General features: G+C 51.5%; 7 protein-coding genes across 17 annotated transcripts; 5 read left to right on the top strand and 2 right to left on the bottom strand.

Moving 5' to 3' along the window:
- The first annotated feature begins 5,548 nt into the window (after nt 1-5,548).
- On the top strand, nt 5,549-13,140 carry Dhh (desert hedgehog signaling molecule). The gene is made up of 3 exons (XM_021183703.3): nt 5,549-6,103; nt 9,103-9,364; nt 9,619-13,140. The coding sequence occupies exons 1-3, from the start codon at nt 5,801-5,803 to the stop codon at nt 10,242-10,244; spliced, it is 1,191 nt and encodes a 396-aa protein (XP_021039362.1). The 5' UTR covers nt 5,549-5,800; the 3' UTR covers nt 10,245-13,140.
- Nucleotides 13,141-17,564: 4,424 nt separating this feature from the next.
- LOC110311053 (small integral membrane protein 29) lies at nt 17,565-18,105 on the bottom strand. The gene has a single exon (XM_029470100.2). It carries the CDS (start codon nt 17,989-17,991, stop codon nt 17,683-17,685), a length of 309 nt encoding a protein of 102 aa, XP_029325960.1. The 5' UTR covers nt 17,992-18,105; the 3' UTR covers nt 17,565-17,682.
- A 5,802-nt stretch (nt 18,106-23,907) lies between these two features.
- On the top strand, nt 23,908-27,740 carry Rhebl1 (RHEB like 1). 5 transcript variants are annotated; one of them, XR_003834974.2, is made up of 8 exons: nt 23,908-24,154; nt 24,721-24,792; nt 25,500-25,579; nt 25,847-25,929; nt 26,023-26,079; nt 26,283-26,330; nt 26,725-26,895; nt 27,052-27,332. XR_003834974.2 is itself a non-coding variant. In XM_029469994.2 (8 exons), the coding sequence occupies exons 1-8, from the start codon at nt 24,103-24,105 to the stop codon at nt 27,142-27,144; spliced, it is 567 nt and encodes a 188-aa protein (XP_029325854.1). In that variant the 5' UTR covers nt 23,908-24,102; the 3' UTR covers nt 27,145-27,740. The 5 variants fall into 5 exon arrangements, 3 of the variants coding, with proteins under 3 accessions (XP_029325854.1, XP_029325856.1, XP_021039945.1); XR_003834975.2 differs by having other exon boundaries at nt 26,728-26,895; XM_029469994.2 differs by having other exon boundaries at nt 26,814-26,895; nt 27,052-27,740.
- Nucleotides 27,741-34,138: 6,398 nt separating this feature from the next.
- On the top strand, nt 34,139-72,831 carry Kmt2d (lysine methyltransferase 2D). Of its 7 annotated transcripts, none has more exons than XM_085831510.1 (55): nt 34,139-34,319; nt 38,566-38,651; nt 38,805-38,931; nt 39,088-39,311; nt 39,409-39,518; nt 39,644-39,806; nt 40,043-40,208; nt 40,288-40,402; nt 40,530-40,687; nt 40,868-41,013; nt 41,148-42,581; nt 42,674-43,782; nt 44,228-44,344; nt 44,644-44,754; nt 45,849-45,953; nt 47,144-47,325; nt 48,064-48,228; nt 48,316-48,425; nt 48,517-48,564; nt 49,123-49,344; nt 49,561-49,680; nt 49,768-49,872; nt 50,093-50,227; nt 50,310-50,456; nt 50,620-50,685; nt 50,863-50,973; nt 51,134-51,271; nt 51,374-51,458; nt 51,666-51,907; nt 51,985-52,058; nt 52,252-52,302; nt 52,387-54,201; nt 54,302-54,484; nt 54,560-54,696; nt 55,026-56,968; nt 58,743-58,866; nt 59,002-59,086; nt 59,183-59,249; nt 59,349-59,581; nt 59,678-62,650; nt 62,753-62,893; nt 63,019-63,186; nt 63,343-63,502; nt 64,138-64,210; nt 64,325-64,500; nt 64,590-64,720; nt 65,248-65,380; nt 65,454-65,581; nt 65,725-66,865; nt 68,701-68,837; nt 68,926-69,056; nt 70,683-70,968; nt 71,169-71,242; nt 71,326-71,434; nt 71,559-72,831. In XM_085831510.1, the coding sequence occupies exons 2-55, from the start codon at nt 38,603-38,605 to the stop codon at nt 71,649-71,651; spliced, it is 16,776 nt and encodes a 5,591-aa protein (XP_085687636.1). In that variant the 5' UTR covers nt 34,139-34,319; nt 38,566-38,602; the 3' UTR covers nt 71,652-72,831. The 7 variants fall into 7 exon arrangements, with proteins under 7 accessions (XP_085687636.1, XP_085687641.1, XP_085687640.1 ...); XM_085831515.1 differs by having other exon boundaries at nt 63,412-63,502; XM_085831514.1 differs by having other exon boundaries at nt 51,687-51,907.
- Nucleotides 72,832-74,626: 1,795 nt separating this feature from the next.
- Nucleotides 74,627-92,013, top strand: Prkag1 (protein kinase AMP-activated non-catalytic subunit gamma 1). The gene is made up of 12 exons (XM_021183007.3): nt 74,627-74,702; nt 80,298-80,343; nt 89,080-89,189; nt 89,325-89,406; nt 89,509-89,567; nt 89,705-89,750; nt 89,827-89,881; nt 90,209-90,335; nt 90,492-90,657; nt 90,799-90,836; nt 91,078-91,224; nt 91,327-92,013. The coding sequence occupies exons 1-12, from the start codon at nt 74,694-74,696 to the stop codon at nt 91,432-91,434; spliced, it is 993 nt and encodes a 330-aa protein (XP_021038666.1). The 5' UTR covers nt 74,627-74,693; the 3' UTR covers nt 91,435-92,013.
- A 6,313-nt stretch (nt 92,014-98,326) lies between these two features.
- On the top strand, nt 98,327-102,359 carry Ddn (dendrin). The gene is made up of 2 exons (XM_021184207.3): nt 98,327-98,535; nt 98,939-102,359. The coding sequence occupies exons 1-2, from the start codon at nt 98,327-98,329 to the stop codon at nt 100,860-100,862; spliced, it is 2,133 nt and encodes a 710-aa protein (XP_021039866.1). The 3' UTR covers nt 100,863-102,359.
- Nucleotides 102,360-113,913: 11,554 nt separating this feature from the next.
- On the bottom strand, nt 113,914-116,647 carry Wnt1 (Wnt family member 1). The gene is made up of 4 exons (XM_021184156.2): nt 116,544-116,647; nt 115,710-115,963; nt 114,860-115,125; nt 113,914-114,402 (listed from the first exon to the last, which is right to left on the bottom strand). Exons 1-4 carry the CDS (start codon nt 116,645-116,647, stop codon nt 113,914-113,916), a joined length of 1,113 nt encoding a protein of 370 aa, XP_021039815.1.
- Between the last annotated feature and the right edge of the window lie 10,545 nt (nt 116,648-127,192).

Consider the following 127,192-nt stretch of genomic DNA (forward strand, 5'->3'; position numbering starts at 1 on the left):
GCTACTTAGGACTTTGTTTCTATACCTTGGGAGTTGGGGTAGAAGGGCATGCACGCACACCTAAGATGCCATCCCCCTGCCCACCTGCAGCCCACATGTCACACACCTAAGATGCCCACCTACAGCCCTGACCTCCCAGCAGGCAGCAGCAGTTGGCTGTAAAGGTTCCTGGCTGGCAGTGTTCCAGTCCTACTACCTCAGAAGAAAGAACCTGAGTCCAGCTGTGTAGACTGTCAATTCTTTACAAGAAGGAGCCTGAGTCCAGCTGTGTAGACTGTCAATTCCTTGATGTCCTCCTGTGTTGAGGAAGGAACAAACCTGTAGACCTCTACAGACTACACTGCACAACTTCAGAGGCCATTTCCCTCAGTTCATAAGTACTGTTGTTTTCTTTGACCCAGGGTGTAGCCCCTTGCTGTCCTGAAACTCGTGCTGTGGAAATGGCTGGCCTTGAACTCCGAAAGATCCACATGCCTCTGCCTGTTTAATACTAGGATTAAAGGCCATATCTGGGCCTAGAATTCTTTAAAATTTAACTATTGAAGTCAGGGAAATATCATGGTATCTATGTATGGAGTTCATGGATAACTTTTCTTCCATTGTGGATCCTGGGGAATCAAACTCAAAGCCTCTATCTGCTGAGCTAACCCCCTCTGGCCTTTGCAATCCTGGGTCTGGTGGTGGCAAACCTGGACCTATGCTTGTTAGGCAGCCTCAGTACCACAGAGCTGCCTTCCTGTCTCCAAGACCATTTCCTTATAAGTGAAAGACAGGCATCAGCAGGAGTCGTCTCCCCCCCCCCCTTTTTGTTCAAGTTTGTACAGTCACTGAGTGCTAGCCTTGGAACTGGGTGAGGGAGGGCAAACATGAAATACAAAAAGTGTAGATTCCACAAATACTTGCCAAGCGCAGTACTTTAAGCTAGACTAGATGGCCTTGGAAATGCATGATAAACCAGCTAGTGCTGAAAGCTGCTTTGTCTGAAAGGTGCCAGATCTTCTAATACCATAGTGCCTGGGCTAATATCATTGCTGCCCTACCGTAGGACACCGGGAGCGGTTTTTGTTTTGTGTGCACGTGCAAGTTGTGTGTGTGTGTGTGTACACCCACGCTTGCTCACACAAGTGTAGAGATCAGAGAACAACTTGCTTTCATTCTCCCTTTTACCACATGGATTCAGACTGGAATCAGGTAGTCAGGCTTGGTAGTGCTTTTACATACTGAGCCATGTCCCCAGCCTTGTTTTGCTTTGAGACAGTCCCATTATATGTAGTCTCCACTGGCCTAGAACTCAATATATAAAGCAGACTAGGCTGGTTTCCAAATCACAGACGTCTACCTGCTTCTTTCTCTACCTCCTAAGCGTTGGGAAAAAAGTTTTGCCACACCATGCAAACCACCTTTGGCCAGTTGTGTGGTACACACCTTTAATATCAGCACTCAGGAGGCAGAGGCAGGTAGATCTGTGTGAATTTGAAGCTAGCTTAAGTCTACGTAGCCAGACCCAGGATAGTCAGGGCTGCATAGACACTGTCAAAACATTTAAAAAACAAACAAAAAGATTTGTGCATGGTGTGCACACCATTAATCCCAGCACTTGGGAGGCAGAGGCAGGCGGATTTCTGAGTTCAAGGCTGGCCTGGTCTACAAAGTGAGTTCCAGGACAGCCAGGGCTATACAGAGAAACCCTGTCTTAAAAAAACAAAAAAAAAAAAAGTTTTTTTTTTTTTTTTTTAGGGACTGGAGAGATGGCTCAGTGGTTAAGAGCACTGACTGCTCTTCCAGAGGTCCTCAGTTCAATTCCCAGCAACCACTGATGGCTCACAACCATCTGTAGTATGATATGATGCCCTCTTCTGGCAAGCAGGTGTACATGCAGATAGAACACTCATATGTGTAAAATATATATATAAAGATTTATTTTTAGCTTACACATATGAGTGCCTTTGCATGAATGTTATATGTACCATGTGCATGCCCGGTTCCTCCTAGGGTCCAGAAGAGGGCATCCTATTCTTTGGAATTGGAATTGCAAAAAGTGTTGTGAACCACCATGTGGATGCCAAGAGCCAAACACAGGTCTTACTGTGTTTCTTTTTTTTTTTTTTTTTTTAAGGGTTGGTTTCTAAAGCTATTTTTTTTATATTATTTATTATGTGTAAGTACACTGTAGCTGTCTTCAGACACTCCAGAAGAGGGAGTCAGATCTCCTTATGGATGGTTGTAAGCCACCATGTGGTTGCTGGGATTTGAACTCCGGACCTTCGGAAGAGCAGTCGGGGTGCTCTTACCTGCTGAGCCATCTCACCAGCCCCCACTGTGTTTCTTTACACTTAACAGCAAATGCTTCTAATTGAGTGGCCTTTCTAGCCCTAAAGATCTACTATTTATTCATGTATGTGTGTGTACACATGCCTGTGGATGCTGGGAAATGGTGTTGGCTCCCCTAGAGTTGAGTCACAGTCCCCTGTGAGCTAGGAGACCCGCATGGGTTTTCTGTAAGAGCAGCGTGTGCTCTGACATGCTGGGATGTCTCTTTAATCACTTGCATTTAAATTTTGAATTGGCTTTAAAACTTTTAGATTTTGTTTTTATACATGTGTATGAGTATTTTGCCTGAATGAATGTCTGTGTGCCACGGGAGTTCAGTGCCTGTGGAGGCCAGAAGAAAGGTGTTGGATCCCCTGGTATTGGAAACAGGAACTAAAGATCAGCTGCCAAGTGGGTGCTGGGAATCAAACCTCTGTCCTTTGGAAAAGCAGCTGACCCATCTCTCCACCTTTACCATAGCAAACAGGGTTTGTTATTGTCATGGTTGCTTTTTGGCAGCTTGAAACAAATCTAGACGTGGGAAACAGAGAATCTTAATTGAGGAAATACCTCCATAAGGTTGATCTGTAGGTAGATCTTCAGAGCATTTTCTTTAATAAACTGATGTGGGAGGGCAGGGCCCAGCCCACTGTGGGCAGGGCTACTCCCAGCCCCACCCCAGGCAGGTGGTCCTGGGTTGCATAAGAAAACAGGCTGAGCAAACCATGAGGAGCAAGACTGCACTCCTCTGTAGCTTCTGTTTCAGGCCCTTCCTCCAGGGTCCTGGCTTAAGGTTTTCACTTTGGATTTTTATGGGTTTATGTATGTGAGAGCTTTATGGGTATGTATGTATATTTACCATATTTGTGCCCGGTCCCCCAGAAAGTCAGAAGAAGGTTGTCAGAGCCCCTGGAACTGGAGTTGTGGATGGTTGTGAACCACCATATGCAAGAGCTGGGAATAGAACCTGGGTCCTCCAGGAAGAACAGCCAGTGCTTGTGATGGCTGAGCCATCTCTCTATTCCCCTTCCTGATGACCTTGTCCTGACTCCCCTTCATGAATGGACTTTGATTGGAACATGTGAGCTGAAATCCTTTTCTCCCCAAGTGGCCTCTGGTTCTCATGTTCTCCACTACATTCCCCTGTAACTGACTTAAATGAGTTAAGTGTCTCTGTGATGAGGCCTGAGGGATTTAAAATAGATTCCTTGGTCCAGAGGGGTAGGAGGTAGGCAACGGAAGGAGAAGAGAGCCATCCTCCACAGACCAGGACTTTAGGTGTCCAGGGCCCTTTGGCAGCTTCCAAATGACAATGTACTCAGAAAATGATGTGCTGGGTGAAGAACTTGCCTGAAAGCCCAGGACTCAGCACAGCAAGACTGAGCCCAGCTTGGTTGCATTGCGACCATCTCAATCAAAGGGAAATGGGGATGTTGCTCAGTGCATAAAGGTCAGTTGTGGGCTTGCCGGGCATGTCTGAATCCTGGGTTTTTTTATTTTATTTTATTATTTATTTATTTGTTTTTTTTTTTTTTTTTTTTTTTTTTTTTTTTTTTGGTTTTTTTGAGACAGGGTTTCTCTGTATAGCCCTGGCTGTCCTGGAACTCACTTTGTAGACCAGGCTGGCCTCGAACTCAGAAATCCGCCTGCCTCTGCCTCCTGAGTGCTGGGATTAAAGGTGTGCGCCACCACGCCCGGCTGTTTGTTTTTTTCAACAGGGTTTCTCTGTATAGCCCTGGCTGTCCTGAAACTCACTCTGTAGACCAGGCTGGCCTCGAACTCAGAAATCCGCCTGCCTCTGCTTCCTGAGTGCTGGGATTAAAGGCATGCGCCACCACACCCGGCTTTTATTTTATTTTTAATTAACTTATATACTTACTTATCTTGTTTTTTTGTTTTTACTTTTGTTCTGTTTTGTTGATGTCTCTCTGTGTTGCCTTTGGCAGTCCTGGAACTCACTTTGTAGACCAGGCTAGCTTTAAACTCACAGAGATCTGCCTGTCCCTGCTCCCCAAGGGCTGAAATTAACACCCCACCCCACCCCTAACGTTTTATTTTATAAGTATGGGTATTTTGCTTGTACCAAATGCATGCCTGTTGCCTGAGGAGACCAGAAGACAGCATTGGACCCCCTCGCCCCCCCCCCACCCATGTGGAGTTACAGAAAGAAGGGAGTTAGCCAGTTAGCCACTGTGTGGGTGCTATGAATCTACCTCAGGTCCCCTGGAAAAGCAGTCAGTGCTCTTAACTGCTGAGCCCTGAAGGCCCTGGTTCTGATCTGAGCACCACACAAGCCTGGTGTGGTAGTGCATGGCTAATTTCAGTGCTGGGAAGCTAGAGGCCAAAGGAGAAAACATTCACCCCGTCAGCCTTCTCTGTTGAAGTGAGTTTGAGACCAAGCCTGAACTACAGTACAGTCTGTCAAAAGAAGGAGAGGAGGGATAAAAAGTGACCTTTGGGTATCTGGCAACCATTTGAGAGGACATAAAACTTGGAAAGTCCTGGCCTGGCAAGGTAGATCAGCAGGTAAAAGCACTTGCCACACAAGCCTGATCAACCGGAGTTCAATCCCTAGAACCCGCTGTGGAAGGAGAAGGCGGACTCCCAAAAGTCCTCTGACCTCCACAGGTGTGCTATGGCATGTGCTGGCATATACAGACACAGTAGGGTTTTTTTTGTTTTTTGTTTTTTTAAATGTCTCAAACTGGATTGTGAGTGTCAGACTCTGTTCCCAAGAAGATATAAAACCACCAGGGAAAATGATCCTCTGGGATCTCTGCTTGGTTATGGATGAGTGTTGAGAGAAATCGGGGAGACTTGAGGAGGAGCACGGAGAAGGGAGGCTTTGATGGCTTGCCCAAAGGGCTTGGATGGCCTTGGAACTCAGACTTCCTGGAGGACAGCAGAGGGCATGGCGTGCCAGGGTAGACTTTAGGAAAGCAAAGACTAGTGCCCAGGAAGATAGTTTGGTGCCTAATTTAGACTCGGAGGTAGAAGGATGCTTATCCAGGCAGCCAGGACTCTAAAGCTTCAGGGATTTCCTAAGCAGGTGCCTGCATGGTTTCCAGGATGGGACACACTTCAGTGGAGTAATGGAACAGTGGTGTCCAGTGGTGACTGCTAGATCCCCCGCCCGGGTGGGAGGGGGCGGGACAGCCCTGAGAGAAGGGCGGGGGGCGGGGCCCGGGACCACTTAAGGCGGAGTCAGGGCGTTTCTGGGAGCACGGGAGCCGGGCAGCAGAGACTGGCTGGGCTGGCACTCACCCTCTACCCACCTGCTCTGTAATGGTAGTCTATCAGTAGTAGGTTCCAGGTTCCCCAGGGCATGTAGGCAGAGTTAGCGGCTGCCAAGTGTTCAGAGCCACAGCACTCCAGGTACCCTGGGACCTTCTCTATCTGCGGTGCTCTTTAGCTCCTGCGGAGATGCCCAACTGACAGGAGAGCCAGTGAGGACAAGAACGCTCCCTTCCGACCCAAGTTCACGGCACCCATGGCTCTGCCGGCCAGTCTGTTGCCCCTGTGCTGCTTGGCACTCCTGGCACTATCTGCCCAGAGTTGCGGGCCGGGCCGAGGACCGGTTGGCCGGCGGCGTTATGTGCGCAAGCAACTTGTGCCTCTGCTATACAAGCAGTTTGTGCCCAGTATGCCCGAGCGGACCCTGGGCGCGAGTGGGCCAGCGGAGGGGAGGGTAACTAGGGGGTCGGAGCGCTTCCGGGACCTCGTACCCAACTACAACCCCGACATAATCTTCAAGGATGAGGAGAACAGCGGCGCAGACCGCCTGATGACTGAGGTAAGGAGAGTTCCTTCCCACCTGCTCTACCACGCCACCAGCTCCTCAATTTTCCTACCACAACCCTGGAGGATGAACTGTTCCTTCATCCCCAGAGACCCTAAACTAAAATAAAATAAAGTGAGATCTCCTTCATCACACCCTTCAGGAAAGCAAATAACCTGGTGGCTGGATAGTGGTTCGGAGGTATCCAAATGGGGAGAGAGTCTGGAATGGGGAGGGGGAGGAGGAACTGCCCAGTGAGAGTGAATCTGGGAGAGGCTGGAGCGAGGGCGGGGAAAGGAGGATGGTGGCAGGCAAGACGGGAAATGGCTGAGGCGTGGACCGGGGGTCAGTCACCGAGCCAGGCAGGAAGGGCTGGGGTGAGCCGGGGGCCAGGAGCTGGCTAGGATAGGTAGACTGCATAAGGCTTTACACTTAGCCTGGCCTGCTGTCCAAAAGCTCCGTGAGCCAAAAGAAGGGGGCTGGAAAAGAGATGGGCAAGAGTCAGGTTACCAGACCAGACCATCTACCTGGGGATGGGGTGGCCATTGTCCTTGGCATGGGAAAGGTAGCCTATACTAGGGTCTAAACAACAGACTTTGGGGTGGGGTTGGGGGTGACCAAAAAAACAGTCCTCAGAACAGACAGACACACCTGAGAATCAAGGGTTTCTGGGCCATCTAAACTCACCTTAGCTTGAGGACTCTGCTTTGAATAAATAATTCAAGTCAGCTAGCATTCTGGGGCACATGCTACAGAGGGGCACTGAACCAACCCGACTCAGTGGGCTATGGCTTGGGAGGGAAGGGCCCAGAGCCCCTGTGGCCAGTGCTGTAGAGTGTCTGACAGGAAACTCAGAAGACGCGTGTTTCTCCAACCCAACCCACCCCTCATTTTATATCTGAGAGCTGGGCTGCAGGAGAGGAAAAGGCAATTTAATCAAAGCCTCACAGTCAAATAGTAGCTGAGACCAGGTTCAGGACTCCTGGTTCTGAGTCCTATCTACTTTCCATTACACCACCTAATTGTGTGTGCAGGGGGCAGGCAGGGTAGTGTGTGTGTGTGTGTGTGTGTGTGTGTGTGTGTGGTGTACGGATTTCCTCTGACTAACTGCATAGTTTTCCAGGTTATGTGGTTAGGAAAACCTGTACAGGGGAGAAAGAATTTCTTTCCTCTTCCTTCCTTTTCTTTCTTTTCTTTCTTTTCTTTCTTTCTTTCTTTCTTTCTTTCTTTCTTTCTTTCTCTCTCTCTCTCTCTCTCTTTCTTTTTCTTTCTCTCTTTCTTTCTCTCTCTCTTTCTCTCTTTCTCTCTTTCTTTCTTCTTTCCTTACTTATCTATTGAGACACTACATAGCCCTGACAGGCCTAAAACTTGCTAGGTAGCACTCATAGAAATTCTCCTGCCTCTACCTCCTGGGAGGCAGGGATGGGATGGAAGGTGAGAACCAATTACTCCGAGCCAAGAATTCCCTCTTGTCCCAGTGATGAAGCCATCCTCTTTCCAGTAAACTGGGAAGGACCTTCCCTTCCTCACCTTGGTCCTGGGACATTACAGTCCTTGCCTCTGGCTGAAACCTGCAGTAGAGGGATAGAACAAGCGACAGGCTTAGGAGGCCTCCAGGGGCCTGGGAAACCCCCCTAACGCACACACCCAGTCCTGCTTATCTCCCACACCCGGACTGCAAAAGGACTCCATTGAGTTGGCTCTGTACTGGGCTACTGCCCCCGCAGGTCAGGGCCTTCTTAGGGGACAAAACGACACAAAGTTAGAAAGAGCTACCACTTGTACAGTGCCTCTGCAGAGACGAAGTTGACTAGAAAGAAGGGTAGGGGGCAAATGTCCCTCTAGCAAACACTTCCAGTCCAAGTTCGAGGTGAGAGACAAAGAAAAAAGTTGTTCTCGGCCGGTCCTCCTGCGCTCCTGCTCCCGCCGTGTCCCGGGCTCTGGCGCGCCAAGGTCTCCAACTCCCAGACCGGAGCAGCCAAGATAACTGTGACCTCCCTCCCCCGGGGGTGCAGGCCCGCGGCTGTGGCTCCTTTTGCTCCACTCCCATCCTGAGCAGGGAAGTGGGGGCAGCCCCACGCCAGGGCAGCTCCATTCTCAGGTGCTTCTGCTCCCACGCCTTTCAGGGATGATTCTGGAACAGAGACGGGAGAGATGGGGGCTCTCAGGACTGACACAGTGGCAGGCTGGCCACGCTGGGGGAGGGGACCTGGCGGGCGGGAGCGGGGATGTAGGGCGCGGCGCTCTGCCCTTTCCTCTCCCTGAGCCGGGGCGGCTGAAAAGCGTCTTTGTAGCTGTAGCTGCTGAGTCCGCTTCTCCCGACGCGTTCCCGGCCTCGGCCCGAGATTCTCGCTTAGTTAAGTCATCCCGGAGAATAGCCATTGTGCTTCGTGCAGCCCCCGCCACCCAACCCTTTTTCCAGCAGCCTTGATCCCACGCGGCTCCTCTTGGGCACCTCTGTAGGGGCGCACCCAGACCACCAATGTGTTAACGCTAGAGGCTGAAAGGAGGAGGAGGAAGGAAGGAAGGAAGGAAGGAAGCAATGCCCAGTGCCAGGGAAGGCAACCAAACAAAAGATGAATCAGACGGAGGGAGGGCAGCTGGGGCCCGGGGAGGAGGTCAAGCTCAAATAGGGCTCGATTCGGGGAGCCACGCCCTCCCTAGCCAAACTTCCATTCTCCCTCTCTACTACGGTTCTCTCTGATTGTGATGAGGTCATGGAACAAATAGGGGTGAGGGCGAGCCCTGATAATGGGGGGAATAACTAGGCATGTACACTCCCTCTCAACATCGGACGGGTTCGGTTCTCCAAGCATGCCCAGGCAAGGGAGTACAGACTGGTGACTGCACCTATTCAGATCCTCTCTTGCCCACGACTCCCAAACGCTGGGAGGGAGTGAAACGGATCCAGAGAATAAAGATGCTTTAATGGTTCCTTCTACCGCGCCCTTCTTCACCTTGCCTGGTGATGGTGGGAAGTGGGAAACCCACTTCTTTATCCCCCCCCCCATTAGCGTTGCAAAGAGCGGGTGAACGCTCTAGCCATCGCGGTGATGAACATGTGGCCCGGAGTACGCCTACGTGTGACTGAAGGCTGGGACGAGGACGGCCACCACGCACAGGATTCACTCCACTACGAAGGCCGTGCCTTGGACATCACCACGTCTGACCGTGACCGTAATAAGTATGGTTTGTTGGCGCGCCTAGCTGTGGAAGCCGGATTCGACTGGGTCTACTACGAGTCCCGCAACCACATCCACGTGTCTGTCAAAGCTGGTACAGTAGAGGCCAGATGATGGTCCATCCAAAGGGGCTCTACCTTAGCTTTCTTGCTACTCTAAGGGAGACCAACCAGGCTAATGCTTGTAAAAACACTCTTCCATTTCCACTCCTGGTGGGGCTAGATCCCTGGGAAATTAAGCTGTCCCGGGGCTGGTGAGGTCTACCTTGGGCTTGACCCACATCTTCTTCGAGACTGTACTTGCACTGGCTGATCCGGACTTAATCCTTTTTATAATTGTGTCTTGCAGATAACTCACTGGCGGTCCGAGCCGGAGGCTGCTTTCCGGGAAATGCCACGGTGCGCTTGCGGAGCGGCGAACGGAAGGGGCTGAGGGAACTCCATCGTGGTGACTGGGTACTGGCCGCTGATGCAGCGGGCCGAGTGGTACCCACGCCAGTGCTGCTCTTCCTGGACCGGGATCTGCAGCGCCGCGCCTCGTTCGTGGCTGTGGAGACCGAGCGGCCTCCGCGCAAACTGTTGCTCACACCCTGGCATCTGGTGTTCGCTGCTCGCGGGCCAGCGCCTGCTCCAGGTGACTTTGCACCGGTGTTCGCGCGCCGCTTACGTGCTGGCGACTCGGTGCTGGCTCCCGGCGGGGACGCGCTCCAGCCGGCGCGCGTAGCCCGCGTGGCGCGCGAGGAAGCCGTGGGCGTGTTCGCACCGCTCACTGCGCATGGGACGCTGCTGGTCAACGACGTCCTCGCCTCCTGCTACGCGGTTCTAGAGAGTCACCAGTGGGCCCACCGCGCCTTCGCCCCTTTGCGGCTGCTGCACGCGCTCGGGGCTCTGCTCCCTGGGGGTGCAGTACAGCCGACTGGCATGCATTGGTACTCTCGCCTCCTTTACCGCTTGGCCGAGGAGTTAATGGGCTGAGCTTCCAAGGACAGAAGTCCTCCAGGCTCCATACGAAACCGAAACCGAAGCCCCAAGACCTGCTGGCTGAGATCTGGGGATGTGAGCCGCAGGTGATGCTGATAGGGGAGGGGGTGAGAAAAGAGAGAGAGAAAGGTGGGCTGTACTAGGAACTTCTTGGTTTAGGCAACTTTTACCCGAGAAGAGTGGTGTCTGGTCCTCGGTAACTGGGTTTGCTAGTAGGCACTCTTTAACGAGGACTCTTTTGCGTCTTCCCCAGTCGCACCGGATAATTTTATTTTCTATTTATAATTTGTAATATGATGACCTGCTTGCCCAGCCCACCAAGGTGAGGGCCTGGAGCTTGGCGCCAACCTGACGGCTCCCACCCTCACTTCTCCCTGCAGGTGAGTTAATACAAGGAAGGCTTTATTGGAGACCACCTCCAAAGAGGAGGAGAACCCGGACTAATCCGAGTTCACACCTTACTCCCAATTTGCCCGTCTTCCTCAGCAGGATCTTCCAAACCCTCTCGCTGCAAAGGGTGTCCCAACCTGTCAGCAATAGACCAGCAATGTCCCGCCCCTTTTAAGGTACTGGTTCCACCCCTAGTCAGGACCAGAGCTTCACTTGTGAGGATGCATACCAACTGTGAGTGGGGCGGGGCTTACCAAGGCAGCTGGAGGAGCACTTGGAGTGTTTTTGTTTTTGTTTTTTGTTTTCTGAGACAGGGTTTCTCTGTGTAGCCCTGGCTGTCCTGGAACTCACTTTGTAGACCAGGCTGGCCTCGAACTCAGAAATCCACCTGCCTCTGCCTCCCGAGTGCTGGGATTAAAGGCGTGTGCCACCACCGCCCGCCGCACTTGGAGTGTTATTGTTAGCTATTCTGGCCTATCCCTGTAGGCTGTCCATTGATCATCAGCCCAGAGGGCCTCCTGCCTGCTGAAACGGTCTGATTATTTTCTGGGATTTTGGTAGGCCAGCTGGTGAACCATGGGTGTTCCTTACAATCAGCCACACATTTGTGGCCAAAATAAAGATTCTAGAGTGATCCGGAATGGTGGTCAAATTCCCGGAGTACTTGCTTGTAATCCTAACACTTTGGAAATGGCGAAGGATAGAACAGGAGGATAATGAATTCAAGGCTAACCTGGGCTGTATAGTAGAACACGCATGCACACACACACACACACACACACACACACACAGAGACAGAGACAGACACGGAGACACAGATGCTGGAGGGAATAATTTCTCATGACCTGCAGGGAACAGGTTTTGGCTTGGGTGTATCTGTGGTCAAGTTCTAGTGTGGCCTTGTGAGTTTCCTCCTTCAGTCCAGTGGTTGTTTCTGTTGGTTCCCCATCCACCCTTCTTTCCCTGTCTCTTGTTACAGACTGGGCTTCTCTAGTTTCTCTGGGTGTTTGGGGGGGAATTTTTGGACTCCAACATCGCAGACCACTGAAATGCAGGTAGATTGATGTCTCTGAGCTAGGGATGGGCATGTAGGACTGCCCTGGAAGTGGATATTACCATCTGAGGGATACTTAAGGTGGGTGGTACTTCCAGGGACTGGGCTCGATCCTGCTACAATTGTTGCGAGGAAGATTGGCTCTGCTCTGAGCTTCCAAGCCAACCAAGTCCATGCTGTAGATACGTTGCCCTCTGGTGGCATTGGAGAGAACTCTAAGCCTGGGGACATGTGCTTTCCTTTGGTTCCCTCTGTACCAAAGGGAAATGTACTGCGTGTTGCACCAGACTTACTCCTAGGAACTGACCTAGAGGGCAGAACTAATGTTTGTGGCTTGCGTTAACTTTTAGCATGGTGTGGGATTCTCTCTCAATCCCTGGAATTTTTTTTTTTTTTTTTTTTTACAGCCCTCGTGCCTAGTTCAGCTCTGAAGCTCTGGGAAGCTTGAAGTGTAGATAATGGTGCAGAGTGTCCCTCACTCTGGTGACCCTCAAGTCCTGTGGTCAGAAGATAATAGTAAATAGAGCTTCAAACAGTTCCTGATAAAGGTCCTCTATTCACCAATGCCCAAGTCTACAAACCAAATACCCGTTGCCACCTTGCCTCAGAGACACATCTCAAACAACAGCCTTTCCTACTTTCTTACCCTACTCTTAGCTGCACCTCTTAGATCCTGGTACCTTTCGTTTGATCACCCAGGTGTTGCTGGGCAATCTGTTTACTACCTTCCCTAAGCTAAGTACTACTGTGTCTAAACTGCCGAAATTAAAGTCTTTAACCAGAAAACCATCATGGCTGACTGGGAATATACTCAAATAGTACAGCATTAGCCTAGTGTGCCCAGAGCTCCGATTTCAATCCGCAGTACTACTCATGGCTATGCAAAATATTTGGGGAGAAAAATTCATTGGCGTTCATTAAATCACATCCTATAGGTTACTTTCAGGGTTTGAGGCTCACCTCTCTCTCCAACTTTGTCCCTTGAGGCCCCTCCCCTCATTCTGTCCCCTTGAGGCTCCTCCCCCTCATTCTGTTCCCCCTGAGGCCCCTCCCTTTATCTTTGTCCTCCTGAAGCCCCTCCCAGCTATGTAAAAAACACGCGCTTCACCTGCCAGCAGGTAAACGCACCACGTGGCTGCTGCAGGTGGTCCCACTAACTTGGCCGCCGAGCACCTTCCAATTGCAGCAACTCTTTTCTACCCAGGAACGGAGCAAACGTCGCCGCGTAGACTTTGCATTCCTGTCTCAGCACTGGTGTCGCTCTCTGCTGTCTACTTCATTTCTACTACTCCACTAAAAGGCTCGCCAGCGCGTGCATTTCAGGGCTGAGTTTTGTTTGGTTTTTCAAACTGGGGGCGCGGAGAGGAGGATTGTCTTGAGTTCAAGGGCAGCCTAGGATACTTAGTAAGGCCCTGCCACAAATAAATCTTATTGTTTAAAATCAGACGCACGCACGACACATTTGGATTTATTTATTTATTTGTTGATTTATTTTGAGATTCAGAGTTTGCCCTTGAGCTCAAAATATTCTTGCTTCAGTTTCCAGAACATTGGGATTCGGTTTATTTTAGGATAAAAGAATAAAGTCGAGGGGCAGTGGTGGCGCACACCTTTAATCCCTGCACTCGGGAGGCAGAGGCAGACAGATCCCTGAGTTCCAGGCCAGCCTGGTCTACAGAGTGGCTTCCAGGACAGCCAGGGCTACACAGAGAAACCCTGTCTCAAAAAGCCATATAAAAGGGCTGAAGAGATGACTCAGCAGTGAAGAGCACTGGCTGCTCTTCTAGAGGTCCTGAGTTCAATTCCCAGCAACCACATGGTGGCTCACAACCATCTATAATGGGATCTGATGCCATCTTCTGGTGTGTCTGAAGACAGCTACTGTGTACTCATATACATAAAATAAATAAATCTTTTTTTAAAAAGCCGTATAAAAAAAGGAAAAGAAAAAAAAGTACAAGTACAAAGAACTGTGATTGGATGCCATGACCTGGTGGTGCCCACTTTTAATCCCCACCCTTGGGAGGCAGAGGCAGCTGGGTCTCTGTGAATCTGAAGCTGATCTAATCTATAAAGAGTGCTCCAGGCCAGCTAGGGCTAAGAAGAGAGACTGAGTGTTAGAAACAATCTTCCAAAATAAAGATATAAAAGAAACAAACAAAGACACAAAGAAACGAATGACTTTTGGCTAGAGAGATGGCTCACAAGCTAAGAACAGAAAACTAACCCTCTTTTGAGAATTTCAGAACATTTGTGATAACCCTGACAAGACCTCTACATATAGGGTCATTAAATTAGAGCCACTACCTAAAGGTTCAGGTAACTTTAAATCCATCCCCTTTTTTTGTTTGTTTTTTTTTTTTTAAAGAAGCAAGAGCTGCTAAATATGTACGGTATAACACTGTACACAAAAGATCAAGAAACTGTATTCTTGAAAAAGTAGCCATTAGTGTATAAATGCATATGCTTACCAAAGCAATATTATTATCTAGGAGGAAGGAATCCAATCGGCAGAATGTGCCATGTCAGTACAGAGAGGATCTTATGAATAGGAAAGAGCTGAAATAGTGCTGTTGACTGGTGTATAGGTGGGCAGGGCTGGAAAGGGCATCTCGGGCAAGAGCAAGGCATCTGGGAAGATATGTAGTCATTGACAAGAGAGACACTGGATGGTGGAGGGGTGTGGCTGGAGAGATGGCTCAGTGGTTAAGAGCACTGACTGCTCTTCCAGAGGTTCTGAGTTCAATTCCCAGCACCTACATGATGGCTTAACCTGACTGTAACTCCAGTCCCAGGGATCTAACATACTCACACACAGACATGCAGACAAGAGACTAATAAACATAAAAGTAAATTATATATTTAAATAGTCAGAGCTCCTGGGAAGGGTAATGATATGCAGCTTATATTTGCTGAGGACTCAGTACACATTAGGCCCTGTTCTAGCATGTGAGTTCCCACTGAATTCTCACAGCACCACAATAAAGGCACCTTAACTGCTGTTCTCTTAACCGCTGAGCCACCTCTCCAGCCCCCTTACTTGTTATCTTTACATTGTCTCTTTTTCTTCTACATTAAATGGTTTGCTTCCTTAATTAAAATTACATAGCCATCCAGCTAAAGAAGTACATATTGTTCAGGTTTCTGGCCGGCTAGTAAACCGGGGAAGAGAGACAAGGACAGATTTCAGTGGTAGGTGGTAGAGCTCATGCCTAGCGTGGGCCAAGCTCTGGGTTTGAGTCCTAGCAGCACAGTTCTTTACAGACACAGCTCTGCACTGTGCTGAACATACAGGGCTTCAAAAGATGTAATTAAGGTGACCAGAGATGGGTTAGTGGCTCGCAGCTGCAATCAGCGTTCAGCAAGTTGAAGAAGGAGATTGCTTACTGGTCAAGAGCCGTCTGATTACATAGTGAGTTCCAGGCCACTCCTGGCCTTTAGGATGAGACCCTCTTTCAAATTCTAAAAAGTTGGCTAAGAGGTCACTATGAAAACAGACAGATCAGCCGGACAGTGGTGGTGCATGCCTTTAATCCCAGCGCTTGGGAGGCAGGCGGATTTCTGAGTTCGAGGCCAGCCTGGTCTACAGAATGAGTTCCAGGACAGCCAGGGCTACACAGAGAAACCCTGTCTCAAAAAAACCAAAAAAAAAAAAAAAAAAAAAGAAAAGAAAAAAAAAGAAAAAAGAAAACAGACAGATCAATGTGAGTTCAAGGCCAGCCTGGTCTACATAGTGAGGTCAAGGCCACCAGGGCGATATAGTAAGACCAAAGATCCTGTCTTTAAAAAAAAAAAGTCTAGGAGTGGAGGCTCATTCCTGCAATCCCAGCACTTGGGAGACAGAGGCAGGAATCTAGGGACCTCCTTGGAGGCCATCCTGACCTACATGACACCCTATCTGAAAAAAACAAACAAACATCAAACCAAAAGTTTAACTGAGGTTAGAAGTATGAATGGCGTCCTGATGCTGTAGGATTAGTCCACTTAAAAGAAGAAATATCAAAGCATCCTGCCTCTCCTACATCTTTTAAACATTTGTCATTTTTATTTATTTTTAGTGAATGTGCAGGAGTGTTTTTGACTGAGCGTGTGTTAGCATACCAAGTAAGTGTAGTTCTTCTATAGGCTAGAAGAGGGCATTATTCCCTTTAAACTAAAATTACTGACAGTTGAGAGCTGCTGATTTCTGGGCTGGGAACCAAACCCAGGTCCTCTGTAAAAGCAGCAAATGCCCTTAGGCACTGAGCCAGCCCTCTCTCCCTCCCCAGTCTTGAGGAAGAACCTCATGTGAGAACATATGGGAGCGCTCTGCCTAGGACCCTTCCCAGGAGCTGAATTGGGAAGAACATTGATGCTGCACTCCCAGCCTCTAGTGTTGTAACAAAGTAATGATACATTGTTTATTATTATTATTATTATTATTATTATAGCTATTACTATTAGGGAGGGTCTCGTTCTGTAGCCCAGGCTGGCCTGGTGCTCACTCTGTAAACCAGGCAGACCTCAGTCTCACACAATTGTGCCTCTTTAGTGTTAGGAATACAGACGTGAGCTACCACATGTCTGTGCTGTTTGACTACAGTCATCAAAGAAGAAATAGAGGCTTGCAATCTTTAGGAAGAGACCAGAGCTAAGGCAAAGACATTACTTAATAAAAATAATCCTCTCGGGGCTGGAGAGATGGCTCAGTGGGTAAGAGCACCCGACTGCTCTTCCAAAGGTCCGGAGTTTAAATCCCAGCAACCACATGGTGGCTCACAACCATCTGTATCGAGATCTGACTCCCTCTTCTGGAGTGTCTGAAGACAGCTACAGTGTACTTACATATAACAATAAATAAATAAAACTTTAAAAAAAATAAAAAATAATCCTCTCTTTTGCTGGGTAGTATCTTCATCTCTAGGTAGATTTTCTCATCTGAATGTCTGAGTTTCCTTGCTGGAGTTTCAGCTGCACGTAGGAAATGTTCCCACTCTCATGCAGTGTGCTATGAAAACAGGTGGTCAGACACTGCAGGGGAGTGATACCCGACTGGACTGGGAACAGAGCAGGATGCAGGCTGATACCTTGAGTTCTGGCTTTTGGCTTTCCTTCTTTGGAAACCCAAGTTCAAACTGCCTCCTAATTATCTCCACTAAGTACTCAGTTGTACAAATAGAACTCTTCAGAAGCGGGGATGCTTTCTCTGCTGTTCTCCGTTGCTTGCAAGTGGCTCTACGAGGAGAGTCTTGGTTTCGTTGGAACTGATGTCCACTGGCAAGACAAAGCTGCCCCCTAAACAGCCAGGCCTGAGCTGAAGACTGCAGCTGCCTCAGGGACAGCTGCTTAAGCCCCCAGCAGCTGCAGCAGCTGAGATTAATCTCATAGACACCACATGACACACATCCCTTCCTTGTTATACTCCTCGGCTAGTCTATCCGATCTCAGAGACTTTATTTACTTTATTTATTTACTTTATTTATATGACTACACTGTAGCTGTCTTCAGACACACCAGAAGAGGGAATCAGATCTCATTACAGGTGGTTGTGAGCTACCATGTGGTTGCTGGGATTTGAACTCAGAACCTTTGGAAGAGCAGTCAGTGCTCTTACCTGCTGATCCATCTCGTCAACACCAGGATTTATTAATTTAATTTTAACTGTGTGACTGTTCTGTCTGGATGTATGAGTGTACAGCATGTGGGTGGCTGGTGTGATCAGGGCCCAGAGGACAGCATCAGATCCCATGATACTGCAGTTACAGATGGTTGTCAGCTGCATGTGGGTGTCAGAAATTGAACCAGAGTCCTCTTGAAGACCAGAAAGTACATTTTTTTTTGAAGCCACAAAAGTTTTTATTTACAAAACATATACACTTATACATCTGGACCTGTCACCGTGGGAATAGGCTAGTGTGGAAGAGGCCTATCCGTCCCTGGAAGGCTTGGCTTGGGGCCAGCTGTAGGTGCTCAGACTAGACACGCTCTTGTACCTATCTGGGTGGGTGGTCATGTCTTGATGTCCAGCAGGGGCATCCGCTTGTGCTGGTAGCTGCTCTGCCAGCCATGAACCACCTTGGGGTCTCCCACATCAGATAGCAGCTCCTGCTCAGCTTCCTGTAGTTCTTCTGCAGGGTCATAGCTATACATGGGAAGCAGGTGATGGCGAAGCCGGTCCACCCGCTTTTTCTTCTGCACATACATTACCACGGCCACCACCACCCCGACTAGGGTGATGAGGAAGAAGGGCCCCAACACATAGCCCACCATAGAGTCGCTGTTGGCCTGGGGGGCATTGGGCACTGTCGTGTTACTCATGACATCAGTAGCCAGATGGCTGAATGGATGGACTGCATGGGCAGTGGTGGCCTCGGGAGGGCGCCTCCTCTGGGCTCCCTCCCGCCGTGCAGCCCTGACAGCAACACCTTGGGTTGGCCCGGCCAGAAAGTACATTTAACTGCTGGGCCATGTCGTGGATAGGGATATAGCTCAGCCTCAGTAGCACAGAGTTGCCTAGACTGTGTGACTGTGTGGGTCCCACATACAATTCCCAAGATTCTACCACAACCACTACTATACACACACACACACACAAACACATTATATCTATATCTATATATGTATGTATATATCACTATATATGCATGTATTATATGTGTGTGTATATATATACACACACACACACATATATATATATATATATATATATATATATATATATATATATATAATTGTATTTTAGTTAGTTTTTTTTTGTTTGAGAATTGTTTTTAAACTCTGGATCTTCTCTCTCCCAAGTGCTATGAATACAGGTGTGTACTTGGGTCTCTCTCTCTCTCTCATTCACGCACACACACACAATTTTATCTATCTGTTTTGTTTGTTTGTGATAGGATCTCTCTATGTAGTTCTGGCTATCCTGGAATTCAATATATAGGCCAGGCTGGCCTCAAACTCACAGGGATCCTTCTGCCTCTGTCTCCTGAATCACGGGAACTAAAGGCATGTGCCACTATGTCCAGCCAATATTTAATTTTTAGTTATATGTATGTATTTGTGTCCCTGTATGTATAGGCCATGGGTGTTTGGGTACCAAGAAGGCCAGAAGAGGGCATCTGGAATTGGAGTCACAGGAGGGTACAAGCTGCCTGACATGGGTGTTAGGAATATAACTCAGATCCTCTGGAAGAACAGAATTCAATTTTAGCTGCTCTGCCATCTCTACATACTCCCCCCCCCCAAAAAAAAAAGAAAGAAAGGAAAGAAAGGAAAAAAAAAAGAAAAGACATATATGAGTAATTTAATAAGAATCACTTGCAGGTTGAGCCGGGCGTGGTGGCGCACGCCTTTAATCCCAGCATTCGGGAGGCAGAGGCAGGCAGATTTCTTTTTTTTTTAATTTTTAATATTTTTATTACATATTTTCCTCAATTACATTTCCAATGCTATCCCAAAAGTCCCCCATAGCGCCCCCCACTTCCCTACCCACCCATTCCCATTCTGTTGGCCCTGGCATTCCCCTATATTGGGGCATATAAAGTTTGCAAGTCCAATGGGCCTCTCTTTCCAGTGATGGCCGACTAGGCCATCTTTCGATACATATGCAGCTAGAGACAAGAGCTCCGGGGTACTGGTTAGTTCATCATGTTGTTCCAACTATAGGGTTGCAGATCCCTTTAGCTCCTTGGGTACTTTCTCTAGCTTCTCCATTGGGAGCCCTGTGATACATCCAATAGCTGACTGTGAGCATCCACTCCTGTGTTTGCTAGGCCCCGGCATCGTCTCAAGAGACAGCTATATTTGGGTCCTTTCAGCAAAATCTTGCTAGTGTATGCAATGGCAGGCGGATTTCTGAGTTCGAGGCCAGCCTGGTCTACAAAGTGAGCTCCAGGACAGCCAGGGCTACACAGAGAAACCCTGTCTCGAAAAACCAAAAAAAAAAAAAAAAAAAAGAATCACTTGCAGGCCTTTAATCCCAGCTCAGGAGGCAGATCTCTGTGAGGTCAAGGTTAGTCTGTTCAGGGGGCCTGGAGAGAGGGCTCAGCAGTTAAGAGCACTGGCTGCTCTTTCAGAGGTCCTGAGTTCAATTCCCAGCAACCATATGGTGGCTCACAACCATCTGTAATGGGATCTGATGCCCTCTTCTGGTATATCTGAAGACACGACAGTATTAGTCTGGTCAACAAAGCTACTTTTAGGACATAGAGAACCCTTGTTGTCTTCTTCTTCTTTTTTCTTTCTTTCTTTTTTTTTTTTTTTTGGTTTTATGAGACAGAGTTTCTCTGTATAGCCCTGGCTGTCCTGGAACTCACTTTGTAGACCAGGCTGGCCTCGAACTCAGAAATCCCCCTGCCTTTGCCTCCTGACTGCTGGGATTAAAGGCATGCGTCATCACGCCCGGCTGAACCCCTGTCTTCAAACGCTAAAATTTTTTTTTTTAAAAATCACTTGATGCCAGGTGTGGTGGCTTAAAACTCTTAACAACTGGGAGCCTGAAACAAGGATTTTCAGTTTGTGATCAGCATTGGCTATATGGTAAAACTATTTAAAAACAAAAACAAAAAAACCATATGGACTGCCAATAAACCGTAATGTTGCCAAAATTAAATTTGAGGCCAACTTGGCTAGAAGAGAAATGCTGTCTCAAAGAAGAAAAAATACCCCTGATACTGAATGGAGACTTCCTTGGGAGGTAGCTAAGACAGGAGTGGAGAAAATGGAGAAAGGATGGAGCTGTTTTCTCATTAAGACACTGGCAGGAACGGAAATAGACAGAGTACCAGAAGAGCTTCTCTAGCTACAACAGCCATGAGTGTGGGTTGGCGCTATAGCTCAGTTGGTAGAGCCTCAAGCCCAGGAGTCAATCAATCATTAGCAGCACAGATTCTACCAGCTCTCTGGAGTCAGAGGCAGGGGGATTCCAAGTTTAACAGGGTTACTTCCCAGCATCCACATGACAGCTCACAACTGTGAATCTAGTTCCAAGGGATCACATGTAGGCAACACACCCATATAAATTAAAAAATAAATAAATAAATAAACGTTCAGGCTTGGGCTGGTGAGATGGCTCAGTGGGTAAGAGCACCCGACTACTCTTCTGAAGGTCTGGAGTTCAAATCCCAGCAACCACATGGTGGCTCACAACCATCCTTAAGGAGATCTGACTCCCTCTTCTGGAGTGTCTGAAGACAGTTACAGTGTACTTACATATAATAAATAAATAAATAAATCTTTTAAAAAAAACATTAAAAAAAAAAAGTTCGCAGCCGGGCATGGTGCGCACGCCTTTAATCCCAGCACTCGGGAGGCAGAGGCAGGCGGATTTCTGAGTTCGAGGCCAGCCTGGTCTACAAAGTGAGCTCCAGGACAGCCAGAGCTATAAAGAGAAACCCTGTCTCGAAAAACCAAAAAAAAAAAAAAAAAAAAGTTCAGGCTCGACCTGGAAAATTTGAGGCTGGCTATTCTTTATTTGGGGGAAGCAAGGTCTTGTTATGTAGCTCAGGCAAGTTGGGAACTTTTATAAGCTGTGACTGTGGTCCCTGGATTGAGAAACCAATGACTTGCCACTTCCAGGGCCCAAAGCCCAAGGGGCCCTTGCTTTCTTATTCGATTCTGCCTCCCTGTAGGAAAGTTCAGGCTCCATCACTCATTAATGAAAGACACAGGAAGGGAGTGGGGGGTGGGCAGAGACAGAGATAGAGACAGAGACAGAGAGTCTGACTCAGCCAATAGTCAGCACACAGGCCCAGATACTCAAGGTCCTTTTGGACTTTCTACCTCCGTTGAGACTTCAACCCCAGGAACAAATACAGGACAGGAAACAAGAGAGCTGCTAATTCAATCCCCAGATCCCCAGAAAGAATACACTGTTTTTCTGGGTCAGCAGTTGGAAGGAGAGGCAGGTGCATCTCTGGGTGTTCCAGGCTAGTTAGGGTCTATGGCAAAGAGTGCTCTTGGCCAGCCAGGGATACATAGTATCTCCAACAAAGAAACAAAGAAACAAAGGCAAGGAAGCCAATCTTGTGGCACTCACCTTTACCCTAGCACAGGGAGGCAGAGCAGGGAGATCTCTGTGAGTTCGAAGCCAACCTATTCCAGGAAAAGTCAGAGCTATGTAGAGAGATCCTGTCTCAAAAAACCTAAACCCAATTCAAAATACAATAAAATACAAAAACAATAAAAATCTCCCCAAACTCCATATTGTTTTAAGCCACTAAGTAATAGTGTTGTTGTTATTATTATTACTATTATTTTCTCAAGACAAGGTTTCTCAAGACAGGGTTTCTCTGTGTAGCCTTGGCTGTCCTGGAACTCTCTCTGTAGACCAGGCTGGCCTTGAATGCAGAGAACTGCCTGCCTCTGCCTTATGAGTCTTGAAATTAAAGGTGTGCGCCACCGTGACTGCCAGTGCTGTTTATGATGACAATGATGTTTATTATGTACCAAGAAGGAGGTGAATTCTTAGCCGTGGAAAACAAAGAAGTCCTGGGAAGCATAGCGTTAAGTCACAATTTTGTATTGTCGTGGCTAAATAACTGAAAAGGAGAGAGAGGTTCCTTTTTGGCTCAGAACTTCTTATGGTTAGTCTATGACCACTTGGCTCTAAGTTCATGCCCACTGTGACGCAGTCTCATGGATAGTGGGCACATGTGATGGAAGAGTTTGTTCACGGCAGACAGCAAACCAAAGCAGGCATGGAGGAAGAGTCCAGAGTGAAGCAGAGCCGGGCGTGGTGGCGCATGCTTTTAATCCCAGCACTCGGGAGGCAGAGGCAGGCGGATTCCTGAGTTTGAGGCCAGCTTGGTCTACAGAGTGAGTTCCAGGATAGCCAGAGCTACATAGAGAAACCCTGTCTTGAAAAAAAAAAAAAAAACAAAAAACCAGAGTGAAGCAGAGCCTCAGGAACCCCGGCCACCAGCAGCCGACTTCCTAGGTTCTACCTCAATGGGTTGAACCCGCTGGTTAATTTGAAGCTGTCCATGACATACATACTTGTCTCCCTAAGGTTTTGTGCATGTGTGTGTGTGCGCATGTGCATGTGTGTGTGTGTTCTGGGGACTGCAAACTAGGCTGGCCTCATGCAACTCCAAACTCTGAATAAATTTAAATGCCAGGAAAACAGATGCCATGTTTATCTCTTTTTTTTTCTTCTCTTTCATGTTTATCTCTTTTAGCAAGCCTGCAACAGTGTCTTGTCCAGAGCATGTGGAACGTGGGCAACAGCCTGTTTTCTTTTTCTAGGACAAGGTCTTTTGGGCTCAAACTCACTATGTAGCTGAGGCCGTAATGAGTTTGAACTCCTCCTGACCTTCTTGTCTTCGCCTCTTAAATCCTTCGATTATAGACCTAGGCTTTTCTTTTCCTTTTTCCCTTTTTCTGGACAAGGTCTTGGGTGGCTTGATCTTGTATAGCCCAGGCCGGTCTCAAACTCATAGCATCCTCCCGCCTCAGTCAGTATTTGTTGAATAAATGAGTGTCCCGGGTATGATAAGGAAACCTAAGACTGCATACACACTGAAATAATTTCCCCAAGAACAAGAACTTCAGTTCTGTGAAATCAGAGGCCTAGAACCCACCCCCACCCCCACACGCCTGACTCCTGAGAACTGGTTTCTCTGTGTAGCCTGGCTGTCCTGAAACTCACTCTGACGATAAGGCTGGCCTCAAACTCTGAGATATGCCCTTCTCTGCCTCTCGAGTGCTGGGATTAAATCCGTGCTTCAAAGGCCTAGAATCTTTTCAACAAAACCTCTAGCCCAAAGCCACGTGCATCCCTTTGATCCCGTACTGGGTAGGAGGCAAGTGGATCCCAGTGAGTTTGAAGCCAGCAAGGTCTATAGAGAGAGCTGTAGTCCAGTCAGGTTGCACCAGTAAGACCCTGTCTCAAAAACAAACACTCCAGCCGATCCACAACAGATATTTTCCTTTTCGTTTTGTATTTTCACAACAGGTGTTTTCCATCTGAGAGTCACAGCTTCTTTGGCGAGGCAGCAAGTACCTCTAGGACCCCGAGTTCCTTTCTCTTTCTTTATGAATGAACAGGCTCAGGTCTACGCATGTGCAGCTCCCAAAGATCCCGCTCCACGTGAGGCCCACCCTTCCCTCCTGTGGGTGACTCCGCCCTCCTCTATTCTAATAGACCAATGGGGAGCAGCATGTGGGGCGGAGCCGGGAGCCGCCCGGCTAGGTATCCCGCTCCTCTTGTCCCCTCCCCTGGCCCCCCGCGCCCGGCTCCCTTGCGTACAGCCGCTGTGTTGTGATCACGTGGGCTGCTCGGGGCTCGCGGCTTGTTTTGGTTTTCCTTGGCTTGCCGGGCGTAGCTTCAGTGAGCTACTGTTCTTCCCAGGGTCCACCTCGGCCTGCACCTCGGCTGATCTTCGGGTTCCCTCGGCCCGCACTCTTACGAGCCCCGCGGGGCGGCATCCTGTCATGCCGCTGGTGCGCTACAGGAAGGTGGCCATCCTGGGGTACCGCTCCGTAGGTAAGTCCCCGCCCTCCCGAGAGCACCGTTGCTTTGTGGCCAGAAGAGGCGCGCTGTCGCGGAAATGTGACACGAGGACCCAATGTGGCCTGGGAAGAAGTCGGGTTTGCTGCCAGGAGATGGAAGGGTGGAGGGATGCTGGAAGAGGAGCGCGCAAGGGTTAAAGTGTACCGGGCTGTGGTTGCACCAGTCGTCCCCGCGTTGTTCTGGGAGCGGGGGTGGGATCAGTATTTGAAGGCGTGGTGGAGATCTCTGCGGGCTAGACACTTGCAAGTGTCCTTGGCCTGGTGTACTAGATCCTGGGGAATCTTTTTCAAAGGGTGAGATGGGGTGGGGCAGGAAAGGGCTTCCTGAAGCGTCACTGAATGCATCGAATCACCAAAACGTCGCGGAAATCTACTTGTTAGGATGATGGTAATAAAAGACCAAGGGCAAGCATTGCTTGGGAGCTCCCACAATCTGGGATGCTGATGTGAGGTGCCCTTTGGTCCTGGCCACAGTCCGAAAGGACAAAAGGTGTAAATATGGATGGATGACTGTATTACAATAATCTTTGGTTCTTAAAGGGAAGACATCTTTGGCACATCAATTTGTGGAAGGCGAGTTCCTGGAAGGCTACGACCCTACAGTGGAGAATAGTAAGTAGCTGCATTCCCCCCCCACCCCGCCCCCCGCGCGCCCCTCGCTCTCCACTGCTTTGTTTTTTGTTTTGAGACAAGGTTTCTTTGTGTATCCTTGGCTGCTAGAACTAGCTCTGTAGACCAGGTTGGCTTCGAGTTCAGAGATCCTCCTGCCTCTGCCTCTGGAATACTGGGATGTGCCACTACCACCTGGCATGAGTAATTTTCTTTAGTGTGAAGGGGATTGGAACCTAGATAGACTGGGTGCCCTCTCAAACTGCACAATTTGAGATTTCTTTGTTGCAAAGAGGATGGTTTGTTTATAGGTTCCACTAATCAGCTCTAGGAGTCCCATTCTAGTGTCTAGAGCGTGGCATTTCTGGCGTTCTAGACCAGAATAGTAGAGATCAAGAGGTTCTCAGTCTCTGAGTTGAGGCCCCATTTGCAACCCTGTACCTCCAAAAATATGTACATTGAGATTCATGATGATAGGGAAATCATAGCTATGAAGTAGCAACAAAAATAATTTTATGGTTGAGGGTCAAGCACAGCACAGGGAAGTGTTTTAAAGGGTCTCAGCATTAGGAAGGTTGAGAACTACAGGTGTTGATGAAGACAGTAAGTCAGTGTGTCACTGCTGGGGTCAGGACTGTATCGGAACACACATCACTGGGACCACAAAGCACCTCACAGTCTAGAAGCTGCTTCTTTGTTTGTTTTTCCAGCTTACAGCAAGACAGTGACTCTTGGCAAAGACGAGTTTCACCTACATCTGGTGGACACAGCAGGGCAGGTACCAGTTGCGGTAGGGTGTCCAAATGTTATAGTTCAGCCCTTTATAAAGTCTGGTAGTGTGTGTGTGTGTGTGTGTGTTTCATGTGGGACATAGTATGAAAAGAAAGGCATTGAGCTATTAGTGTGCAGGGCTCAGTGGAGCTACTTCATAAAAACTTGTTTGATGGAAGAGACTGGAGCGAGGAATGTCCCGGGGAGGGTCACTCGTGCGCTATGCCACCGGCTTACACCGTTTGAAGGCATGGGTGTACATACTCTCGTTTTTGTTTGCTGCTAGGATGAGTACAGCATTCTGCCCTACTCGCTCATCATCGGGGTCCATGGTTACGTTCTTGTATACTCGGTTACCTCTCTGCGCAGGTACGTCATGGAGGTTTCTTTTGAGTGGGGGCTTGTCAAGACTGGGTAGTTATCCTAGAACTAAAACCCTAGCTCTGTTTCTTATGTCTGAAGCTTTCAGATTGTTAAGAACCTGTACCAAAAGCTACACGAAGGCCACGGTAAAACCCGGTAAGTGGTTTTAGGACATCGAGACCTGAGGGTGTGGAAGGAAGCGAAAGGGTGAATGAACTCTTCAAGGAGGCTAGACGTAGATCACGGTTGGCTTGTTTGGGAATCGTCTGGCCTTGATGGAGTTGGAGTAGCTGGGGTCCATGGAGGATGGGGAAGGGGATCTTACAAGCATAACTGTAGCAACTGCTTTGTCATCCCAGGCTGTCCGTGCTGCTTGTGGGGAACAAGGCAGATCTCTCTCCTGAGAGGTGGGTAAGACTGCTGCTCAGGCAATGGAAAATGACATGTATCAGGGATCAGTCGAGCTGTAGTCCTTCCCAGCTCTGATGCTTGACTGAAGCAATTTTACGTCTTGATTGGTTTTTCGAGACGGGATCTTCACCACATAGCCTAGGCTGTCCTTTAACTCCAGATCCTCTAGCTTTCCAAATAGTGCTCGCTGAGAATGGAGTGGTGGGTCACCATGCCTAGCTGGTTGCCACCCCCTCCCCGAGATTTTCATCCTAACTTTGAAGGTCACTTAAGGATAATCCTATCATAATTTATATTTCAGTTTTGCATTTACATATCATGCTTTTGTTGACGTATATTTTCTCTTTCTTCACCTCCTCAAACCTTGGGGGAGGGGCTGTGAATCGTCAGAAGGAATCGAAACCGTAGAGATTTTTCAGAGAACTTGCCGGACGTTGCTATCTGCTTTCCATCTTGGTGTGTTCCAAATCTGTTTCCAGAGAGGTGCAGGCAGTTGAAGGGAAGAAGCTAGCAGAGTCCTGGGGTGCCATGTTTATGGAGTCGTCTGCTCGGGATAATCAGGTGCTGAACTTAAAGATTGGACTCAGGGGGCAAGGCTAACCGTGTCGTCCTACATGCTGCTTGGTGGTGGGGATAGTTAGGAAGCGCTGTTTGCCTAGGGGCTGGATGGTATCAGCTCTGACCCAACTGATTGACCGATGATCTTATTCCTTATAGCTAACTCAAGACGTCTTCATCAAAGTCATCCAGGAGATTGCCCGGGTGGAGAATTCTTATGGACGACAAGACCGCCGATGCTATCTTATGTGAACTCTTGGCATGGAATAACTGCCCTGTTTCTGCTGCAGGCATTGTCCAGCCCGCAGTGGTGGGGCAGACCCTCAGGATATAACTGCTATGGTTGCCAACTATGTCCCCTGTCCTCTGGGCACACAGTATGGCACTCTTATTTTTGCACACTCATCCAAGGTTCTGGTAGCCTGGATGTTAATGTTTACAAAGGGGCAAGATGTCTCAGGGACCCTGGCTTCTAACTCCTTGGTTTTCTTTTTTTTTGTTTTTGTTTTGTTTTTGTTTTTGTTTTTCGAGACAGGGTTTCTCTGTGTAGTCGTGGCTGTCCTGGAACTCATTCTGTAGCCCAGGCTGGCCTCGAACTCAGAAATCCGCCTGCCTCTGCCTCCCGAGTGCTGGGATTAAAGGCGTGCACCACCACGCCAGGCTACTCCTTGGTTTTCTAAACGGATTTTTACAGTCTGTACAGTAGGGATATGAGTCTTGGGCATTGATTACCCAGGACTCACCCTCCTGGGTAGGTTTTAGGTGTTGGTTGGGTAAGGGTATTTGGTTCCTTGGCAGTTCTGAAGTAGAGCTGTCTGCTGGGGTAACAATGTATATTTCCAAATAAACTGAGAAATCTTTTGTTGACGTTTGTGTCTGGGAAGAGCTGAGGTCTGGTGGCTTCAGTATTTAGTATTCACTCTTGTCTTTCTCCTCACTAAGGACCCCACCCTAAGACTTAACCACTCGCCTTTTTTCATCTATTTTGATGTTTCTTTTTTGTTATGTTTTTTTTTTTTTTTTTTTTTAACTTCACCAAGTTCTGTTGGGCTGCCCCACCCATCTAAGTTTGTGGGTCCTGAAGATCTCCTTAACTACAGATATACCGCCCTCTAGTGGCTAATTGCCATGTGCCGTCCAACTAGCTGTTGTCCTGAGACCATGACATTTGCTGTGTCCCCTCATTTCTAATGATGTCAAGTAGAGTAGAGGCGGAGACTAAAAGTGTGTGATAACCCATGAGAATTGAGAAAAGAATGTGCTTGGCATACATGTGATCTGGCAACCCAGATGTGCCTAAGCCCCCTCCTTCCCCCACCCTCCACCACTCTGGGGTTTCTCTGTGTAGTCCTGCCTGTCCTGGAACTCTTATGTATGCACTGCTTACTAAGAGCCTTGTCCCTTTGATATAGCAGGCTTTTTTTTTTTTCCTGCTATATCATGTTATGGCAGATACACACACAACCACTTTTACAAAAGGACTGTTTGGAATTGTGGTATATATTTTAGGTGTTAAAGATTTGTTTTTGTCCTTTCAGAGTCTGTCACAGTAGAATGGCTGTTTGCTAATAAGGTGTAGGTCTTTTTTTTTTTTTTTTTTTCCCTGAGACAGGGTTTCTCTGTGTAGCCTCTGCCTCCCTCCTGAGTGCTGGGATTAAAGGCATGTGCCACCACTGTCCGGCTCTTCTTTACTTTTTAAATTATGTGTTTGCATGTGAATACAGGTACCTGAGGAGGCCAGAGGCATCAGGTTCCTTGGAGCTGTAGTTACTGGTGGTTATAAGCCACTGAACATGGGCACTGGACACTGTACATAGGTCCTAGGCACAAGCAGTGTGTACTCTTAATTGCTGAGCTGTCTGTCCAACCCTCACTGTCTGCCTTGACTATTCACAATTCATTCTCAAAGAGAGTTGTAAGGGTGACCTAAGAGCCACCATAGCATAGTAGAGGACAAAGACCTTCTCTGCTTACTGGGAGAAGCTGAAGTACCTGATCAGCCTAACTTCCCATTTGAAGTTTATTGAATAGGCTTCAGAAGCTGGGTGTTGTGGCATATACGCATGCGTGCACGCAAACACACATACACACACACCTGTAATCCTAGGGTTTGAAGGCTGAGGCAGGAGGCCATCCTGGACTGTATATATAGAGGTTACATACTAGCCAAATATTCTACCACTGAGCTATAGCTTCAGTCCTTTTGTAAAAGTGGTTGTGTGTGTATCTGCCATAACATGCAAATGGAAGTTAGAAGGCAACTTGCAAGAGTTGATTTTCTCCTACATTGTGGGCCCTGGGGCTCAGACTTAGATCTTCAGGTCTGGCAGCAAGTGACTTTTATTCATTGAGCCATCTTGTCAGCCCTTTAGAGAGTTCTTTTTGATTGTTTGTTTGTTTTGAGGCAAAGTTTCTCTGTGTAGCTCTGGCTGCCCTGGAACTGATTCTATAGACCAGGCTGGTCTCGAACTCAGAGATTTGCCTGTCTATGCCTCCCAAGTATTGCAACTAAAGGCATATGACACTACCACCAGGTGCCGGACACCACTTTTAAAAAAAAAATAAGATTTGTTTATTTTATGTATATGAATAAATTGTAGCTGTCTTCACACACTCCAGACGAGGACATTGGGTCCCATTACAGATGGTTGTGAGCCACCCTGAGATTGCTGGGAATTGAACTCAGAACCTTTGGAAGAGAAATCAGTGCTCTAGACTGTTGAGCCTTTTCTCTAGCCCCAGACTTACTAATTTTTTATCTTTGAGTGTTTTGCATACATGCTTGTCTGCACCAGGTGTGCTTGGTGCCTATAGAGTCCTTTATCCATTTGGTCATCTCTGTGCCTTGTATACCTTTGGAATTGTGTTAAAGAAAAAGTCAGGGGGCTAGAGAGATGGTTTAGCAGTGAAGAGCACCACCTGCTCTTCCAGAGGTCCTGAGTTCAATTCCTGGCAACCACATGGTGGTTCACAACCATCTGTAATGGGGATGCCATGTCCTCTTCTGGTGAGTCTGAAGACAGAGACAGTGTACTCACATACATGAAATAAATAAATCTTAAAAAAAAAGAAAGAAAAAGCCAAAAGAGGGCATCAGGTCCCTTGGAATTCGAGTTACAGACTATTGTGAACCACATGGGTGCTGGGATTGCACCCAGGTCCTCCAGAGGAGAAAGTACTCATTAATCCCTGAGCCATCTCTCCAGTCATAAATACTTGTTTTTGCTAGGTTATGGTGGCGCACACCTTTAATCCCGGCACTTGAGAGGCAGAGGCAGGGGGGTCTCTGAGTTTGAGGCCAGTCTGGTCTACAGAGTGAGTTCCAGGACAGCCAGGGCTACACAGAGACAAACCGGTCTTGAATACACAAAACAAAGACTTTTTTTTTTTTTCCTGTGAATGGTTTTTTTAGTGTTTTGCCCACTGTATATCCAAAGGCCACATGTGAGCAGTGTCCTCTTAGGCCAGAGGAGGGCATCAGGTCTCTTGGAAATGGAGTTAGGGATGGTTAGTGTGAGCCACTCAGTAGGTTCTGGGAACCAAACCGAGGTCTGCTGGGAGATCAACCAGGGAGTGCTCTTAGCCACTGAGCAGTCAATCACCTCAACCTCTGAATCACAGATTCCAGGTTGTGAATCACAGAATGTGAAAACAAGCATGGTCCTCTTCCTCCTCCTCCTTCTTCTTTCTTCTTCTTCTTTTCTTCTTCGTCTTCCTCTTCTTTTTTGGTTTTTTGAGACAGGGTTTCTCTGTATAGCCCTGGCTATCCTGGAACTCACTCTGTAGACCAGGCTGGCCTCGAACTCAGAAATCCACCTGCCCCTGCCTCGCAAGTGCTGGGATTAAAGGTGTGCGCCACCACTGCCCAGCTTAAGCATGATGCTTCTTTTAGAGATTTTTGTGGTTCTTTTGATGAGACTCTGTGTGTGTGTGTGTGTGTAACAGGTGTGCTGTGGTACAGGTGTGGAGGTCAGAGAACAACTTTCAGGAATTGGTTTTCTACATCCACTATGTGGGTCCTGGGAGTCAAACTCATGAGGTGTGATAGCAAACCAGCTACGGAGCCACCTTAGCTTAGAGGGTGACTTTGAAGTCCTCACCAGCCTTTGGCCTTCACATCCCAAGTGCTAGGTCACAGGATTGCAGTGCCTAACTTGGCGTAAGAGCTTGTACTAAAAAGGGTGTTGGAGCTCAGAGGTTAAGAGTGAGTGCTCCGTGCTTTTGAGGACCTAGGCTTGGTTCCCAGGATCCACACAGTGGCTCACAACCACTTGTAACTCCAGTTCGAAGGGCTCTGATGCCCTATTCTGAAACTCTCGAGGTTCCTGCAGCTATATGGTACATATAAGTTCACAGAGCTGCACAGAAATACACATTTATTATAAACATAACTGTGAAGTCTTTCTCAAGAGGATTAAAGTGGGCAATGAGGGGCCAGGTGTGGTTCAGGGCTTTAATTCCAGCTCTCAGGAGGGAGAGGCAACATGAATCTCATCTCGTGAGTTGAGAGGTAACCTTGTCCAGAGGTCAGTGTTACGTAAGACCATATCCCCCGTACCCCCCAAGCACTGAGGTAATTTACCCTCTGTTTAGGATGGTCCATCATAGATTAATTAGTATTATCTTCTAGTAGGAGTGTTTTCATTTTGAGTACAGGCAGTGGGGAGGTGCTTTCTGCTTTTCAATTCCTAATTAAACTTGTACTATAGCTGACATAGTTGTGGGGTCACCTGAAGTTTCTTTTTTGGAAATTTTGTTGAAATTGGCTTCAGTGATCAGACTAGAAACTTTGATGCTATGTATAGATAGCAGCAAGTGTCTACTATTGATCTCGCCTACAACCATGGCCAAAGCCACACTGTCTAATGTGGCCAATTACACATGGTTAGGTCTATCATGGCTATAACTAAGTTACTGAGTTGCACCACTTACCTTTCAAAGCATTCAATAGCTACATGTATCCAAGTGGCTATATTCCTGTGGATACAGCTCATTTCCACAGAATGAACCATGCTGTACCCAGGCAAGTAGCCTCAGACCTCATTTGCCAGCTTCTCTCCATTCTTTTCTCTTAATTTTTTTTAAAAAAATTACATTCATTTTATCATGTGTGTTTGTGTGTGGGAGCATCCTGGATCTTTGAAGGTCAGGGAACAACTTAGATTCAGTTCTCTCTCTCCACTATGTGGGCCAGAGGGATGGAAGCCAGGCCTTAAGGCTTTGCAGTGAGTGCCTTTTACTCTCAGAGGGCCATCTTATAGGCCCTTAAAGCTTTTCTTTTCTTTTTTAATCTATGGGAAAATGTCCCCTTTGGTTTGCACTATGCGTTAACTTCTCAGAGTGACTCCTTGGGCGATTTTTTCTTGTGTAGCCTCAGCCTTTTCACTTGTAATATGGAGATAATTCCACAATGTTGGTGAGGGAAGGGGAGGGGGATATAAAGTATCGAGTACACAGTTAATTTGTCTCACCCTGCTTACTCCATATATACAGTCTATGCAGAAAGGTAATTCTAGTCTTCCTTCCTTCCAGACTTGGGAGTGCGGGAGTTTGCCAAGGGTCTTATTCAGATTAACAATATTCCAACCAAGTAGCAGAGTATTTAGCTTAGTTTAAGGAAGAAGGAAGAAGAAGAAGAAGAAATAATATAAGACAGGTTTAGAAGATTTTCGGGAAAATTAAGTATGGGGTGGGGACACTCTATATTGATGTTTTGGTAGGGAAGTGGTTGTCTGGGTATCGTGAGGACACCGACAATACTTCTACACCAAAGGGTCTTGGAGTTAGAAGACCTGAGAGTCGTCCAGCTTTCTTCCGGCCCCCAAACGTGGCAAGAACCCACCCTTTGCAGCGCCAGGCACCGTGCCTCACTTTCTCCATTTGCGGACTCCAGTTCCCAGGATGCAGAGCTGCGGCCAATCTCCAGGCTCTCTTTTCACACCCCCCCCCCCTTTGGCAAAGATTGTCCCCCAGCCAAAGCAAGGAGTTCCAAGGGTCAGTGACTTTAGGGAACAGAATTAAAAAGTGGCCAGAATCCTAGCTTTACCACCCAGAAGGTAAAGGAGGCAGCTCCTGGGCCGCGGCGAAGAAGAGGGGGGCTTTATTCCCACGTGTCTGCCCGGCGGCCAGCCTGGCGCAGTCGGGGTTAATCTGCAGCGGAGGGATCCCGGAGCGTGTGCGTAGAACTGCAGAGTCACAGCCTTTCCTCCAAGAGGGCCGTACCCCTCCGCCGCCCCGCTCCAACACAAAATAGGGCCTCCTCTTCTCCTTTCTCCCCTTCTCGAGTGGGGTTCCCCAGGCAAAAGGGCCCCCTGGATCTCGCGCCGGACGCTCCACGAGTCTCTACGACCGCTGCCCAGCTCCAAGGCGAGGAAAGAGCCTCTTCGCAGGAACCACCCTACCGGCCGAGCAGGAGGCGGAGGGGGGAGGCGGAGCGGCGCCGCGCTGCACTACTTTCCTCTCCGGTTGCAAATGGCTGCCTCGTTCCCCACTTTCCGCTCAGTTTCCTGACCCCCCGGCGCCGGGAGCCGGGGTTGGACCATGCACCTCTAGACCCCCCGCGATCAGAGCCTGCCGGGGGTCTAGGGGGTGCCGCGGACCACAGGCGGCCAGGCCGGGGGCGGGGCAGCTCCGGAGGCCAGAGGGGAAGGGAGGCGAGCGCTGGGCCTGGAGCGGCCGGAGGGGAGCGGGCAGAGGGCTCGCACCGCCCGCCCCTTCCTCTTCCTCGCCCACCAACCCTCCTCCCTTCCCCGGGGGGAGCAGAAGGTGGGGGGCTCGAAGCCGCCGAGGGGGGACGCTCGGGGTCGCGGAGCCCGGCGCTGGGTGTGTGTCAGGATCGGCCCCGCCGGCTCCGCGTCGCCGTAGCTCGCGCGGCCCCGGGGCGCCGGCCCGGCGGGGAGAGGGGCTCGGCGCGGCTGCGAGGGGCTCACGTTCCATCCGGGCCCGGCGCGCGGCGCGGCGCGGCGCGGCATTCCTTCCGGGCTGCTGGGGAGGCGCCTCGACGTTCCATCTGGAGAGCCTCGACGTTCCGCCCGAGCCCGGCGCGGGCGGCCGGGGCGCTGGCCGGGCCCTAGGACTGAGAGGCCGCCCCGCGACGCGGATGCGGAGCCTGCTCGCCCAAGATCAAAGCCACCGGTGCTCTCTTTGTGTCCGCTCGGGATTCGCCGCCCTGGGGTTGTTCATGGAAACCTAAACTGCTGGAACCTGAGGCAGAGAACCCCTCTTGGATTTTTGCTTTTTTTTTTTTTTTTTTTTTTTTAACCCCCGGGGGAAGGGTGACCACTCCGACCTGGATTTACCGTTCTTGGTCTCCCTAAGCCCCCCCGAGTGGGGGGCGGCTGTGCTCGCTCTGGCGGTTGGAGGTCGGGGAGCGGCCCGGGCTCTGGCCATGTTCTCGGATGAGGATTTCTGGATCGCCCTGTGAAGAGGTGAGTGAAGTCCGCCCGGCCTGGGCCCAGAAAGGGTTGGACTGGGGGCACAGCCAGATGGACTATCTTGGCCGGTGGCTGGCCTTTAGGTTGGAGAAAGGGGTGCCAGAGCTGGGGAGGGTTCCTTTGGCAGGGTCTGTCAAGGGAATCTGAGCCAGTTGCCACGGCAGAACTGAGGCCTGGTTTCTTGGGGTGTGCCTCTTTAAAGATTGGGGGTTCAGGGAACTACAGGAGTTTGGGAACATGTCCAGATAGCCTCTCTGCCTGTTTATTTTTGTGTTGAGGGAGTTCGACCAAACGAGGACCCAGGCCCTGATGCCAACACCAATCCCAGGCTGCTGTCCCCCACCCCCACCCTCAGGGTTCCTTGGGACAGAGCAACTTGGTGGGGGGGGTGCCACTGCCAGGTCTCACATACTGCCAGATTGGACTTTAATGTTGTTCCTACCTACCTGGGCACCCAAAACAATCAGTGGGAAACTCAAGGAGCCCTGAGTCCTTCACCAGAGGGGAGGGTGGGTGGAAACTGGTTCGATGAAGAGGGGAGCTGGGGCATGAAGGAGGTGGGGCTGGGGCAGCTCTGCCCCTGCTGTTCAACTTAACTACTCTGCCTGGCAAAGTGACCCCAGCAAGGCCTAGTGGTGTCTTAGCCTGCTTCGTTTCCCCTCCTCTTGGGATGGACATAATCTCCCGGGGGATTATAGAGGAGGCCGTTGAGATCTGTTTTCTACGAATGTGGGCTGCAAAAAAATGGCTTTTGTCTCTTGCTTTCTCTGGGCCTAGTGTAGAGTTAGCTGCCCATGAGTTCCTGGCCAATCCTGAAAGCCCCTGCCAGATCTCTACAATGCTTTTCTGGCTACGGAATGGTAAATAGTTCTCAGGTGCTGCCCTGGCCCTGCAGAGTAGGGTAGCTTGTGCCTCTTTGATGGAGAAATGACTTTATTTGTGCTCTTTTCTGCTGGAAGCCAGTGTTTCCAGCCCTGGTAGGAGGTGCTGGGGAGAAGGGGTGTGTATCTACAGCAGGAAGGGTGCAGTATGAGCCTCCCGCCTCAGCCTCTGGGCCCCGGGCTGGGGACAGCCTCTCTCACACCTGTCATGTTGCCCAGCAGGGATTTGGCTAGTGCATTTTGCTCCCTCATTCCACCCCCTCCAAAATACATTTGCTAGGTCTCCTTGAGTATTGTCTCAGAAAGGGGAAAGCAGGGGGTTTGCCCTTGAAAGCTTTCTGAGAGTTGGCATAGGGGTGCGGGGTAAAGTGAGCTGTCATCTGTGGTCTCTGCCTCTCTTGTCTGCTCTTAGATAACATCCTTAGGTGAGACTGTACCTTGTTAGCTCTGGCTGACCCCCTAGGCTACCCCGGGACAATGTGTTACCATTTGGATCCTTCCTAGAGGGCTGACTGAAAGTGGGGGTGGAGAGAGGTGTGGTTTGATTCTCTAGCTGGGAACCAGGAAGTCCTGAGTCCCACTGAAGAGCTGTTCACTCAAGGGCCTGCTCCAGCCTTTCACCCCTCCAAGCCTCCATTTCCTCCCTTGCAGAGAAAATGGAGTGAAGTCTGCTGGTCTAGGGTGAACACAGGAAGGAGAGTGGTGGGGTAAATCTCTGCCACCTCTCTGGGCTGTTTTGGGTGTTTTTAGATGTAAGACTCCGCGGTGTCAGCTCCCTAGCTCAGAGCAAGCCTGGCGCAGGTATTAGCCTAGTTTCGATCCAGGGAAAACCCCCTTGGGATATATGTGTGTGTGTCTGTTTACTGGCTGTGAATGATGGGACGGGGGAGCCCTTGGTTTTATTTGCTCAAAAGCCTCCAGGGACTTGATTGCTATGGCACTTGGTATTTTGGTATAGATGCTGGGCTGAAAGCTTGAGGAGTTAGGGGCTGAGGTTTCAGGCTACTTGGAGGTGTCCCTGGGTTCTTTATGGTACAGAAAAAGGAGAGTTTGCCGCTCAGTCTTGGACCTTCCATGGCTCTGTAAGTGGGGTGCTCTCTTTGCTGGGGTTTCTACTTTGATCCTCAAGGCTAGATGGAGAAGGCAGTTTCTGTACCTTCTTGGGCAGTGCTAGCTTTAGCAGAGAGAGAGAGAGAGAGAGAGAGCGCAAGCGAGCGAGCTCGAGCAAGCGAGCAAGTGAGCTGTGCTTGGGGGAGGGCCGAGGAATGTGTCCCTCTGGCCTTGTGTCAGGCGGCCCTCCTACCCACTGTATTATCACTGTTGCCTTCTACTTCTCTTTGTTGCTGTTTGTAGCTCCCTTGGCCTCAACTCTGAGAACAAAGTTGGTGGAGGATCTGTTAGGAAGATATGGTTAGATGCAAACATTTAGGAAACTTTAAAGTCCTCTTGGACCTTCGCTGTGACCAGGCAGGCCTTGAATGATTGAATAGGTAGAGGGTCCTGGCTTGAGCCTTGAGCTCTAGTTCACTTCCCACAGGTGGCTTGTAAGGGCCTCTTGCAGTTCAGAGCTTGCTCTGTAAGCTGGCTAGATAAGCATCCTGCTTTCCTGCAGATGGGTTGTTGTGCATGAGGCTTGGGAAGAGGTAATGGGTGTTGGGTGCTGCTGCTGGTCCTTCCTTGTCAGGGTCAGAGCATTAGGGGGAAAGGAAAGGCATCTTCACTTCTGTGTGGCTCCAGGGGGCCGCCAACATTGGCAATGGAACTGTGGGCTTAGGGAAGGAAACTGAGTCTGCGTTGGATGGGAATTGATTTACTGATTGCCAGGCACTTTGAGGGCTCCCCTTGTTATTCAGCCCCAAGTGATTGACCAGGGTATTTGCCTTCTAGTTTTAGAGAACAGGATTATCTGTGCTCAGGTTGGTGTGACCACTGACTAAACAAGGGGAGGGGAAAACATGGGAGATGGATTTCTCAGACCTTTATCATGTACAGTTGTTTTTAAGGGCGTCTTCTTACCTCATGTACCTCACACCGCCTTTAGAAGCACTAGATTCTTGTTGAGAAGAAGGCCCACCCTTCTCACCAACAGCTGCAGGCGCTAATCCTCCTCAGCTTTCTTATGTGGGGTTTCTTTCCTATTCATAATCTTGGGAATTCTTTTCTGTTTAAACAGTTTCAGTGTGGAGTTCTGGTTGGCCTAGAGCTCTCATTGTAGATCAAGCTGGTCTCCAACTTGCCTTTGATCCCTCTGCTTCTGTCTTCCAAGTAATGGTGTTATAGGTGTGTGCCTCCAGGTCTAGCATCTCTAATTCTTACTCTTGGCTCCTCTCAGTCTTCGTATTCAAGTGTGCTGCCTTGGAGGTCAGGGAAAATACACCCAGTGTTGTGTGAGTCTTAAGCTTTTAGATGTAGCCTTAGCATGTTTCATTTGGTTTTGAGATACACTGGATTATATGAAAAAGGAAAGAGGGACCGTTAATTCTTCGAGTATTTGGAAACCCGGCTTGACTTAAGAGGAAGGAAACTATTCTGCTATGTTAAGTCCTGCCCCATTTAGCCCTCCTCCAAGTAGCAATGTGCTTCCTGAGACTACAACTCCCAGCATGCTTAGCCCCAGGCCTGCTTACACATGCTCAGTAACTCTTAAGGCCCACTTCTGTTAACTACTAGGAGCATCTAAGGAAGAAGGGCAGTTGGCGTTGCTAAGGGCAACAAACCTGAGGCCTTCATGCTAGGTGAGACCCAGGGCTCATGTATTGCTGGGGCCAGTGGTGGTCCTGAGTTTCATATGCCTGGCAATTGAGGTTCCCCCTGTTGTATTTGGGATACGCTTGTTAAAAGCAGTGGAGATCCAGTCACGGCTATCCTTTAGTGTAGTGTTGTGTTAAATCTCTTGCAACCCCCTAGGACTCTACTTTTTGCAGGAGGGATTTTGACATGACTAAGACTTCTGGGTCAAGTGGGTTGCTACTTTCAGGCTGTAGGATGGTAGTGGACCTGAGATCTAAGAATAAAGGCCAAGGAATAGATAGGGCCCAGGAGTTAAAGAGAGACAATGGATGTAGTTTTAGTTGGAATGATCACCCTAGGAACTGTTACAGAGGAGGGCAGAAGTGTGAAAATGGAAAAGATACCTGAGAATCCAGGATGAGAGGAGGAGGTATGTGTTTGGAGGAGAAGTGGGTAGGGGGGGTAAGAGTCAGAAAATGAATTCCCTAGTCACTACAACAGAGGTTTGTAGACAGGGTGTGTGTCTGATGTCTTAAGGGTCTGCTTACCATTAACTGACTTTTTATAATGGGAAGAGGGCTCACTGGGGAAGCTTAGTGGACATACAGGCTATCTTTTGGCATCAACAGGTCTCCCCGAGAGGGCCCTGCCCAGTCGGAGAGAGGGATGGACAGCCGGAAGCCGCCTGCTGAAGAGAAAGATTCAGACCCAGCAGGTGAGTAGAACACGTTTCCCGGCTCCTCACGGGGGGCAGCCCTTTATTTCTGGCCCCGGCACAAATCCTGGCTTTGTCTGAAACGTACAGGTATCTGAGGAACTTTGTTCTCTGACACAAACGTTTAATGCCATCTCCTGTCTGTTCATTCAGCTGATGGACTCGCAGCCCCTGAGAAGCCTGGTGCCACTGAGCCAGACCTTCCCATTCTGTGTATCGGGGAGGTCTCCGTCCCCAGTTCTGGGGGTTCCAGGCCTCAGAAGCCTCCTCATGACTGCAGGTAACTTGTTTGTGGAAGACAGGGCTTTATAGGCATATGGGGATTTGGTTGGAGAGTGGGGGCTTTCCAGACATGTGAGTAGAATACATGGGTATGCTAGATCACAGGGTTCTGGGGGTGCTGGCTGCCATGGTGCTGATGTCTGTGTGTCCACAGTAGGGGCCCAGCACGGCGTTGTGCTCTCTGTAACTGCGGGGAGCCCAGTCTGCATGGGCAAAGGGAGCTGCAGCGCTTTGAATTGCCATCTGACTGGCCCGGGTTTCCAGTGGTATCCTCTGGGGGAAACTCAGGTCCCTGTGAGGCAGTGCTGCCCAAGGAGAACGCATCACAAATTGGTTTCCCTGAGGGTCTTACGCCTGCCCACCTAGGAGAGCCTGGAGGTGAGCTGGTTTGGAAGCGGGGTAGAGGCTGGGCCATCCTGAGCTACCGGTCACAGTGTTAACCTGTTCCTCTGTTTACCTCATCCCACCTATCAAGGGCACTGCTGGGCACATCATTGGTGTGCAGCGTGGTCAGCAGGCGTATGGGGGCAGGAGGGCCCAGAACTGTGTGGTGTGGACAAGGCCATCTTCTCAGGGATCTCACAGGTAGGGTTAAGATGAGATGACTGCGTAGGTGAGGGGAGTCAGGGAGGAGTGGGCAGGCCTGGGGAAGGTCTAGTGGCTAACCTTGTCCAAGCCGGCCGGCTCTGAGGCTCTGCCCATCCTTGCAGCGCTGCTCCCACTGCGCCAGGTTCGGTGCCTCCGTTCCTTGCCGCTCACCCGGATGTTCCCGGCTTTACCACTTTCCCTGTGCAACTGCCAGTGGCTCCTTCTTATCCATGAAAACCCTGCAGCTGCTCTGCCCAGAGCACAGTGATGGAGCTGCACATTTGGGTGAGAAGAGCAAATGAGGGGCCAAGCATGCCTTTGGTTTTGGTACTCCAAAAAGCATTATTCAGTCTAAAATTGTAGTCATTCTGTCCCAGTAATATAGATGCGAACTTTGTGAGTACAGGGGCCCTGCCTGTATGTGCCTGTGTGCAGATACTCTGGTTTCTACAGAATAGTATCCATGCTGGCTCTGCATCACTCAGTAGCTCACCTACACCTTTCTTCCCTTTCTCCGGCAGAGGAGGCTCGCTGTGCAGTGTGTGAGGGGCCAGGGCAGCTGTGTGACTTGCTCTTCTGTACCAGCTGTGGGCATCACTATCATGGAGCCTGTCTGGACACTGCTCTGACTGCCCGCAAGCGTGCCGGTTGGCAGTGCCCTGAATGCAAAGTGTGCCAATCGTGCAGGTAAGAGTGTAGCCATATGCCAAGTGTGGACAGAAAATGAGGCCAGGGAGGATCCCACAATGTGTCCTGTGCCCTCTAGGAAACCTGGGAATGATTCTAAAATGTTGGTGTGTGAGACATGTGACAAAGGGTATCATACCTTCTGTTTAAAACCGCCTATGGAGGACCTGCCTGCTCACTCGTGGAAATGTAAGGTGAGTATCTTTAGATGCCACTGCCTTTAGCATCTCTACAGTTGTCTTGAGTTTAATGGGTCACATGCATGCCTCTGTCTCCAGGTGAGGTTTGACTAGAGTCTGTCTTGCTTTCTCGATTCCCTAGACATGCCGGCTATGTCGGGCCTGTGGGGCCGGCTCAGCAGAACTGAATCCCAACTCTGAGTGGTTTGAGAACTATTCACTCTGTCACCGATGTCATAAAGCCCAGGGAAGCCAGCCTGTCACTTCTGTTGCCGAGCAGCACCCAGCTGTCTGTAGCAGGTAAGTGGTGTCAACTGAGATTGGGACGGGGCATTGGGAGCGGTGAGCCTGGAGGGGCCATGTTAAACAGGCAGCCAGTCAGCAGTGCAGTCCACCTCATTGATGCCTCGTCCCAGGAGGCTCTCTAGGAGTTGTTAGCTGGAGAGAGCCACAGTGCCTGCTCCCCTGTGCCCTCTGCAGATTGTCCCCCCCAGAGCCTGGTGAGATCCTCATTGATGCACCTGATGCTCTGTACGTTGGATGCCAAGGGCAGCCAAAGGGTGGGCATGTGACCTCTATGCAACCCAAGGAACTGGTGCCCCTGCAATGTGAAGCCAAACCACTAGGTGAGTAGGACTTGAAGGTCCCTGAAATTAATCCTTGGTTCTGTGGCAAGAGTCAGTTTTTGCTTTGCCTCAGACCCTGCACATTCTGTAGTTACATCTGAACTAGGTAGGGAGATGATATATTGTGTCTGCAGGGAGAGCAGGGACCCAACTTGAAGCCCAGTTGGAGGCTCCCCTGCATGAGGAGATGCCACTGCTGCCCCCGCCTGAGGAGTCGCCCCTGTCTCCACCACCTGAAGAATCACCCACATCTCCACCACCTGAGGCCTCTCGCCTGTCCCCACCAACTGAGGAGTCGCCCCTTTCTCCACCACCTGAGTCGTCACCTTTTTCTCCACTGGAGGGCTGCCCTCCATCTCCTGCACTAGACACACCCCTGTCTCCACCGCCTGAAGCCTCACCCCTATCTCCACCATTTGAGGAGTCTCCTCTGTCCCCTCCACCAGAGGAACTGCCCTCTTCTCCACCACCTGAAGCATCTCGCCTATCCCCTCCACCCGAAGAGTCACCCATGTCCCCTCCACCCGAAGAGTCACCCATGTCCCCTCCACCTGAGGCATCTCGTCTTTTCCCACCATTTGAAGAGTCTCCCCTATCTCCTCCACCTGAGGACTCTCCTCTGTCCCCACCTCCAGAGGCATCACGGCTGTCCCCACCCCCTGAGGACTCCCCTATGTCTCCCCCACCTGAAGACTCACCTATGTCCCCCCCACCTGAGGTGTCCTGCTTCTTGCCCCTGCCTGTCCTGTCACATCTGTCACCTCTGCCTGAGGTATCACGGCTGTCCCCACCACCCGAGGAATCTCCCCTGTCCCCACCACCCGAGGACTCTCCTGCCTCACCTCCACCTGAAGCCTCCCGACTGTCCCCACCACCCGAGGATTCTCCTGCCTCACCTCCACCTGAAGCCTCCCGACTGTCCCGTCCCCGGGAAGACTCACCTGCTTCACCACCACCAGAGGACTCACTCATGTCCTTGCCGATGGAGGAGTCACCGCTGTCGCCACTGCCTGAGGAGCTGAGACTCTGCCCTCAGCCCGAGGAACCATACCTGTCTCCTCAGCCTGAGGAGCCCCGACTCTGTCCCCAGCCTGAGGAGCTGCCACTGTCCCCACAGTCTGAGGAGCCATGCCTGTCCCCTGTGCTTGCAGAACCAGGCCCGTCTTCTCAGCCTGAGGAGCTACGCTTGTCCCCTGTGCCTCAGGAGCCACACCTGTCCCCTCAGCCTGAGGAGCCACACCTGTCCCCTCAGCCTAAGCAGTTGCACCTGTCTCCCCAATCTGAGGAGCCCTGCCTGTCCCCCATGCCTGAGGAGCCATGCTTGTCCCCACAGCCTGAGGAACTAAATGGACCTCCTCAGCCTGCAGAGCCTCCTGAGGAACCAAGCCAGAGCTCTGCACCTAAGGAGCTGTCCTTGTTTTCCCCAAGTGGGGAGCCACCTTTATCCCCCATGCTTGGAGAGCCAGCCCTGTCTGAGCCTGGGGAACCACCTCTATCCCCACTTCCTGAGGAGCTGCCCTTGTCCCTGTCGGGGGAGCCAGTCTTGTCACCTCAGCTGATGCCACCAGGTAAGGCGGTATTAGTGTCCCGTTCCTCTGGGGGCAGTCTTAACACGTTATGGCACATCTAATCTCATAGCCTCTTTTTCTCTCCTCCCCAGATCCTCTTCCTCCTCCACTCTCACCCATTATCCCAGCTGCAGCCCCTCCAGCCTTGTCTCCTTTGGGGGAGTTAGAGTACCCCTTTGGTGCCAAAGGGGACAGTGACCCTGAGTCACCGTTGGCTGCCCCCATCCTCGAGACACCTATCAGCCCTCCACCGGAAGCCAACTGCACTGACCCTGAGCCTGTGCCCCCGATGATCCTCCCCCCATCTCCAGGCTCCCCCCTGGCACCCGCCTCTCCGATCCTCATGGAGCGCCTCCCTCCGCCCTGCTCTCCGGTCCTTCCGCACTCCTTGCCTCCTCCGACCCCCCCTCCTTCCCACTGCTCACCTCCTGCTCTGCCGCTCTCTGTTCCCTCTCCGCTGAGTCCTGTGCAGAAGGCAGTGGATGTCTCAGATGAAGCTGAGCTGCACGAGATGGAGACTGATAAAGGCCCAGAACCTGAGTGCCCAGCCTTGGAACCCAGGGCCACCAGTCCCCTGCCGTCCCCTCTGGGGGACCTTTCTTGCCCCGCCCCCAGCCCTGCCCCGGCCCTGGATGACTTCTCTGGCTTGGGAGAAGACACAGCCCCTCTAGATGGGACTGATGCCGATCCATCTCAGTCACGGACTGGACAGATGTCTGGCAGCTTGGCTGGTGAACTTAAAGGTTCTCCTGTGCTCCTGGACCCCGAGGAGCTGACCCCTGTGACCCCTATGGAGGTCTATGGCCCAGAATGCAAGCAGGCAGGGCAAGGCTCACCCTGTGAAGAGCAGGAGGAGCCTGGTGCACCAATGGCCCCCATGCCGCCCACTCTCATCAAATCTGACATCGTCAATGAGATCTCTAACCTGAGCCAGGGCGATGCCAGTGCCAGTTTTCCTGGTTCAGAGCCTCTGCTGGGCTCCCCTGACCCCGAGGGGGGCGGCTCCTTGTCCATGGAGCTGGGAGTATCCACGGATGTTAGTCCTGCCCGAGATGAGGGCTCCCTACGCCTCTGCACTGACTCTCTGCCAGAGACGGACGACTCCCTGCTGTGTGACACTGGGACAGCAACCAGTGGAGGCAAAGCCGAGGGGGACAAAGGGCGGCGGCGCAGCTCCCCTGCCCGGTCCCGAATCAAACAGGTAAGAGCCTCTGGATGCACCCAAGCTCATGCTGCCATGCGTGAGTCACAGCCCAGCGCTGGCTCTGCACTTGACTTCCTGCAGCCTGGACTGCATAGAACCTTTAGCTGCCTAGCTGACTGCTATGCATAGAGGAGGTAAATGGTTCACCCAGGTTCATGGCCTCATGAACCAACTGGGACCAAAAACGTGGTACTCGGAAGGAAGGCATTGCTCGGTTTTGCTCTTCTCCCATGGTGGCTGTTCTTAGAGGCGAGGTTGGTTTGGTCATTACTCACTTAGTATTTGTCGATACTTGGAAACTTGACTTCTTTTCTGTCCTCTGAGTGGGACACCTGGGTCATTTTTAAAAAGCTGTTAGACACTTCATTTGTCATCTTTCCCTCCAAGCCTGTGGGCCTAGCACACGCAGTCCTCCCTGTAATAGGTCCCTTCCATCACTTAGGGTCGGAGCAGCAGTTTCCCAGGACGACGCCGGCCTCGTGGAGGAGCAGCACATGGAGGCCGAGGAAGAGGACGGGCCCGACTGAAGTCGACCACTTCTTCCGTTGAGACACTGGTAGTAAGGACAGGCTCCGCACCCCCAAGTCTCACCCCTTAAGCATGCCTCACACGCTCCTTAAGAGTTAAGCACGCTTAGAATCCTGTCAGTCCGATGTTTGCTAGCAAGGGTCTGACTACTTGGCTCTGAGGATTCTTGAAACCTCTGCCGTTGGGTCCCAGTAGGGGAATCTGAGTGGTCTGCCTCTTAGGCCTTAGCTTAGCCAGGCATGCACACCTCTCCTCTGTGTATGGGAAAGAGGGCGGCTTAGCTGAGGCAGACTTTCCTTCCTCACTCTCTATAACTTTCTGCTTATTAAGGTGGCTGATATTGATAGTTCTCCTAGCAAGGAGGAGGAGGAGGAAGACGATGACACCATGCAAAATACCGTGGTTCTGTTCTCTAACACAGACAAATTTGTTCTAATGCAGGTACTGTATGGAGTTAGGACGGCCCAGCTTTAGCAGTGAGAGAGGCATACTGAGTGCACTCTTGCTTCCTCCTACCCCTGCCCCGTGTGTGCACGTGTGCATGTGTGTGTGCACACGTGCATGGTATGTGCGTGTGTGTGCATGCATGTGTGTGTGTGTGTGCATGCATGTGTGTGTGTGTGTGCGCGTGCGTGCGTGCGTGTGTGCGCGCGTGTGTGCGTGTGTGTATGTGCGCATGTGTGTGCATGCATGTGTGTGTGCGCGCGAGTGCATGCGCGTGTGTGTGTGTGTGTGCTTGCTCATGAGCTTACTTGGCTAAGAAGGTGGATGGGGACAGTCAGGGCCCCAGTTTGCTTGTTGCGATGGCTGCTGATGAGGTGGTCCAGGTGGCTTGCTAATGCTGCATGGTGAAAAGGGCAGAAATGGAGTCCGGGGAGCCTGTATAGCCAGTACAGTCACCCCCAGGTAATCTTGAGCCTACTTTTCTTTTTTAGACAAGTCTCTACCCTAGCTGGTCTTCCTATACCTGCTTAAACTGATGCTAGACTGTATATCTAGTTACTAGATTAGAGTAGAGTAGGAAGTTTTCCTAGGGAGGCGCAGCTTCTCTGTTTTGGGAGGGAAATACAGGGGGATCCCTGGTGACATAGTGACTGTCTTAATGCTGTGGGATGGGCTTCTAATTGACTCCCTGGTCTTTGCCTGGGACCAGGGACAACAGATATGTTTGCAGGGCTAGGTAGATGGCTTTGGAGAAATGCTTGCTCTGCAAGCAAGAGGACCTGAGTTTAAATCCCTGGGATCTATTTAAAAGCTGGCTATGGCCTTACACGCCTGTACCAGTGTTAGGAGAGGAGACAGGTTGGTCCCAGGAGCTTGTTGGCCAACCAGCTTAGTTGGAATTGTGAACTTTGGGTTCAGTGAGAGACTGTCTCAAAAAAGGGGGTAGAATATAATAGAGGAAGACCTTTGACTCCCTCCATATACTGTTCTCATCCCCCACCCCAAGACAGACAGACATAGGGATAGGGAGACAGACAGAAGACAGAGAGGCAGAGGCATGCTTGCACATTGGGGTCTTTGTTCCTCTGCAGGACATGTGTGTGGTGTGCGGCAGCTTTGGCCGGGGCGCTGAGGGCCACCTCTTGGCCTGTTCACAGTGTTCTCAGTGCTATCACCCGTACTGTGTCAACAGCAAGGTGAGCTCAGCGCCGGGAGTGTGTGGGCAGTGGGTAGAGTCAGTTCTCCACTACCCTATTCCCGCACACTATTGATTTTTTATTTTACTACATCTGTCTGGTGGGCGAAGGGGAACATGTATGTCAGGGTGTAATTGTTGAGGTCAGAGGACAGCTTGTAGAATTCACCATGCGGATTCTAGGGATCACACTCAGGTCATCAGGCTCAGTGGCAGGGTCCTTCGTCTGCTGAGCCACCTCACAGCCTCACACTGGATTTCTTTCTTTTTTTTTCTTTTGGTTTTCTCTGTATAGCCCTGGCTGTCCTGGAACTCACTCTGTAAACCAGGCTGGCCTCGAACTCAGAAATTCTCCTGCCTCTGCCTCCCGAGTGCTGGGATTAAAGGCGTGCGCCACCACACCCGGCTAACACTTGATTTCTTAAAGTAGCTCTTGGAAGTTATTGATCAGTTGTCAGTCCTGTCAAATTCAGAGAAAGGTGCTTTGGAATTTATAGCAGACATTGTAGTTTCTTTCCATAGGCCAATCCTTGTCAGTGTAATTCAGTCCGTTGTGTAAATGCAGACTGTAGAAAACACTTACTAGTAGAAAACATGCTCTGTGGTCAGGAGGTATGGCACCTTTAATCCAGGCAGAGGCAGGCGGATCTTTGTGAGTTTGAGGTCAGCCTGGTCTACACAGTGAGCTCCCAGTCAGCCAGAGCTCCACAGTGAGACCCTGTCTCAAACAAACCAAACCAAACAGATAACAGAACCAAACCATGGTATGGTCTGGAACCAGAGCAGAGAATGGACACTGGAGCTCCACATGTACAAATAGATAGCATTGTCTTTAACTTAAGGTCCTTTGGGTTTTTCTAAAAACTACCAATTTATTAGTTAGTGCACTAGTAACATTTATTAGCTTGTTTTAGTAACAGGTTCTAAAGGTGAAGAAAATTGAGGGAAATGACCCTTGTTCTGTCGTTAGTTTGGTGCTTGCGTAATGACAGATGTGGTGTTCACTCAGTGGGGGCTGTGGTTGGAGATTTCTGTTCAGCCCAACTCCTAGAAGCCTCTGGAGAGGCGCTCTTTGGTGTCAAGAGTGCTCTGTGCAAACCCCTCTGGCTGCTCAGAGGTCTGCCTTCAGCTGTGTAAGCTCTTCGCATCCCTCCCCAACACAGAGCTGAGGCATCTCCTTTTCTCCACCAGATCACCAAGGTGATGCTGCTGAAGGGCTGGCGTTGTGTGGAGTGTATCGTGTGTGAGGTGTGCGGCCAGGCCTCCGATCCTTCGCGCCTGCTGCTCTGTGATGACTGTGACATTAGCTACCATACATACTGCCTGGATCCCCCACTGCTCACTGTGCCCAAGGGTGGCTGGAAGTGCAAGTGGTAAGGAGAAGCAGCCTGGGCTCCGATGGGAGATGGTGAATGACCTCAGATACAGTTAGCAGTAAAAGAGACCAGCCCGCTGGGCTGCTGCTCAGTGGGGTCGCCCGCCTCTGGGATCCTAGGTTGGGTGCTGTCTTAGTCAGGGTTTCTATTCCTGCACAAACATCATGATCAAGAAGCAAGTTGGGGAGGAAAGGGTTTATTCAGCTTACACTTCCATGCTGCTGTTCATCACCAAAGGAAGTCAGGACTGGAACTCAAGCAGGTCAGGAAGCAGGAGCTGATGCAGAGGCCATGGAGGGATATTCTTTACTGGCTTGCTTCCCCTGGCTTGCTCAGCCTGCTCTCTTTTTTTTTTTTTTTTTTTTTTTTTTTGGTTTTTCAAGACAGGGTTTCTCTGTATAGCTCTGGCTGTCCTGGAACTCACTTTGTAGACCAGGCTGGCCTCGAACTCAGAAATCCGCCTGCCTCTGCCTCCCGAGTGCTGGGATTAAAGGCGTGCGCCACCACGCCCGGCTTCAGCCTGCTCTCTTATAGAACCCAAGACTACCAGCCCAGAGATGGCACCACCCACAAGGGGCCTTTCCCCCTTGATCACTAATTGAGAAAATGCCTTACAGTTGGATCTCATGGAGGCATTTCCTCAACTGAAGCTCCTTTCTCTGTGATAACTCAGCTGTGTCAAGTTGACACCAAACCAGCCAGTGCAGGGGCTGAAGGTCTTTGTGCTTCTACTAGGTGCGTGTCGTGCATGCAGTGTGGGGCCGCCTCCCCTGGCTTCCACTGCGAATGGCAGAATAGTTACACACATTGCGGGCCATGTGCCAGCCTGGTGACCTGTCCTGTCTGCCATGCTCCCTATGTGGAGGAAGACCTGCTAATCCAGTGTCGCCACTGTGAACGGTGAGGTCATCCCTTCTCCTTAGGTCGACTCCGGGTGCTGCTGTCAGCTGTCTTTGCCTGTGCTCAGCCTCGTCTTCCTCTCCCCAGGTGGATGCATGCCGGCTGCGAGAGCCTCTTCACAGAGGATGAGGTGGAGCAGGCTGCCGATGAGGGCTTTGACTGTGTTTCCTGCCAGCCCTATGTGGTGAAGCCTGTGGGTGAGTATCAGGTTGGAGGAGGCCGATGGTGTTGAGTGTCTTGCTTTGGAGAGTGTCCTAAGCTCCCTTTGGTTTGCCCTCCTTCCCACAGTACCCGTTGCCCCACCAGAGCTGGTACCTGTGAAGGTAAAAGAGCCAGGTAAGCCACAGACATTTTGAATACCCAAACCAGCTAAGACTGTAGACCATCTTCTCTGCTCCAACCTCTATAAACTTTAAAGACTCCGGTCTAGTCAGTGGCAAAGTTATGATTAGAACCAAGATTTTCCTATTCCCAGACATGGTTCATTGCACCAGGCAAATCAGCTTCTTAACACAAGAACCTCATTCAAGAGAGCACGGCTTTCTTCTCACAGAAGGGACACGGCCATCTTTCCTGCCACAGTGTGGGCACCACTCTTAGCAAGAATGCTGGCCTTCAGCAAGTAGAGTTCTTCCTGTCTCTTGGCAGCTAGAGAGTCCGTTAGGTGAACCTGTGGTTAACAGGTTCTGGACATAGCAGTCTTCTGCAACAGCACTCACCTCAGAATCCCTCCGTCACTGGTAGAGCTTCAGTGGCCTGCTGTCTCAGCTCTTAGGAACCGACAGGACTTGTCTGTCACTGCTGTGTCTCAATTGGGAACATGGGTTGACATGTGGAGTTTCGGTTTCCCTGGGGCCTCTGTCCAGGGATCATATGTTCTTCCCTGTTGTCCAGAGCCCCAGTTCTTTCGCTTCGAGGGTGTGTGGCTGACAGAAACTGGCATGGCGGTGCTGCGTAACCTGACCATGTCACCACTGCACAAGCGGCGCCAGCGGCGAGGACGGCTAGGCCTCCCAGGCGAGGCAGGGCTGGAGGGTTCTGAGCCCTCAGATGCCCTTGGCCCTGATGACAAGAAGGATGGGGACCTGGACACTGACGATCTGCTCAAGGGTGAAGGTTGGGCTGGGGATCTCAGAGAAAGGCAGATAGCGGGAGAAACAGCCCAGAAGAGTTGGGGTGCTGGGTAGGGGCTTCAGAGCCACTACTGGCCTCTGCTAGCACTTCGTCTTGCTCAAGTGGCACTGTGGCAGGTTACCGGGTTCCCTCTTGCAATGTGACGAGGAAAAAAGGGCCCATTTCTCTGATCTGCCTGTCTTCTTCTGTTACATGCAGGGGGTGTTGAGCAAATGGAATGTGAAATTAAGCTAGAAGGCCCCGCCAGCCCTGATGTAGAACTTGGCAAAGAAGAGACAGAGGAAAGCAAAAAGCGCAAGCGCAAACCCTATCGGCCAGGTGAGGCCTGCGGTGGCTTCGTGGGGGCAGTGAGGGGCAACGCACAGGCTCTGGTGGCTCCTCATTCTTGATTCTGCTTTCTCACAGGCATTGGTGGTTTCATGGTACGGCAGCGGAAGTCTCACACCCGTGTGAAAAGGGGGCCTGCTGCACAGGCAGAGGTGTCGAGTGGGGATGGACAGCCCGATGAGGGTGAGACGGGTGAGGGCTCCTGTGGGGCCTAGGAGGAAGGTGGGGCCACAGCACATGGGGCAGTGCCAGAGAGGCCAGGCTGTGAACTCACTTCGAGAAAGCTGGTGGAGAAAAGCAGTTGGAGGGGAATGAAGACATGGGTAGGAGGAGTTTTCCGGCAGAGTTGAAGCGTGCTCGGTGTCTCCAGAAAGCTTGACTCCTACGTGTCTCTGGTCTGTAGTGATGCCTGCTGACCTGCCTGCAGAGGGCTCTGTGGAACAGAGCCTTGCTGAGGGGGACGAGAAGAAGAAGCAACAGCGACGAGCGCGCAAAAAGAGCAAGCTGGAGGACATGTTTCCTGCTTACCTGCAGGCAGGTTTCTGACTCCCTGTGGTCAGGGAAGGGGCTGTGTCCACGGGCATCAAGAAATCATTCCTCTTGACTTTTCCTGCAGGAAGCCTTCTTTGGAAAGGACCTGCTGGACCTGAGTCGGAAGGCCCTGTTTGCAGTTGGGGTGGGCCGGCCAGGCTTTGGACTGGGAGCCTCAAAGCCCCGGGGCGATGGAGGTTCGGATAGGAAGGAGCTTATGACAGCCATGCACAAAGGTTAGTCTATAAAGAGGAAGTGCTCTGGGGTGTCCAGCTTACCTTCTGCCTCGTAGTTGGCAAAGATGTCTGGAGGTGGGATGGGGTGGGGGGTGGGCAGAGGGCTCCATTCTGGGTGTCGGGCGTCACCAGTCTCTGACTGGAATGGGGCTGTTGCTCACAGGAGATGATGGGCCGGATGTTGCAGATGAGGAGTCCCATGGGCCTGAGGGCGCGGCTGATGTACCAGGTGAGGACTGCTGGGGGGATTGGGTCTCATTTGGTCTTGCTTGTTATCAGTAGGCTCTGCCCCTGAGCACTGCCAGAGTTGGAGCCTGGGCACTGTTCTATGTCTCTTGTGGTTTGTGTTGGCCTGAGTGGTGTGTGCCTCCATACCACTGATGGAAGCCTTCTTCTGGTATTCTAGGGCTTGAGGATGGGGGTGTAAAGGCATCCCCAGTGCCCAGTGACCCTGAGAAGCCGGGCACCCCAGGTGAAGGAGTGCTTAGCTCTGACTTAGACAGGATTCCCACAGAAGGTGAGGCTCACACGGTGTGCTGCGTGGGAAGGAAGGGCCCATCTGTGGAGTGGACCTGTGCTGCTCTGTCGGGAGAGTCCTGCTTATTACCCTCCTTGGCCGTGGCCTGTAGACCTGTGGGGTCAGCTCAGCAGCGTGTGCTCCTCGTCATTCTCCACAGAACTACCCAAAATGGAGTCCAAGGACCTGCAGCAGCTCTTTAAGGATGTCCTGGGCTCAGAACGAGAGCAGCATTTGGGTTGTGGAACTCCTGGTCTAGAAGGTGGCCGAACACCACTGCAGAGGCCCTTTCTCCAAGGTACTTAAGGCAGGGAGGGGGTGGTTCCAAGTCTGCCATAGCTGAGCTTGCTACCTGATTAGGTCGGCAGCTTCCTTTTCTCTGATCCTGTTGCTCTTGTAGGCGGACTCGCTTTGGGCAGTCTCCCCTCCAGCAGCCCGATGGACTCCTACCCAGGCCTCTGCCAATCCCCCTTCTTGGATTCTAGGTTGGTATCTGTGCTTAACTGTCTTGGGTGGTCCTGTTGTCGTCTCCCTCCATGTGGGTGCCTGCCTTGCCTCCTTTTGACTTTGAGCCACTGAAGAGACAACTCCCTTGTCTGCCCTGCCTTCCTTAAGTGGGGTTTTCTGCTCAGTTTGTCTGGGGTAAGCCTTGAAATCCCTGCCCTATGTGACTCTCTGCCCCTGCGCCCCAGGGAGCGCGGGGGCTTCTTTAGCCCAGAACCCGGTGAGCCAGACAGCCCTTGGACAGGCTCAGGGGGCACCACACCCTCCACCCCCACCACGCCTACCACAGAGGGCGAGGGCGACGGGCTGTCCTATAACCAGCGGAGTCTGCAGCGTTGGGAAAAAGACGAGGAGCTGGGTCAGCTCTCCACTATCTCACCTGTTCTCTATGCCAACATTAACTTTCCTAATCTCAAGCAAGATTACCCAGGTATTTCTGGGCGAGGGCAAGGGAAACAGCCTGATAGGTGGCGGGGTCCCCTCTGACCTGACCTTCCTGCTCCCCAGACTGGTCTAGCCGATGTAAACAAATCATGAAGCTCTGGAGAAAGGTTCCAGCCGCTGACAAAGCCCCCTACCTGGTAAGAGCACGGGCGAGCTTCAGGCCTGGCGTGGAAGCGTTTTAGTGGCTTACCTCAGGTCCTTGTTCTCCTGTCATCCTCTGCGCAGCGGGGTGAGGAGGGACTGAGCTCTGGGGAGGCCGTTTGATAGGGAGATGGGGGCTGGGCTTGCGGTGGAGTTGCTAAGCCCTGTGTCCTGTCCTGTGTCCCTCAGCAAAAGGCCAAAGATAACCGGGCTGCTCACCGCATCAGCAAGGTGCAGAAGGTGAGTGGGCGGCCTTCCTAGGACTGGGGACGCGGGTCATGCCTTCAGTCAGCAGCCTGACTGCTCCACTTGCTCTCTCTGTAGCAGGCTGAGAGCCAGATCAGCAAGCAAGCCAAGATGGGCGACATAGCCCGTAAGACTGATCGACCGGCCCTCCATCTCCGAATTCCCTCCCAGCCAGGGGCACTGGGCAGTCCGCCCCCTGCTGCGGCCCCCACCATTTTCCTTGGCAGCCCCACCACCCCTGCTGGCTTGTCTACCTCTGCGGACGGGTTCCTGAAGCCACCAGCGGGCACAGTACCCGGCCCTGACTCACCTGGTGAGCTCTTCCTCAAGCTCCCGCCCCAGGTGCCCGCCCAAGTGCCTTCGCAGGACCCCTTTGGACTGGCCCCTGCCTACGCCCCGGAGCCCCGCTTCTCTGCGGCACCACCCACTTATCCTCCTTACCCAAGCCCCACTGGAGCCCCTGTCCATCCCCCAATGCTGGGTACCACAACTCGACCTGGGACTGGCCAGCCAGGGGAATTTCATACTACCCCACCGGGTACCCCCAGACACCAGCCTTCCACGCCTGACCCCTTCCTCAAACCTCGCTGCCCCTCACTGGACAACCTGGCTGTGCCTGAGAGCCCAGGGGTAGCAGGAGGCAAGGCTTCTGAGCCTCTGCTCTCACCCCCACCTTTTGGGGAGTCCCGGAAGTCCCTAGAAGTGAAGAAGGAAGAGCTTGGGGCATCCTCTCCTGGCTATGGTCCCCCAAACCTGGGCTGTGTTGACTCACCCTCTTCTGGCCCCCACCTGGGTGGCCTGGAGTTAAAGGCACCTGATGTCTTCAAAGCCCCCCTAACCCCTCGGGCATCTCAGGTAGAGCCCCAGAGCCCGGGTCTGGGCTTGCGGGCCCAGGAGCCACCCCCTGCCCAGGCTTTGGCCCCTTCACCTCCCAGCCATCCAGATGTCTTTCGTTCTGGCCCATACCCCGACCCCTATGCCCAGCCCCCATTGACTCCTCGGCCCCAACCACCACCTCCTGAGAGCTGCTGTGCCCCGCCTCCCCGATCACTGCCCTCTGACCCTTTCTCCAGAGTGCCCGCTAGTCCTCAGTCCCAGTCCAGTTCCCAGTCCCCACTGACCCCACGTCCTCTGTCGGCTGAGGCTTTCTGCCCATCCCCTGTAACCCCTCGCTTCCAGTCCCCTGACCCTTATTCTCGTCCACCCTCACGACCTCAGTCCCGTGATCCCTTTGCCCCATTGCATAAGCCACCCCGGCCCCAGCCCCCTGAAGTTGCCTTTAAGGCTGGGCCCCTAGCCCACACTCCACTGGGAGCTGGGGGCTTCCCAGCAGCCCTGCCCTCTGGCCCAGCAGGTGAGCTCCATGCCAAGGTCCCAAGTGGGCAGCCCACTAATTTTGCCCGTTCTCCCGGGACAGGCACATTTGTGGGCACCCCATCTCCCATGCGGTTCACTTTCCCACAGGGGGTAGGGGAGCCTTCCCTAAAACCCCCTGTCCCTCAGCCTGGTCTCCCTTCACCCCATGGGATCAACAGCCATTTTGGGCCTGGCCCCACCTTGGGCAAGCCTCAAAGCACAAACTACGCAGTAGCCACGGGGAACTTTCACCCATCAGGCAGCCCCCTGGGGCCCAACAGTGGACCCACAGGGGAGGGCTATGGGCTGTCCCCACTACGCCCCGCATCCGTTCTGCCACCTCCCACACCTGATGGATCCCTCCCCTACTTGACGCATGGAGCTTCACAAAGGGTAGGCATCACCTCTCCAGTGGAAAAGAGAGAAGACCCAGGAGCTACGATGAGCAGTAGCTCTTTGGCAACACCTGAACTCTCAAGTGCCCAGGATGCAGGCATATCTAGCCTCAGCCAGACAGAGCTGGAGAAGCAACGGCAGGTGAGTGGCTATCCGACAGCTGGTCCCACCATGCTCATACCCTCTCCACCAGCCCTGCGACGAGAGCGGATTGGACTGACTTGTCTGTTTTCCTGGACAGCGCCAGCGACTACGGGAATTGCTGATTCGACAGCAGATCCAGCGGAACACCCTGCGGCAGGAGAAGGAAACAGCTGCAGCAGCTGCAGGTGCAGTAGGGCCTCCAGGCAACTGGGGTGCTGAACCTAGCAGCCCTGCCTTTGAACAGCTGAGCCGAGGCCAGACCCCTTTCACTGGGTCTCAGGTAGGTAGATTGGCAAGGGGTGGAGGGGCCAGCGTCCTGAAGGTGGCTACACCTTCATCTGCTTCTGTCTTCTAGGATAGGAGCAGCATTGTGGGGTTACCTGCCAGCAAGCTAGGCGGTCCCATGCTGGGCCCAGGGGCCTTCTCCAGTGATGATCGGCTCTCCCGGCCACTTCCACCAGCCACACCTTCTTCCATGGACATGAACAGCAGGTGAGGTTCCAGGAGGGAGGGAGGGAGTGTGTATGTGCGTGTGCATGTGTGTGTGTGTGTGTATGAGAGAGAGAGAGAGAGAAGGGAAGGGGGAGGGAGGGAGGAGAGAGTAGAGAGAGAGAGACAGTAGAGAGAGAGAGACGTATTTTACTATCACTGTATTCTGCCTCAGGTCTTCTCCCTATCACCGATCCTTCTGTTATGACTGCTCTTCCTTTCTTCCCTCACTGTTTCGTCTGTCTGTCCATCCGTCGTTCCTCACTAGCCTAAGCCTCTATTCTTGACCTTCATGTTGATTGATTTTCATAGACTACTGCATATTTTTCCAGGCAACTTGTCGGAGGCTCCCAGGCCTTCTACCAGCGAACACCCTATCCTGGGTCCCTGCCCTTACAGCAGCAGCAGCAACAGCAGCAACAACAGCAGCAGCAGCAGCAACAACAACAACAACTGTGGCAGCAGCAGCAGCAGCAGCAGCAGGCAGCAGCAGCAGCAGCAACCTCCATGAGACTTGCCATGTCTGCTCGATTCCCTTCAACTCCTGGACCTGAACTTGGCCGCCAGGCACTAGGTTCCCCCTTGGCAGGAATCCCCACCCGACTTCCAGGCCCTGCTGAGCCAGTTCCTGGTCCCGCTGGCCCTGCTCAGTTCATCGAGTTGCGACATAATGTGCAGAAAGGACTTGGACCTGGGGTATCTCCGTTTCCTGGTCAAGGACCCCCTCAGAGGCCCCGTTTTTACCCAGTCAGCGAGGAACTCCATCGACTGGCTCCTGAAGGTCTTCGGAGCCTGGCTGTTCCAGGCCTTCCCTCACAAAAGCCTTCAGCCCTGCCAGCCCCCGAGCTGAACAACAGCCTTCATCAGACGCCCCATGCCAAGGGCCCCGCTCTAGCCTCTGGCTTGGAGCTGGTCAGCCGCCCACCGTCAAACACTGAGCTTAGTCGTCCCCCTCTGGCCTTGGAGGCTGGGAAGTTGCCTTGTGAGGACCCTGAGCTGGATGACGACTTTGATGCCCACAAGGCCCTGGAGGATGATGAAGAGCTTGCTCACTTGGGTCTGGGTGTGGATGTAGCCAAGGGTGATGATGAGCTGGGCACCCTGGAAAACCTGGAGACGAATGACCCCCACCTGGATGACCTCCTCAATGGAGATGAATTTGACCTGCTAGCATACACTGACCCTGAGCTTGATACTGGGGACAAGAAGGACATCTTCAATGAGCACCTAAGGCTGGTGGAGTCAGCAAATGAGAAGGCTGAGCGAGAAGCCCTGCTGCGGGGGGTGGAGCCAGTGTCCTTGGGCCCCGAGGAGCGGCCTCCACCTGCCCCAGATAACTCTGAGCCTCGCTTAACATCTGCGCTCCCTGAGGTGAAGCCCAAAGTGGAGGAGGGAGGGCGCCACCCTTCTCCTTGCCAGTTCACCATTAATACCCCCAAGGTGGAACCAGCCCCTCCTGCCACTCCCCTCAGCCTGGGTCTGAAGCCAGGACAGACCATGATGGGCACCCGGGACTCACGAGGAGGAGTGGGTACAGGATCGTTCCCCAGCAGTGGGCACACGGCTGAGAAGGGCCCCTTTGGGGCCACAGGAGGAACACCAGCTCACTTGCTGAACCCCAGCTCACTGACTGGCCCAGCTGCATCCTCTCTTCTGGAAAAGTTTGAGCTAGAAAGTGGGGCCCTAACCTTACCCAGTGGGCATGCAGCAGCTGGGGATGAACTGGACAAAATGGAGAGCTCATTGGTAGCTAGTGAGTTGCCCCTTCTCATTGAGGACCTACTAGAGCACGAGAAGAAGGAGCTACAGAAGAAGCAACAGCTTTCAGCACAGACTGTGCTGCCTGCCCAGCAGCAGCAGCAGCAGCAGCAGCAGCAGCAGCAGCAGCAGCAGCAGCAGCAGCAGCACGCCCTCCTTCCCACACCAGGCCCTGCCCAGGCACTGCCTTTGCCACATGAGCCTGGGCCACCACAGCAGCTTGCTCTAGGTCTTGGAAGTACCCGGCAGCCAGGCTTGGGCCAGTCGATGGTGCCCACCCAGCCACCAGCTCATGCCCTTCAGCAGCGCCTGGCCCCGTCCGTGGCTTTGGTGTCTAACCAAGGGCATATGCTAAGTGGGCAGCAAGCGGGGCAGACAGGTCTGGTACCCCAGCAGAGTTCACAGCCAGTGTTGGCACAGAAGCCCATGAGTGCCATGCCAGCGTCCATGTGCATGAAGCCCCAGCAGCTGGCGATGCAGCAGCAGCAGCTGGCGAACAGTTTCTTCCCAGACACAGGTAACTTCACATCGGTGTGTACGCGTGATGCTGCTCATCACCAGGTTGGCAGTGACTCTAGGTAAGGGAGGTGGGACACCGAGGACGTTGGCTGAACAGCAAAGCACTGTGAGCAGAAAGTCAGAGCTTTTGAGAGGGAGATGGCTGGATGCCTGAGTAGCAGAGGTTTTATATCTGGTTAAATTTGGGACTTGGAGAGAAGTACAAGGATATGCAATCCCGGTGCGTGAAAGGCTGCAGGAAAAGCTGTGGAGAGCAGGGAATGGTAGGGCAGAGAGTGGGCTCTGCTCTTGTCTCAGTGGGTTGTAGTGAGGAACGTCTCAAACTGATGGCATCAGTGAGTAGGTACTGTGTCAGATGCTGTTTGCCACTAAGTGCTCGATTTCATCTTAACAGACTCGTGAAATGGGTCTAGTTGGTTTTGGTTATAGAAGAGGAGACAGACATGAAAGTTAGTGACCTGTCTGAGGTTATACAAGTAGGAGCTGGATCTGAACTTAATGGCATTAAAACTTCATGGGAGTGAGATTAGTCCTTTACAAAGCTGAGAGTCAGTTTTGTGAGCAGGAGAGATACATAACAAAGTGGAGGTCAGGCATGATGGTGCAGGCCACAGTAATTGAGAGACAGGGGCAGAAGGATCTCTGAGAGTTCAAGGCCAGCCTACTCTACATAGTGAGTGCCAGGACAGCCAGAGCTAAATAGGGAAATCCTTTCCCACAACAATTAACTAAACAAATACAGCACCCCAAAAGTGTAAACCAGATGTAGGGCTTTGGTTTTCTTCTGCTTGCTTTATGGTTCTGTTTGTTGTTTGTGCAGGGAGGGGATAAGAGTATGATGGGAGGTGAGATAGGATCTCACGTATCCCAAGCTAACCTCAGACTCACTCTGTGTATGAGGATGATGTTAAATTTAGTATTTTCCTGTCTTGCCCATCAAGTGCTGGAATTATCAGCATATGCCACCATACCTGGTTTATTCTAGTGTGGTCTGTCTTCTGAGGCATGCTCTCACTATATTGCACAGGCTGGCTTTAAATTTAAAATCTTCTATGGTAGCCTCCATGAGCTAGAATTACAGATGTGCACCACTGTGCCCTTTTAGGTTTTTTTGGTTGTTGTTGTTTTTGTTTTGTTGTTGTTTTCCGAGACAGGGTTTCTCTGTATAGCCCTGGCTGGCCTCGAACTCAGAAATCTGCCTGCCTCTGCCTCCCAAGTGCTGGGATTAAAAGCGTGCGCCACCACTGCTCAGCAGTTTTTGTTGTTGTTGTTGTTGTTCCCTCAGTCCTAGACTAGCAGGACAGTGGGCTGCTGGGTGATGTTTTTGTGTCACAGACAGCTGCTGTCTAAGGCTTTGCCACAGTGCCTCCACCTTGGGTAATTGGGCTGTGTTGGTTGTAGACTACTACTTGTAAGAGTTCTGTCTGGCTCGGAAAGCATGCCTTTATTTTAACATGATCCTCTCTAGCACCAGGAAGGAGGTAGGCAGAATAGCAATCTTTGTCTCTGATCGAGTGAGGGAAACTGAGGCTTCAACAGTAGAGCAGTGCCGCCTGCCTGAGCAGACACCCACTGATGCCGTTTCTTACAGCGTAGAGACACGGGACGGTGTTTCAGGAGTGCTAGTGCTGCATCACCGCGTTCCTGGCTTAGCTGAGGAGACTTGCCACATTGTTGTTCTTTATGTAGAGGTCAGGGCATTGGGAAAAATAGCCATCATGCCACGGAGCCTGGACTCTCAAACCCAGCTTGTTTATCTCTTCCTTCCTCAGACCTAGACAAATTTGCTGCAGAAGACATCATTGATCCTATTGCAAAGGCCAAGATGGTAGCTTTGAAAGGCATTAAGAAAGTGATGGCTCAGGGCAGCATTGGGGTAGCACCTGGTATGAACAGGTGAGACTTGGGACTGGGGTGGGCTGACTCTCTTATGTCATTTGTTGTCCTGGTTCCCTCCCAACATGCCCATTGCTTTGTGTGTGACCTGTGCCCTCACTGACACCAGAATGCCCTGTGCTTTATAAACTGTAGGCAGCAAGTGTCCCTGCTGGCACAGAGGCTCTCCGGGGGGTCTGGCAGTGATCTTCAGAACCATGTGGCACCTGGGAGTGGCCAGGTGAGGGGAAAGTGGAACCTGTGTTCTGTCTCACTGGGCTTCCTTTCTGAGGGCCTGCCATGGAACAGTGACCTTCTAGAAATGTCTTTTCCACAGGAACGGAATCCTGGTGACCCTGCCCAGCCTCGTCCTAACCCGCCCACTTTTGCCCAGGGAGTGATCAGTGAGTATGGGCAAAAGGAGGAGGGTGCAGAGCAATGGTTAGGAATTCTGGAAGGAGGTCACTGTTTTGTGGATCTTAACATACAAGTTCTATTCCCAGATGAGGCTGACCAGCGGCAGTATGAGGAGTGGCTGTTCCACACCCAGCAGCTCCTACAGATGCAGCTGAAGGTGCTAGAGGAGCAGATTGGTGTGCACCGCAAGTCTCGGAAGGCTCTGTGTGCCAAGCAGCGCACTGCCAAAAAGGCTGGCCGCGAGTTCCCCGAAGCCGATGCCGAGAAGCTCAAGCTGGTCACTGAGCAGCAGAGCAAGATCCAGAAGCAGCTGGATCAGGTGGGGAGGGAGCAGAGCTTAGAACCGAGAGACCAGGGGAAAGGGACGGCAGGGTGGGCAGTCTCCAGGCTGACCTCTCCAACCCTCCTATGTTAGGTCCGGAAACAGCAGAAAGAGCACACAAATCTCATGGCAGAATATCGGAACAAGCAGCAGCAGCAGCAGCAACAGCAGCAGCAGCAGCAGCAACAGCAGCAGCACTCAGCTGTGCTGGCTGTCAGCCCTTCTCAGAATCCTCGGGTACTCACCAAGCTCCCTGGCCAGCTGCTCCCTGCCCATGGGTTACAGCCACCACAGGCACCTCCGGGTGGGCAAGCTGGCGGTCTTCGTCTGCCTCCAGGGGGTATGGTACTACCTGGACAGTCTGGTGGTCCATTCCTCAATACTACCTTGGCCCAACAGCAGCAACAGCAGCATTCTGGTGTGGCTGGATCCTTGACTGGCCCCTCCGGGAGCTTCTTCCCCGGCAATCTTACTCTCCGAAGTCTTGGACCTGACTCGAGGCTTTTACAGGAAAGGCAACTACAGCTGCAGCAGCAACGAATGCAGCTGGCTCAGAAACTACAGCAGCAGCAGCAGCAGCAGCAGCAACAACAACAACAGCAACAACAACAGCAACACCTCTTAGGGCAGGTGGCAATCCAACAACAACAGGGTCCCGGAGTACAGAACCAGGTTCTGGGTCCTAAGCCTCAGGGCCTTCTGCCTCCCAGCAACCACCAGGGCCTCCTGGTCCAGCAGTTGTCCCCCCAGCAGTCCCAGGGATCCCAGGGCCTGCTTGGTCCTGCCCAGGTGACGGTGCTGCAGCAGCAGCAGCAGCAACAGCACTCTGGAGCTCTGGGTCCTCAGGGCCCTCACAGACAGGTGCTTATGACTCAGTCCAGGGTGCTGAGCTCCCCTCAGCTGGCACAACAGGGTCACAGCCTTATGGGACACCGGCTGCTCACAGCCCAGCAGCAGCAGCAGCAGCAGCAGCAGCAGCAGCAGCAACAACAACAACAACAACAGCAGGGATCTATGACAGGGCTTTCCCAACTTCAGCAAGGAATGATGTCACATGGTGGACAGCCCAAAATGAGTGCTCAGGCTTTGGGTTCTTTACAGCAGCAACAGCAACAGCTACAGCAGCAACAGATGCTACAGCAGCAGCAGCAACAGCTACAGCAGCAACAGCTACAACAGCAACAACAACAGCAACAGCTACAACAGCAACAGCTGCAGCTCCAGCAGCAGCAACAACAGCAACAGCTCCAGCAACAGCAACATCTGCAGCAGCAGCAACAACAGCAGCAGCTGCAGCAACAGCAACACCTGCAGCAGCAGCAACAACAGCAGCAGCTGCACTTGCAGCAGCAGCTGCACCAGCAACAACAGCTGCAGCTTCAGCAACAGCAGATGGGCCTCTTGAACCAGAATCGAACTTTATTATCTCCGCAGCAGCAGCAGCAGCAGCAACAACAGCAACAGCAGCAGCAGCAGCAGCAACAACAGCAGCAGCAGCAGCAGCAACAACAGCAACAGCAGCAGCAGCAAGTGACACTTGGCCCTGGCCTGCCAGTCAAGCCTCTTCAACACTTTTCTAGCCCTGGAGCCCTAGGCCCAACCCTCCTCCTGACAGGCAAGGAACAAAACAATGCAGAGACAGCGCTTCCTTCAGAGGTCACTGAGGGACCTTCAACACATCAAGGAGGGCCACCAGCAGTGGGGACTACACCTGAGCCAATGTCTGTTGAGCCAGGGGAGGTGAAGCCTTCCATTTCTGGAGACTCACAGCTCCTACTTGTCCAATCCCAGGCTCAATCTCAGCCCACCTCAATGCAGCTGCAGCCACCGCTCAGGCTCCCAGGACAACCCCAGCCCCAGGTGAACTTGCTTCACACAGCAGGTGGAGGAAGCCATGGGCAGCAGCTAGGGAGTGGATCCTCCTTTGAGTCCCCATCTGTACCCCACCTGCTGGCTCAACCCTCTGTTTCCTTGGGGGAGCAGCCTGGACCTATGGCCCAGAACCTTCTGGGCTCCCAACAGCCCCTTGGGCTAGATCGACCCATTCAAAATAACACAGGGTCACAGCCTCCCAAATCAGGACCTGCTCCGCAGTCTGGGCAGGGTCCTCCTGGAGCTGGAGTCATGCCTACAGTGGGTCAACTTCGAGCACAGCTCCAAGGAGTCCTGGCCAAAAACCCACAGCTGCGGCACCTGAGCCCGCAGCAGCAGCAGCAGCTGCAGGCACTCCTCATGCAGCGGCAGCTACAGCAGAGTCAGGCAGTACGCCAGACTCCACCGTTCCAGGAGCCCGGGACCCAGCCCTCTCCCCTCCAGGGCCTCCTGGGCTGCCAACCTCAACCTGGGGGTTTTTCTGCATCTCAGACAGGACCCCTCCAGGAGCTAGGGGCAGGGTCTCGACCTCAGGGCCCACCCCGGCTCCCTGCCCCACAAGGAGCCTTATCTACAGGACCAGTGCTTGGCCCTGTCCATCCCACACCTCCACCTTCCAGTCCCCAAGAGCCAAAGAGACCTTCACAATTACCTTCCCCCAGTGCCCAGCTAAACCCAACCCATCCAGGGACTCCAAAGCCCCAGGGGCCAGCCTTGGAGCTGCCTCCTGGGAGGGTCTCACCTGCTGCTGCCCAGCTTGCAGATACTTTCTTTGGCAAGGGGCTAGGACCTTGGGACCCCTCAGACAACCTCACAGAAGCCCAAAAGCCCGAGCAGAGCAGCCTGGTACCCGGGCATCTGGAGCAGGTGAACGGACAGGTGGTACATGAGCCGTCCCAGCTCAGCATCAAGCAGGAGCCTCGGGAAGAGCCGTGTGCCCTGGGTGCACAGACAGTGAAAAGGGAGGCCAATGGCGAGCCGGCTGGGGCACCAGGCACCAGCAACCACCTTCTGCTAGCAGGCTCCCGCTCGGAGGCTGGGCATCTGCTCTTGCAGAAGCTTCTACGGGCAAAGAATGTGCAACTTGGTGCTGGGCGGGGGCCTGAGGGGCTTCGAGCTGAGATCAATGGACACATTGATAGCAAGCTGTCAGGGCTGGAGCAGAAACTACAGGGTACTTCCAGCAACAAAGAGGTGAGTACTTTGGATCGAGTGTTGTGACTGTGGAGGTCAGATGAGCAGGGCTGGGTCATAAGAGGTAAGGGCAGCTGCCTTCACAGCGCTTGTCTGGTTTAGGATGCAGCCACAAGAAAACCTTTGCCAGCGAAGCCTAAGCGGGTGCAGAAGACAAGTGACAGATTGCCGAGCTCCCGAAAGAAGCTGCGGAAAGAAGATGGGGTCAGGGCCAATGAGGCCTTATTGAAACAGCTAAAACAGGTGATCCCCAGGAGACGGTCCCATGGTCTCCCTCAGGATAGGTGGGTGGGCAGCCTGTCCTCCAAGGTCTGACTAGATGCTGTGGAAGCTACGCCTCTCCAGCATTGTCATCTTGCCCCTCCTAGGAACTGTCCCAGCTGCCGCTGACGGAGCCCACCATCACCGCCAATTTTAGCCTCTTTGCTCCCTTTGGCAGTGGCTGCCTAGTCAGCGGGCAGAGCCAGCTCAGGGGGGCCTTTGGAAGTGGGGCTCTGCACACCGGCCCTGACTACTATTCTCAGCTGCTCACCAAGGTCAGAAAAATGGCGATACTTTTTGGGAGTAATAAGATTGTTGGGGTTGGAGGTGGGGATGAGAGACTGGAGGAGAATGCTGGTGTCATGTGGGGCCAGGAGGTTATTCCAGTGTCCCTATGCCATCTTGCACACAACACCCACCCCACCCCCCAGAATAACCTGAGTAACCCGCCGACACCACCCTCGTCGCTGCCCCCCACCCCACCCCCATCGGTGCAGCAGAAGATGGTGAATGGTGTTACTCCCTCTGACGAGCTGGGGGAGCGCCCCAAGGACACAGCCTCTGCCCAGGACAGTGAAGGAGCGCTGAGGGGTGAGTGAGAAACTGGTCTCTCGGGCCTTGATGGATGAGTTCCTGACACGCAGTGGTGTCCTGCCACTCAGTATCACACTGCCTTGTGCACTTACACTGAGACATTTGGTGGGAAGGGACTGTTGGGAAGGCTATGGCTTCTGGAGGCTTGCAAAAGCAAACAGCAACGGGGTGAATCTGAGGGAAGTTTTGTGAGAAGAAACAGTCCAGCGTTCCTGGGTATGGAACCCCAGTCTGACCAACATTTGAGCTCCAACACATGAGTGTACTTAGCTATGAAGCTTGGACCACGTAGCTTGGTTGACTTGATGGAGCCGTGATGTCCTCCTAGCTTGGATACTGTAGAGTTCATCTCGCGGCTGTTAAAGGGTGTAAATAAGGAGTGGTGGTGTGACTCTGCCTGCGGTCCTGGTCGGAGCTGAAGACAGCAGGGATTATGAGTTTGAAGTCAGCTAGCCTGTGCTATATAAGTGGCTTGAAATGAGTGTGGCACACAAGGAAGGCTCAGTGTGTATAGTTTTCCTGCCCTACTGTTAGTTGAGTAGCTAGTTGATGACAATGGCTGATTGAACCTGAGGTGTTAGGGACAGAGCATCTCCACACTCCCCTTGACTCTCCTCTCTCCCACCCCTCAGATGCAGAAGTGAAGAGTTTAGACCTGCTGGCTGCTCTGCCCACACCCCCTCACAATCAGACCGAGGATGTCAGGTGGGGAACAGTGGGGAGGGTGTCAGTTATGGCCGCACCTCCTGGTCTCTTATCTCTGACGGGGAGAATCCATGACTTGAGGCTGGACCAGCACTGTTTGTATCCAACCTGCAGAATGGAGAGTGACGAGGACAGCGATTCTCCTGACAGCATTGTGCCAGCTTCGTCCCCTGAGAGCATCCTTGGGGAAGAGGCCCCGCGTTTTCCTCAGCTGGGATCTGGCCGATGGGAGCAAGACAACCGGGCCCTCTCCCCTGTCATCCCTATCATCCCTCGCACCGGCATCCCTGGTATGTGCTGCTTGCTGCGTGGGTAGGCAGCCGGGGGCTAGGGTGATGGTGGGAAGTGGCTGACTACACGCTTTTCTCTCTCTGTCCAGTCTTCCCAGACACCAAACCTTATGGGGTCCTTGACCTGGAGGTCCCTGGAAAGCTGCCTGCTACAGCTTGGGAGAAGGGCAAGGGAAGTGAGGTGTCAGTCATGCTCACAGTCTCTGCCGCCGCCGCCAAGGTGTGTCCCAGGGGTACCTTGGGTCAGAGGGCAGTCTTCAGAGCTTGTCTGGATACAAAAGTTACAACTGTCCAAATATTTGTCCTGAATATCTGCTTCTTCTTGAAAGGCTGGGCTAAGGACTGGGCTCAGTGAGGGAAGTAGGGTCCCTCGTAGGGCTCATCATGCCCGGATAAAGAGACAGTCAACTAACAGGCTGTCGAGTGACAGGTGCTGTGAGACCTCACCCTCCAGTCACAATCGGTGGAGCTTTGCTTCAGGGTTCTGTGGTCAAAGAGAGCTGGAGAATGGTTAAGACAACAGTAGCAGTTTGTTTGTAGACAGTCTTACCATTCTCTCTGTGAAGCTCTATCCCTGCCACAGTTTAGGAGAAGCTATGTAAGGAGAGCTCTGTGGAGCAGGGAGCTCTGAGCACCCTCCGTGCAGCGGGTTTGTGGTGTCCTTGCCTTACTGAGCAGTCTCTATGAGTGGCGCTCACTGTGACACTGCTGACGGGTTTGCTCACATCCTCTCTTCTGCCCCAGCAGAACCTGAACGGTGTCATGGTAGCAGTAGCTGAGCTGCTAAGCATGAAGATACCCAACTCATATGAGGTGCTGTTCCCAGACGGCCCTGCCCGGGCAGGCCTCGAGCCCAAGAAGGGGGAAGCTGAAGGCCCTGGTGAGTAGAGCAGGAGACCACGTTCAGATCAGGGGGAGTTCTGGTGGGAGACTAACCCTTTTCCTTTCTATAGGTGGGAAAGAAAAAGGTTTGAGTGGCAAGAGCCCAGACACAGGACCTGATTGGCTAAAGCAGTTTGATGCAGTATTGCCTGGCTACACCCTCAAGAGCCAGTTAGACATCTTGAGCCTCTTGAAGCAGGTGAGTTTGGGAGAGAAGGGTCTGTTTTAGGAAGACGGTACTCCCAGGGCAGAGAGGACAGTGGTCTTTTGAGGGCGTGGAGCCTGGAGGAAGGGGTTGGCTGGCTGAGGGACTGACACTAACATCCAGGGGCGTTCCTGTAGGAGAGTCCTGCCCCAGAGCCATCCATCCAGCACAGCTACACCTACAATGTCTCCAACCTGGACGTGAGGCAGCTCTCCGCCCCACCTCCTGAGGAACCTTCCCCACCTCCGTCCCCTTTGGCACCCTCTCCTGCCAGCCCTCCCGCTGAGCCCATGGTTGAACTTGAGGCTGAAAGGCCCGCTGAGCCACCCACCCCTTCACCTCTACCACTGGCTTCATCCCCTGAATCTGCCCGCCCCAAACCCCGAGCACGACCCCCTGAAGAGAGTGAAGATTCCCGCCCCCCACGCCTCAAAAAGTGGAAAGGGGTGCGCTGGAAGCGGCTGCGGCTCCTGCTCACCATCCAGAAGGGGAGTGGCCATCAAGAGGATGAGCGGGAGGTGGCAGAGTTTATGGAGCAGTTTGGTACAGCTTTGAGACCAAGCAAGGTGCCGCGAGATAACCGCCGATGCTGCTTCTGTCATGAAGAGGGAGACGGTGCCACCGATGGGCCCGCCCGCCTGCTCAACCTCGACTTGGACCTCTGGGTACACCTCAACTGTGCCCTGTGGTCCACGGAAGTGTATGAGACCCAGGGCGGGGCATTGATGAATGTGGAGGTTGCCTTGCACCGAGGATTGCTAACCAAGTGCTCCCTGTGCCAGCGAACTGGTGCCACTAGCAGCTGCAACCGCATGCGTTGCCCCAATGTCTACCATTTTGCCTGTGCCATCCGCGCTAAGTGCATGTTCTTCAAGGACAAGACCATGCTGTGTCCAGTGCACAAGATCAAGGGCCCCTGTGAGCAGGAGCTCAGCTCGTTTGCTGTCTTCCGGAGGGTCTACATTGAGCGGGACGAGGTGAAGCAGATCGCTAGCATCATCCAGCGGGGAGAGCGGCTACACATGTTCCGAGTAGGAGGCCTTGTGTTCCATGCCATCGGACAGCTGCTCCCACACCAGATGGCTGACTTCCACAGTGCCACTGCACTCTATCCTGTGGGCTACGAGGCCACGCGCATCTACTGGAGTCTTCGTACTAACAATCGTCGCTGTTGCTACCGCTGTTCCATCAGTGAGAACAATGGACGGCCTGAGTTTGTGATCAAAGTCATTGAGCAGGGTTTAGAGGATCTGGTCTTCACCGATGCATCTCCCCAAGGTGAGCACCGCAGTGGGCCTGGCAGGTTATTCCAGGAGTCTCTTTACAGAGAAAGAACCGCTTTTATATAGTGACCTGCCCCTGCCTCAAGCCACACAGTATCTTAAAAACCCCAAATGATGGGGTTCAGCCTTTCTCAGGCATTCTCCCTTTGCAGTTGAAACTGTTTTGCTCAGCCAGGCATGCTGCCTCATGCCTGTAATGTCAGTACATGGGAGGTGACAGTTGGAAGATCTCAAGTTCAAGGTCCTCCTCAGATATCTATGGAAGCCAGCCTGGGAGACCTGGTCTAAAAAAAAAAAAAAAAAAAAAAAAAAAAGCTTCGTATTTTAGCTTTTTTCCCATGACCTTGGTAGATTAAATGGTATGTGTGTGCGCATGCGAAAGAAAGTGCATGCCCATGCATGTGTATGCCTGTATGTGTATACACATGCATGCATGTGTATATGTGCATGTGTGTGGTTGTGTATGTGCATGCGTGTGTGTGGTTGTGTATGTGTGTGTGCGTGTGTGTGTGTGTGTGTGTGTGTGTGTGTATGGTTTAGGTTTTTTCTTTGTTTTTTTCCAAGACAGGGTTTCTCTGTGTAGCCTGACTGTCCTGGAACCGACTCTGTAGTCCAGACTGGCCTCGAACTCAGAGGTCCTCCTGCTAGGCGTGTACCACCAGTGCCTGGCTATATATAATATATTTATATATTGGTGTTTTTCCATGCATATGTACCACACATATATATTGGTGTTTTTTCATGTATATGTACCATACATACGAGTTACACTCTGTTTTGAACTATCATGTGGGTCCTGGGAATTGACCCTTGGTTCTTTGGAGGAATAGCCTGTGCTCTCAACCATCAGGCCATCTCTCCCAGCCTAAAATTTTTGTTTTTATTTTTCTGAGACAGAAGTAGCCCTGGCTGTCCTGGAACTTGGTCTGTGACCAACCTGGCTCTGAACTCACAGGGATCCACCTGCCTCTGCCTCTCAAGTGTTGAGATTAAAGGCTTGTTCCACAGTGTCCAGTTGAATGGTGATGTTTTAAGATCCTATTGTCTATTATACACAACTTTCAATTCCCTTTTGTCCATATATAAAATCTTTTTAGAGTTTTGTTTTTGTGGGACAGGGGGTGGAACCCAGAAACATGGACCTGCTAGGCAAACTCAGACCACTGAGCTGCAGCCCCACCTCACCCCCTTCAAACGTTTTTTTAATTTAAAAAGTTTTTTGTTTTGTTTTTCAAGACAGGGTTTCTCTGTGTTACAACTCTAGCTGTCCTGGAACTAGTTTTGTAGACCAGGCTGGCCTTGAATTCAGAGATCCACCTGCCTCTGCCTCCCAAGGGCTGGGATTAGTGTGTGTGTCCGTGTGTCTGTACTGATGATGGTAAGCAGCAGGAAGTAGGTTTTAGTGAGCTTGTATTGTGTGTCACAGTTGAGCTAGTTGAGTGACTCATGCTGGTTGTTCTGTCCACTGCAACCCAGAAGGTAAGCCTTGCCATTACATGAGTGTACACAGACGCACAGTGACTGAGTCTCGGGAGACTTGGGTGTTTGGCTTAAGTTCCATAGCCGTTGCTCAAACTTAAACATACTCTATTCAACTGCAAAGTATGTCTGTCCGTTCAGTAAGAACTGTGGCTCCTGCTTGGTCTCTGGGCCCTGTACTTATCTCAGTATCACAGGCTCTGTCACTCCCCTCCACATTGAAACTGTTCTAGGAAATGAGGTGGGAGTCCTAAAGAGCCACGAGAACTGATGGCCATGTGGCGGGAAGTGGAGCTTAGGATGGGGCTTGGCAAGTGTTACCCTAAAGGGTGCTGTCTGTCTCGCATCCAGCTGTGTGGAACCGCATCATTGAGCCTGTGGCCGCCATGAGAAAAGAAGCCGACATGCTGAGACTCTTCCCTGAGTACCTGAAAGGCGAAGAACTCTTTGGGCTGACAGTGCATGCAGTGCTTCGCATAGCTGAATCGGTAAGCAAGCGGCAAGGAGCTGGGGTCACGGTGGGAATACCGGTCCCGGGAAGTCTCAGGAGTGAGGCAGTCATCCCTGTGTCCACAGCTACCTGGGGTGGAGAGCTGTCAGAACTATTTATTCCGCTATGGGCGCCACCCTCTGATGGAGTTACCGCTCATGATCAACCCCACCGGCTGTGCCAGATCAGAACCGAAAATCCTCACACACTACAAACGGTGAGCTTGTGCCACTAGGCCATGGGCTGTAGGTGTGGTAGGACCATCTGGCTGCGTTCTGAGGGTTTGAGATGCAGATCAGAGTTGTTTCCAGGAACCTGGGGAGTCGCCCTTAGACCTGATTAGAGGCACACAAATCTTCCTGGGGTACCCCTTTCCTCTTCCCTACTCAGCTCAGGCCCACTGGATTGACCAGGGAAACAGGACAGAGTTCTCTTGGGCACCCTGGGAATGGCTGCTGGGGAGGTTCCTGGTAGACAATGGTAAGATGTATATGGGAGCTGGTCACTTCTTTCTTCTTTGGTTTTGCTTCCAGAGGGGCCGGTGATTCTCCCAAACTTCAGACACCCTTGAGTGACTAGGGCACATTCCCTTTGCAGTCTGAGTTGGTTTAGAGATAAGTAACTGGAAGTAGTAGCGAGAAGCACTGCAGCCTTCCGTTTGTATAGCACTTTATACTTTTTCTTTCAAAGCGTTTTCACATCCATTATCTCATTTGATCCTCACAACAACCTTATGAGGTAGGTAGGGCAGGTGGTATGATCCCCATTTTATAGCTGAGAAAACTGAGTCCCAGAAAGACTGTGTGACTAGATAAGGTCACACAGCTGGGACTAGGCCCTCCTCTTAACTTGTGGGTTGCTGGTCTTTCTGTGTACCACAGTAGCCTAACCTTGGTCCTCGGGTAGAGGGAGGCAGAGCCCATGGTAGCAGGCTTTCCATGAAGGCCTTTGGTGGCTTGAAGGCTGTCATAGAATGTCGAACACTCTACCCCTAGTTAGCCCTAGACCTTGATGCTCTACAACAGTGGTTTTCAAACTGTAAGTACATTGTTCCTAAAGCCCCAGCACATAGAAGCCAGTGGGCAGGCTTGCCCGTGTGTGTAACTACACCTTCGTAAGATTGGACTTAGCCAGAGGAGCTCTGTTTTCACCTGTGGATTGGAGTTACAGTCAACATTTTGCTGGAGGAAAGAATCTGCTAAATAAAGAGAAAAGCACCGGAGTGTTTGAAAACCACTGCTCTGGGCAAGACCTTCCTAGGGTGGTGAAAGGCTCCCTCCCGCCAGGCAGCAGTCTTTCCCCTGCACTGAGCTGTCTGCACAGAGCCCAATGCTATGCCGCAGAGCGGGACGGCCTGAAGAGAGGCAACGATGTCATCTTCAGGCTGTGAACTCACAGCCACTTAAAAATCAGATGGAGCCACTGTGGTACAGATGGCCCCCATTTTCAGGGCTTACAGCATATGCAAGAGGTAGGACTTAATCCGATTAAACAAACCGCCATCTTAAATTCCGGCCTTGGGGAAGACCTCCAAGAGTGTGGCATTGAGCATGGTTTGACAGGAGGGTGGTAGACAGTCTGAGGTGGGAGAGCGGGCTCAGTGTAGGGGAATTGGTGCCTCTTCCCTCTCTGTACCTAACCCTGTCCTGGGTGGTGTCTGCTACCCAGGGTGTCTAGAAGGGTCCCAGTAGGGAATTGCTGCCTCTTCAAGCTGAGACCCAGATGCCTCTACTCCACTCACACAGCAGCAGGCACTTGTAGTACTTGCTGATAGCACATTCCTAGGGAGGAGGTGGGCAAGGTCTTCTCAGGCTGTCGTGTCATGGACTGTATCACCCCCCAGGCCCCATACCTTGAACAGCACCAGCATGTCTAAGGCGTATCAGAGCACCTTCACAGGCGAGACCAACACCCCGTACAGCAAGCAGTTTGTGCACTCCAAGTCATCTCAGTACCGGCGCCTGCGCACCGAGTGGAAGAACAATGTGTATCTGGCTCGTTCGCGTATCCAGGGCCTTGGGCTCTATGCAGCCAAGGACCTGGAGAAGCACACGATGGTCATTGAGTACATCGGCACCATCATTCGCAATGAGGTGGCCAATCGGCGGGAGAAAATCTATGAGGAGCAGGTACTGTGGGGTGGCTGGGGCTGCTGTGGTGGAGGGGCCACCCTTGGCCTAGGAGCCTGGGGACAGGTTTGAATCCAGGAGGCAGTTGGAAAACCGTGCAGGAGGGAGAAGACAGGAGAAATTGGGCCGGTCATGTCAGCTAAGCCTGCTGCCAGGTTTGCTTGCTAACCCAGGTTCCTCCTTCTCAACTGTCTTTCTAGAACCGTGGTATTTACATGTTTCGGATAAACAACGAGCATGTGATTGACGCCACGTTGACGGGAGGCCCTGCCAGGTGAGCGTGAGGACTCAAGTGTCTCTGGTGGCCATGTGGGTGTCACCTGGTGTCTCTGACACTGACTCTGTCCTGCCATCCAGGTACATTAACCACTCCTGTGCCCCTAACTGTGTAGCGGAGGTTGTGACATTTGACAAGGAGGACAAAATTATTATCATCTCCAGCCGGCGAATCCCCAAAGGAGAGGAGGTAAGAGGAGAGCCCTGACCCTGTGCCCCCAGGACCATCACGGCCCCTCTCACACCATCAGTTGGGGCCCCTCGCCTGCAGCCTCATGGGGCCTGCCTTGATGCTGTCCCCCTTCTCTTTCCAGCTGACCTATGACTATCAGTTTGACTTTGAGGACGATCAGCACAAGATCCCCTGTCACTGTGGAGCCTGGAACTGTAGGAAATGGATGAACTAAGAAGCTTTGAGGCTACCAGGCAGGGGAGTTCCCCCCACTCCCGCCTCCTCCCTGAAAGGGACGAGGGGGAAGAGAGGTAGCAGCCAGAGCCAGGACCCAGGGCTGGGGCTGCCGGCTGACCGGAGCCCCTGGAGCAGGAGGCTGGGGCGGAGGACCCTAGGCCAAGCCTACCCTGGGCACCAGGGACAACCTTCTTCCCTGCCACCGGCCCTTAGGCTGGCATCTGCCCCCAGTTCCAGGAGGGGACAGACAGGAGCAGCCGCTGGGCATCTCAGGTTTGAGGGGGATATGGGCCGGGACTACCCAGAAGTGTCAGGGAGCAGGGAGGGGCGTGCGGCTGGGCCTCAGCCCTGCTGCCTCCACCGACCTCGCTGGCCCAATTCAAGGCTGCAAAGAGACTTGACTAAGCTTGACAATCCCAAAGGCCGGGTCCCACACCTGGCCCTGCCTGCCGGGTCCTGCCCCTACCCTCACCCCCATCCCCTTCCTCTATCTGTCTCTGTCTCCCTCTTTTCCTCTGTGTTTCTGTCTCTCTATGGGTTGTGTTTCCTTGTTTTCCACTCTGACAAATGCAACATGATGGGAAGAGGCATCCAGATGCCCAGGAGGGCAAGCCGGGCAAGCCGGGCAAGGAGACCCCGCACCCACACCTACCTCATTTAAGTGTTGGATTTTTTGCTGTTTTGAAATGTGAGACCCTCTCCGAGCCCCCTACTGCCCCGACTCTCTCCCCCACCTCACTGCCCTCGTCTGAGTGGGTGGAAGGGGGGTAGGAGAAGGACAACAACAACAATAACAACAACAAAAATCCATCTTTGTTTTTAATTATGGGCGTGGATGGCGGCTGAGGCGAATGGTGATGAAGGTTGGGGGTGACTGGTCCTAGTTGCTCTAGGACCTCCTTCTCCATCTGGACATGGAGGCAGGAGGGGCGTGCTAAACCTAGGACCAGGATCTCGCTCTCCTGTTTTCCCAGCCTCATCCTGAGCCCATCTGCCCTCCAGCCCCTGGACGGGGTGTGGGGGGTAGGGTGAGGGCTATCCCTGAGCGGCGTGCCCATACCCAGTGAGGCCGGGTGTGGCCCAGAGCTCTCACTTGCCCTCAGTCACCAAACTGCTGCTGGTCTGGTGGGAATGGGTGGTGATGTGGGGGTGGGGAGCTTAGTGTCAGCGCGGGGAGGGTGGGGGGTATTTATCTATTTATACATGGGGTTGTACATAGTCTTGTGGGGCATGGGGGAGCCGGCCGGAGGTGAGAGCCCTCCCCTCTCCCCCTACCCCCGGGGAGAGCAAATGTAAAACTACTAATTTTTGTGCTTTATATATTCTATATAAATATATCTATTTTCTTTTTACAAAACCAGTTTATAAATGGTAGGGGGGTGTGGGGCGGACACATGGAGCTCCCCTTGTGGGGGGGCCCCCTCCACTACCCAACCTACCGCCCTTTCCTCCCCCCCTCCCCACCCCCTGGCTGTGACTGCTGTAAGGTGGGGGTATAGAGAGAAGCTGGGTGATTCTTACCCGGGTTGTTTAGTTGGACTATGTTATAACGCACAAAGTGAGCTGGCCCCAGGGGGAGCCAGAGGGTCGATGGTGCCCTTATCTTCCTTTCCCTTCCTTTTCCCCCCCAAGCTTGTGCTGCAGACGAACCTCTTCCTGCGGGTGGTGGTAGGGTAGAGGGTGTGTGAGGCCTCAGACCCCTCTCTGGTGGAGCCGAGGGGATGAAATGACGCTTCTATGCAGTTCTCTCCTAGGGGCTGTGGGCAGAGGGCATTTTGTAATTACTATTTTCAAGAATCAGATTCTCTGGATTGTAGAGATGGGCTGGATGGTGGCAAATGGGCAGGCCTGCTGGAGGGGTAGGGCGGTTGCTGTTGTGATTTTAGGTTTTTGTTTTGTTTTAAATTTGGGGGAATTGTGGATTGATGGGGGTAGGGAGATTTTTGGTTTTTGGTTTTTTTTTTTCTGGCCTTTTTTTTTTTCTTTTTTTTTTAAAAGCTGCTTCCTCAACTGTTTCAAGCTGCAAATGCTTATGAGAACGACAGCTCCCCCACACACTCCCACGGAAACCATTGTAATTAGACCAGACAGTGGGAACCTGGGCTTGCTGTCCCCAAAGCCACAGAGCTGAACGGTCTAGGCATTAGGTGGGGGAGATGGTCTCCTGTGAGTCAGGCTCTGGTTGGCACTTGGGCCCTAGAACTGGGAAAGGAGAAGGGGCAGACTTTGTAAGCATATGCTAGGTATCCGATAGTCCTGTAGAATTTAGTGAAGAAACCTTATACAGTTTTTAATTTTTATATAAACTATAACTCAGACCCACGCTACAAGGTTGGAATTTTGGTTGTTGTTGTTTTTTTTTTTTTTTTAAAGTACCCCGCCTGTATAATTGCATCAGAATCCCACCCCCAACCCCGCCCCCTGTGTTTGTATTTTGGGTTGGTTTACACTTGCACTCAATTTTCAGTTTCTCCCTTTTTACCTTCTACCTTCACCTCCAGGACCCTCCCCCTTTAAAAAAAAAAAATAAATCGCTGACAAGTGTGAACCCGTGAAGAACTTTCTTTTGTGTTGTGTGTATCCTGTACAGCAAGGTTGGTCCTTCGTGACAGCGGATGAAATGGTTCCCTTTTTTAAAGCGCTCTCTCTTCCTCCACCCCCAGCGCCCCTGTCCTTGGCATGTTTTGTATCAGCGATCATTCTGAACTGTACATAATTTATGTTGCGAGAGGCAAAGGGCAAGTTTTGGATTTTGCTTCTTCAAAGTTTGTTTTTAAACGATAAATAAAAAAAGAACATTTTAAATACAAGTGCCTCTGTCCCGTGACCCTCGCCGTTGGCCAGATCTTAAGGTCCTGGAGAGCTGGGGTAGGAAGGTTACCCAATAAACCCGGCTCAGCCGCCGCCGGAAGGGTGGGTTCCCCGCCTTCCGCCCTGCGGCTGGGGTCTGACGTAGGCGGAAGTGGCGCGCGGCACCGGATGTGGGGCGGGGTCTGGCGCCAGGGAGCTTTCCAAGCTGAGGAACTGGCGGGCGCTAGCAATGGAGTCGGTGAGTGGCGCAGGAGGGCGGCGGGGGGCGCTGTGGAGCCGGAGACCCCCCGCTAGGAGCCCGGGAAAGCCGGGCCCGGCTTGGCGCTGGAGTCCGGGACTCCCCTTCCTCTGCTCCGGTGGGCGCCTCTCCTAGGTCTGGGCCACACCCGTGCCCGCCCGCCCGCCGTGGGTCCGCGGTACCCTGAGAGACAGGGAGCGGGCTGTGAGCTTGGAGCCCTCTGCCCATGAGTGCCTCAAGTCCTTTCCAAAGTTTGCATGAGAGCGGGGTTGTGATCCCGCGTATTAGGTGAGCGAGCCCGGCTTGCAGGGAGCTCCAGGACCCCGTTTGTGCGACTGCTTAAGCAATTGTTGGCATCCTGCGAGGTTCCATTCCTTTACTAAGCCCGAGAATTGAATTTTCCGCGAAGGAAGGAATCCAGGAGGCCACTGTGTCCCTTGGACAAGTTTAGGTCGTGTCCTGATCAGTGACGCTGTGCATGCGTGTTGACAGCTCGTTCTTGGCGAGCACTGTTGACCAATGATGGCAGATCCCCGTCGGCTCGGCTCTTGACAGATGCTGTAGGTTATCTGCTACTTGTTTGACCGACCTCATTCGCAGGAGCCTTCCTCTGCCACTCCGAAGGCCCTCCCATCGACTTCCTGCTCCGTAGTATCTTCTGAGGGCAGCTTGGGGTTTGTCTTCCCCCACCGTATAGGTTCGCTCTTCTTAGAATTGCGTTTTCTTTGAGTCAGTTACTTGGCCTGGAGTAAATCCACCCCCCCCCCCCGCACCTTTGTGTGCGGAGGAATAGTGTAACTTAGTTTATAAAGAAGGAAGGATAAAGTGGTAAAATGGCATGCAGGTGGTCCTCTAATCAAGGATTTTGTTTTTCTACAGAGAAAGCAAAAGTAGTTTGTTTACATTAAATTTAAAACAACACGTTTCTAACTTGTAAATGTATTATTTACATTATAAGAGATAAACTGTGAGTATAGAGTTCTAAAGCAACTTTTCTCTATATTTCCGAATTTAGCCCTTTGCTTTATATATACTGGAGTACAGAGAGATAGAGATGAGAGGTACGGGGAAGGCTGTTAGTCAAGGTAGACTGTAGTAAGTACTGTCCTTAGGGCTTTTTTTTTTTTTCCCCTCCCCTGAGACAGGGTTTCTCTGTGTAGCCCTGGCTGTCCTGGAACTCACTCTGTAGACCAGGCTGGCCTCAGAACTCAGAAATCCGCCTGCCTCTGCCTCCCGAGTGCTGGTATTAAAGGTGTCCTTAGGATACAGACACCTGACTAAAGGAAGGAGAAATTACAGTGAGCCTAGGCGCAGAGTTCAGCCCATGGCTCAGTAGTGTTGAAACTAGATTTTGGTGATAGTGTAAGAAAAGGTGGCTAAAACCAAGTTGGAAGTATTATACTCTCTCTCTCTCTCTCTCTCTCTCTCTCTCTCTCTCTCTCTCTCTCTCTCTGAGACAGGGTCTCAGTAGGTAGCTCAGATCGTCTGCACAGTGTGGCTATGAGCCATCACTCCCAGCTTGGGCTATGGGCTTTAGTAGTAAGGGGACCAGTGGGAGATTTATGAGCAAGGCAGGCGGTGTGCTTGAGAATATTCTTAACAGCTTTCTGTGAATAGATGAAACCTCTTCAGAAAGTAAGTTTTGTTTTGTTTGCTTTTTCTTTTATTTTGAAGTGTAAGAGAGAGAAAGACAGACAGACAGAGAGAGACAAAGAGTGAGAGTTGGAGGGGGGAGGTGCATGGAAGGAATGCAGAGGCAAAGGACCATTTTCTGGAGTTGTTTTCTCTTTCTGCCCTAATGTAGATTTGGGGATCAAACACAGGTCACCCGGCGTATGGGGTGAGCTCTTTTACTCACTGAACCACCTTCCAGGCCTTGGGAAGTATTTTCTCCAAATGAGCTACTTTGGCTAGAGAACCTGATCAAAGTCTAAAGCAAGGAGGCTATAGGTGTGGAGCAGGGAGGATGCTGGCTAAGGCGGTGCGCGCTGGGCAGGTGGAGGTGTGGCTTACGGGAGGTGTGGCTTACGGGAGGGCGCCTCACTTTGCGTGCCCAAGGCTGTAGGCTCAGCACTGCAGCGCATTCACTGAAGGTCCAGGAAAGCTTACAGCTGGTGCACGGTGAGCAGCAGCTGGGAAAACAAGACAGGTTTGGGGCATTTCTGACCTCAGAACCTGGCATACCTCTAAGGGAAGCAGAGCTACAGTCCCAGGCACTGGAAAGATGGCAGAGTTGCACTGAGGGAAAAAAAAAAAAGTCACAAGTCAGGCGTGGTGGCGCACACCTTTAATCCCAGCACTTGGGAGGGGAGGCAGAGGTAGGCGGATTTTTGAGTTCGAGGCCAGCCTGGTCTATAGAGTGAGTACCAGGACAGCCAGGGCTACACAGAGAAACCATGTCTCGAAAAACAAAACAAAAAAAAAAGTCACAGGCTAAGAACAGGCTGGAAGGACAGATATTTGTAATACTTTAGTATTACGAGCTGGAGAATTTTTTTAAACTGTAAATTATGTACAATTATGTACATTATGTACTCCCTGCTAGGGGAGTCAAATAGAAAGTATAAGATAGTTGAAGACTTCTGGGAATTTATAATCTATTTTCATAGATAATGTGTGGTAGTCTTTGTAACATGTGAACGTAGATCATGAGTTTGGAAAGCAGTTGTGTCTTAGGTAGGATCTAGCCTCCTTCTCTGTAGTAATACTTTGCACATGTGTGATACAATGATGTTTTTGGTTTCCTAAGATGGTTTGTTTTGGGTGTTTGGTTATTGTTTTGAGTCAGGGTCTAATGTAGCACAGACTAACCTTTGAAGTCACTCTGTAGCTGAGATTGGTCTTGAACTCCTAATTCTTCTAACTGTGCCTCCCGAGCACTGGGAATACAGTTGCATACCAGCCCTGTCTTATTAAAGGAAGAGGGGAGTGGCCATAAATTTCCCACAGACAGGAAGGGTGACTTGTGTTTTATTTGTTTCTGTGGTGGTTGTTTAATTGTGTCTGACTGTTACCTTTGTCAGATTGATACAATGTGGAATCACCTGGGAAGAAAGCCTCAATGAGGGGTTTTCAGTGGGCATGTCTGGAGTATTATCTTAGCTAACTGCTGGGGGAAGAATTAGCTGGTAACCATGAGCAGCAGCATCTTCTAGGTAGATGGTCCAACGTTGTATGAGAGTGGAGAACGGAAACGGTGCCGCAAGCCAGCAAGAGAGAGTACGTCCAGTCCATTCATTCCTCTCCACTCTCGACTTCAGTTCAGCTGCCTGAAGTTCCTGCTGCTGTAACCTCCACACAGAGATGGGCTGGGTCCTGGAATTACCCTCCCCCAAATTGCAAATTGCTTCCTCCTCCACCACCACCACTCTAGACCAGGCTGGCCTTGAACTCAGAAATCCGCCTGCCTCTGCCTCCCAAGTGCTGGGATTAAAGGAGTGTGCCACCACTGCCCGTTTGCAAATTGCTTGTTATCAGGGTGTTTTACCACAGCAACAGAAAAGAAACTAGCACTGAGGCTGACTCTTACGTCAATATGTGTATCTCTGGCTGGGCATCTCCTTCATCTCTCGGTCTTAGATTTCTGTTCATATCTGTTTACCCCATTATTACAGATTTTTTTTTTAAGTGTAAATTATGCCCCATGCTAGGGGAGTCAAGTACAACGTATAAGATAATTGAAGGCTTCTGGGAATTTATAATTGTTTCTATAGATAATGTGCAAAATACACTGTAGCACAGCGCCCTGTGTGTTGTGAGATAGGTGCCAGCCCTTTCAGAAGTAGCTGCTCTGTGCCCTGTGTCGCACGTGAGAGCTGTTGTGTGCATCTTTACCATGGAAGAGCACCCTCCAGTTTTAAACAGTGAGGCTGTTGTCATTCCAATAACCTTGGCAAAAAAAATGCCAGAGCCGACTGATAGTTTTATCAAGCCCAGAGAAAAGAGAGAATTAGTCGCCTACCCGGTATACTGGAAGGAGATTTAGGGCTGTTTTGCCCCCTGGACCCTGTTTCCCAGCTGACTCTTTAGGTTCAATCCCAGGCTTTTAACTACACAAACTGTAACAGTGAAGTAATGTTTAAGTTTATGTAGGACACACTGCCCAGAGCAGACAAAGCCAAAGTATGAATGACAGTAGACACTTTGATGATCGCTTGGTTCCTACATAGCAATACTACGGTTTCTGAATGTTCCACAGAGAGAGCTCTGTGAAAGCTTGTTTGTGTAAGATCACCTTAGTCTCAGACTTTCTCGGGAAAGGAAGCTCTGCATCCAACCCTTTGATTCCCAAGGGTGCTGAGAGGACCCCAGCCCCCAGTTGCAGATGGTTCTTATCATCCAAGTTTGGTTTGTTTGGGTACTGCTTGGATCTCCCGAGTCATGTCCCTCTCAAGTAGTAAGGGTTATGACCATGACTCTAGTGCCACAGCTATATTTGTGAGTATTTGGGAAAAGCTGTGTTATCTAGGGCATTTATGTGGGTTTGAGGCTTGCCTCAGATGCATATCATAGCCCAGGCTGGCCTCAAATTTGTAATCCTCTGCTGCTTTCTGCCTCTCTTTAGCACTGGGATTAGAGGTGTGCAGTGCTCTTGTCCTATTGAAGTAGATCTGTGAGAAGCTTTTGACGTCAACCTTAAGCTCAGATATCTTAGTCTTAACTCTGGTTTTGCTTTGGAATTTTTGAGAGTTTTACTGTTGTAGCCCTGGCTAGCCTGTATAGACCAGGCTGATCTCACACTTGTTACCCTCCCCTGTATCTGCCTCCAGAGCACCAAGATCGAAAGCGTGCTCTGCCACAGCTGGTTTAGACTAGATGTTTTGCTTTCATTGTGATGCACACCTGCAATCCTGAGGCCAGGTATGATAAGGCAAGAGGAACTTAAGTTTAAGCTCAGCATAGTCTAGGTGTTGAAACACTACCAACCAACCAAGACCCTTAGCAGTGTGTTTTATCAGGGTTCAGGTCCCTACCCACCTCATCTTTTAGCAGGGGTGTGAGCCTGGACATGTTACTTACTGACTCATGAGTCTCTGTTTCCTACTGTTAATAACATTGTTTACCTCAGGGTTGTTTTAAAAAAAAAAAAAAAAAACCAAACAACTAAATGAGATAATATGTTTCCGCTCTTCTTTCAAGGGAATGTTGAGACAGTCTCATGTAGCCTAGGCTAACCTCAAACTTGTGTAGCCAAGGCTTGTTTCAAACCTGATCCTCTTTCCCTCACCCTCCCAAGTGGTGGGTGCCACCGTCCTCAACTGAACTAATGTTTCTTGAAGAGTCCTGCAGTGCTTTCTAAAGGAAACCATTGGTTCACAAGCCACTACTCTCTCTCTCTCTCTCTCTCTCTCTCTCTCTCTCTCTCTCTCTCTCTCCCTACGCCATACCAGCTTCCCTCCCTCCCTCCTGTCTTTCCTTTTTTTTTTTTTTTTTTTTTTTTTAAATCTTTTTGAGATGGAGCTTTGCTTATGTAGCCCAGGCTGGCCTGGCTTCTGGTTCATGATGTTCCCACTTTCGTCTTCCAAGTAGCCTTTTCCTAAGGTGGCGCTAAGATGGAGTCTCAGTCATGGTGACTGTGCTTCTCTTGTCTTCTAGGTTGCTGCAGAGAGCTCGCCAGCTCTAGAGAATGAACACTTTCAAGGTATGTTTACCATGAAACCAGCCGAGTCCAGGAAACTAAGGTGAAAGCCAGAGCCCGACCTGGTCCTCAGTGGCTCTTTCCAGCCTCTTGGGGTTCTCCTGGGGACAGAGGCAGGGTTTTGGGGGTTGTAGTTCAGTGGTGGAGCACCTGCCTGCCTAGCACATGTGACGCCTTAGATTCATACCCCGGTCCACAGACGAGTGAAGGAATCAACTTGCTGCCTCTCTGGGAAAGGATTTTGCCCAGGAGCACCCCATTCTTCCTGAGACATAGCATCTTTATTGAATTAAGACATGCATTCAGGGCTGGAGAGATGGCTCAGAGGTTGAGAGCACTGACTGCTCTTCCAGAAGTCCTGAGTTCAAATCCCAGCAACCACGTGGTGGCCTCACAACTGTCTGTACCAGGATCTGGTGCCCTCTTTTGGCATGCAGGCATATATGCAGGCAGAACACTGCATGTGTTAAAAGAGAGACATACATTTTCTAAAAAGATTAGAGACCCGAGTAGAAATTTCTAGAGATGGTTCAGGGTTTTAAGCTCTTCCTGTGCAGTTGTGAGGACTGGAAATCAGATCTCATAACCCTATGACAAGCTAGGTGTCCCACTCTTCCTACACCCCAGAGGGGACAGCGACAGTGGACACCCGGCACCCTCCTCCAGGTCTCCACACCCCATCAGCCTGAGACTGCCTGCGGTGACAGTTTTCAGTTCTGTGGCTCTTACTGTTTAGACTGTGGGCCTCCTACACTGAGCCTTCCAGGTGTCCTAGGAGCTTACTTTACTTTTGTCCCCTGTGGACCAGGCCAGGCTTAGCTTAAATCTGACTTGTAGCAGGGCTCTCTGCTCTTGTGTCAACTTGACACAAGCTAGAGTCACCCTAGAGGAGGGAGCCTCAGCTGAGAAAATGCCTCCATAAGGTGGGGCTGTCGGGAAGCCTGTAGAGAATTTTCTTAATTAGTGACTGATGGGGGAGGCCCAGCCCACTGTGGGTGGTGCCTGCCTTGGGCTTGTGGTCTCGGGTTATATAAGAAAGCATGCTGAGCAAGCCAGCAAGCAGCATGCCTCCATGGCATCTAGGGTCCCTCCCTGTTTGAGTTCCTGCCTTGGTTTTCCTCATCAGACTGTAGGTCAGGATATGTAGCCAAAGGAACCGTTTCCTATCCAGGTTGCTTTGTCATGGTGTTTCATCAGTGACAGTAACCCTAGGATGGTAGCTGAGAATTGAACTCAGGGATTCTCGCATAGTAGGCAAGCAGCCTAACAACTGAGCAACACCCCAACCTGAGAATCCCCTTTGTAAATTTAAAAAGCATTGTGTTTATGTGTGTGGGCATCTTGTCAGCATGTATATCTATACACCACATCGGTGCCTAGTCTCTGTGGAGGCCAGAAGAGGATGTTGGATCCCTTGAGACTAGAGTTAACAAACAGCCAGGCAGTTGTAAACCACCATGTAAGTGCTGGGAAGGAACCCAGGTCCTCGAGAAGAGCAGTTAGTGTTCGGAGTCATCTCTCCAGCCCCCAAATTCCCTTAAAATTTTTTTTCTCCGTTTTCCTTCTGAGGTGCCCTCGCTCATGTGAGTCCATTCCCTTGCTATGAAGGTTTGCTCCTGCACGTCAGCTTCTTCCTGCTGCCCATTCTGTCCCTTCCCTTACACTGTATTTGCTCTGGATAACAGTTTGGACCACTTTCTCTGTTTCTGAACACAGGGTTTCTCTGTGTACCCCTGCTGCCCTGGAACTCTCTCTGTAGACCAGGCTGGCCTCGAACTCACGGAGATCTGTTGGGAGATAATTGTGTGCACTATGTATTCAGATGCTGATTTCTGTACTCAGAGATCTGATTACAGGAAGTTGGCATTGACATATTTAGAGCATATTTAGAGGAGAAGGTGACTTGGTGATATGTAAAAATTTGTTTCTATTGATTGGTTAATCCCTGATTCTCCCAATAGAGATCTGCCTTCCTCCGCCTCTTGGGTGAGGAATCACTTTTTTTTTTTAAAGACTTATTTATTATGTACAGTATTCTGCTTGCATATATACCTGCACGCCAGAAGAGGGCGCCAAGATCCCATTACAGATGGTTGTGAGCCACCCTGTGGTTGCTGGGAATTGAACTCAGGACCTCTGGAAGAGCAGTCTTACACATATGAGTGTTTTGTCTGCATGTATGTCTGTGCTCCATGTATGTGACGGTGCCTGTGGAGGTCAGAAGAGGGTATTGGATCCTGTAGAACTGGAATTTTAGGATAGCTTTGAGTCACCATGTGGGTGGTGGGAACTGAGCTAAGGCCTTATATAAGAACAAGAGATTCTCTTAACCGCTAAGCCATCTACACTTTGTTTAGAAGTTTGCGGATCCTTGGTTTAAGATTGGATTCAGTGGGAAAGGTCTTACTTCAGAAGTGTGAGGACTGGATTCTGAATTTCCAGAACTCACAATAAAGTAGATTAGGCATGGCCAGTAATTTCAACACTCAGGAGGCAAAGATGGAGGATCCCCAGAGCAAAGTGTTTGTGCAGACAGGTCAGAATAGTAAGAGATCCTACTCAGTAACTGAGGTGGAAGGCGAGCGACCCATCAAGGAAGACACTCAAGATCATTTGAGCTTTTTCTATGTGCACATGCATGTACAGGTACATTCACATACACACGTGGGGAAAACGGGATTCAAATATTCACTCCAATGCACAGAAACACAAAATTTAAAAAAAATGTAGTCTAGTATCTGAAATTCCAAGGATGTATTATTAAGACTTGAATGAGTCTTTGACAAGAAATTTTAATTATTCTGCTTTAGTGGTCTAAAAAGAAAATCATGGTGGCACATGCCTTTAATCCCAGCGCTAGGGAGGCAGAGGCAGACGCAGATGGATCTCTGAGTTCCAGGACAGCCAGGGCTACACAGAGAAACCCTGTGTCTTAGCTAGGGTTTCTACTGCTATGAAGGGTCACCATGACTGTGTCAACTCTTATAAAGGAAAATACTTAATTGGAGTTGGCTTACAGTTCAGAGGTTTAGTCTGTTTTTGTCATGGTGAGGAAAATGGTGATACACAGGCAAACATACTGCTGGAGAAGGAGCTGAGGGTTCTACACTCTGAAGGCCGAGGGGGGTGGGGTGGGGGGCTGGCTTGAGCATTTGAAACCTTGAAGCCCAGTCCCAGTGACACACACCCTCCAACGAGGCCAAGTCCACTCCAACCCTAGTACTGTAGTATAATACCACGCTTAAGCGTTGAATAGGAATCTTTGGGGGCCATTTTTATTCAAGCCACCACACCCTTGAAAAAACAAACAGACAAAAAACCCCAAATCAGTGCTATCATCTGTTCTATTATCCAGATGACTTTTTACCATGGAGTACTGCACAGGATCTCCATGCCACACTGCTGTATGTTTCTGAGTTTGTCTATGGGAGCTCCAAGGCAGGCGGCAGAAACTCCACTTGTTTATGTGGATCCTTTAGATGAGGTGGAGTAACCACGACAACCTAACAACGTATAAGTCTCCTTACAAGGAGACGGCTACTATCTATAGCTGCTCAATTAAAACCTATTTTTTCCAGATCTCATTTTTTGTAAAGAAGCTGAGAATTTGGATTTATGTAAATCTGTACAGTTTTTAAATTTGGAAACTGATTTAAATTATTTTTAAAACTGGGAAATCCAAATTCATTATGTGTGTGGGCTTCTGGCTTAACATGATAGCGTCTAACTCAGTGTAGTATATCTTCATCTGGTATCTACAGCCATGTCTTGGTGTCTGTGAGTTGTGTTTTCATGTTTGGAAACCACGCAAGTCTTCCATTTAACATGGTAGATTCAGTGTCTCCACCTACCTTCAGCCCTTCTTTGAAAAGCAGAGTGAGGGACTCAGAGATGGTACACCCATCAAGAACATTGGCTGCTCTTCCAGAGGTCCAAGCTTCCATTCCCAGAACCTTTCTGGCAGTTCCCAACTGTCTGTGTGTGTAGCCCCAGTTCCAGGGGATCCGATGCCCTCTCCTGGCCTCTGCAGGCACTGCATGTACACAGTAGGCCGACATAGACTCAAGATAAAACACCCACAAACATAAAATAAAAGTTAAAACCCTGAGCTGCTGAGATGTCTCGGCAGACAAAGATGGTTCCCGAGTAAGCCTGGCAGCCTGAGTTTGTGATCCACAGCCCGTGTAAGGGTGGATGGAGGGAACCAGCGCCACACAGTTCTACTCATGTTGTAGCCCATGCACATATGTGCACGCAGGCACCCTAGAGGACTTTTTTTTTTAAGTCCTCTATAAGAAATGGCCCTGTCTCAAGAAACTCGAAAAAGAGAAGAGAAGAGAAAAGAAAAGAAAAGAAAAGAAAAGAAAAGAAAAGAGAAAAGAAATGGATTTTGGAAGCTGTGAAGCACGTGGGAGATTGTAAAACGACTTAGCGGATCTGAGTCTACTAATAAAGCTTGAGAGCTTGAGAAACCAGCGCCCAAGACTGAGTGTCTCACTGCACACTGCTGAACCTCCAGAGCCCTCCTCCATCCACCCAGGCCAAGGCTGGGGCTGTGGAGGGGGACTTACACACAGCACTGAAAACCAGAGCCTGAAGTACACTGTGCTGGGTGCTGAGCCCTCTCACCCATCCCCCAAATTCAGCTTCCAGAGTTGTAGCAGAAAAGACTGCAGTCTTCCAGGCTTAGATTAAAGAGTCATCAGACTCTCCTCGATGGGAAACCGTAGCAATGCAAGTATTGGCTGCTCCTGCAGTGGCTTACAGGCAGAAGCCTTGTTTCCACGCTCAGAGATCCAGCCAGCAGTCGGTGTTCAAACTGAAGATATGTTCTAGATAAAAGGATCAAAAATAGAATTTGGATCCTGTTTCTCCCAGCATGTGAGTGACATCTGGGATGTATGTGCTAGCATGTGGGGTCCTGAACTTGATGACAGGCCTCCCTCAGTCTGTATCCCCTCCTCCCCTGTACTGACTGAGCCAGGGTCTCCCTAGACCTAGGGCTCGATAGTTAAGACTGTCTAGTTGACCGGCCTGCCCTGGGGTCCTCTGTCTGGGCTAGGACTCGACCATGCTTTCACATAGACTCTGACACTGAGGTAAGCCCTTTATCACTGAACCACCACTCCAGTCCCTGAATCCTGTTTTAAACCAAGGATTAGCAGACTTCTAAAGAACGTCTTTAAAGATGATCTAAATGGTCTCCTGTGTCACAAGGAAACAAACAGAAAAGGGAACAAAAGCTCTGATGATGGGACTGGAGAGATGGCTCAGCAGTTAAGAGCACTGGCTATTCTTCCAGAAGTCCTGAGTTCAATTCCCAGCAACCATGTGGTGGCTCACAACCACCTGTAATGTGATCTGATGCCCTCTTAGGTGTGTCTGAAGACAGCTACAGTCTGCTCATACATACATATGATAAATTTGTTTTTTAAAAAGCCACACATTCAAGTGATTCCTGGGTGGTGCTCACCTTTAACCCCAGCACTCGGGAGGCAGGGGCAGGCAGATCTCTGTGAGTTTGAAGTCAGCCTGGTCTTCATAGCATATTCCAGGACAGCCAGGCTACGCAGAGAGATCTTGTCTCAAAAAGAAAAGCAGAGTCCCAGCAGACCTGCGAGGCGCGGTGTGGAAATCCTAGTCTCTAAATCCTACGTCACAGAAAGAGAAAACCGTTCTGACAAAGGGAAGGGTGATGTCAAGACAACGGTGACAGCGTCCCAGAACTGAAAGACACCAGCACTTAGTAGCCAACCAAAGTATAAATCAGCAGACGAGGAGGGTACAACAGAGGTACCTGCAGGTCCCAAACACTTCCTTTTATACATATGCCTTTCCCAGGGAGTTACTGGGTGATCATCTCTGTCAAGACAGAGGAGCAACAGCAAAGCAGGCACAGAAGGGAAACCAGAAGCAAGGGTCCAGACAGAAGGGTGTGACATGCCCTGCACGGTGGGGACAGAGAGCCCCAGGTGGCAGGTCAGAGACACCTTCCAATATTCCAAAATCTGAATTTTCTGAGATTCAAGTAATTGATAGACTCTGGGGATTGAATCCGTTGTGAATGTTATGTATAGAAAGCATACACACACATGCCTCTGTGTGTGTGTCTGTGTCTGTGTGTCTGTCTGTCTGTCTGTGTGTATGTGTGTGTAAATTTAAAAGAATAAGACCACCACCGGGCGTGGTGGCGCACGCCTTTAATCCCAGCACTCGGGAGGCAGAGGCAGGCGGATTTCTGAGTTCCAGGCCAGCCTGGTCTACAAAGTGAGGTCCAGGACAGCCAGGGCTATACAGAGAAACCCTGTCTCAAAAAACCATATAAAAAAAAAAAAAGCACCGTTAGGGCCCCTCAGGAAGTACTCCCTCTGTTTGGTGGATGTGTTATAACATACCTGTGGGAGATAGAGGCAGGAAGGTCAGGACAAGGTTTTTGTCGCTTCCTATGAGTTTGATGAGACTGACAGGAGCCACGTGTGGTGGTGTTTGCCTGTAATCCCATCACTAGAGAGGCCAAAATGGGTCTGGGCTTCCTATTGAGTTCAGGACTAGCCTGACCAAACATCACGGACTGGGAATATATAGTTCAGTGTTCAGTGTGTGCCTAGCATTACAAGGCCCGAGGTTTGCTCCCTAGCACCAAGAGAAACATTATTAGAAATCATATTTTGGGTTTTTTTTTTAAAGATTTATTTATTTATTTAATGTAAGTACACTGTAGCTGTCTTCAGACACTCCAGAAGAGGGAGTCAGATCTCCTTACGGATGGTTGTGAGCCACCATGTGGTTGCTGGGATTTGAACGCTGGACCTTCGGAAGAGCAGTCGGGTGCTCATACACATTGAGCCATCTCACCAGCCCTATTTTGGGGTTTTTTGAAGGGGGGTGTTGAGACAAGATTTCTCTGTGTAGCCTTGGCTGTCCTGGAACTTCCTCTCTAGAATAGGTTGGCCTCAAACTCAGAGATCCACCTGCCTCTGCCTCCTGAGTAGTGCTGGGACTAAAGACATGCACCACCACTGCCAGCTGGATATTAGGGTGTTGTTTTTTTTTCTTTTGTAATCAGCTGGGGTGCTGGGAATATAGTACAGAATTAGTCAGGGCTCAAAATATTTCTTCCTACTAACTCAGTGATAAGACTTTGGACAGTTCATTTAGCTGCATGTTTTCTCATTTATTTTAAAGATTTGTTTATTTTATGTATGTGAGCACACTCTTGCTATCTTCAGACACATCAGAAGAGGGCATCAGATCCCATTACAGATAGTTGTGAGCCACCATGTGGATGCTGAGAATTGAACTCAGGACTCTTAACCACTGATTAACCATCTCTCCAGACCCCGTGTTTTCTCATTTAAAACATGAGAACAATACTTACTCGGACCAGTAAGAATTCAGAGATTCACCTTTAATCTCAGCACTTGGGAGAGGCAAGTGAGTCTCTGTGAATTTGAGTGTGGTCTCCATAAAGAGTTCCAGGACAACCAGGGCTGCATAGAGAGATCTGTCTTGAAAAATGGAAAAGGTGTGTGTGTGTGTGTGTGTGTGTGTGTGTGTGTGTGTGTGTGTGTGTGTGTAATGAAATGATGCATTATTTTAAAGTTCACAGTAAAGTACATGGAGCATCTAGAATGTGTGGAGGGCTGCCTTTCCAGTTTAGAGCAAGCAGTTAAAAACACAGACTGTCAGGCGTGGTGTTGTGTGCCTGCAATCCCAACACTTGGAAAATGAAGGCAGTAAGGTTGAGACCAGGCTGGGCTGTATAGCAAGATTCTATCTCAGGTAAATGAAGGGGCTAGAGAGTTGGGTTAGCACAAGAATACTGACTTTTCTTCCAGAGGACTACTGGTCAATTCCCAGTGCCCGCATGGCAGCTCACGGCTGTCAGTAATTCTCGGGCCTCAGCAGGCACCGGGCACACGTGTGTGCACAGGTATACCAGTAAAATGCCCATTCACAAAAAACAAACAAAAAACTCAAAATGCATAAATCCAGAAGAGGGGAGGGCAAGGCAGGCAGGCTCTACCCTATTGATTTCTGGCTCACAGGGTGGTCCTCAGTGCTCTGGCCAAGTTGGCTGAGCACTTAGCACTGCTAGAAACGGCCTTGTCTGGACCATGAGTTCTCCACCTGCAAGTCTTCAACAGATCTAAAGACGCTTGCTTGAAATTTCACCTTCATTGAGAACAAAGCAAATGAAAATGTGCTAAACAGGAAGAAATACTCTAATGAAAAAGACAAGAGGTGGGCTGGAGAGATGGCTCAGCAGTTAAGAGCACTGACTGCTCTTCCAGAGGTCTTGAGTTCAATTCTCAGCATCCACTTGGTGGCTCACAACCATCTGTAATGGGATCTGATGCCCTCTTCTGGTGTGTCTGAAGACGGCTACAGTGTACTCACATACTTAAATCATTCTCTTTTTTTTTGTTTTGTTTTGGTTTGGTTTGGTTTTTTGAGACAGGGTTTCTCTGTGCAGCCCTAGCTGTCCTGGAACTCACTCTGTAGACCAGGCTGGCCTCAAACTCAGAAATTCTACCTCCCAAGTGCTGGGATTAAAGGCATGCACCACCACTGCCAATTTCTAAGTAATTCTTAGAAAGAAAGGAAGGAAGCTGGACGTGGTGTCTCGAAAAACAAAAACAAACAAACGAAGGAAGGAAGGAAGAAAAAAAAGGCAAGAGGCAGTAAGAACGAAACAAAAGCCATTTTTAAACACACCAACTTTTCCACTCTGTGCAGAGACCCCGGAATCAAACAATAGTGTGTATACCTCCTTCATGAAGTCTCATCGCTGCTATGACCTGATTCCCACAAGTTCCAAGTTGGTGGTATTTGACACTTCGCTGCAGGTGGGTAGAGTCCTTCCTTCTGCGCTGGTCCAAGGCCTGTCAGCATTCGTCACATTTCCCCACACACCAACCCTGCTCTTTCTCGAAGCTGTGTCCTCTATGGATCTCCTTAGGAGGTTACTCTCTTGGCCATAGGTAAAGAAAGCCTTCTTTGCCCTGGTGACCAATGGTGTCCGTGCCGCCCCTCTGTGGGACAGTAAGAAGCAGAGTTTTGTAGGTAAGCAGGAGTTTCTGGGATACGGTTACTGGCATGTGGTGCCGGCGAGGGGAAAAGCCTTGGGCGGGCTGAGCTGAGGCCCTTGTCTTGGCTCTTGTCTAGGCATGCTGACCATCACCGACTTCATCAACATTTTGCACCGATATTATAAGTCAGCCCTGGTAAGGAGCCCGAGTCTCCCACCCAAAACCACGGCCCTGCCTGGGATCCATTGTGCCTGGTTTTCCCCTGCGAGCAAAGCTCCGTGAATTAATGATGAGGGGAGCATGAGGCTCAGAGCTGCCGCTTCTGCTTCTAGGTGCAGATCTATGAACTGGAGGAGCACAAGATAGAGACGTGGAGAGGTATGGGTGGGTGGTGGCAGATGAGGGATGGAGGGTGTCCTGGGAGACACTTGTGGCAGTGTTTTGTTCTCTTCAGAGGTATACCTGCAGGACTCCTTTAAGCCACTTGTCTGCATTTCTCCAAATGCCAGGTGAGTTCTGGTTTTGTGTTTATCGCAGGGGCATGAGAGAAGAGAGAAGAAAGACCCCTCCTCATGCACACTGCCATGCTGTGTGTGTTTGAGAAAAAAAAAAAAAAGTCTCACACATAGCCGAGACTGGCCTTGCTCTTACTGTAGAGTTGAGGCTGTCGTGAACTTAGACTCTTCTGTTTGCCCCAGTGCCGGCATTACCAGTTCACGCCCAGCCACACACAGCGCTGACCGTGGGTTTTTTCTGTCTGTAAACACATTCCAAGGGGTTGTGCAGCCTGGCTTTAGCCCCGTGGAACCTAACTATGATCTTCTACTTTTTCACAGCTTGTTTGATGCTGTCTCTTCATTAATTCGAAATAAGATCCACAGGCTTCCAGTTATCGACCCCGAGTCAGGCAACACCTTGTACATCCTCACTCACAAGCGGATCCTCAAGTTCCTGAAGTTGTTTGTAAGTCACCGCAGCCCGTTGTCCGCTCACTGCTGAACTGCAGACACACAGGGCGGTTTGGGGACAGATGAGCGGTGTCGGTGGGTGTTGATGATTGAGCGTAGCGCCTCATGCTCTACCAGGAAAACACCTGAAAGCCAATGCCCCCTTCCTCAGATCACCGAGTTCCCCAAGCCGGAATTCATGTCTAAGTCTCTCCAAGAGCTGCAGATTGGCACCTATGCCAATATTGCCATGGTCCGTACTACCACGCCTGTCTACGTGGCCCTGGGCATCTTTGTACAGCACCGAGTCTCTGCCTTGCCTGTGGTGGATGAGAAAGGTGAGCGACTGGGCAAGAAGAGGGAGGCTGCTTGGGTCGGGTCGCTGTCCCAGCAGCCCAACCTGGAAGGGAATCCCATGGGGACTGAGAGCTTTGGCTACCACACTCTTTTATTTTACTGAGCTGCCTCTGTCTCCCTAGGGCGTGTGGTGGACATCTACTCCAAGTTTGATGTGATCGTGAGTGGTGGTGGAGGGGCTGGGAGGGGGGGGGTTGGATGTGGAGAGGGAGCAGAAGGGGGTCTCCTCTGCCTTGGGTGCTTCTTGGCTTTGAAGCTTACCTGAACAAGTGGCTGACAGAACTGACGGCTTGTGAGCAGAGCTAAGGAGTGCCCTCACTCACTCCCTCTAGTGAGGTTGAGTTGGTCCAAGGTTTGGGATCTGACTCCCTTTCAAGTCCCCCCCCCCCCCACCTTTCCAGAATTTGGCAGCGGAAAAGACCTACAACAACCTAGATGTGTCTGTGACAAAAGCCCTGCAGCATCGGTCCCACTACTTTGAGGGTGTTCTCAAATGCTACCTGCATGAGACCCTGGAAACCATCATCAATAGGCTGGTGGAGGCAGAGGTAGGATGCTGGCCACCCTCAAGCAGCCCTGAGAGGGTCGGGACGAGGCAGGTACCCGAACTGGAGCTGGCACTGACTTTACTTGCTGTTCCTCTGGGCCAGGTTCACCGTCTGGTGGTGGTGGATGAACACGACGTGGTCAAGGGCATCGTTTCGCTGTCTGACATCTTACAGGCTCTGGTGCTCACGGGTGGAGAGAAGAAGCCCTGAGCAGGGGGAGGAACAGGCGGTGCCTGGGGAGATGGCCCCCTCATTGCCTGCCTGCTGGAAGCATTGGGAATCAGATGGAATCCTGGGAGAACGGAGTCTTCTCTCAGGAGCTTCACGCCCACTGTCTAGAACTAGAGAAGGGGAAAGGAGGAGACTGTCAGCCTCCCTGACCATCCTGTTACACTGGAGAGAACGTCAGCCCAGCCAGTCCCAGGCCCGCGCCTGCCGCAGCCCCCTTCTGGGTGAGCCACGGCTTTGTGCTCCTCGGGTAGATTCCGATCTCTAAGAGATCCCTAGACCTCACCACACCCTGCCAGATCTGCCCCTGCCGTTACTCCACCTAAGATAATAGCTCTGCACAAGTCTCGGTAAAATATTTTTATTCATCTTGTTTCACTGTGTGGAGGAGGCTGGGCCCGTTTGCTGTCAGTCCTTCCCATGAGTCTGGGGAGGCGCGTCCGGGTTCTTGTGCTGTGCAGACGAAGGCAGATGGCTATGTGGAGGAGGGCGGTGGGTAGGTAGCCAAGATTAATGCTTTTTGTGGCGAATCTAATTAAATGACAAGGTTTCATCATGGTACTGCAGTGTTTGATTTCTGCATTTGATAGGCACTTTTTCACCAACCTCCCTACCTGACAGAGCCGCTTCCACTCATTCATAACAGCAGTGGTGATGCACAGAGACGCGCCAGATATTCTCACCACTCACCTACACAGCCGTGCATCCTTCAGCCAAGATGTATGGGGTTCTAAGTGTTATAGTTTGGGGAGAATTTATGATTTTTTTTTTTTGAAACAAGACTTTGTACCATGTATAGATCAGGCTGGCCTCAGATTTGCAGCAATCCTCCTGCCTCAGCTTCCTAAGTACTAGGATTTTAGTCATGTGCTCACCCAGGGTCAGACTTTATTTTTTTAAAAATTAAATTAAAAAATACATATATGCATATATTTGTGTGTATGTGTGTGGGTAGGCATATGCAGGCTAGAGGACAAACCTTGAGGTGACAAACAATACTCAACTTCTGCCTTGTTTGAGGCAAGATTTTGTTTTTTCTTTTTCAAGACAGGGCTCTTCTGTGTAGCCCTGGCTGTCCTGAAACTTGCTCTGTAGATCAGGCTGGCCTTGAACTCAGAGAGATCTGCCCCCGCCCCCGCCCCCGCCCCCGCCCCCACCCCCTGAGTGCTGGGATTACCACCACTGCTTGGCTAGACAATTTTTTTGAGACAGTCTTGTATGTAACCCTGGCTGTCTGAAGCTCACTATGTAGACCAGGCTAACCTCAAATTCAGAGATCACTATGCCTCTTTCACATAAGTGCTGGGATTAATGACGTGTGCCACCACACTCAGCCTATGGATTTTTTAGGTTTGTTTATTTATTTATTTATTTATTTATTTTTTCGAGACAGGGTTTCTCTGTGTAGCCCTGACTGTCCTGGAACTCACTTTGTAGACCAGGCTGGCCTCGAACTCAGAAATCCACCTGCCTCTGCCTCCCGAGTGCTGGGATTAAAGGCGTGCGCCACCACGCCCGGCTTAGGTTTATTTTTATTTTATTTATTTATTTTTTTATTTTTCTTTTTGGTTTCTCAAGACAGGGTTTGTCTGTGTAGCCCTGACTGTCCTGGAACTCACTCTGTAGATGAGGCTAGCCTTGAACTCAGAAATCTGCCTATCTCTGCCTCCCAAGTGCTGGGATTAAAGGCGTGCGCCACCACCGTCCGGCAGGTTTATTTTTAAGTATCCATGTGTGTGCGCGTGAGTGTAGTTGCCCGAGGAGGGCAGAGGCACCAGATCTGAAGCAGGAGTTATAGGCAATTGCGAGTCATGGCTGCTGAGATTGAGCTAGGGTCCTCTGAGAGAACAATACATGCTCCTAACATTTGTGCCATTTCACAAGATCTGAAATTAATTTTTTTAAAATTGCATGTTGAGATGTTTTGTTTGCACATATGTGTGTGTGTGCCTGGTGCCCATGGATACATTGGATAACTAAGCCCAGTGTTCCCACTGTTGTCAACTGTCGTGTGAGCGAGAGAACTGAACGCAGACCCTTTGGAAAGGCAACCAGTGCTCTTAAGCCAGCCCCCTCACCAACCAGTGCTCTTAAGCCAGCCCCCTCACCAACCAGCGCTCTTAAGCCAGCCCCCTCACCAACCAGTGCTCTTAAGCCAGCCCCTCACCAACCAGTGCTCTTAAGCCAGCCCCTCACCAACCAGCGCTCTTAAGCCAGCCCCTCACCAACCAGTGCTCTTAAGCCAGCCCCCTCACCAACCAGTGCTCTTAAGCCAGCCCCTCACCAACCAGTGCTCTTAAGCCAGCCCCCTCACCAACCAGTGTTCTTAAGCCAGCCCCTCACCAACCAGTGCTCTTAAGCCAGCCCCCTCACCAACCAGTGCTCTTAAGCCAGCCCCCTCACCAACCAGTGCTCTTAAGCCAGCCCCTCACCAACCAGTGCTCTTAAGCCAGCCCCTCACCAACCAGTGCTCTTAAGCCAGCCCCCTCACCAACCAGTGCTCTTAAGCCAGCCCCTCACCAACCAGTGCTCTTAAGCCAGCCCCTCACCAACCAGTGCTCTTAAGCCAGCCCCCTCACCAACCAGTGCTCTTAAGCCAGCCCCTCACCAACCAGTGCTCTTAAGCCAGCCCCTCACCAACCAGTGCTCTTAAGCCAGCCCCTCACCAACCAGTGCTCTTAAGCCAGCCCCTCACCAACCAGCGCTCTTAAGCCAGCCCCTCACCAACCAGTGCTCTTAAGCCAGCCCCCTCACCAACCAGTGCTCTTAAGCCAGCCCCTCACCAACCAGCGCTCTTAAGCCAGCCCCTCACCAACCAGTGCTCTTAAGCCAGCCCCCTCACCAACCAGTGCTCTTAAGCCAGCCCCTCACCAACCAGTGCTCTTAAGCCAGCCCCTCACCAACCAGTGCTCTTAAGCCAGCCCCTCACCAACCAGTGCTCTTAAGCCAGCCCCCTCACCAACCAGTGCTCTTAAGCCAGCCCCTCACCAACCAGTGCTCTTAAGCCAGCCCCCTCACCAACCAGTGCTCTTAAGCCAGCCCCTCACCAACCAGTGCTCTTAAGCCAGCCCCCTCACCAACCAGTGCTCTTAAGCCAGCCCCCTCACCAACCAGTGCTCTTAAGCCAGCCCCCTCACCAACCAGTGCTCTTAAGCCAGCCCCCTCACCAACCAGTGCTCTTAAGCCAGTCCCCTCACCAACCAGTGCTCTTAAGCCAGCCCCCTCACCCCCGCCCGCCCTTGCCCCATTCATAACAACATTCTTTGTATTCCAGTTTGTGAAGATGGACGTGTGTGCATACACGTGTGTAAGTTGGAAAACCACCTCAGGCAGTGGTTCTCAGGAGGGACCCCTTGGGGTGGGGGATGGGGTTTCGCCACATAGACAAGGTTGGCCGGCCAGCAGGCCCCAAAGATCCATGGGATTAAAACACCACTGGTGGCTTTTTATGTAGGTTCTGAGGCTTGGACCCGGTTCCTCAAGCTTTCAAGACGTGTTTTCCCGAACTGAGCCGTCTCCACAGCACCTTTTCCAGTTTGAGGAGAATTTTTTAAACTGCAGCACAGAGACTCAGTGTCGCCCAGTGCCACACTGGTAAAGTCACTCACCAGCTTAGTTTAGTTCCCAGATCCCATTCAGAGGTGGGAAGAGAAGACAGACTCCACTGAGCTGTCCTCTGACCTCCTCCGTGTGCACAGCATGGCATGTGCACCAACACACACACACACACACACGACGATGATGATGACGACGACGACAGCATGCATACACGTAAATATGATGTTTTAAGGCCAAGCTGGCAGCCGAGCATGGAGGGATATTCCTTTTGTTCCAGCATTTGGGAGGTAGAGGCAGAGAGAGAGAGAGAGAGAGAGAGCTCTTGAGTTTGAGGCTAGCCTGGTCTAAATACAGAGCAACTACATAGTGAAATCATGTCTATTTAAAAAAAGAAAGAAAGCCAGGCAGTGGTGGCCCACACCTTTAATCCCACCACTCTGGAGGCTGACACAGGTGGATCTCTAAGTTCAAGGCTAGCCAGGACTACACAGAAAAACCCACTCTTGGAAAAACCAAAATAAAAACAATTTTAAAACTAGCATTTAAACTTAAACCGCCTGGTTCTGGTTTTGTGTCTTCCTACCTTCACACCAGACTCCTGTCCTCTCTCATCTCTGCTGGCTTGTTCCCACCTCCCTACCTTCACACCAGACTCCTGTCCTCTCTCATCTCTGCTGACTTGTTCCCACCTCCCTACATTCACACCAGGCTCCTGTCCTCTCTCATCTCTGCTGACTTGTTCCCACCTCCCTACCTTCACACCAGGCTCCTGTCCTCTCTCATCTCTGCTGACTTGTTCCCACCTCCCTACCTTCACACCAGGCTCCTGTCCTCTCTCATCTCTGCTGGCTTGTTCCCACCTCATTTCCCAGTTACTTTCCCTTACTTTCTCTGTTTGGACCATAGTTAGCTAAGGCCCGTGCAAATTTCCCTAACGTGTCAGGTCTCTGGAAAGTGGCAAAAAAAGGAGAATCTTTGGGCAGAGAGATGCTAATGTCATCAGCGTTTCTGAGTGGAGGTTGAATTGTTTGGATAAGGCTGGACCAGACTGGTAGTCTGTTTGAACCCACAATTCCCTGGCCTTTCCTCTAAGGTAGAAAGTACATCATGGAGGAACAGCAGAGCTGGGGTCAACCCACCAGACCCATCTGTGCTGAGAGTGATAGCCAACACCTGAAGGACCGAGGACCTGCAGGCTGTTTCCTTCTACCTCAGCTTTGCTGATAGGGGTTAGCATCCAAGCCAGGAGCAGGTTCTGAGTAATTCCCTGGCTTTCCCTTCTCTTGCCAAGCCTTCAGAGGAACCTGGGGCACGCTAGTTTTCACAAAGCGGGGCTTTCTGATGGAACACAGGGAACACATCAGGGCTCTTGTTAGAGGTCAGCTCTCAGGACTTGAGCCCCCTCTCCATCCACATCTTTGCTCTCAGCACATTCCCAAGCTTGGGGGAGGGAGGCCTCCAAATGATTATAATTAGAGCATGTTTGTGTGTGTGGAGGGGGTGGAAAGGACAAATGTCTCCTTGTGTCACATTCCCTCATCAAGGAGGACTTGTCCAGGGAGGAGGCAAGGCTTTAAAGCTGTGGGATTCTGTTGGGCCCTGGCAGTGCCTGCAAGCCATCCTCAGGGCAGCCAGGAGGTACGTGGAATCGTGGGGTGGGGTAGGGTGGGGGTTGAGGAGTGGCGGGGGAGGGACAGCAGAACAGGTCAGGTTCTACTTTGCTGTTTCTCAATGAGTGTGACCTATAACAATTCTTTGGTCCCTGTCCCCTTAAAAAGAAGGCTCTGTATCCAGATGCTCCTTAAGTACTTCTATGAAAAACCAACTGGGACCTTTTGTCTCTCCCGTTTACCCCCTAAGAATCCCACCAAGTCTCAGCCCCTGGGAAACAGCTGAGGAAAACGGGGAGAGACACAATTTGCAAGCCCACAGGCTTCTGTTCCTAAAGTCAGGAGCAGAAGAAGGCTCCCTTCTTCCTCAGGAGCCATTGCCGCCCTCCCATCCCGCTCCCTACACTTCTCCCCTCCCCTGAGCTGCTGCTATGGTTGCCAGGCATGGTTGCTAAGTCTCTGCATGGAAGGTTGGCGTGGGCTGTGCTGCCACTAACATTACCATGGTGAATCAGGGGACACCTGGTACAGGCATAGGGGGAGGGATCCTGAGGATGCAAGCAGCAACCCCCCCAGAATCGAGTGAGTCCAAAAGGTGAGCTGCACACCATGCCAGTCAAGTGAACTAGGCGAGGTGAGCATGAGCTCCGACCTAGGAAAGAAAGGCCACTTTTATCTTTTCTGTTGCTAGGGGATTTGGCTGTGCCACAGGAGCGCTCTAGTCCATCCCCCTCTGTTAGGGTACAAATGTATTTAAGCACTCTATCTGCACCCCACATAAGGCTTGGCAGAGCTGTGTGGGCACGGAACTGTGTAACCCTAGAATCCTGGCTTCTGGGTTAGGGGAGCTAGCCTGCTGCTCAGGGAAGGCTCTGTGGGTGCCCAAGGACACCCATATTTAGAGTAGGAGTCGTCCTGCTGTTTGGTGGCCAGGATAGATGGAGTTCTGCCTCAGCAGAGAAAGCTGAGGCATACAGGTGCACCTTTCTGAGGTCTTGGGGGAGCAGCTCTCCCCCAGAGTCGCACAAAAGCTTCCTGAAAGCGGCACCTCTTCTCTGTACTGCTTAGGAGCTGGTTACTCATCTCAGCTGCACCCGAATGCCACCGACACTAAAAATAGCCCGCTCCCCCCAGCTGTGGGCCAGCCTCTCTTGCACCCCAACCCATGGAAACCAGCAGCGAGTGGCAGGCAGAGACCTTGAGTTCTGTTCTCACCACTCCCTGTCGGAGAAAGGAGTCTGGGCGAGCAGGCAGGGATAGAGAGAGCACTGGTGGTCAGGCAACCTGACAAGCAGGAAAGCAAAGGGTTAAAACTTCGGGAAGGATGAAGAAATGGGGGCTGGAGGAGAGGGCACCGTAAGCTTGGCAAGAATCAGAAGTCTCTCCCCGCCCACTCGCAGGTCCCATTAGGCTTGGGGGACCTGAGCAGTGAGTGGGAAGGGGCGTCCAATCCCAGGCCCCAGGGGGCGGCCGTGCACATGGGGGAGGAAGCAGCGCGGAGCCGTCCACGGCGGCGTGTCACATGCGCGCGCGCTCGCGCGCTAGCACACACTCACACACGCACAGACAGGCACACACGTGTGCCCGGGTATATATAGTTGCCAGTCCCTGGGCCTGCCGCTCTGCAGTGGGCGCCGGCTCCCTGGGTTGGGAGGGGGCTCACGGGGCGGGTGGGAGGGTGGGGGGCCGGGGTGGGGTGGGGCAGGATGCTGGATGGCCCGTTATTCTCCGAGGGGCCCGACAGCCCCCGGGAGCTCCAGGATGAGGAGTCCGGCAGCTGCCTCTGGGTGCAGAAGTCCAAGCTGTTGGTGATTGAAGTGAAGACTATTTCCTGTCATTATAGTCGTCGCGCTCCTTCTCGACAGTCCATGGACATCCAGGCCAGCTACTGGGCCCGTGGGCCCCAGAGCCGCACGTGAGTGAAGGAGGGGTGAGGGGCAGCAAGTGGTGGGGCGGGAAGTGGGGTCCAGACCTCCCCGCTGGCACCAGCGATTGCTGCTGTCCCCTTCTCTTTCCCGCGCCTCCCTCCCCCCACTCGTCGAGGACTGGGGCCTGAATCATTGAGTGCTGTTTAGGGGGACAGGAGTGCTAGTGGCAGGCGGTGAGATGGGGCAGTCGCTGTTAAAGTGTGCATGGAGAGATGGCGAGGAGTCTCATTTCGACTTTAGCCCTAACATATACGCACGTGCACTCGCTCAGACACTCACACGAACCCTCCCACATGGCTGCCCCAAGTGGTCTCCAGTGCTCCCAGCTCCCCGGACCTCGGCTCTCTGTCCCCGCAAACTGCTCACCTGGGTTCCTGCTCATTGTCCCAGGTGTAGGCTGCGCCCGGGATCCCCTGAGCCGCCACCCCGCCGACCCTGGGCCTCCAGGGTGCTGCAGGAGGCGACCAACTGGCGGGCGGGGCCCCCCGCCGAGGTCCGAGCCCGGGAACAAGAGAAAAGAAAGGCGGCGTCGCAGGAGCGGGAGGCCAAGGAGACCGAGAGAAAAAGGCGCAAGGCTGGCGGGGCCCGACGGAGTCCCCTAGGTCAGCCCCGCCCAGAGCCCCGGAACGCCCTTCGGGCGGCCCAACCTACAGGGTTTCCAGTTTTCTCCAGACCAGAGCGCTTCGGGCAGGTGGGGCGAGCGCCCCGACCATCCGTGCTCCCGCAGGGTGACCCAGGGGTTGCATGGGCGGGGCCATGGGGAGGCAGAAGGCCAGGGCCCCCTAGCTACGAGGCTCACCTGCTGTTGAGAGGCTCTGCAGGCACAGCCCCAAGGCGCCGCTGGGACCGGCCGCCACCCTATGTGGCTCCACCTTCTTATGAAGGTCCCCACAGGACCCTGGGGACTAAGCGAGGCCCAGAGCTCTCCCGGGCGCCCACCTCATCAGCCCCAGTTCCAGCCACCACCAGGACAGAGGGAGGGCGTACGAAGAAGAGGCTGGATCCTCGAATCTACCGGGATGTTCTAGGAGCTTGGGGTCTCAGACAGGGACGGGGACTCTTAGGAGGAGCTCCAGGCTGTACAGCAGCCAGAGCTAGGCCAGAGTCTTGCAAAGGGGCTATAGAGAAAAGCTCAGGCCTAGTTGCTGCTGGCCTGAACAGTGCTGGCGATAGTCATTCCCAAGGCAAAACGACTGGCGGTCCAGGCACGGACGCAGCTCTCTCTGGGTCCGCCATCAGCAGCCCACCTCGTCCTGTTCCCAGGTCCAGGCAGCACCTCAGGGGGTCAAGGAAAGGGAAAGAAGGAAGTGAGCAGATATGGCTTCCCACGTGTTGGCTTGCCTCCCCTAAAAAGCCTCCAGTTAGGCACAGCCAGACTCTCCCTAGACCCTGGGCTCCTGGAGGCACCGGGTGGAAAGAGTCCCTGGGTCAAAGAGAGGGGACAGAACACGAGACCCTGGAAGTTTGGAAGGTGACCCGCCGTGCCCACACCCTGCCCCGCATTTCCCGAGGTCCCGCTGGTAGAGAAGGCATCTTTGTCATTGACGCCACATGCGTGGTAATAAAGTCCCAGTACGTTCCGACCCCTCGAACCCAGCAGGGTCAGCTCGTGCCCTCTGGGGAGTCGTGCAGTGTGAGCGACAGCCTCAGGCAACCCAAGCCCTGTCACGAGGAGGAGGGCGAGGGGGCCGCTGCCAACCCTTCAGTTTGCCAAAAGCGACTGTTGAGCAGTCGAGTCTTAAACCAACCGAGCGAGGGTCACGAGTGCGAGGCCGAGGTCGGACAGCAGGGGGATTCTTCACTGGAGGAGCGCTCCTCCAGCGGTTTGGGGTTCCCTGTCGGAGAAGTGAACCCGCGAGACGCCCCCACGCAGCCAGGTAGCCAAGAGCACCCGACCTTAGGCCCAGCGGCTCCGGTATGCGCGGGCAGCTTGAAGGGTTCAGAAGCGCCTGGGGTCCCGCGGCGCGCGGGCGGGGGCTGGGCGCGGACTCCAGGGCCCTACGCCGGGGCGTTGCGAGAAGCCGTGTCCCGCATCCGCCGCCACACCGCCCCAGATTCGGACTCAGACGAAGCAGAGGATCTCAGCGTCCATAGCGGCTCCTCTGATGGAAGCGACACAGACGCCCCAGGCGCCTCCTGGCGGAATGAGAGGACCCTGCCTGCGCTTGGGAACACCCGGCCCAGGGAAGGCGGGAAGACAGCAGGGCTGAGCGACAGTATCCGGGAGATTGTGAATGTCATCAGTCAAACCGAGGAAGGTCTCGTCCGAGAGGACACTAGGAAAACGCCACAGGGAAATAGAGAGAGGGAGTGAGCGATGCCCCTCTTTGTTCTCGTGTCGCTCAGCCCATCCACCCTGGGCTCACCGGCTCCTTCTCTCTCTCCAGGCTTCGTTTGCTTCCTTTTCTTCTTTCCCACCGATACCTGTTCCCACACTAGAAACAGAGGAGAGAGGAGGAACGAGGGAAGGTAGCGTTTGCCAACTCAAGGGTTAGTTTCAGGGAAAGTGTGGGTGGGCCATCCACACCTGCTACATTCGGTGTGGAACTGTTCAGACAGAGAAAGCGAAGGGGCAGGGATGGTGCCTGCGATGGGCAGGGCAGGGTCCCTGACAGGAGAGAAAAAGTTATGGAGAGGCCTTGAACCTAGTGACTGAGTGGAGGAGACAGAGGAACTTTGGGCAGAGAAGAAATGAATGCGTACATACAACCAGCAACCTGGCGAGAGGGCTCTCTTTGATGTTACAACTCAAGTTTCAATTCCAACTCTGCCACTGACCTAGCTGGTGGACCTCAGAGTAACTATTTTTGCGCCCGGGCATCCCGGACTTCTGTAAATGTAAAATGAGCGCTTTCTGCCTCCCATTCTTTTGTCCCTAGGATTTTGTGAATAAGCGAGTAGAAAGAATCTGAGGGTTCTTACCCACTTCGGTCATCCTCAGTTCGGAAGACTGTCAAGGTTTTCAGATTTAAACGGACAAAGGGCTTCTATTCCAGTTTCCCCAGTTTAGGTGAGTGCTCCCACAGCCGAGCAGGATCACGGTCCTATCACTGCCTCTGGCCTGCTGTGGCCCAAGCTGGAGAGGGAAGGTAGCCAATGAGTCAGCTTGGGACACTTTTAGGCCTTCCCCTTCTCCTCCATCTCCGTGTCCTTAGTGACGCTCTGAAGTGTTACCCGGATTTTCCACGCAGACGGTATCGCCCACCGGATAGGATCTTGACAATTTCTGTGTCTCTCCAAGGAAAACAGCCAGGCGAGGAGGAAGGTGGATTTTTCAGCAGACGGTGCGGGGTGTGATACTCGCTGTAGCCACTACGGGGCGCGCGCAGGTCGCGGATTCCCCCGGTTGCTGGTGCTCGAGTGCCCCTACACCAGCACTGCCAGTTATCTGGATCCCTAGTTACCGGCGCCGGTTTCCTGCCTTGACACCTCCAAACCGCGCGCGGGGCCGGGAGCAGGCCTCCGGCCTCCCAGACTTCTGGGGCGCGCCGAGCCCTTCTTTGTATTAATCCACGCCAACCGGTTTGAGACTGACATTTAAGCCTTTCTTCTTTTTTCTTTTCTTTTCTTTCTTTCCAACCCTGGGCACTTCCTCTGTGTCTGCCATTTATTAGCCATGTGACCTTGGCCAAATCACTTCACCTCCCTGAGCCTCAGTTTCCTCATCTGTCAAATGGGGGTTTATAAACACCTACCTCGCAGGGTTGTTGTGAGGATTTAATGAGGTAATGTATATAAGGCGTCTTGCACAGTGCCTGGCACATAGCAGGCGCCCAGTAAATCTACTCGTCCCTTTATGCAGCTCTGGAGTCTCTCTTTCGCTGACCTATCCCCCACTGTGTCCCTCCCTCAGTCCTTCTTGACTTCTTCCCGCTCATTGTGAGGGGGAGGAGGACTCCTCTCTGGTGGAAACTTCTAGTCCACCCTGTTCCCTGGCTGGGACTCTCCCTTCCTTGCCCCCCGCCGCACCCCTGCCGGCTCTTCCCTCTGCCCTAGTGCACTCCCCCACCCACCCCTCATTCCGGGCAAGGGCTGAGTCAGTCTAGGTAAATTTAGCAGTCGGCTGGGCAGGAGCGGGGGCTTCGCCCAGACTCAGTCACCAGGTCGAACCCATCCCTCTGTCTCTACTCCCGCTAACCCTAACTCCCGCAACTCCTTAGACCGCTCTCAAATCACTCAGGCTTTTAGCCTCCAATTAGCTCGACATCACACCCAGAGAGACCCAAAGGCAGGACGCAGAGGGGGCAGGGCTCCCAGACCACAGCCACAGCTGGCTTCTACTCAGCAGATGAGGGTCTCCTACTCGGGTTTCCCAACTCTAGGGGCGTTCACTGGTCGGAGCTCAGCAGGAATATTCATTTACCTGCGATCCTGACTGAAACCTACACATTTCCTGTTGCTGTTGGTGGAGGAGGCCAAGGAAGCTGGGTCACCCTGGGCAAAGATCAAAGATACCAAAGGTCTTACCACGTCCAATGCAGTCCTTTCTGCTGCCAAGCGAAACCTAGCATTTACTGAACGGCTTCCTAGGAACTAGACTCTTGGCTGGGCTCAAGGGCAGAAATGGCAAGGCCTGCCTGACAGTGAGGGCGATTGTGTTAAATTCTAGGAAGAGTCAGTCAAGGGAGATCCTAGCTTTAGGAGATCTGGGAGAGTTCACAGAGGAGGTGACTTATAGATAAAAATTAGGGAAAGAAGCCCGGTTGGTGGCACTCTCCTTTAATCTCAGCACTCAGAAGGCAGAGGCTGGTGGGTCTCTGGGTGTTCGAGGCCAGCCTGGCCTACATAATGAGCTGCATGCCATCCAGGCAAAAATAAAACATATATATATATATATATATATATATATATATATATATATACACACACACATATATATATATATATGAAGAGAGAGAAGGAAGCCAGGCATGGCGGCACTTTCTTGTAAACTGGAGTCAGGAGTACAAGAATGGTCACAAGTTTGAGCCCAGCCTGGTTTGCATAGCAAATTCCAGCCTATCCCAGTTCAGCCCAGCAAGATTCTGTCTCAAAAAAAAAAAAAGAAAGAAAGAAAGAAAAAGAAAAAAGAAAGAAAGAAAAGAAAAGAAAAGAAAAGAAAAGAAAAGAAAAGAAAAGAAAAGAAAAGAAAAGAAAAGAAAAGAAAAGAAAGAAGTGTGGGCGAGGAGTGCAATGCCTTGGGAACCGGGTTGTGGTGATGGCTCGGTGGTAGTATGCATACGTGACTAGAATGTACACAGTCCTGAGTTTGGTCCCCAGCATTGAAAAAGACATATCCTAGGTTAGGTAACAACCACCCGTTTTGTGTGGGGGAACATTTGAGTATTTAGGGTGTCAGGGCAATTCCAGAGCTTGCCAAGGATAGAGTCGGAACCAGCTGCCAAAGTTCTGGGAGAGAAGGAGAGGAGTGTCTGCAGGTTTCAGGGCCAGACCCTGGTAAGTAGTATCTTAGGCCCCATGGGGCCCTGTGGGTGGCAGGTTAGCGACTCCCTGCTGTGAAAATGACTTCTAAATCTAGCTGTGTCTGCCAGCCACCCAGCCTTCTGAAGGAGGGCACAACCACCCCCACCCTGGAACTGCCCCCTTGATCAGGAGAAAAGACAGCAGGTCCTGGAGGGCGACTCTTTTGGGGGCAACAGATCTTAGGTTAGCAGGGGACCCCATGGCTCTCCCCAAAGCTAAGTTCTTCCTGGGAACATTTTCTGCCCCAGAGTTCTGTTGTGCTTGATAAGGCATTAAGGGAGCCAGGAACCCTGCCCTTTTTAGACTTGGGAGAGCTCTGAGGTGTCCTGAGTCCCCCTACAAATGGGTGGGGACCCCAAGAGCTCTAGCTGGGACATCAAAGAGATCAGTGAGCACAGTGGTGGTGCCAGCCTTTAATCCCAGCACTCTGGAGGCAGAGGCAGGAGGATTTCTGAGTTCGAGGCCAGCCTGGTCTACAAAGTGAGTTCCAGGACAGCCAGGGCTACACAGAGAAACCCTGTCTCGAAAAACCAAAAAACAACAAAACAAAACAAAGAGATCAGTGATGTGGATGTGTTTGCAGGAGAGGAGAGCCACTCAATGCAGGGTCCTGGGATGTGTGCACAGAGTGTCCGTTGAGGACAGGGTAGTATTCTCTCAGTAATTACTCAGTTGTCCACTTGCCCACTAACCATGTGTGCCAGGGACATCGAGGAGACTCGGGCACACCTTCTACCTTTGGGGAGATCACTGTTTACACTAACTTTGGAGCAACTGAGAGAAGATTAGCGCAGTGCCTCTGCAAGGCCAACATTCAAATTTGTGAACCCTTCCATATTTTATGGAAAGAAGTGGGAGGAGGACGCCTCCTTGACTTGGACTCATAGGGAATGGGATATATCCACAAATGCCTCTGGGAGACAAGTCTTCAAAGGGTGCACATAGAGAGAAAAATTTAAACCAGGGGCGTTCCTGCCTCTTCATGGCATGCCATGGGGGTAGGCTCCCTTCTTTGAATCGCCTTGTATTAACTAGGATATGCAAGTCATCTGTGGATAAATGCTCCATCCATCCATCCATCCATCCATCCATCCATCCACCTATCCATCCATCCATTATCCATCCAGTCATCCATCCATCCATCCATCCACCATCCATCCATCCATCCATCCACCTATCCATCCATCCATCCATCCATCCATCCATCCATCCATCCATCTATCCATCCATCCATCCATCCATCTATCCATCCATCCATCCATCCATCCATCCATCCATCCATCCATCCATCTATCCATCCATCCATCCATCCATCCATCCATCCATCCATCTATCCATCCATCCATCCATCCACCTATCCAACCACACGACTATCCCTCCAATCATCCATCCATCCATCCATCCATCTATCCATCCATCCATCCACCTATCCATCCACCCGACTATCCCTCCAATCATCCATCCACCATCCATCCAATTATCCATCCAGTCATCCATCCAGTCATCCATCCATCCATCCATCCATCCACCCATCCACCCACTCACCTATCTATCCTTCCTATGCATGCATCTATCCATGCATCCTACCTATGCACTTACTGATCTACCCACATCTCATCTATCATCCATTCAAGTGCCTCTCCATATCCATCTATCCATGCATCTGCTTCTTCATCCATGAATCCACTTATTCATCATTTGATGAGGGCATATAATGTCCCTATCTGGTGCTGGCAAGGATGGCAAAATGAGAGACACCTAACCTGTGTCCTCATGCAGGTGGAAGCCTGGTCTACTGCATACACAGACGGCCAGCAAAGCATTTCAAGAGTTCGGGCAGGCAAGGTCACTCTGCCAAGGGAAAGCTGAAGAGGGGATGTTTGAGGGAGTTCTCACAAAGACGATGAGGAAACAGATGTGTCCAGAATGTGAGAAGACATATGAATTCCACAGGGAACAAGGCCCTGGGAAGAGAGAGGCCTTGGTCACGAAGAGGTTACTGAAGACAAGGCTAAAGCAAGCATCTGACCTTCCGATGGGGCGATGCACACACCTGTAGTCCTGGCTACATGGCGGGTTTTGGGTGGGGAATCCCTTGAACCCAGGAATTCCAAGCCAATATGGGAAAAGCATGAGGCTCTGCCTCTGGCTAAAGAAAACACAGGAGCTTTTGTGAGAAGAATCAAAAGAGTGATGACAGAGAGTTTTGAGCTGGGAGTATCTTATTGTACTTCAGTTCTGAATACTTCCCTGGCTCTGCTCTCCATCGTGACCTTTGCTGGGCTTTCGCTTTTTGGTTGGTTGGTTGGTTTAGTGTGGATTAGTGATGGTGGGACTGTATCGGAGATGGGGTCTCACCACATAGCCCCCACTCACCTAGAACCCTCTATTTAAACCAAGCTGCCTGAGAACTCCCAGAGATCCACCCTCCTCTGCTTCCCAAATGCTGTGAGGAAAGGTGTGTGCCACCACGCCTGGCATCTTTGTTGACTTGGTTACCCTTTGAAATTTGTTACTAGAATATGATTTACATACATTGATTTACATGTTTGACTCTGTAGCCAATAAATCTTGGCATGGAAAACACCTCCAAAAAAGGTTTGTGTAAGAAGGGGGAAGTGAGGCAGGGGAATGTAACTCAGTTGATAGAAACTCATCTAATATTCACAAGGCCCCACAGTTGATCCCCAAAACTCTATAAACTGGACATGGTAGCCCTGTAAGTCCTAACACACAGTGGGTACAGGCAAAAGGACCGGGTATTCACTGTTATCTTTAGCACATGGGAAACTTGATGACAGCCCGGGGTGCATGATACATTACTTCAAATAATGGAGGGACGATTTAAAATAAAAGCCCTGAAGACAACAACGCAGCCGTGAAGGAGGATGGCTGCTGTCCAGCCTGAGCCCCTGCAGCCGCTGGCTCTATCCTCTTAGCTAGTGTCTCCAGAAGCTCTCCCAAGAATTGCCACGAGGTGGCGCTGTTCGAACTTTGGCTCTGAGTTCTACCAGGATCCTTCAGCTGGTCAGTTGTCCATCCAGGACAGGACTGTCCAGGAATGCTCTAGACATTTCTTTTGACCAAGAACTAGGTAAATGAAGAGCCCGAGGACAGACATTTAAGAGAAGATCTGACAGACCGCAACTGTTGTGAAGTACGGGCTTCATATAGCCTGCCATTCTAGGTAAAGTATTAGGATCTTATAAAAATAACAGTGACCCAAAACATAATTTTTGCCATCAAGAATCTCAAAATCAAGTCTCATCTAAGTCTACTCTTCTTTATTGTATCTTAAACACACACACACATCACACAAGCGCACACACACACAAGAATTCACACACATACATGTATACACAACACATGCACACACATTACACACACACACACACACACACACACACACACACACATTTGTTCTCCAGGACTATTCCCTTAACCCAGAAGGCCATCTTCATATGACATCTACTCTAAATTGGGTTTTTCTCCAGCTTGCTGCATGGCGCTAATTAATGGTCACATTGGTGTGATCCCTGGGGAATGTTCTGACTCTGGTTGCTTCTTCCCAGGATGCTTCCGCATCCTGCCCTTCTGCTCCCTGGTGCCCCTCTCCTGTTCTTGTTAACTTTCTCCAACGTTCAGCCGCTCTGGCAACTCTGGTAGCTTCCGCTTCCAGAACCTCTTCAGCACGAATCTAGCAGGGAATGGTATGTGCCCTCTAGCACTCCAGAGTCCTGTAGGCCATTGGTGCCATTTACCCAGGAATGAAGCGTGCCAGGCTGGCTGTGGCCTGTGATTTCTGTGGGTCAAGCCTGTGTGCCCTCTTCTCTCACCAACTTTAGGAGATCCAGGTTTCTCCTCAACACAGCTCCATAGTGGAGGAGGCTTTGGGAGACACTACGTGAAGGTGGAACATTGTGGAACATTGTCCACTTTCCCAACATGCTCCAGGGCCCATCTTGGCCCTTGGCGCGTTTTAGAGAGGAAGGGAGGGAGGGTTGGTGCTGAGAGTGGGAGCCAGGCCCATCGAGGTCCCGGGAGTGAATGCGGCATTGTTGGCCAGGCCAGAGTCACAGATAATTACCTCAATTAGTGACAATGGGAGAGTAATAAATACAGGCTTAGTGTCTCCTGCCCCACCAGGGCTCCGAAGATTAATCCAGGCTGACGGGCGGGCCCTGAAAGGCGTGATGGACAATTCATTAAACTCCCCAAATGCCGCACAACCTGGGCGTGAAGGCTGAGTTAGCCCCCTGGGGGCTGCGCCTTTGTCCTGATTGTGTGTCTCCGCCACAGCAGAGCCAAGCAGCCCCTAGAGAGCTGGGAGGTGAGTGGGGCTCCCTGAGCCCGGCCGGGCGGAGGGGGGATTAGGCCTCGGTCTGGCCCTGGTTGCCCTGGCACACTGGCCCGGCCTGACTGGAATGTCCGTCGGGGGGAGCGGACCGAGCGGAGGGGCGGGGCCGACAAGGTGGAGTAAGGGGGGCACACAAAACCAGGGGCAGGAGGAGTTAATTAGACGCCAGCCGAGGAGGGCGAGGGGCCACAATAGGGCTGAAGGGCCGCCAGGGACGGCCCCTTCACTTCCGAGGATTAATAGGGAGGATGGAGAAGGCAGGGGTTCAGTCCTGGAAGAGGAGGGCTGCCCCTTTTGCCTTAGATGGGCATCTACTTAGCAAGTGTCTGGGAGGCAGGACTCTCGCTCTAGTAGTCTGGTTCATCCTCTCAGCATCCCACAGAATGGCTGCCCCTTCCTACGTGTTGGTACACAGCAGTCACTCAAGCGGAAGATGGTTAGGAGGAGAGGAAGAGAAAGATCTTATCCACCAGGCAAAGCAAAGGGGGCAGCATATTCAGGGGTCTTATTCTCAGCCTCTCATATAACCTACTCTGCACAGTTCTAGTGCTGGATAGCACCCTTCCCTTCCCTTCCCTTCCCTTCCCTTCCCTTCCCTTCCCTTCCCTTCCCTTCCCTTCAGTTCCCCTGGGAGGTTGCCAGGTTGAAGGCACAGCATGCAGAACAGAGGCTGGAGCTGGGGCGATCACCCAGGAGTAGGGTGTGCATGCACCTGTGAAGGGACTGCAGGTGCGCGCGCCCACCCCACTATGTCTGCTCAGTGAGTGAATAAAAAGTCTGCTATTTTCTTGAGGGTGTAAGGAAATGGCTCAGGGCTTTGAGCCCTTTCACGCTGGACATATGGCCATATACCAGGGAGGGTGGGGTAGACAAAATTCCAGGGCACACGTCAAAGGTGGACATTCACCTGGGAAAGGTAAAGGAAAGAAAAATCAATAAATATTTCAGCAGCCGGTTGGAAGCTCCACTTCTCTCTGGGCCTCACTGAATAGGGCAGCCCTGGCTCCTCCTTAGGTGTCACCCCACCCTACCCCCTCCCAGGGGATGACAGGGGAGCGAGTTGGCGGCAGTTCCCTGGGCATATTTATAACCTGCTGCTCTCTCACCAACCCAGTGTGTCTGCTTTTAGCCCAGACGGGGGAGGGGGCAAGGGGGTGGTCTGTCTCATGCCTGGCCCTGGCATGGTGTGGAAAGACTGAGTAAGGGTGAGTTGGTGGGCAGCTCTGCACGGATGTTCCTGCTTACACCACAGCCAAACAGCTTATTTTCTCCTCATTTTGTTATTTTCTTCCCTGGAGCCAAGGACTGAGCCTGCCTGGGGCCGTAGGGAAGGGGGGTTGGACCCTCTGGTATTTGCAGTTACCACTGACAGGGTTTTTCCGAGATGCCAGTGTCAGGGTGTTCGGTTCTGACCCCCCCCAGGGACCGTGCAGCCCCGCTGGCTGTCTCGGTCCTCTCAGCTTTTCCGCCACCCCTGGGATATTTCAGGACTCAGTCCCCGCAGCTCTGACTGAGGTCAGCTCTGTGACCAGGGTCCCTGTCCCCGGTGTGGTGTGTATTTGCATGGCATCTGAAGATCAGGAGTGGGTGGAAGCCTCAGGAAGGTGCGTCAGGCATATTTCTGATGACATTCATTATCTTATGGCCAGTGCCTTGTGTTCTGAGCCCTGAGACTCTTTCTAGGTACGCCACCCCCTCTTCCTTACTGATCTAGTGATCCAGTTGAGAGGGCAGCGCAGATAACACAGGTAATCGGGACAAAAGAGTCCTCAGCTCCTAGGCAACACTTGTAGACCCCACAGCCCCTTCACACACACACACACACACACACACACACACACACACTCACACTCACACACACACTCACACACACACACACTCACACTCACACTCACACTCACACACACACTCACACTCACACACACACACACTCACACTCACACTCACACACACTCACACTCACACACACACTCACACACACACACACACTCACACACACACACTCACACTCACACACACACACAGACACACACTCACACACACTCACACTCACACTCACACACACACTCACACTCACACACACACACACTCACACTCACACTCACACACTCTCACACACACACACACTCACACTCACACACACACACACACTCACACACACTCTCACACACACACACACTCACACACACACTCACACACACACACACGGGCTGGGGACCCACCACATCCTTACACATGCTCTACCATCACGCCACACATTTCCAGCACTTTTATCTGAAGTGTTTCCTTTTATTTGTGCATGCTGTGTTGGGCCCTGGCTTTGTTCTGCATTTTCCCATGGCACGCTTCTTCCAAGTTCCAGCCCCTGGAAGAGAAGGGTGCTGAAGCCTTTCCTGTGCACACCGAGGGTCTTTCCTTCTATGCCTCTGTTAGTGTTTGTTGGCCTGGTTGAGTCCCTGGCTGGACCTCTGGCTTGTAGATTGCTGCACTGCCAGCATTTGACAGAAGGCTAGTACAGAAAAGGTATCAGTAGCCATCCACACAACCCAAGCTGTCACAGACACTATGTCATTTGAAGCCTATCACCTCCTTAAGCGACAACAAAGATGGATATTTGAATATTCTCAATTAAGGGTCAAGCAAGGCAAATGGTACTGAGAAGACAGAAGACAAAAGATGTGTCAAATACCTAATTAGGGGCAAAGGGGGGGTGCTCTTTTTCCAACGCCTGCAAGACACCTCTGCTCAGCACACCAGTTTCCAGGTTCCTGGGATTTGGGTGAGATTGGTGGGAGATGGTTTGGTTCCTCCATTCTGCTGCTTCTCCCTGATACATTGAGTTACAGCAGCCCACGCTTACACACTCTCGCACATGCGTGCACGCACGTGCACATACACACACACACACACACACACACACAAGCGTGCATGTGCACATGCGTGCATGCACACACACATACACAGGCACACATGCACAATACAGCATGTGCAGGCATGCACACACAGACACACACACACACAGACACACACACATTTGTGTCCTGGGACAGCCCAATGGCTTCATACTTTGGGAGCACTGAGGGGCTGATAGCTCAGCTTGGGTTAGGACTGAGTAGGCTCTGCTGGACAGAACCTTTTAGACATCCAGACATCCAGTATCCCAGGTTGGATCCACTCATTAGAACTGACCCAGTGCTAGCTTTGCCAGTGGAGAGAAAGGCAAGGAAATGGCTTGAGCAGGCCCTGAATCTACTTCTCTACCCACTCACAGAGTCAAAAAACCAACAGGGGTCAGAGTTCACCCCTCCCCCCACCCAGAGGTGATAGCCTGCAGCGACAGCAAAGGATCGTGGGAAGAAGAAGAAACTCCCTGAGCTGATTGAGACTGGTTATGGCTCTTGGGAAGGTGGGGGTCCTCTGTACTTCTGTCAATGCCTTTCGGGTCCTCTTTTGTGGGAAGGGGCTATGATGAAGGCCAGGTCTTGGGAAGGGTTCGTGTTCCCTGCGTCAGGGCTAAGGCTCCCTGCGTCAGGGCTAAGGCTCTGGTTGGACAAGGAAGGGAGGCAGAAATGACTGGCGTCAGGTTGAATACTCTGAGTAGGATTCTCTTCCTATTGACTGGTGACTGCAAGCACAGAGGTAGCCTGCAGCTTCATAAGGAATCACAGGGAATCCTCAGTCTGGCTCTTTGTGGGTGTGGTTAGCTTACTGTTTTTGGTTGTGGACCAATCACTCTTGGGGTTCCTTTTGATTGAGCTCTAAGCCTTACCCCTGTCTGGAAGCTAAGCTTTCTGCTCTTGTCTTTTTCCCTATGAGCATCTTTAAGTTTTCTGGTTCAAGTTTAGGGCCCACTGTTAACCCATGGCTTTTCTTTAATATCATTTATTGATTATTATTTATATGAGCACACCATAGCTGTCTTCAGACACACACCAGAAGAGGGCATAGGATCCCATGACAGATAGTTGTGAGCCACCATGTGGTTGCTGGGAATTGAACTCAGGACCTCTAGAAGAGCAGCCAGTGCTCTTAACCTCTGAGCCATCTCTCCAGCTCCAACCCATGACTTGTTCCTGGCTGTCTCTTACCTGTAGGTTAGGGTTGGGGTGCTAAAAAAGAATTTCCAAGAAGAGTGTAAGAGGTGGGCCTTCCACTGCTCAAAGCTCAGACTGCAGAAGAGGATGACAGCCTCCCAGGGGCAATGACACCCTTTCTGCTTGGGCTTTTTGTTTTTTTTCCTCTCTCAGGATGTGGTCACAGCCATCCTTTCATTGCTGCTATCTCCCCAGCTCTTGCACTAGGAGAGCTGGACTATTGGTGTGGTGTCCCCATCAGGTGACACACTTGTCCTCATCACTTAACCAGCTGCTGCCAGAACAGGAGGAAGAGCCCTGCAGGAGCTCCTGAGCAGACTTTGCTCTAGGGAGACCTGGATCCCTAGTTGGTCTCATTTAGGGTCATCCAAGGGTCAGGATCTCAGGGTCCTCTCTCAGGCCCTGGAAAAGAGATCTTCAACAACTCTATCTCTTCTGTTTGGCTATGAGAAGAGAAGTAAGTCCATTGGAAGGGAAGAGGATGTTGAAAACCATGCTGTGTTCTGGATTCAAGGACCAGAGTCGTTGATAAAAATAGATATTTTATTCCTCAGAGGAAGATACCACATTGGTGGGGGCGAGGAGCCACTAATAGCTACAGTGGAAGGAAATACTGATCCGGTGGGCAAAGGCGCCTTTGAGAAGCTGGGTAAAAAAGAAAAAAGGTCTGATCACAAAAGGACTGGCGAGAGCAGAACAGAGGAGGAGTGAGGTGGGGTGAGGGTGGTCTCTGCAACCCAGGCTGGAACCCAGCACAATAAATAGTTTTATTTACATAACCGAACGCGTGGCTCTGCGGCCACATTTCGGTGCAAATTATTTACACAGTGATGAGGAGGCAGGACAGGAAGGGGTGGGAGGAGGCTGAGAGAGGCATGGTTCACAGCTGTTCAATGGCTCCGAGGCAGAGACAAGGAGAATGTAGGGTTTTGCTGCTGGGTCCAGCAACCTCCTTTCCCAAGTAGCTTTCCGTGCCCTTTCAACTCGGAAACTCTTCAGCTACAGGTGGAAGGGGAAAGGCCTTGAAGCCCAGAGGTGCTGGTTAGAGAACTCAAGGGACCTATAGGGACCCGAGAGACAAGGAAAGGCGATAATACCCAAAGAGGTCACAGCGCAAAATACATCAGGAACCGCAACACCTTCACGAGTTGACCTCCCCACCCCCACCCCAGAAGAAGAATCTTTCTCTCACCCTCTGGCCAAATTGGGGGGCAGTGCAAAAGGGGTCTCCCTTAAAGAGGGAGGGAGGTAGGCTGGGTCAGAGCCCTCAGGATGGCAAAAGGGTTCGAGCCGACTCAGGCAAGTGGTTTCAGGAGTCCCCAGGTAGGAGGTGGGAGAGATGGATCGCTATGAACCCCGGGACTGTGGCTGGACGCGCTAGGGTGGGCAAACATCAGGACCAGCGAGTGTGTCTGAGAACTGGAAGAGAGAATCCCCGGAGGCGCGGCACCTCATAGACACTCGTGCAGAACGCGCGTGTGCGTGCAGTTGCGGCAGCTGACGTGGCAGCACCAGTGGAAGGTGCAGTTGCAGCGCTCCGTGACGCGCTGCGTGCGCGTGCGGTGGCCTCGGCCACAGCACAGCAGCTCGCAGCCGTCCAGCGCGGGAGACGAGCTGTTGCAAGCTCGCCCAGCTGTGCCAGCTGTGCCCAGGCGGCCACTGTACGTGCAGAAGTTGGGCGATTTCTCGAAGTAGACGAGGTCGTGAGGGGAGGGAGGCTTGTGCGCGGGGTCTTCGGGCTCCAGGCGCAGCAGCTCCGCCCGCGAGGCGCGGTTGCTGCCTCGGTTGCCATAAAGGACGCGGGAGGCGCCGTCGAAGCGGTCGCGCAGCACGTCGCCCACAGCGCGCAGCGTGGGCAGCCGCATCCAACACGTGCGCACCGTGCAGGAGCCGGACATCCCGTGGCATTTGCACTCTTGGCGCATCTCAGAGAACACGGTCTGGGGGAGAATAGGATGAGGGGAGGAGGGAAGAAAAGGTCAAAGCCAACATCCCACGAACCACCACCCATACTTCCCCACCCCCACCCCACCCGGGTCACGTCGATGCTGTGGAAACTTCAGCCAAGGTCCAGGTGTGACTAAGCTCGGGAGAGAGGAAGTGCAAAATGGCCCGCTGAGATAGGGACATTCGGCCAGACTCTGCTCCACGCCAGCGAGTCACTTTTATCTTTCAAAAGTGTGCCATGGAGCCATCTCAATACATCCCATGTATTGATAGCCTGCTAACCTCTTCTTTCTGTCATCAGCTCAGGAACCCCTTTTCCCTCAACCACCACCTCTTCTCTGTCTTCCCTCCCAGAGTCCCACTCTCTCGGGAAGTCCCTTCCCTGTGCCTCTGATCCTGTGCACTTGTCTTACATCTCCCCTGCCATTGGTTCCGGACACACCAACGTACCGTTCGCCCTGCCTCGTTGTTGTGAAGGTTCATGAGGAAGCGTAGGTCCCGCCCCTTCTCCCCAGAGTCCACGAACTCTCGGCCAAAGAGGCGACCAAAATCAATGTTGTCACTGCAGCCCCCCCAGTGCCAGTCGGGGCCTCCAGGGCCGCGCCGCCGGTAGTCGCAGGTGCAGGACTCGATGGAGCCTTCGGAGCAGGAGCGCGCTACGGAATGTGTGACCCCGGCGGAGGTGATTGCGAAGATGAACGCTGTTTCTCGGCAGCCTATGGGTGAAGCGACCCCGCATCAGTTGAGAGAACGCGTGGGGCCAAGTCAGCACCCTCTTTGGAAGACTTGGTACCCTACAGTCCAACATCCTTGGAATCATGTGTGCGAACCATGAATGCCCTCCTCTCTACGCTTTACTGAGACTCCAGAGCCTTAGCAGAACAGCTCCAAGGGGAGATCCCAAGTAGAACAAATCTGCATAGCCAAGATCGCTCTACCAGACCAAACTAGTAATGGCAGTGCAAACTTTGCTGGGTGCAAAGCACAACCCTAGCTAGCCCTCAGAGATCAGCTTCCCAGGCATCTTTGAGGAAGGCTAGGGAAAAACAGCTGTCGCCCAGCGCCCACGATCCGGAATTCCCTTTCTGTGGGCCAGTGGCTCGGCAGCGTTAAAGATCATGCTCACAACGCAAGGCTAGAAAGAACCTGGTGCTGACCTACAGTAACTGCCAGCACCAGTCGATTCACAGTTTGATCACATATAACCCTGGGATGTCTTCCCTGCCTTCGCCCGCCCATGCCCTGGAGCTGACCCTGCTTTTCCCTTAATCCCGGAAGCGTCGCTTTCCTGGGCACCCACCTCGGTTGACGATCTTGCCGAAGAGGTGGGGCCCTGGAGCAGTGGGGCAGTTCCAGCGGCGGTTTCGAAATTGCCACTTGCACTCTCGCACGGCGCTCTGCAGCCCTCCACTCACGCTGTGCAGGATCCCCGGGTTCTGTCGGATCAGTCGCCGCTGCTTGCGGCTCAGCAGCTGCAGACTGGGCTCCAGCACCAGCTGCAGACTCTTGGAATCCGTCAGCAGGTTCGTGGAGGAGGCTATGTTCACGATGCCCCTGGCAGGACGCATAAGGGTTCAGTCCAGGGGAGGGGGCCTGCATCCTAACCATACAGGCTGTACCACCCTGTCCTTGTCTGGCCCTGAGCTCCAGAGTCTAGTGAGTGGACAGAAAAGGCATGGCTACCTTAGGTCTTCCTTTCTTCTTCAAGTCAGCCCCTGAGGAGAAACCCCACCTGCAGCCTTGCCCACCTTGAAATACTTAGGAATTCCACTCCCTCACCTCATTTCAAAGCTAATATCTGTTTTTTTTTTTTGTTTTTTTTTTCTTGTTCAAGACCTAAGGGACACCTGAGCACCCACCACAGCGAGGTTGGGACCTGTTGCTCAGCAGAAACGGGGTTGGTTGTATTAAATGGGAATGGTCTGTCTCTGAGCCTGGTGTATCTGGGCTTCTGCATGCCAATGATGTGCCCCACTTCAGCAGAGCTAGTTCTAGGTGCGAGCACCATGGATGTGAAGTCACAATGCACGAGGGGGTCTGTAGGTTGGTGATCCCCACAGCGTGGGAGCTGGGTAAGGCCGGTACCTGGCTCTGTGCCCCAGGACAAGTGGCGGACCCGTACTAGCTCACTTACCACCATCGGCCACTACTGTTGGCAGCCAGGGCTGCGGGCAGAGCGGTCAGTGCCAGTAGCAACGTAGCAGAAACCCAGCTGGGCAGCAGCGCCCAGAGCCCCATGCCTGCCTGGCCTTGCTGGTTCTGTGCTGCGGTTCTGACGACTTTGGTTGCTGCCCGCGACGGTGGACACAGCGGTGAGGGCAATGGTGCGAGTTCCCAGGCTGGCTCTAGTAAGTCTGGAGGCGGGCCGCAGGCAGCATGGTTCGCTGTCCTGGCTGCTGGGCTGAAGCAGCCACTGCGGGAGGCACCTCCTCTTATAGTTGCGGCGCTGACTGCAGTGAGAAGAGGCTGCCCCTCCGGGCCCGGGCGGCACTAAAAGCACCAGGGCGCACTGGTCAGGGCCACAGACAATGAGTGGCGAGCGAAGCTGTGGCTCTTGCCGGTCTGAGCAAAGAGCTGACAGGCCAACCGTCGGGGCTCACCCCCGCCCCCTGCCTGGTGGCCCCCGCCTCCAGGTCTGCACTGGCCGCCGACCCCTCCCCTTGGGATGGCCTCCCACGCGCGCCGGCCTCACTCTTCTGCGCGTCCGGAGCCCGTCGGGGACCAGCATCCGCCAGGGGGCGCGGAGACAATGCACTGGGGACAACCTGTTTGCAGCCTGGATTGCCTCCCCCCCACGCGCCGGTGGGGCTGTCCTCTCAAAGTCCGTCCGTCTCCTCTTCCCCCGCCCCCCCCCCCACGCTGTGGTCTCTTCTCTTCCCTATTCTGAATGGCAGGATGAAAGTTGTGGTTCTAGCCAGCGACTCCGTGGAGACGCTTCCTCACCCAGGAACCCCGACGGCTGGACAGAGAAGGAAAAGAAGGAGACAGAGCATGGGTGGAGCTGTGGTCAGGGATTCCCGGGCGTGGGGTGTAGGGGTAGGCTGAGCAAACCGAGCTGGTGGCAGTGAGAAACTCAGAAGCACCCAGCAGTTTGCCTAATGTGGGCTAGGGGGAGTCACCCCTGAGATTAAGTCAAAGTGTACATGTGTTCTGAGGGTGCACGCTCCTGTGTATTGGTGTATCCAGAAACTTCTAACGAAGGACATTTTGAGCCCTTTCCAAATAATTGTGTAATTTGGCTCAGGACAGGGAGAGCATGAAGTCATTTTGTTACAGTCACCACTTAATGCAGTGTATCAGGAAGGAGGTGGGGCTGGGACAGGAGGCGTCCAGAAGGCTGCAATTGTGTTTGCAGGTGGGTGCGTGAGTGTGTGTGTGTGTGTGTGTATGAGAGAGATTAGCGACGTGCACTCGTAGGTGTCATTCTGTCGCTCTGGGTACCTAGTGTCACCCTATGGCACCTTGAGTCAACCTGTGCTTATCATTAGATGTGCTAGTCATGAAGATGAACCACACTTGTTTCTCTGGCAACTAGGCTCAGAAAGGATAGGACAACCAGCCGAGTAGCTGTCAGTTGGAGCTGAAGACCTGAGGGAAAGAATGCTTGCGGGGAAGAAGCTGGCTCCTTTTGGTTTTGTTGTTGCTGATTTTGTGACTGGATCTTGCTGTGTGACTCTACCCAACATAAAGGTTTAATATGTAGAACCCATGATGGTCCAGTGACTGCTGGGATTACAGGCCTATTCCGCCACCGTACCTGCCCAACTCAAGATGAACATAATTGGGGGGATAGAGAGATGGCTCAGTGGCTAAGAGCACTGACTGCTCTGCCAGAGGCCCCGGATTCTGTTCTCAGCACCCAAGTGGTGGCTTATAGCCACCTGTAACTCCAGTTCCAGGGAGTCAGGTGCTGTCTGAACCCCACTGACACCAAGCACACACGGGTGCACATATACATACATACATACATACATACATACATACATACATACATATATAAAAGAAATCTTCTAAAACAGTTTTTTTTTAAAGATTAGCAAATTTGTGCTTCCATGTGTTTTCTGATTTTAGTTGGATTTTTTTCTCCCAGGTTTCTGCAGTGTCCCCACCCCAACCCCCCCCCCCCGTTTTCTCCCACTCTTACCCAAGAGCCTCAACTATTCCATTGTGGATTCTACTTTCCTCCTGATTCCAATGATCTTCAGGGCCCTGGCAGCCTTGGAGTATCAGGTTGCTGTTCCCAATGTGGGATGCAGAGGGCACTGCCAGCCTGGTTATCATGCACCACTGTCACACAGGGAAGCGCCCCCTCCCCAGGATCTTAATATTTCTCCTCTCTTCCATTTCACAGAGGAAATGCTTGGTAAGGCAGTGTCTTCAGGTCCCAGGTCCCTGCTAATAAATGAATCCATGTTAAAGCCACATTCCCGGGAACTGGGATACAGTGTTTGCCTAGCTTGCATAAAGCCCTAGTTTGGATCACCAGCACTGCAAAAGCCAGGAATTGTGGTGCATGACTGTAACCCCAGCACCCGGGAGGCAGGAAGATCAGAAGTTCAAGGCTATTCTTCACCTCCCAGCATTCTGTAGACACTCTCAAAACCCAAAGCAAGGCCTGTGGTGGTGCAAGCCTTTAACCCCAGCACCTGGAAGGCAGAGGCAGATGGATCTCTGTGAGTTTGAGGCTAGCCTGGTCTACATTGAGAGTTGCAGGGCAGCCAGGGCTACATAGAGAATCCCTGAGGAAGGGGACAAGGAAGTAGATAAGAGCACTTGCTGCCAAGCCTGAGGATCTGAGTCCCAGAGCCTGGATGGAAGGAGAGAAGACCGACCTCTGACCTCCACAGGCATCCAGTGTCCCATGCACACACATGCACATGGAGACAAAGTAAATGAGAAAAAAAAAATTAAGCCGGGCGTGGTGGCGCACGCCTTTAACCCCAGCACTTGGGAGGCAGAGGCAGGTGGATTTCTGAGTTCCAGGCCAGCCTGGTCTACAAAGTGAGTTCCAGGACAGCCAGGGCTACACAGAGAAACCCTGTCTCGAAAAATAAATAAATAAATAAATAAATAAATAAATAAATAAATAAAAGAAAAAAAATTAAATGTAGGCTGGACAGATAGATGGTTCATTGGTTAAGAGGACTTACTGCTCTTCCAGAGGACCTGAGGTGTTTCCCAGCACCCAGGTCAGGCAGCTTATAACTGTCTGTAACTTCTGCTCCTGCTTTCTCCAAGGACGTTCCCACACAAATGTGAATACGCATATGGGCATAAACAAAAAGCTACAGAGTGAACCTTTAATTTTTTTTAATGTGTGGACAAAACAACAACAGCAAACAAAAAAATGAAAGGCCTCCCCAAAACAAAGAAGACCCAGCAGGTGAAAGAAAGTGTTTGCTGAGCTGGGCGTTGTGGCACACGCCTTTAATCCCAGCACTTGGGAAGCAGAGGCAGGTGGCAGATTTCTGAGTTCGAGGCCAGCCTGGTCTACAGAGTGAGTTCCAGGACAGCCAGGCGATACAGAGAAACCCTGTCTCAAACAAACAAACAAACAAACAAACAAACAAAAAGCAAGCAAGCAAACAAACAAACAAACAAAAGTGTTTGCTGGCAAGTCAGGTGAACTGCGTCTCATCCCTGAGGCCCATGTGATGAAAGCAGAGACCTGATTCTAAACACTTGTCTTTTGATCTCCATGAGCTTGCACACTTGCTCACATACAATACACACACACACACACACACACACATGCACAGACGCACATACAGATGCACACACACACACATATACACACACATACACATGAGCGCACATGCATGTACACACATGCAGGCACACACACAATAAAATATAAGAAGATTGCTCCAAACACGAGACAACCCTGAGATATGTAGAAAGATCCCATCTCAAACAACGACAAAGTAATAATTAATGAAAAATAGAATAAACAATCCCCAGGCCAACTCTGTGTGGGGGTACATGCTTGCCAGTCCCAGAACTTGGAAGGCTGAGGCAGGAGGATTAAAAAGCCTTGGGGACACCAGACTTGGTGGCACCTGTCGTTAATCCAGCACATGGGAGTTAAGAAGCAAGTGAGTCACATCTGTGAGTCTGAGGCTAGCTTGGTCTATGTAACCAGTTCTAGTATAGCCAGCCTGGGATACAGAGTAAAATCTTATCTCAAACCTAAACCCAAACCCAGTTGTTACTTTTTTGCTTTTTTGTTTTTTGGGGGGGTATAGGGGTCTTATTGGTTTGATTATTTGGTTTTCTGAGACAGAGTAGCCCTGGCTGTCCTGGAACTTGGATTGTAGACCAGACTGGCCTCAAACTCAGACATCCGCCTGCTTCTGCCTCCTGAGTGCTAGCGTGTGCCACCACCGCTAGACTTATTTTTTTTTTAATGTGTTTTGAGTATTTTGTGTGCATGTATGCACATGTATCATATGCATGCAGTTCATGCACTGGCCAGAAGAGGGCTTCAGATTCCCTGAGCCACTGTGTGTGTGCTGGGAATTAAACCCCCTCTCCTCTGCAGGCGCTCTAAGGGTTGAGCCATCTTTCTAGCCTGGTTGGTTTTGCTTCTTGTTTGCATATTTGTTGCTATAAGGTCTTATGTAGCTCAGGCTGGCTTCAAATTAAAGATATGGTCTTAGCTAGCCTTGAACTTCTGACCTCTCTGCCTCCACCCCTCCAGCGGAGATTAGGGGCATGTTCCCTCCCTCAGACCTAACAGCCCCTTTGAACTCAAAGCCTATGCACACTCTTTCTACATCATCAGTGACTCAGTGGCTGCCTGATATGCAGCAGAGCAGGCTGGGGTCCCTTTTCAGAGTTGACACAGAAAGAAAGTGACTTTTAGGTCTGGCCTGCCACCTTTTTGGCACCTCTTGTTTCCATCTCATCTGCTTTTAAGTATGATTTCTGGGGCTGGCGAGATGGCTCAGTGGGTAAGAGCACCCGACTACTCTTCCGAAGGTCCAGAGTTCAGATCCCAGCAACCATATGGTGGCTCACAACCATCCGCAATGAGATCTGGCGCCCTCTTCTGGAGTGTCTGAAGACAGCTACAGTGTACTTACATATAATAAATTAAAAAAAAAAAAAAGTATGATTTCTGACTAAACTCCCTGAGTCTGACTCTAAAAGAGCTTGAGTCTCAGAATTGATCAGCCTTTCCCGTTAAGCTATACTCTGAGGAAGAAATGACTGATAGATTTAGTTACTGTTCCTGGGGCACTTGTGTTTAATTTAAAACGTTTAAAGATTTATGTGTTTATTTTATGTATATGTGTACTGTAGACACCCAGAAGAGGGCATCGGATCCCACTACAGATGGTTGTGAGCCACCATGTGGTTGCTGGGAATTGAACTCAGTACCTCTGAAAGAGCAGTCAGTGCTCTCTCAACAGCTGAATTATCTCTCCAGCCCTTAATTTAAACATGTAATCACTTTTTTGTGTGTGTGCCTGAGTGTCTGTGTGTGGAGAGAGAGAGAGAGAGAGAGAGAGAGAGAGAGAGAGAGAGAGAGAGAGAGAGAGAGAGAATAAGCAAATGAGCGAGACTGCTATAGCATGCATAATTAGAGAACAACTTGCAAGAGCTGATTCTCTCCTTTTAGTACAAAAGTTCCATGGATGGAACTCGAGTTGTTAGATTTGGTAACAGGTCCCATAACTCCCCGAGTCATCCCAATAGGTGTGAATGTGTTTAGAACAAGATGTACATCAACCCAAATGAAGCTTGGTGGAGTCTTAAAAATGATAAAATTTATTTTCATTTTATGTGCATTGGTGTTTTGCCTACATTCATATCCATGTGAGAGCGCTGGATCCTTTGGAACTGGAGTTATAGATAGCTGTGAGCTGCCATGTGGGTGCTGGGAATTGAACCCAGGTCCTCTGGAAGAGCAGCCGATGCTCTTAACTGATGAGCCATGCCTCTAGCTGCTGAGGTTTTTCATTTTATTTTATTTTATTGTTAATGGAAATGTCTTTCCCAGGCTCTCTCTTAGCCTAGTTTACCTGCTTCCTCCAAAGATGAATTCCTGAGGTATAATATGGAATGGTCTAGCTTCCTACACAGGTCTGTAAGCCAGGAGTTTCTCCACATAGTACCCTGCACATAAGGCTCAAGGGAATGAGCACAATAGATGGGCCACCTGACTTTGTCCCTGAGAAATTCCTCACCACTGAGGCCTGGGTCACTATGATGATTTGAATATGCTTGGCCCAAGGAGTACTGCTATTAGGGGGTGTGGCCTTGTTGGAGTAGGTGTGGCCTTGTTGGAGGAAGTGTGCCATTGTGGCGGTGAGCTTTAAGATCCTCATCCTAGCTCCCTAGAAGCAAGCCTTCTTCTATTTGCCTTCGGAACAAGATGTAGAACTCTCAGCTCCTCCTGAACCATGCCTAACATGTTCCTGTCTTGATGATAATGGACTGAACCTCTGAACCTGTAAGCCAGGCCCAATTAAATGTCCTTTGGGCTAGAGGAGATGGCTCCGTGGTTAAGAGCACTGACTGCTCTTCCAGAGGTCCTGAGTTCAAATCCCAGCAACCACATGGTGGCTCACAACCATCTGTAATGGGATCTGATGCCCTCTTCTGATGCGCCTGAATTCAGGGACAGTGTACTCATATACATAAAATAAATAAATAAATCCTTTTTTTTTTTTTTTTTGGTTTTTCGAGACAGGGTTTCTCTGTGTAGCCCTGGCTGTCCTGGCACTCACTTTGTAGACCAGGCTGGCCTCGAACTCAGAAATCCGCCTGCCTCTGCCTCCCGAGTGCTGGGACTAAAGGCGTGCGCCACCACGCCCGGCATAAATCTTAAAAAAAATGTTGTCCTTATAAGAGTTTGCCTTGGAGCCCGGTGTGGTGGTGCACGCCTTTAATCCCAGCACTCAGGAGGCAGAGGCAGGTGGATTTCTGAGTTCGAGGCCATCCTGGTCTACAAAGTGAGTTCCAGGACAGCCAGGGCTATACAAACTCTGTCTCGAAAAACCAAAAAAAAAAAAAAAAAAGAGTTTGCCTTGGTAATGGTGTCTGTTCACAGCAGTAACACCCTGCCTGAGAACTTTCACACATGTACCTTTCTTGATCTATGGTGGTGGAATGCAGTCTAAAAGACAGGGAAACCCTATTATCTATGAGCACCGCTGCTGAAGTGGGAACAGAGAGGAGAGAATGGCTGTCACCATGATGCACACTCAACAACCCCTCACACTAATAATAAATAAAATAAAAATGAAAATAAGATGAAAAAAATATATAGGGCAGAGAGAAATAGAGGAAGACACCCCCCCCCAACCTCTGGCCTTTGCATGTGCTCACACACGTATGTGTACATGCACACACACACACACACACACACACACATATGAATCTTAATTTTAAATTGTGTATCAACCTTGGCTTATCTGTTCACACCTCATGTGAGGCCATCAGCAAACCCTGACTCACAGTCTGTAAAGTACACATCTCCAGCTTTTCCCTTCCACCCTACAGCCTTCTCTCCAACTGCAGTTCAAACCATCCTTTCTGAAAACGAGGCTGGCCCAGGAGTTAAGAGACTATACCGGCCTTACAGAGGACCTGATTCAATTCCCTGCTCCCACTTCAGGTAACTCACAGCTGTCTGTAACTCCAGCACCTCTGGCCTCCAAACACAGAACCGAGCACAAGCAATTTTAAAAGTCAATAAATAAAAATTAATTTCCCTGATCACATCTTTCCAATAATTCCTTATCTCACTCCAAACCCAAAATCTTGACAGTGACTACCAGGCCTCTCCAGGTCTGACCCTGTTCCTTCTTAGGTCTTCAGTTTCACAACCAACCAAATTTTCCCTTGTGAATTACTCCTTTATTGATCTTTCTGACCCTTTTTAACATACCAAGCATGTTCCTTTGCCAAGGTCTATGTACATTTCTGTCTTTTGGAATGTTCCTCCTTTAGATATCTTGGGGTTTTGTTGTTGTTGTTGTTTTGTTTTGTTTTGAGGCGGTCATACTATATAGCCCAGGCTGGCCTGGAATTTACCATGTATACTAGGCTAGCCTCGTAGCCTGGAATTCCCTCAGCTCCACTTGTCTTTACCTTTCTTGTATTCAAACTAAAAGCAAGGCCCATGAACTGCCTGTCACTCCTAGCTCTGGCCTCAAATTATTTTTTAAAATTATTTATTAGATTTGTTTTTCTTTGTAGTTCAAATGTTTTGCCTGCTCACATATATGCGCACCACACTCATACCTATTGATTCCCAAGGAACCAAGGTTATGAGTGGCTGTGAGCCACCTTGTGGGCGCTGGGGAATTGAACCTAAGTCTTCTGCAAAAGCCACAAGGGCTCTTTGCTGCTGATCTGTAGATCTGCTCTCCTGGAATTCTTGATCTCCCTCTCTCAACTTCCTTATTCTAGGTATATGGGACAGGGGGCGGGCGGCTCGCTGTCACTTTTGGCTACAGTTAACTAAAGAATTGAAGTAGAAGCTCTGTAGCAAAACACAGGCTTTGGAATAGATCTAGGAGGGAGGCGGTGGGGGAGGGTGAAAGCTTTGCTTAGACGTTGGGATCTAGAGAGAGAGAACATTGGAGCAGAGCTCTGAGTTCTTGGGCAAGCCTTTGAAGCCCAGGCAGGCAGCAGGCGCTACCCCCTCGGGCTGGGAGGGTGTAACCCATCCATCAACCTATAGTAGACAAGGGGGTAACATTCTGTCTTGGGTGATTCAGAAGACTCCTTGGGGCTACTCCTGAATGGGGGGGGGGGAGGGGGGCTTCTCTGGAGTCCAGTAGTTCGTCTGCAACATCTCTGGCGCCTCTGGGTGGTGGCCTTCGGTGCTGCAGTGGAAGACCGGTGAGGTGGAGGGAGGCGCACAGCTGAGCTCACCGCCGCAGGCGCATCCATCCCTCCAGGGCCTATAATTTGGGTTCCCTGGGCTGGCCACCCCTATCAGCGGCTTAGCAACAGATGAGTCACCCAAGACCCCAGCCAAGGCAAACATCAGGGGAGGGGAGGGGGAGGAGATTCCCGAGTGTAGCCCGGCTTTAGCCACCGCCTCAGTTGCTTGATTTCCCCATCTCCAGAGGTTCCCCACTCTTTTATTTGACACTCCCCGCCCTTCAGGGCCTCGTTGTTCTTCCCACAGTGTTTTGCTACACGCCCCCCCCATCCCTGCGAGGGTCGGAGGGGCCTTCCACTTTTCTCATCAAAAGGAAGATGGGCCAGGTTGCTCTCATTTCCTCCCTGCAGTGATGGCAGCCCCCTTTTCTTCCCCCTCTCATCTTGGTCCCAACCCTTGTCAAGGTCTCTCTGGTTCCTGCCCCTCCCCTTTCTTGGAGCTAGCTGCGTGCTTGGGGTATTAGGCAATGGGTGTGCACCCGCAGGCCTCTCCAGGCCCCGCCTGTCCCACCGCCCTTTAGCTGCCTGTGGGTCAGTGATCAGGCCAGACGGTCGGCAGGAGGGCACCCTCGGCCAGCTCAGGCCACCCACTGCCTGCCTGTGGCCTCTTATCAAAGAGCAAGACTTCAGAGAGGCGAGAGAACAGCGGTATGAGTTCTTAGGTTTGGGACAGTTCAACTTGGGGAGCCCCCAGGTCAGTAAGAATTTGAACCTCTGGGCTCTAATCTTCCTTAGCCCCTTCATCATCATCATCATCGTCGTCGTCGTCGTCATTATTATTATTATTATTGTCGTTGCTGCTACCGTCGTCATTATCATCATCACCAGTTTTAGAGATAGGGTCTCTTTACATAGCCTGGCTGTCCCAGAACTCACTACATAGTAGACCAGGCTGGCCTTGAATTCAAGGAGATCCACCTGCCTCTGCCTCCCAAGTGCTAGGAGTAAAAGCATGGCACACACACACACACACACACACACACACACACACACACACACACCTACCTGCCCCAGCTTGCCCTAGTTCCTTCTTGACTGACTGAATGATAGAACTAGGAGGTAAAGATAGCATTAGGGACAAATAGGAACAAGACAAAATCCAATGTGTGAATGGAACTGCAGCCACAGGGAGAAACGTGAATGTCCATGAGATACTGATGAAGGGTCTGCTAAATACCCTTCCAGGGGCCTGGGTGAGTCCCAGGCTGACAGGCAGGAGAGAGGATGGGCACTGATAAGGATCCTGGGTTCTGGAGTAGAAGTTACTGAGACAGTGCTGGTCCATCTCAGAAGTTATACATGGTTTGGCCTTCTTTCCCTAAATGGGAAGGAGCTCTTGGGCTGCCTTTTCCCTACTCCAGAGGTGGGGGACTCAGAAAGAGCACCCCCTCCCTGTGGTCTAGCTTAGGGCTCCAGCACCCTCATCACCGAAGCACTCAACAGTAACCCCAGATACCTAACTTCCTTTGGACTAGATACCTAGCCAGGATGCCTCTTCAACACAAGGCAAGACTTGCAAGAATGTAGACCAGGGGCTGGCTGCCCAGCCTTGCTGCTAGCCACCACCAATGAAGAGGTGGTTGTGGCTGTGGGTACCAGCCCTGTGCTTCTGTTTCCTTGGGGGGTCGGCAGTGGATCGATGTGCCTTGGGTGCGTAGGGCCAGTCATGCTGTGCTTGGGGCTGCGGTCTGGCAGGGGCCAGGGGGTGGTGGGGGTGGTTGGGAAGCCTTGAGGCCCCTCTCTGGCAAAAATAGTCCGCAGTGGTTAGAGCTAGGAGGGTGAGTCAGGCGGGAGTGCGGTGGCGCCTAACCCCTTCACTGCCGCCAGAGCTCCGTAGTTTGTGCCTTTGCCTGGGCTCACCCAGGCCAGGTTCTGTTTTTT

The sequence above is a fragment of the Mus caroli genome, unplaced genomic scaffold (genome assembly GCF_978045245.1).
Source record: "Mus caroli unplaced genomic scaffold, Mus_caroli_1 scaffold_16, whole genome shotgun sequence".
In the NCBI taxonomy this organism is placed as follows: Eukaryota; Metazoa; Chordata; class Mammalia; order Rodentia; family Muridae; genus Mus; species Mus caroli.

What these genes read in the sequence shown, in the direction of transcription:
- Dhh (XM_021183703.3), top strand. Translation starts at nt 5,801, where the DNA reads ATGGCTCTGCCGGCCAGTCTGTTGCCCCTGTGCTGCTTGGCACTCCTG. An exon ending in CAGACCGCCTGATGACTGAG is followed by an intron (nt 6,104 to 9,102) that starts GTAAGGAGAGTT and finishes CCCCCCCATTAG; the next exon opens with CGTTGCAAAGAGCGGGTGAA. An exon ending in CCACGTGTCTGTCAAAGCTG is followed by an intron (nt 9,365 to 9,618) that starts GTACAGTAGAGG and finishes TGTGTCTTGCAG; the next exon opens with ATAACTCACTGGCGGTCCGA.
- LOC110311053 (XM_029470100.2), bottom strand. Translation starts at nt 17,991, where the DNA reads ATGAGTAACACGACAGTGCCCAATGCCCCCCAGGCCAACAGCGACTCT.
- Rhebl1 (XM_029469994.2), top strand. Translation starts at nt 24,103, where the DNA reads ATGCCGCTGGTGCGCTACAGGAAGGTGGCCATCCTGGGGTACCGCTCC. An exon ending in CGACCCTACAGTGGAGAATA is followed by an intron (nt 24,793 to 25,499) that starts GTAAGTAGCTGC and finishes TTGTTTTTCCAG; the next exon opens with CTTACAGCAAGACAGTGACT. An exon ending in GCAGATCTCTCTCCTGAGAG is followed by an intron (nt 26,331 to 26,813) that starts GTGGGTAAGACT and finishes ATCTGTTTCCAG; the next exon opens with AGAGGTGCAGGCAGTTGAAG.
- Kmt2d (XM_085831510.1), top strand. Translation starts at nt 38,603, where the DNA reads ATGGACAGCCGGAAGCCGCCTGCTGAAGAGAAAGATTCAGACCCAGCA. An exon ending in CAGTTTCTTCCCAGACACAG is followed by an intron (nt 56,969 to 58,742) that starts GTAACTTCACAT and finishes TTCCTTCCTCAG; the next exon opens with ACCTAGACAAATTTGCTGCA. An exon ending in CCCTCGCACCGGCATCCCTG is followed by an intron (nt 64,501 to 64,589) that starts GTATGTGCTGCT and finishes CTCTCTGTCCAG; the next exon opens with TCTTCCCAGACACCAAACCT.
- Prkag1 (XM_021183007.3), top strand. An exon ending in TCAAGTTCCTGAAGTTGTTT is followed by an intron (nt 90,336 to 90,491) that starts GTAAGTCACCGC and finishes CCCCTTCCTCAG; the next exon opens with ATCACCGAGTTCCCCAAGCC. An exon ending in ACTCCAAGTTTGATGTGATC is followed by an intron (nt 90,837 to 91,077) that starts GTGAGTGGTGGT and finishes CCACCTTTCCAG; the next exon opens with AATTTGGCAGCGGAAAAGAC.
- Ddn (XM_021184207.3), top strand. Translation starts at nt 98,327, where the DNA reads ATGCTGGATGGCCCGTTATTCTCCGAGGGGCCCGACAGCCCCCGGGAG. An exon ending in CGTGGGCCCCAGAGCCGCAC is followed by an intron (nt 98,536 to 98,938) that starts GTGAGTGAAGGA and finishes TCATTGTCCCAG; the next exon opens with GTGTAGGCTGCGCCCGGGAT.
- Wnt1 (XM_021184156.2), bottom strand. Translation starts at nt 116,647, where the DNA reads ATGGGGCTCTGGGCGCTGCTGCCCAGCTGGGTTTCTGCTACGTTGCTA. An exon ending in AACAGTAGTGGCCGATGGTG is followed by an intron (nt 115,964 to 116,543) that starts GTAAGTGAGCTA and finishes GCGTCCTGCCAG; the next exon opens with GGGCATCGTGAACATAGCCT. An exon ending in ACAACGAGGCAGGGCGAACG is followed by an intron (nt 114,403 to 114,859) that starts GTACGTTGGTGT and finishes ATTCTCCCCCAG; the next exon opens with ACCGTGTTCTCTGAGATGCG.